At 36.9% G+C, this 144,179-nt stretch overlaps 3 protein-coding genes across 14 annotated transcripts in view; 2 read left to right on the forward strand and 1 right to left on the reverse strand.

Moving 5' to 3' along the window:
* Window positions 1-26,585: 26,585 nt before the first annotated feature.
* On the reverse strand, window positions 26,586-95,903 carry ccser2a (coiled-coil serine-rich protein 2a). Of its 8 annotated transcripts, none has more exons than XM_073928594.1 (13): window positions 95,200-95,903; window positions 69,527-70,652; window positions 67,598-67,880; window positions 67,178-67,386; window positions 56,052-56,151; window positions 53,000-53,102; window positions 50,828-50,996; window positions 50,571-50,636; window positions 48,351-48,449; window positions 45,715-45,825; window positions 40,710-40,791; window positions 38,602-38,641; window positions 26,586-30,784 (listed from the first exon to the last, which is right to left on the reverse strand). In XM_073928594.1, exons 2-13 carry the CDS (start codon window positions 70,616-70,618, stop codon window positions 30,724-30,726), a joined length of 2,415 nt encoding a protein of 804 aa, XP_073784695.1. In that variant the 5' UTR covers window positions 70,619-70,652; window positions 95,200-95,903; the 3' UTR covers window positions 26,586-30,723. The 8 variants fall into 8 exon arrangements, with proteins under 8 accessions (XP_073784695.1, XP_005158608.2, XP_073784696.1 ...); XM_005158551.5 differs by having other exon boundaries at window positions 53,000-53,105; XM_073928595.1 differs by lacking the exon at window positions 38,602-38,641.
* A 5,074-nt stretch (window positions 95,904-100,977) lies between these two features.
* On the forward strand, window positions 100,978-113,579 carry sparcl2 (SPARC-like 2). Of its 4 annotated transcripts, none has more exons than XM_068214596.2 (9): window positions 100,978-101,136; window positions 102,043-102,128; window positions 105,665-105,737; window positions 105,873-105,984; window positions 107,498-107,616; window positions 107,692-107,846; window positions 110,113-110,225; window positions 110,611-110,705; window positions 110,835-113,579. In XM_068214596.2, exons 2-9 carry the CDS (start codon window positions 102,069-102,071, stop codon window positions 110,885-110,887), a joined length of 780 nt encoding a protein of 259 aa, XP_068070697.2. In that variant the 5' UTR covers window positions 100,978-101,136; window positions 102,043-102,068; the 3' UTR covers window positions 110,888-113,579. The 4 variants fall into 4 exon arrangements, with proteins under 4 accessions (XP_068070697.2, XP_073784700.1, XP_073784698.1 ...); XM_073928599.1 differs by having other exon boundaries at window positions 101,104-101,241; XM_073928597.1 differs by lacking the exon at window positions 100,978-101,136 and adding an exon at window positions 101,224-101,410.
* Window positions 113,580-127,511: 13,932 nt separating this feature from the next.
* Window positions 127,512-144,179, forward strand: part of ndnfl (neuron-derived neurotrophic factor, like) — a 17,048-nt gene continuing 380 nt past the window's right edge. Inside the window, exons 1-4 of one of the 2 annotated variants that reach the window (XM_021467426.3) lie at window positions 127,512-127,616; window positions 134,942-135,139; window positions 141,452-141,576; window positions 142,532-144,179. The exon at window positions 142,532-144,179 is cut by the window's right edge and continues 380 nt beyond it. In XM_021467426.3, the coding sequence (XP_021323101.2) occupies window positions 134,979-135,139; window positions 141,452-141,576; window positions 142,532-143,952 (1,707 nt within the window). In that variant the 5' untranslated portion in view covers window positions 127,512-127,616; window positions 134,942-134,978 and the 3' untranslated portion in view covers window positions 143,953-144,179. Of the gene's footprint in view, window positions 127,617-131,089; window positions 131,205-134,941; window positions 135,140-141,451; window positions 141,577-142,531 lie in introns of those variants that run through there. The other variant, XM_068214597.2, reaches the window with a different exon arrangement.

Below are 144,179 nucleotides of genomic sequence, written 5' to 3' on the forward strand. Positions count from 1 at the left end.
GTGGATAGATGGGTGGATGAATAAGTGGGTGTGTGGATGGATGGGTGCGTTGGTTGGAAGGTTATATGAATGCGTGGGTGGATGGATGGATAGATGTTCATGGTTGGAAGGGTATATTGATGGGTGAATGAGCGGATGGACTGACGAATGGAAGGGTGGATGTATGGATGAATGGATGAGTGGATGAATGGTTAAGTGGGTGGGAGCATTGGATGGGTATATGGATGGTTGGATGGATGGATGGATAGATGGACGGACGGACAGACAGATGGATGGATGAAATGGATAGAATGGATGGAAGGGTGTGTTGGTTGGGTGGATGGTCTGGTGGGTGGATGGATGGATGGATGGATGGATGGATGGGTGAACATTAGGTGTGTTGAAAGGAGGGTGGGTGGGTGCGCGCGCAGGATGGAAATGACTAAATAAATACATGATATTATATTGGGAATGATGCGGTGGTGCAGTAGGTAGTGCTGTCACAGCAAGAAGGTCGTTGGTTCGAGCCTCAGCTAGGTCAGTTGGCGTTTCTGTGTGGAGTTTGCTTGTTCTCCCCACATTCTTGCTCTGATTTTCCCCAAAGTCCAAAGACACGTAGCACAGGTAAATTGGGTAGGCTAAATTGTCCGTAGTGTATTAAGGTGAATGAGAGTGTACAGATGTTTCCCAGAAATGGGTTGCGACTGGAAGGGCATCCACTGCATAAAACATGTGCTGGATAAATTGGCAGTTTAATCTGCTGTGGCGACCCCGGATGAATAAAGGGACTAGGCCGAAAAGAAAATGAATGATCGAATGATATTGTATTTATTAGTGTGACAGATCACTGTACAGTAAAGTCACCTTAGTTCAAAATTTAGGTATCATGGCATTTTTAGCTGTTTGGCTCTATGAAGTCAGATCCTTTATTTTATGTCAGCTGTTACACAGTGTCTAGGTTTACAGTGTGCGATTTATTATAATCGTTTTATAATTGTTGATTGTCAGATCCAGAATAAAACAATGCCAACACATGTTTAAATACAGCATATATACTGTCAGGAACAGGTTGGACTTTCTTTAGGTGTACTACGACTGAGACTATAAAAGGTTAATTGGTTTGGAGTTAGTAAAGCAGATACATATTAGCTACATATAGTACATAAAATGTATCCTTAATGTGTTTTAAAAATCTGTGATGAAAACAAGTTATGAAGCCACTGAGCAAATCATCATAACAAATTAGCTGAAACTATTTCAGAATTAGACTTAAACAATAATGTGTAAACTGGCTAATGTGAAATGTATGTGTTTGCATACAGTCTGTCATTTGAGTATTTATTATGATTAGCAACGAAATTAAATAATCAGGCTCTGTTGTTGATTCTAGCTAATGGGGCTCCCTACAGTATACAGTTATATTGTAAGTTCAGTTTCATTAAGATTTGCAAAGAAATATGTGCATTTGTCAGAACTATTAGAAACAACATCAGAACACAGTGGATTACCTGTAAAACCATTAACTTACTCGAAATCGTAATTGATCTATCAAAAGAATTTGTCAATGAATGTATCAGTGCCATCAAAAGGCCATAGGTATTTATTCACAAACAAGGTAGTTAAAATATTTATTTATTTTGAAATGCAAAAGCTGTACTTCCTACAGTATGTATGTCGTTTATCCATTTCAAATTTACAAACTGTATGTGGGATATTGATTGAAAGAGACTGGATAGGGTTTACAGTTATATTTTCACTAGTGGTAAGACAAAACACATGCATTATGTCATTGTGGTGCAGAACAGAAAAATAAATATAGGTACAAAGGTGAACAAGCTTTGGTGTTGCTGCCATTGATGAATATTTAATTTGCACCTTTTGCGTTTTTTCGGCTGAGCACCCAGTTAAGAGGGATGTGCGTGTTTTTGTACAGTTTTTACAAAGGTGAATATGCAAATTAAAAAAAAAGCAATCACATATTACGAAGCACTTCCCTTCTGCATGCAGCACAGTATGAGGAATTGCAATGCATTAGGTCTACACATGCCATTCAGTCAGGGCACTGATTCTCACCTACATCACAACCTTCACTATTATAAAGTCATGATTGACAACATGGTCTTTAGTGACCCTTCTTTCATTTGATATGCCTCTATGTCCCTGAACCACTCTGCTTTGCCTCTGTACCCTTCCACTATTCATTCTTACTCCTTTTCATCCTCATCTCTGCTGTTGACCCTGATCTTTTCAATAAATGCTCATCCATTGTCAGATTCTGTAACTCGTGTTGTCCTATGTCTATATGCTTACAATTGAAGGAGCACCTTTCTGATTCATAGAACTGGTTTATTTTTGATGATATACATTCCCTTCAAAATGTCAAGATTCACCCACGCAATTCATGACAAATTAAGAAAAAGCCTAAAAGAAATGGGAAAAAATTTGCTTGACAGTTTATGATAATAAGATTAAACATTTTGCAACTTAAGACAAATGCCCCTAGCATACAACCGCAGCATTGTTGCGCAAGACGTGTTTGGCACGATTTGTTGCTATTTTCAGACCAGTGCAACCCTAATGTTCATGTTTTGCCCCAAACGTTTTGTTTGTTGTTTAATAAGCAAATCAATTTGCTCTACTTTGTTGCTTATGGGTGTGTCAGTCTATTTTGAACCACTACCACCACCACTCCCCTCTCCCTTCCCATTCACCTTTGAACTCTGACACACATGAAAGAACACACACACACATAGACGCATACATCTGCACTGGTCACTTTATGCAACATTGGACTACCTCTCTATATATCATGACACTGTCACTTAATAATAATTATCATGTTTACAAGCCTTTTTGCACTATATACTCTTCTATATCTGCACAACTCTGGTTTGCACTCATTGCCATATGCCCTTAATGTCATTGTATTGTATTTTTTACAAAATATTATTCTTTACGTATATTTTTGGACATTTTATGTATGTTTTTAGATTACATTTTATGTATAATTGTTTTTATTTATTTCTTAAAACTCAACATTTTGTATTAATATTATATGTTAGCCACCTAGGGTCTGCGATAAACAAAATTTTAATTCTCTATATGTCCTGTACATGTTGAAAATAAATCTGACTTTGACTTTGACTTTGAAGAACTGAAATAGACCGCACCATTGACCAACTAAAACCTGATCTATAGTCCAGCACAGAACGCATTAGTTATGCGCCTATACACATTGCTTACTACACACAGGATGTACAGCAAAACACAAATTTCTTTACATGTAAAAATGACAAAATGATTACAAAAATTATTATTTTCTACATAAATATAAAAATCACTGCCATGCCTTCTTCATCTCCAGGGGGCTGTTGTCAGTTTATTCATGACAATTTGCATTTGTATAATGTTGTTTTTATTAACAGTATCATTTATTATATGCATGTTAATATATTTTGAATGAAAACAAGTTTAGATTTGTCCATCTGTCGGGTTCTGGAGATGTATGCATCACAATATGGGGCATAAGAACAGGATGTGTGTTTCTTTTTGACCACACTGCATTATTATTGTTCATTTATTCTTTTGCTGAAAATTTGAGCTGAACTGCTAAGATTTGTTTTAAAATTAATAATAAATTAACAAAGTAAATTAAATATGTAGACTAATGGATGTCTTCAGTGGAGTGCGTACAACACTGTTTCTTTATCCACAAAAGTGAAGGAGTAAAGAGTAAGAGAAAGTAAAGAGGCCAAACGGAGGAGGCTTTTGCTCTTTTTCCTCATGCAGATGGTTCGTTTAACTGTTTTGCTAGTGAAGCATTCAGTTTTTCTACTTACAAAGTCTGCCATGTAATGCACGTTATGCTCAAAACACACCCATAGGTCATTTGAAAAATAATTATAACCCTGTTAGACCATGCGACAGGGCGCAAATAGCAAAAGTGAATTCAGACATGCCCTTATTACTTTTGCAGCATGAGCTTTAGACTTTGCACCTAGATCATTAACATAGAGCCCTCAATGTGCAATGGTCTAATGAATATGTTTTGAGGGGTCATGATGATGAAGGATGATGCAAACCATAATATATAAGTAATCAGTAGCAGTAGTAGTTTTTAAAATGTAATAAAGTGAATGAGAAAAACTGCAATACTTCATTTATTTAAAGACTTTTTTAAAAAGAAGTTTCTGTTGTTGTATTCTGTGTATTCTGCAACTAAAACATACCAAACCATGACCTCAGAACCAAAGAATGTATATCTGTTTTATTAACCGAATAGACAGATAGACAGATACTCAATGACAAAGCTGAAGAAGCTACAATGCTCCTATCATGTGGATTACAGTGACTGCACATTTGTACAGACCAAAGCTTTACAGCAGTGATAAAAAAAGAAAATCAGAAGAGTGTTAGCCTGTCATTATCACACACCCTGGATGTGTGTAGAGTCTTTTATAAACTCTTATTGATCTGTACAGAAGTGCTCAGGGACAGGGAGTTTTTCAGCGGCAGGGACCCGTTTCTGTGGCACTTCTGAATGCCCTGCCTGCCGTTTGATCTCTCACTTTGAATCCTCCAGCTGAAGCTGCTAATTGGGGGCCAAGCGTTCGATTATAGTGGGCTCAGAGGAGAACTGTGAGCTTGGAAGGTTTCGTTGTCTCAGTCTATGCAACTTCTGTTCACTTTATTGGTTCAGCTGTTTATAAAAATGATGAAGGTTTGTTTATTTGGAGAATCCGGCGCTTGTGTTGTTCCTCTTGTGCCTGTCTAGCTTTCCGGATCATTCTAGTCACTAACATTCCTTTTTGAAGATTTCCCCTTAAGACACTCTTGAGCTGCATCTACTTCTTCAGGTCAATAGTAGCTATAAATTCTCCTCTCTAGAAGCCTTTGAAATGGTAAAAAAAATGCATTTATCAAAGTCTCTCTGTGAGGGGGAGGCAATCTACTGTATATCTTTAATAGAGTCAAACTCACTCAGCCAAACACTGGCAATTCATCAAAACCATACAGAGGTTTATGACTGTGATGAAAAAAAAACACATTTATTCACACTGATAACTCTCTCAACAGATAATCAAATTTCACTTTTGTTATTTGCCTTCCAAACACTCTAAAATAATAGTAATAAATACAATTGTGATAAAATAATAAATTACTGTTTAAACATTGATATCAAAAATGTAAAATATTACATTGATTAACAAATATTTAAAGATTAATGTTGAAACGATTAGCATTCTAGTTTATTGTTTCAGTCCTGGTGGTTTTAATATTCTTACTGCATATTCAATGCAATTTGGATAAAAAAGAATTGATAAAAAATAAATAATAATTATTCCTTACATTAATTTTGCACTTATCTAGACACTTAAAGCACTTTAAAAAGTTGTGGGAGGGGTCTCCTCATACACCACCAGTCTGAATGAAGCCAATTATTATATGGGGATGGTTAGCACGCCATGATGGACAGAGGCCAGTAGGCAAGTTTGGCCAAAGAAGAAACACTGTAAATAATTAATTCTGTGGCATGTACATTTCATTAAATTTAATATGTTAATTTTATTTATTAAAATTAATTTCCTGTTTTTTTATTTTATTTTATTTTTTTATTTTTATTTATGTTTTTGCTATTTCCCATTTTTTGCTTTGAAATAACTTTAAAATGTCTGTAATAAAATCTAATCAATTTTATTTAAAAAATTTAGTTATTATTTTTAATAATTCCAAAAAGAGAATATATTAATTAAATCCAACATATATATTTTCAAATTCAAAATAATTTTCTGTTACAACGGTCACAGCACTAAACAATTTCAAAGTCAAAGGCAAATGTCTATGTTTATTGAGTAGATAGGGTATTGTTTTTTAGAGCTGATGAACAGGTTCCACAAATGTTGTGGTAAATCAAAATAAAAACCTTGAGTAGTATTCATTTACATTGTGTTGGTTTTTCTGTTCAATTAAATTTGTATTTTTGTTTAAAATTAGCTTATTTTATTTGCTTATAAGTGCTGCTTGCAAATGACTAATAAATTACACATTTTAAATAAGCCAATTTAATAATTTTTTACTCAATGCATATTTGTTGAATTTAATTAGATATAGGGTATCATTTTTACAGCATCTTGGGATTTTTACTGACCACAGAGAGTTAGGACTACAGTTTACTTTCTCACTCGAAAGACGGTGCTCACTGAACAGTATAGAGTAGAGCTTTAATCGGACAATAAAAGTGTGTCGAGCCCGACAGAATTCGGCCCGAGCCTGACAAGTACATTTTGATTGACAGCTTTTTAAAGCCTGAACCCGTTTATAGCCCGACATTATTCAAATGTGCACATGCACACAGTTCTTTTGCCTTTTTTCATGAATGAGTCATTTATATGCATTTTAACATAATTTATTCATGACAAACGTAGGCTATAGGCCACTTGGAAGTTGGAACAAGGCAACATCGTAATATCTCAGTACTCTAAATAGGCCTAGGTACATACACTTTGCCTTTAAATTGGCCAACACACCAATAATAAGTCTTTCTTAACCGATTAAATTAAAATAAATGATAAATTATGATGGATATTTGACAATAACGAAATTAAGATAAAGGCTCTGCGGGATTTGTTTCGCCACTTCTCTTCACAATGGCATTAAGGCAATGGTGAAGCTGAATAATAAAATAATAATGCCAAAATTAGCCTATATACTCTGACTACATTATGATTTTATGATTTAATTCATATTTAGTTATACTTGGAAAATCCTTTACTCACCAAGATTAGGCTATGTGTTTTGAATCCACATTATTGAATCTACTGTAGATAGCTTTAGCGCAGTCCTGCGCTCATTGAGCAGCACTGAACAATCTTTTACTGCTGCTGCTACTGGCCAGGTTGCATACTGTTCTGGCTAATTTTGCAAGTTTTGGGTAGGATTGTTTGTTCATCTTCCACCAACCAAGAACATTCATTTCATTTTCTTTGACAGTGGTTTCAATGTAGCGAGTGACCTTGTCATCTTCCCTGTCAGCTTGCTGTAACGTTAAATTGCTGTTTAGCACTCTACCGTAATAGATTACTTTCTCACGCTAATCTAAATGCATCACACAACTGTTCATTTACTGCGCAAGCCCAAGCCTGGCCTGACCCCGTCTAAAATGATAAAAATTAAACCTGAACCGGTCGGGTCCTGGCAAAGATCTTCAGCTCTGGTATAGAGTCCCCATCAATATACTGGGGCATTCACACCTCTTGTGGCAGCAACATATGTGGTCTCACATCCAGGTACTGACAAATCATAGCCCTGCTTAGCTTCAGTGGGTGGCCATGTGAGAGCTGCAGACAGCTATCTGCAATCCTGTTTAAAGACAGGCAATACCTCAAGAGTGTATTATCTTTTAATAATTTAATGGACCAAAGTCAAGTTGAAGGTTACCATTGTAGATAATGTTCAGACGTTTTAATCAGGACATTAATCAGAGTTTGTTTTGTTCTTAAACAGCTCCTGTGTGTAAAAATTGTTTCTAGAAATTGTTTTCTTTCTGTTTGTATTGATGTTGTAGTCAAATTATTCAGCATCGTGATCTGAAACTGCAATGAGGCTAAGACCTGCCTGAAACTAGTTTAGCTGTGTGGTTCTCTTAAAATTATGGCACATCATAGAATGTTCATCAAGCAGTCAGAATCAAGTATTCAACAGCCCCATAGCATACATATGATTGTATAAATTTGAATTTTTTCAGAGTTAAAGTTCAGTTCAGTTCAGTTCAGTGTGGTTTAAATTTCACTGATGGAAGCTCAAACACTGAAGAGCAAATCCAACAATGTGCAGCTCCACAAGTCTTAAACCAAGCAAGCCAGTGGCAACAGTGGCAATGAACCAATTGACAAAAGTGAAAGAAAAAAACTTGAGAGAAACCAGGCTCAGTGAATGGCACAACCATTTCTCCTCTGGCCAAACTTCTTGTGCAGAGCTGAAGGCTGAAGAACACTGGACGTTCATCATCGAGAAACTACAGGGGTGAGTAGGTCACTGAGAAGTGTTCAGGCTGGCCCACAGTTTCACCCTAGCTTAAAATAAACACCAGACTTGCCCAGATCAGCATGCAATGGAATGGTTAAGCAAAGATAAATGCTCAGCCCAATAGTGGAAAAGAGGCTTGTGTGATCTCAAGAACACAGATGTGTGCGTCTGCAGGGAAATCAACCAACTCATGAATTTGCGCAAAAATATTTTTGAAGAGGTAGCTAACATATTTTACTATGAGCTATTCAATGTCCATGTCATTTAAATGCCCACACATCAACTTTCTTACATGCACACTCTTTCTCTGCCACTTGAAGATCTGATGCATTGCTGACAAACAAATTGTCATTTGCATCAAGCATTTAAAATCATTTAATGCACAGCAATCCAATGATCATACCCTACTTATATAATGTCTAGCTCTGTAAAAGATCCTGCACAGTTTTAAGTCAAAAAGTTTCATTTGCACTCTGTCTGTATTTGTTACCTACAGGCCAAAGTCACAGGTTACATCATTTCTTTTGCAATGTTAAACTTCTCTACACCTACCTGAGAAGACAGAGAACTCTTTGCAGAGTTAGTGTAATTCTAAGTTGATCATTTCATGCGAAAAGATGGAATAAACTTCTAACATGTACTGTATGAACATGCTATTACCATTAAACGCACATTTAAAGCAAAAAAAAAAACTACATCAGCACCTCTTACAATCCACAATATAAAGTATAACTTACAATTATCGGAGTATAGACTAAAGTGCAACAGAGCATATAGAAATTGACCAGTTCTGAAACGCAAGCCAAGTGTGCTCAAGAGGAACCTGGTTGCTGGATTAATGCCATTGATTATCCAGAAACCTATAATCGGATCAAACTACAGAGCTAATCTACAATCCATAAATGACCAACCTGATATAAAGCCACTGTGTGGGTTTCTGCTCGTTTTAGCTGTGAATGCTAATGAATGGTACTGCAGACCTCCTTGTTCGAAGCCATCAAAGCCTCCTGCAGAGAATTTTTTCTTGAACAACAGTGAATGATTATGTGCTTTCAGGTGCTTTAGAAGAAGAACCTAGTGGCTAAGGAAAAATGGAAACATAAACAGGCAAAAGTTTTGTCTGTAGGGGTTTTTGCCACAGGCTTTGTAATCCGCCTTTGGCAAGTTCAGGGAAGCTGTGATTAAACAGAAGCTCACTGTGCACTTCTGAAACACAAGGAGAAAGAACTAAAGAGAGGCGAAACTAATTATAAGTAAAGAATAGCTTTGGTAAACTATGAGAAAGAAAGAGCTCCTGAGGACAGAACAAACATTTAAGAGGTACAGACTCAAATATCCTGATTGCTCAGAAAGGGCCTTTGAGGAAAGGGGATTGCAGTCACACTTTTTAAAGATCTAAAAAATGTGTTGTAATTGTAAAACAGAAAACTCCATCAATCAATCAAAACAGAAAAAAAGAACAATTCTGACATTATTTTACTCACCTGCTTCATGCTGTTTCTAAAATCCTATGATTTTCTTTTGTGGCACCTAAAATGAAAAATTCTGAATAAAGATATGATCACTGCTCTGCTAATGGGATGCAAAAGCAATATAAACCAATGTGGGGAAAGTCGCTTATGAATCAGATACAGCAGCCAACAAATCTCTAAGAAATCTCTCATGAATTATCCAAGGAGAACTAGGTCTGAATTCTAATCAATAATGACTTCATTTTTGGTTTGTTTTTCACACAAAGCAACCATAAGATTACAGAAGACTTGCAATGCAGCAAAAGGACCACTTTTATGGTACTGTTTTAAAGTTTTAAAGTCCCAGTCTCATTCATTGCCTTCAGTTTTTTTTTTTTTTTCGTTTTTTTTCTGTGGAAGAAAAACAGTAAGGCATACAAGGTTGGAAAATTTCAGAAGGATTATTTATGAAAAAAAAAGTAATTTTAACATTCTTATTCAGTTTTTCTAATATACTTATTTAATTATGTCATGTTAGGGCAAAAGTTGTATGAGAACCATAAATATTGATCTCTTTCAGTTTTTTTTTTTTTTCAAACAATAAACTTCAAACTCATTTACAGCCAGTCTGACTGAATTATTTGAATCAGTGAATCATTATCTAGAGATCCACTCTGACCAACATCATTTGAATCCGTAAGTTGAATCAGTAAGTTACTTTAAAAGTAATAATATTCTAAAAAATGTTCAGTGTTAAGAGTCAAGGTTAATTTACTCCTGGCCGCTGATTGACTGCATTTTCTGAACAATCACAGTTTCATCTAAAATCTTCTTTAATGTTTTGTCAACTACAGTACATCGTGGATGGGCTGAAGATGAAATGGTTGATTTAGATGAACTCTCCATTTAAGCCTTTTTGTTTTGGCAATAAATGGGGGAATGGCAAAGTTTTGTGTTTTTAATCTAGCAAAGAAAAGTCCTGCACAGTTTGTGGACAGTGAATAAATTAGAGCTCTTTAAATATTTGCACCACTGCAAATCCTCCGAGGTTTCCGGCAACAGTGATTTTAAATAAATAACCAACTCCCACACATATTTACACACCATGCAGCCACCAATTTAATAAAAATCTCTTCAGTTGAAACTAATTCCAGGAGATTTCCTGCCAAGCACAACAGTCAATTTTTCATCCTCAGTGAAATGAGTAGACTATATCCTGTATGTAGCTAAACTGTAAATGCATCTGCGAAGATCCTGATTGAAATCTGTTGATTTGATTCTCCACGCTTCAAATCAGATTTTCATCCCATTTTGCACCTCAAATGATCTGCGGCTCACTAACTGTCAAGTAGAAGACAGATGGTTTCATTTCAAGTGCACTTCAATATGACTTCACATAAAAACTCAATTGAGAAGTTGGGTTGGTGTTATGTTTTTGGCGGGTTTGGTTCACTGAATTGATTTCATCCTCCTGTTCTGCTCCCCTTCACATCTGTGTTGTTGTATTTACACGTGGAGGGCATGACTGAATATCACAAATTGTTTTCAGGGCATTGTTAAGAAACATGAGTGTCGAATTTGATTAAAACGGCTCTTTCGAACTACACCATTCTCTCCACTTGTTTGGTCACTGAATGAAACCAATTCAGCTCTGTCAAGGTAGTGGATTATACCTGTGCGCTGTGGTTTTGTGATTTTATTTTTTCTTTTAATTCATTTTTGCCTAGAGCAGAACCCGTCCCTCAGCAAACTGCCAGAGGGAGACTGTGTGTCTCTTAAAGTAACACAGCCCTCAAACTGAGCAAGCGCAAATAAACTCCATCAGCGCAGCCAGTAATCTCATTTCAGCTAGAATAATATGATTACCCTCTGATTCTTCTTAATAACCATGAGTTAGTAAGTGATGAATGAGAAATTATGTCTCGCATAACCTCTGTGTATGTTATTATAGTGTCACTGATTCAGATATATCTATTCTCAAATGCTGTGGTTATGGATGTGCAGTATTATTTTAACCCTCACTAGACTTTACCAAGTCACTTTCAATCCAACTGATGCCTAGAGCTGATACAATATTACACTATATCCTTTTTGAAAGGAAAAGCTTGTTGGTTGTCTTGTTTTTTTGTTTTTTTTAGAGAGAGAGACTAAAAGCTTATGATTGGAAAAGCTGTGCGTGTTTGGTATTGCATTTTGCTAAATTGTTTATCGACTTAAAGGATTTGCTAGATGAATTTGTTCACAAAATCACCCTTACCACATCACATAATCCCAGTTTCCAAGTTAAGTCTGTAAAAGAGAGGAAAAGGTGCATAGCAGACAATCATCAATCATTTGTTATTCGTGCAAATTTTTGATTGGAGCTTTTGACCACTAAAATATTCATTCAAAGGTTACTGATGGACAAAAGAGCATTAATGTTTTATCAAACACTGATGCAAACTGACTTCAACAATGACGGCTGATTCGTCAAGGATTAATCTGACAAAACAGCCATTAAAAATAGATCATCCCACAGAAATACAGAGGTAATCATTAATAACTCACTATCAATAAAGGATGAGACATGGCAGTGAAGGTTGTTTGTGTGCTTTTCAAATATGTATATGCTGTATAAATAATTTACTCATTCAAATATGTAGTTTTAAAACCTAAGACAGCCATCTAGATCAATATTTTTCATCTGGTTTTACTTTAAGACAGGCTTTACATTGGAAATTAGGATCAAACTGTGGTGCAGAAATTATATCAGAACAAGGAGGAACAATGGCATATGACTGTATTTAAAGGTAATTCTTTTTCTAAATAATGTTCAGTGTGAAGAGCCAAGGTTAACTTACTCCTGGCAGCCAATTGACTTTGTTCACCAAAAGCTAAACTCTTCTTTCAACTACATTTTGGATGGGCTGAAGATGAGAAGCAAATGTTTATTTTTAAGTGAACTCTCCATCTAAGCCTTTTTTTGTGTCTTGACTGTGCATGATGACTTAATGTTTTAAAAAATGCCATTCTGCTCTTCTCATTTGCATATTTGTATTGTGTTTTTCTCTCCATTGTTTCATTGCGACCCACCATTGGCAACTGCTATTCTAAAATTCATCAGGCTTGAACTCCTAAAGTAGACCCTGAATTCATAATGAACAAAAGCACTCAGCTGAGTGTACGACTTATTTTAGACATCAAGAATATTGGTCTAGAACTGCACAGGTTACTAACGCATAAAAAACAAAGGCATCTGGCAAACTGCCACCCTGTAAGAAAGAAACATACAGTGTGTGTGTATTTAACATGATGGCATAACCCTTGACTGAATACATACAGCAAGTTTAGAGGTGGGACTATACTGAGACAGATTTGGAACAAAATAGTGGTTAAAGCTTAGAGCTGGTAAACACGAGATTGCAATTCTGATCTCTAAAGGGAATCCGCTTGTCCTGTTGAACTGAACTTGGATAAACAAAAATGTTATAAATAGGATTACTCCTGACTCAGATATGATCTTTAGAAAACATCACAAATTCGGGGGAATAATGGACCTAGTGCCTTAGATACAGCAGCATAGTTATATTCGGTTAGGCCTGTTTCAACTTTGACAACGCAATTTCAGCCCAGAAATTCTTATTCAACCTTAAATTATCATATTATATTATTCTCTTTTAAACACTCATTCACACTGAGCTTCTAAAAACCCACAGGAATGGGTTTTAAAGAAGCACAGCGTAGCGTAAGGTCCACATGCCTCAATATTATGAACAATGGTATAATAATGGAGCCATTAGAAATAGGAAAACAATATGTATGATAAGCACTTGAACAGAGATGCCCAAAGTAGGGCCCGTGGGCCAAAGTTGGCCCATGGTAACCTGTGGTTAGGCCCAATCCCATCTGAAAACAGAGGAAGAATGATGGGGATTTGGCTGGGGCAAATGCCTTTTACAGAGATCGTCATTTTGAATTTAATGTATACCCTTTAGTTTCATTGTTTAACTGAGGAGCTACAAAAAAAGCCAACAAAAAATTAAATGTTTCATATAAATCAGATGTAAATGCTGTTGCATGACATCGGTGAGCAGATCAAGGCAAAGGCAGGAGCAGCTCGACTAGTGTATTCAGTATTGAGCTCTATTGTGTTATAAATAGGATTATTTATGTTTTCACTATAATACGTTGATTATAAAAATTACACTGCATCATAATTTAATATGTTTTTAAGCAACTTTTAAAAGTTATTTTTAAATAATAAGCAAACAAATGAGCAAAGAAGAGTGCTTTCACACCAGCACTTTTGGCCCGCACCCGAGTGAAAGCTGTCTTCTGAACTCATGTGCACACCTACGAACCGTACCAGAGTCCACCTGAAAGAGGGGGTCTCAGTTCGCATGAACTCTGGTCCAGGTCAGTTCTGGTGTGAATGCAATCATACCACATAATGGAAGTGAACCGCCAACAGTACAACAAACAATCGTTTTCAAAACGGTTATTCCTGTGTGTTCGTGTCTTTGTATCATGTACTGTACCTTGGTGACAAGCGGGACTGAGCCAGGGCAGACACAGTGATAATGTCTTCACAAAAAACAGCTTGACGTTCTCAACATTTATAATATTTTTTGCAGCAGACAGATGCAAGTCGCTTTCTGTAAGTCCAAAACCAAAAGACTCAGTAAAAGCAGACTTCTTTGCATTTTGGCTTTTGCTTTCGTGGCCGTCACCTAGCAACAGCCGTACACACAACAGCAGCTCGATGACGCAATCGTACCGGGGTTCAGAAAGAAAAAGAGAGTGTGTACACAAACCAAACGAGAAGGTGGCAAGTGGGGACAATTGAACTTGTGTGTCCAGGTAATTGAACCAAGTGTGAAAGCACCCTTAATGCAATACGGTTTGTTATATTTAATTTCGGCACACAGCCCTCAATCAAGTTTGGTTTTCGGCCCTTTATAAAAAAAAATTGGGCATCACTGCACTAGAAAATATGTCATTTGTGACTCGATGTCTAGACATAGCCACAATGAGCACCTACTTCTCAGTACGCAGTAAATAAAACTGTTGTCACGCCAACTTTCTACTCTAAAAAAAGCTTGCAAAGCTTGCCCTGCCTTCTACCTCTTCTGGTCCATTGCTTTTGGAACTGACAGTAATGAGCGGTGCTACAAAAGAAGTGGGATGGAAGCCTAGTCAAAACGTCCATCAAATGTGTATTTGCATTAAAATATAATAGAAAAGTAGCATGTTGGAAAGGAAAATACATTACAACCCCTACAGTGAGAGAGCTGGAGCTCTGATAAGAAAGTTAAGTGATTTCTGGGGTACTACAGTACATTGAGCATTACATTAACAATCCATAAGTTGTAAAACAATTACAAGGAGGGTTCCATTGAGAAGTTTTGTTAACTTTGCTACATAAACAGAGTTTAGTCTTTAGTCTGAGAGCAAATCTAAATATATTGTAAAAAAAATAATAATAATAAGATTGCAATAAAATTTCTTATTTAAACTGTTTTAAATGTTTAAAAATTATGTAATTTATTAAAAACTTGTCTTTTTATGCAGTTACCACAATTTTCATTATGCACTCATGTGTTTTAATCTCTGTTCTGCTGTTATTTTACGCAAATCATTTTTTTTTTCCTTGGAGTTTTGAATCCAGGAGATGCTGCATCTCTACTTGGCAAAATCTACCTACCAAGATGAAAGGTCACTCTACTGGTCACTCTTGATTTGTAATTACATACACTGTGGTAACCACAAAAGATCTGGCACCTTATGCGGTTGATATTCACAATTTTTGACCATGTAACATTAAAGCGAACAAAAACTTGTTGTTGCGTTTGCCAATTTTAACCAAACCGCATGTGAGAGAGGCTTACATTGTGTTCATGCCTGAAAAGCTGCTTTACAAATCACAGAGCATTCTCTTCAAGTGTTTGCTCAGATTTATGGAGTGATTAAAGTGGACAGGTGGTTCCGCTATTTTTGGTATTTTCATTATAAGATTTTTTTTCTATCAATGATTTGGCAACACAAATGAGTCAAGACTAATAATTGTATTAGGAATATAAGTTTTTATTTCAATCTTTAACGCAACATCAAGGTCTAACTACCAGTGACAAGCAGTGACTTTTTAAACCAGAAACCAGAAAGTTATTTTATTCATTAATCAAAGATGCAAAGTAAGAAACAACATGAATGTGTACATTTAAAAATTGTCAGAAATAGATAATAAGACCATCACACTGGTGTTTTTCAGTGAATATCAGTCAAGCATGGGGAAAACCAATTTAATGCAATGGACAAGACTGTTTTGGATCAATTGGGAGCATGTCAGAAGGCTGGATGTCATCGTCCATAATTAAATGTGTAATATTTTATTGCAGAAGCACAAATGAATGTGACTATATGGGATTAATTTGAGGCATGTGAGGGGGATGCGTGACCACTGAATGACCTAAAAATATTATTTTAATATCTCAAAAACCAAACCAGCAAAAATAAAGCACAAAGGAATATTTTGCCGACGTTTTGTGTTGGGTAGGGGCAATTTACCTATTTTTTTAATGGACTTTGATTTTATAGCAAAACATAAATGACAATATAAAGTTAGAATTTACTTTTATTGTTTGGTCAAGTTAATTTTGCATCAGATAAACTGGAATTTTTGGTAAATAAGACCCATAATCATCAGTGTTTGTAAGTGATTCAAGGACATTTTACCAATAACATAGCAATAAAGTACAGACACTTAAGTTGTTTTGCAATAAATTAACATAAATGTAGAAAATAATCTATTTTACACACACACCAACATTTTACCACACTGTTTTGCTTCCATTTGTTCTGTTTCCACCTATTATGAGTTCATAGGTGGGTTTTGTTTTTTATTTGTTTTTTTCAATTTAGTATCTCCTCGTATTTGTGTATTTAATATAACTCTTTTATTTAATTCCTCGTTTTAAACTGTTCTTCATTATATTTAATTTAGTTTGGTCCTTGATGCTTTGTTTCTCATTGTTTGGAATGTTTAAATGTTATATCAAAGGAAAAGTTCACCCAAAAATTTTAATTTGCTATTACTAAACTGTAAAAAAAATTACAAGTGACTTTACATTTTTAAGCTAAATCAAATTAACCTTATGAGACCATTGCACTTTTATCATGTTAAACTGACTTAAAACAGCTTGCATAACTTAAAATTAAAGTAAAATTAGGTTAGAACATGATTAACATAGTTTATTACATTACAATGACCTAAAACATATGCTGTCAGGAATAATTGATCATATAATTTTCATTCAAATAAACAAATAATCTCACTATCCTTTGATTTTCATAGTAAGAAAAACAAAAACAATGGAAGGTGAGTAAATAGTAATAGTACATTTTCATTTCTGGGTAAACTATCCATTTGATATAACATATAATACAATCCAAACAATGAGAAACAGTGCAGTATGAAATGAGAGAAAAGAAAGTCAAACAGGTTTTAAACTAGCCAAGGGTAAGTAAATGATGATTTGGGTGAACTACCTTTACACACCATGTTACTTGTCACTGTGTGCTTCCACATTCACACCTTTACACACCACTATATAGTTATAGTGGTGTGTAATACCACTATATATATACTATACTATATACTATATACTATTTATATATACTATATATACACTATAAGTTATAGTGTTTTAGGGGGGAGTTATTAATATTGTAAACATTAATATTACATACATTATTGTACACTCTGGGTGGTTCCGAGTGTATTTTGAGGCTTGGTTGTGTTTATACTTCATTTGTAAAAAAAAAAAAATCTGGTTATTTTTTCTTAAATATTTCTGATTATAGCCACTCAGCTAACATGAAAACAACTATCCTATTTTCTCCTAGTTCCTTCGAAAGCCCGTCCTCAAGCAGCTCTGATTGGTCAGCTAACATAATCTGCTGTGACTCGCGGATCGGCTCCATGTCACCAGAAAGCGTCATGTCTGGTCACTAGCATGCGCTATGCCTCTCCTGTGTAAATACTGTCAGTGTAGCCAGGTCAGTGTGAGACTGAATTAGACAGAAAATGAAGAGAGCACAGATGAACCCCACACCAGCTCTCTAAAATAAAATCTAATAGGCATGTTTCGAATATACTCGGGTTATAAGCCTGTGTAAGTAATATGAAACATTCATTTTTGCGACTTCATTATTTGAGATGTAGAACACATGGAAAGCAGCCACATAGAGAGACACTGCAGCGCTGTTATAGATTGCGGGGGTTTACAGGGGTTTGACAGATAAATATGAATTTATAGCTAAGTTGTTAACGGTGCCAAACAGCATTTCCCGTTGTGTACATCCTTGCTACAACATACCATTAACGCTAGAAACGATACATGTAATAGGTCAATTTTAACAAATAAAAATGCTTACAGATTGTGGCTCGCAATCAACAGCTTCTGCTATTATGGTTGGAGCTGCTCCTTCTTTGAGGAGTTTTTAGCTGAATCCAGCACTGAACTGGGAGAGATTCTGGAAGCTGTCCTCTGTCAAATGCTAGCTATATCTTTTTTTATATATAATTCTCTGGATAATAATAATAATAATTAAAATTAAATTGTAAGCACTTCTCTTTGTGTCGTGTCCTTTGGAAGCCTAAATACAGAAAAAAAAAGCTCTGTGGAAAAGCAGCATTTTGGACAGCATTTTAGCTCTCTGCTATAATATTACACAAAAAAATATTCAAAGATGATTCCTTTGATTTACATTTTTTTTAAGTTAGTTGGTTTTAAACAATTTATTTGGGCTAAATTTAAACAAATCGTTACTATATTTAATGTGTCTAAATTCAACACATTTAAATTGTTGACAACATTTTTTTAGTGCAGCACCTCTGGCCATGCTCCTTCACTGTGCGGAGTTTATGTGCATGGTGTATAAACTGAAGCGTCTATTATCTCACTAACCAAGATGATATTTTTTTTTGTCGTCCCCAAACTTTGTTTGCTGTCGACTTTGCTAAGCTATCTCTGTAAAAGTCAATGTCTCCCTTTGAGCGTATTACAATCAAAGATGTTGTTTATGTTCACACAGCTACATTACACATCAACTAAAGTTTAAAATATGATATTGTACCCCTTTAATTAACCAGTGAACTGCATTACTGTCATTATCAAATCTACTCACACACCCTCTTATGTACCTAAATACTTTAATATCACTACTGTATACGAGTACTTTTTGTCTTAGAGTATATTACATAAACACTATGAATTCTTACAATCTACTCAGCTCACCCACTGTTTTTTGGCCTACTATAGAAGTAGAAGTTTAACAAATAGCTGTTGCCATTAAGATTGTGTAGACACCTCATGAAATGTTTGTTTCTGCGGTTGACACTGTCTGAATATTTCAGCAGTTAATTTGCTTGTTGAATGAGGCTGTCACTCCCATGAACTACTGAACTGTGTGTGTACACAACAGGATTAAACACTAAAAGGTGAACTGACAAACAGATTTAGCTTCAGTGCATAGAGTCCATTATCATGTGCCTTTACAAAAGCTTCTTCAAAAACATGTTTTCTACTTGGCTCAGCATCTGATGTGTGAAGAAAAAATGCTAAAATGTTATAACCCTTTAAAATGGACATCGTAAGGTGTGAAAAAGGCTACAGACTTCATGAGGTTTATATATATAAAAAAAAGCTTTGCTCATGTTGACCTCCTTGAGAGTGTTTGCAGGACAGCAAAACCCTGTTGAATGAGCATTGAACACAGAGCTGTGAGTGCTGTCTGACCTCTGTGCGGCATGTATGATGGGTTTAAGTGCTCACTCCAGTGATTGCATGGTGATGAAGAACAGAGGTTCAAGAGGGGCATGTCTGAGTGCTTGATACTGTTCTTGTGTTCCTCTTTTAAGACAGGACAGGACAGCCTTCAAGCAAGATGATATGCATTGTATTTTTGAACATTTATGAGTGCATGTGGACGAAAAAAAAAAAAAATAGTCATTCCACTATTGACTAATTCATGCTGTATACAAAATAAAACACACTTAAAAAATATGCTGGGTTCACAGTTGCGGTAACACAAATTTAAGTTAACTTATTTTACCAATTTTAAATTTTTATTGAACAGAAAACAATGAAGTTGTCTCAAAAAAAAAATTAAGAATTGTGATGCTCTCTGTACAAACAGTTTAAACAAGTAAAATGCTTTGTGTGTGTGTAATAAATAAGTGTACTGCATTTCATGAAACATTTTTAAAGCGATTTTTGATAAAAATTAACTTATTATTTACACTCCCTCATGTAGTTTTAAACCTTTATTGGGTTCTTTCCACTGTTCTTCACAAAAGAAAGATATTTTGAAGAATGCTGGTTGTTGGGAGCCATTGACTTTCATAGTAGGAAAATAATTACAATGAAAGTCAATGGGTATTTTTTCAAAACATCTTTTATGTTCAACAGAAGACCAACTGACAGGTGAGTAAATAATGATAGAATTTTTATTTAGGTGAAGTATCCCTTTAAGGCCATGCCATTCTTAAATTGTACCTTAAGCTGTACCTTAACCCTACTTTAATATGCTTTTCCCTAAATTACTCTCAGTTAATCATACCTTCTGTAAAACAGTGTTTGGACAACACTTTATACAGGTAGGCTATGCAGCATCTTATGACTACTAACGGTTCACTCCACTAGTGGCCACCACTGTGCTAAAAAAATATATTTTCTAAGTCTGCAGTATATGAATATAACTCTTTTGTGATACACCCCGTGTTTAAATAAGCTAATTGAAAAGTTGCCCAGCAAAGATTAAACTTGACATTACACTGATGAGTGTTAAGCTTCTAGGTTTATTTAAAGCAGTACAGCACTAAATCAAATAAAGGCATCTCCATGGACCCATTTATAAAAAGTGTATTTAATCAGAGAAAAGTTAAGTTTTCTTGACAACCTTGACAAAAGTTTCAATAATAATAATAATAATAATAATAATAATAATAATAATAATTACACAGCTTTTAGCTATAACTTTGAGAATAACTGACCCCCTCTGCCGTGAAATTCAGCTTCTTACTTCTCCTTTTTTTCTCTCTTTTTTTTCTTTAGTAAACACAATATACATTTCACGTGCTGCTTGTAGTGGGCTGCCCGTTGGATTAATGCTAATCTTTTTGTCTTAAATACATATTTTACAGTGTTTTGGTTACATTTCATGAACATGTTTCTTGTCTAAACGGAAACACTTTTTGCTTAACAGATGCTGAGCTCATTGTTAAATGTCTTATCTCGTTAAATATTCTTCCCTTCCACAGAAAACCTGTTGAGGACACCCAAAGTAAAATTGAACACTATCCTCATTTAAAAGTGAATACTCTGCATATTAATAACAACTCCCTAATGAGCAAAATATCATATATAAAATAAAAAAGTTGCAAGAGTGGACTAGATCTAGATTAAACGGATCCTCACAGTTCTACCATTTATATCAAAGAATTCAGCACCACAGCAGGGACAGCACCTCGTAAATTTGCATGTTCGATTCAATTCAGTTCATCTTATTTTCTATAGCACTTTTACAAAGAAGATTGTGTGAAAGCAGCTTAACATAGACGTTCTAGTAAACTCAAACTTTGTCAGTCCAGTTTTTAGTGTTGAATGTAAGGATAACTTATTCAATCTTTTTAAGGTATACAGTAGTCAGAATTTCAAGTGGATCAAAAAAGTTTTTCAAAACTATCCGAAGACAAGAATGGGTGTTGTTTAATACTTCTAGGACAATTTTGATGAAATGTTTTGATCCATTTCAAATATTGACTAAATGAAGTTTATTTATAAACTATTTTTGGGAGAATTACATGTTTATGATTGACCACAGCTGGTCCCACATTAGTAATCACATCATTTATGAACCCAAACGTACAATAAATAACCAGATTTGTTCACTTATTCGTTTTCTTTTCGGCTTAATCCCTTTATTAATTAAGGGTCGCCACAACTTTCAACTTATCCAGCATATGTTTTACGCAGAAGATACCCTTCCAACCGCAGCCCAATAAAGGGAAACACCCATATACACTTACATTAACACACATACACTATGGACAATTTAGCTTATTCAATTCACCCAAAACACTTGTCTTATGGAGAAACCGGAGCACCCGAAGGAAACCCATGCGAATACATGGAGAACATGCAAACTCCACACAGAAATGCCAACTAACCCAGCCAGGACTCAAACCAGCGATCTTTTTGCTGTGAGGCGATCGTGCGAGGGGCGCCCCCAAGGGATGGCCCCTCCAATTGTGTACTGGAGGGGTACAAACTCAGGCCACCCCAATATTATTTTGCTTTTGATATTGTTAATTTAAATGTACATATGTAAATTCACAATATTTCAATAAATAAATAAATAAATAGCAGCCACGAAATGACTGTGGATTGATTGGTGCGGCCTCTTCTGGCCATCCCTAAGAAAATTTTCTGGGGGCGCCACTGGATCGTGCTACCCACTGCGCCACCGTGACCTAAATAACCTGATTTTCTTCCCATCCACCCCTTCTCCTCTGCAACTTTATCCAGGATAGGGCGGAACAGCAGCTCAGTGGTGAGCACTGCTGCCTCACAGCAAGAATGTCGCTATTTTGAGTTCTAGCTGGGCCAGTTGGCATTTCTGTGCAGAGTTTGTTCTCCCCATGCTTATGTAGTATTCCCCCAGGTACTCTGGTTTCCTGCCACAGTACAAAGACATGCGCTATAAGTGAATTGAATAAACCGAATTGGCACCATATATAAGCACTTTGGAACTATGATTTCAATACATGAACTCTAATAATCAAAGAACAAGCCAAAAGAACAAATTCAGGGGAACTCTCAAGACTCAAAAACCTTAGGGAGCCCCGAGATAGAGGATCCTAAGTGTGAACTCTTGAATATAGTTTAAGGAACATGTCTCGAAATTGTATACTTTTTGTTAAGGTGCTTTTTGCAGCCATAGACAACATTATCAGGAAACAGCTGATTAAACACGAGTGTAACGTGGCTTTGTCAGTGTGTATTCAGCAAATGTGTTTCAATCTCCCATTATTCTTATTAAACCTGTTTCTCAGAAATTCAAAACCACCTCAAGCTAACTTAAAAACTTTTTTTCAATTTAAGGCATTTTTATTAGAAATTTGTCGTTTCCATTACTTGTTTCTCATGCGATACTTCGAAATGCGCATTAACACAGAGTAATGGAAACCCAGCTAGTGTTGTTCCTTCTCTCGCCTCAATCTTCCCAACGTTCCTCTCTGCAGAGCTTTATTACTGGGAAATTAAAATACCGCCAGTGCCATTGTTTTGGACTGAAGTAAACAAATGAACATGCAGAAAAACAAACACGCTCCAGAGGTCCGGATAATCACAGACAACAATTATGTAATTCATTTCTTTCACACTGCTTTCTCCAATCTCTCTTTCTTTGTCTCTCTTTCTCACATACACACACTTACCCAATTCATCCAGTCAAGAGATTATTAGACACACTGAGCACCGACTACAAAGACACCCATCAACTTTCTTGACCTCTAGAGTACACAATTGGAGGGGCAGATGTGGTCAGAAGGTCAACACTTTGCTTGGCACGACTCCACACGAGCCATACATTCAATTCCGATCAGTGCAACAATAGCAATCAGTGTCGAACTTGAAGTTAACCTTCCTAGACTAAACTTCAAAGCCAAATACACTTCAAACGCACATATACACTCTCTTAATGGCTGACCGAGCAGCCCAATCTCACCTAAGCAGGGCCCTCTGACATTTCCTAGTAGATCAAAAGAGAAAAAAAAAACTTCACCTATTGAAACTGTGAACAAAAATAAAATGTGTATTAAAAAAATAAAAGTCTCTAACTTTTTCCGAGTAGGGGATGCAGAGGCAGTTCCCAACAGAAGATACAGGCTGTATGTCAAAAGCAGTAGCGTATAGCCCTGAAGCGCTGCAGGGAATTGGAGGACGCAGCATCTTCAGTTCAGTGCACTGAGAAACGAGAATGAGTCGCTGGCAGAAGCAGCGCGGCGTCTCTGAATCTCTGCCCTTCAGCGAATCTTCACACCATCATCAACACCCTGAGAGTAGATACAGGCTGACAGCAGTGAGACATCAGAGACAGACAAAAGCACATGTCTTTCTTTCTATCCATCTATACTGTCTGGAAATACAATGGCAACCACATGGTAACAGAAACACCCTCTCTCTGTAAATGAATTTACATTATTCAGACTGTCAGTCCAAATCCCTTCCTGATTGGAATCTGATCTAAATGGTGAACTGAACCCGTAGTCTATTAATGACAGCAACTAACAGAGATTACAGTGTTAACTTACATCAGGGGTGCCCAAACTCGGTCCTGGAGGGCCGGTGTCCTACATATTTTTGTTCCAACCCCAATTAAACACACCTGAAGCAGCTAATCAAGCTTTTCTAGATATACTAGTAACTTCCAAGCAGGTGTGTTGAAGGAAATGGGAGCTAAACTATTAAGGGCACCCGCCCTCCAGGACTGAGTTTGGACAGCCCTGACTTACATTATGATATTGTACTACAGTTTTACTGGATTACATCTAATGAGGCAGTGCGAAAAACATAGATAGCTGGCACACACAATATTGTGTGAGTGTGTGTTGCCATATTCACTATCATCAACATTTAAAGAGGTTTGGATAAGCCCGATTAGCAGCATGTTGTCAACTTCCACTGAACTACTTTTGAACAACAACACATAATTTTTCTCCAATGTGTTGCAGTGCATTTTTTTCTTAATCAGACACTATTGTTTATGCTTTACATCAGGGGTGTCCAAACTTGGTCCTGAAGGGCCGGTGTCCTGCATAATTTGTTCCAACCCCAAGTAAACACAGCTGAAGCAGCAAATCAAGCTCTTTCTAGGTATACTAGAAACTTTCAGGGAGGTGTGTTAAAGGAAGTTGGGGCTAAACTATGCAGGACACCGGTGTTTGGACAGACCTGCTTTACATGGTATTAGAAACTGACCAAAACACACTGCCTATATTCACTGAGATTGACTGGGATTATTAAACACATATTGAGGCAAGTGTGATGCTCATGGATTTGTAAGTCAGTCATTTTACGATTGGACGACATACTGTAAACACATGAAATTTATTTCCAAAGCTGGTCTGTGGTTTACTTTACTATAACAAGATAGTCAAATCAAGACACAAGGAAAGCGTCTTCAATACAAACAATCCTAAATAAAATCTAAACAGGTTGGGTTCAATATTAGCTTTTGTTTTAATAAACAAACAACTCATAGATTATTCTGAAAAAAATATTGTGACTGAATTAACAGGCCACATTCCTTTAATCAACAAACACTTCATTTAAATAGCTGAGACCAATAGAATTTAAAGAAGAGTTCTTTTAATTCACTTCAATATGGCCAGGTTGTGTATTTTAAAAGCTATTGCTAAACAAGTATGTTAACTTAACATTATATATATATATATATATATATATATATATATATATATATATATATATATATAAAAAATGGTGCACACACTTCAGGTATACATTTGGACAAGTTTGTTTCATTCTGTTTCTTAAATGTGTTGCATAGTTTGCAATCTATTATCAGATATTTTGTGTTCAGGCGTTTATATAAAAAAAATTAACATATAAACAACTTTTAAAATGGAGTGGGTAGAACAGTTTCTCTGAAAAGTGGAAGTGGAAAACTCGTAGTGGATTCTCAGCAAAGCGATTATACAGAAACTATTTTACCCTTTAAACATTATTACAGCCAAGAACACAGCCACTGCTGGAAAACCGTCATCTTTCCTGCTATTAAAGGAAATGCGTCAAATCGAAAGAGAATTTTAATCCATGGCAAAAAATGCAGCTAAGGACAAAAAAAAACTGTGTTCATAAAATTGTAATTTCACTATATAAAATTAATCTTTTACTAAAATGCTGTTGAATTTAATAAGTTCCAAGATTGAGGTCACTGGTTTAAACCACAGCACGTGTGGAGTTTGCATGTTCTCCCCATGTTGGCATGAGTTTCCTCTGGGTATCACCCACAGTCCAAAGACTGTGAATAAACTAAATTGGCCATAGTGTATGTGTGTGAATGAGTGTATGGATGTTTTCCAGTACTGGTTTGCAGCTGGAATTGGGATACCACTGCATAAAACATATGCTGGCTAAGTTGGTGGTTATTTCAGCTGTGGCGACAGCGGATTAATAAAGGGACTAAGCCGAATTAAAATGAATGAATGAATGAGTTCAAAGATTTCAAATAATTGGATGTGTTTTGATTACCATATGTAATTATTAAAATAAACAAAAAAGTTAGCCTACCAGCAGTACATTATATTTGCTTCTGTAGTATAACTACAGTACCAACCCATACATACATCTAAAACTACTAAAAACATCAACTAAAAAGACACCATGCAGCATTAAAGGTTGTCTAAGCAAAGATCAGGCACAAGTGCAAAAGTGTAAATACTGTAAATATACTTGAATCATGAGCTACATGCAGTCTCTATTAATCTGTGGTGCTTTTTACAATGTACATATCTCCAAGATTGCCTCTGGGACTGACTTGAAATTCCTCCATCCATCCAACCATTAATACCCTATAGAATAAACTAGGAACTGTTTGGAAATGTAACAGCAACTAAAACATCTTTAAATTCAACACAGAAGTTTGTCAAGACAAACTTTTCTTGTTAGAACTGAAATCATTGTGGTAAAAAATAACTATAGACTGTTTACAATGTCTCGGCTGTAACCGCAAAATAAAACTGGAGAAATATCATTTCATTTCTTTGTATACCCATCTAAGGTTGAGAAAACAAAGCTGAAAGTTTTCTTCAGTGCTGAAGTTCAGGGCTTATTTATCTTTATATTGTCAATGCTGCTTATACAGACGGTCGTTGGGACACAACTCTGAGAATATTAGACAATTCTTCCCCAATGTGAGGATTTACAGTATAATGAACAGGTTGGCATAAAGCAGCTCTGAATAGAATGCATTAGGATCTGCAGAGTGTAAAATATAGCTGGATACAGCTGCAATAAGACACACAAATGAATTCTCTGATAAAGGAAAAAATTCACCAGAAAGCATGAATCATACTTCTTCACTTTATTAAAGTATCACACCTTCCACTGAACCAGGGCACACAAGGACAAAACATTAAGACGCACAAAAAAGTTGCCACAATAAAAATGACAGCAAATCAAACAGATCAGGTCAACAAAAAAGAAAAAAGAAAAAAAAAACAGTCTCTCCATCATGGAGGTTGAAACGGGTCATTTAAAGTGCTTGAATTCACTCTTCTGTTAGTACACATCTTTTCTCTCCACACAAACAGGTTGGCAGCTGTTATTTTCATGAAGCTATAATGGAGCAGTGGGAGCTTTCTGACAATGCCTCATACAATGGGGTCACAAAAAGTGAAAAATCATAACAAGACATGAAGTCTGTGGAAATATATAGTTCTTTTTTTTAAAGGATGGCAAGTGCCCTTTTTCTTTAAATACTTTCATGCTAGTATAGGTAAAATGAACCCAGTTAAAAGCAAACACGCACATGGGCAGCAAGTCATAAATGTATTTTATACCAGGTCTTTGTACGAGTGCATTTATTAAAGTTATCTGGGAAAACTGACAACTAGTGTTTTAATGGCGCTTTTAACTTGTTTTTGATGAAGGGTTTTCACACTGCGGCACCGCACCAGTTATTTGTTAATGGCATCTTTGTTTCTGCAGATATTCTTAAGAGCTTTTTAACAGCATGAACAGAATTTTCAACATTTTTTCTTTATTCAGTGAATGTTTATGTGATCCAAATCATGCTGTTTAACTTTTAGTCAGATAGGGTTTTTTTTCATACTATCATCGCTTGGACAAAGACATTTTGTAAAAATGAAGGATAATAACTTTCAAATACATTTTTTTTATTCCAATTGAACCATGCCTTTAGGGACGCTACTTTTTATTTAATTTATTTATTTTTTTACATTTTTCTTTATTAATAGACTAATGAAAGAGAAGATGCTCCTGGCTGTAAACGGGCACCTCATTGACACCAGCGATTCACCTCTGCCCATGACGGACAGAATCAATGTACTTCTGTGACTTTAAATTAGCAAGTCTACAGTGGGACCTCTCCTCCTGCACACGTACACCGCCACAATGAGAGACAGAAAGTGAGAGAGAAACACAAACAAAGTGTCTCCAGAGCATTACAAAACAAGCCCTCCATTGATTTTCTGCTTAGTATAACCACAGAGCTGGGAGAGAGTGAACGACAAACACACACACAAACACACAAATATCCTTCTTCTATTGATTTTCTTTAGTTGGTTTTAAACATGGCTGCCCATCTCTGCTTAAGGTGTGTCTAGAAGTATGTGGCCCACGTGAGATTGCGGTGTAAAACCCCAAACACCTCATGTGATGAGAAGATGGCAGTTAATCATTTTCATTTCAGACTGAAGATCTGTGGGGAAGCTATAAGGTGAAGTTCTTGTATATACTGATAAGTACATACACTCGGATACATATACTGTATATTGCACATAAGCACTGAGGAGGACTTAAAGGAGGATCTGAAATCATAGTATGGAAAATGTATGTGCTTCCATGCAGTTGATCTTGTTGTATATTTGTGTATTAGTGTGTACTGTATTATGTATCAAGGCATGCCAAAAGCACAAAAACTCGAATTTGACCAACATTTGGAGTTATGAAAAACTGCAAAAAATGCTTTTCTTACTTGGATTTTTGTCTTGTTTCTAGTTTAAATATCTAAAAATTCTTAAATTAGGACGAATTGTCTAGACAAGCAAAACATAATGTCTTGTTTTAAGAAATAATGTGCCAAAATGAATTTGAATTTATTTGAATTTATTTTATTTAACAGGGACAATGCTCATTAATCAACAGTAAAACTGTAAATAAGCCAGAGTTAGCCACAAGGGCTAATTTTCATCTGTTGCCCCCTGCCAGATTTTAAAAGGCAACCTAAAATTAAAAAAACACGTCATTACACATACAAAAACAGTAAAAATGAAGTGAGTTTAACAAGCAAAAAAAAATCTGCCAATGGGGTATGCAAAATAATCTTATGTCAAAAGGAAAAACTAAATTATTTTGCTTACCCCGTTGGCAGATTATTTTACTTCTTAAGGGGAAAACTCGCATGATTTTGGCATATTATTCCTCAAAACAATACATTAGATTTTGCTTACCTAAAAAAATGCTTCTTGAATTAAGAATCTTTAGTTATTTATTTGGTCTTGAAACAAGACATTTTTTGCAGCGCTCACTAAGGGGAAAATCATCCTGAATATCCAAGAAAACATCTGCTGTGGCCAATATGGACATCAAAAGCAACTTGCACTGGACAAACAGTCCAATGCATCTATCTTCAGAAATTTAACTAAAAATTTTACTTCATGGATTTAATAATTCATGTCTCGCAGAGCCAAAAACAAGTTAGTGCAACAACATTTCCAAAAACTAAGAACTTCATCAAGTGTGTGTACTGCTTGCACATTTAAAGTTTCTCAGCAAGACTGTTTCTCTGCCAAAGACAAGGCAAACAAGTTCCTGCAGAACTGAAACAGACCAAACAGCTTAATAAAGGCAACTGTAAACATCTTTATAGCGTATAAATAATTTAAAAGCATCATAACAGTTCTATACGCGACTAATGAGAGGTGAAAAAGCAAGTTAAAACTCTGAGCATGCCATAATTTATAATCCAAAAAAAGAACCTCGTTGATACAGGAGGCATGAGCCTTAAATGGAAATCTGCTGATCGCGACTGAAACAAGGTGAAAATAAAGGAAGCACAGACAGCAGAATGTGTACTCTCCTGCCAAAGCACTATGTCTGTAGGTCATAGAGACTTGTTGCACTGACAAACAAGATGCACGAATGAGGGAAAAAAACAATACCCGAGAGCCTGGTTTATGTGGTGAACTCAGACGTGGATGTGAAATGAAGCATGAACTAATACACAAACACACCAAATAACAGCAGAATGACAGCTTTTCCTGTGAAAATTGAAGAGGAGACTTGAGTCATGTGATGTACTGACTCACTCCATCCTTAAGACAGGCTCTAGGAGACTGCCTAGACAATAATATGTGTTTTGCAGTAAAACCTCAGGAGGTCGCTGATGTAAATGTCAGATTCACCCACTAAATGAGTGGGCGTCCAGAGGGCACGGCGCATGGGAAAACATCCAGACAATGAGGGTCTCAAATAAGCTCCACAGGCAGTCAATGGCACTGCACACACTTGTTGTCTTTGACGTTTGTTTAGCATCAATAAAACAAAGACTAATCTGCTGCTTTTCATTGCCCGTTTTCCAGCCTGAACTTCTGTCCATCATTTGTCAATTTATAAGGGTGAATATGGAAGATGAGTGGTGAAGTGGAATGAAGATCAATGACTTTTAGGTGCAATGTTTCTGTGCAACAGTAGCACTGATTGTGAGACTTTTTGTTGCATAGTTAGAAGCAAAACTTTAGCTGCTTTAGCTTAAAATGTTGTCTAGCCACAAAAAACACCATCTAGTGCAAGCCGCATGTGTAATCATGCGTTTAGGGAGGTAGCCTTATCAGTGTCTATGGCTGCAGCTGACACTCAGTGGATCTTTGGCTTTGGGAGTCTTGTGGAGATACCAAGCGATACTGAAGCATTGTGTTCTGGGTTAGCTTCTCTCCTGATTACTACTGGCCAAGCCTGGGAGGGCTGGCCATGCAGTATGATGTGGTTCTCAGCACTGAAGCATGGCAAACCTCTGGACGGAGGAGGAGGAAGCTGCTCCTGCTGCTGCTGGGCCTTGTAGTTCACTGAGAGTCTAGATTTTGGATTTGACCCACTACAGCCCCCTACAGGCAGAGCAGAGAGTGTTACCCGTCTGTGTAGACGTGGAGGCTGCAGGACACGAGGGCTGAAGAGGGACAGGGGGTGAGGTGTTTGCAGCAGTTTGTTTTGATGGCTTTCTGGGGTCGGTCTCGCAATCTGTTCTCCAGCCCCCGGTGACTCACTCTCATTGATGTCTTGTATGCGAAGGTGGGTGCTAAGCAACCGACTCATCTCCTCTGGGTCAGGTAAAGATTTCGACTCTACACGAGGGTCTCTAGCAGGAGGCAGAAGTGGATGGGCACAGGGGGATGGAGGACAGGGCATGGGTGGCTGTTCACCTCCGGTGCAGGCATTACTGCGGCCCCCGATTGGGACTGTTCTTGCTAGTTTTCCCTGGATGAGGGGCTCGTTGGGGATGCGACTGATGGGCTGAAGTATTTGAGGCTGTGGAAGATGAAACAGAAGATTAATTACACAATAAAAAATAGTGGAATCAATGATCTGCGATCAGGGGATCAGCATTTTGAACTGAATTCTCTATTTACAAAAAGTATTAGCTTTCGAAGTATGCATCTCATTATGTCAGAGAATGAGAAAAACACTGAAGAGTAATGGTCTCAAACTCAATTCCTGGATGGCTACAGCTCTGCATAGTTTATCTCCAACCACCTCCAACTCTCACCTGCTTAATAGTTTCTATTATTCTTAAACAACTTGATTATTTGGATCAGCTGTATTTGATTAGGGTTGGAGCAAAACCGTGCAGAGCTGCGGCCCTCTAGTAATCAAGTTAGAGACCCATGCTAAAGTTGACCAATTTATGTTGGAATTTTCCAAACTGAAAATTTAAATCAAATACAGTATTAAAAGCAGCATTACTGAGAGCAGTCTTTGTTCACTATAGTTCAGTTCAGAGCAAACTGCTAAAATGCGAATGCAAGTATCAATGTTCACACTTCAGTCAAAACTAAACCACTTAAACCAAGACACAATTCAGAAATGTATTGAGAACTTTACAAATTTTGTATCTATTTAATGCATTTTAAACACAATAAATCAGAAAATGAACTAAAATCCAAAGGGTTTTTTGTACATTACATAGACCGTTCTTAAAAACCACCTAAAGAAAAGCGAGTTGTTTAAATTAGATTGTTACTTCGTAATGAATTAATAAATATATTTTGGATTCCAAGGTGACAGATCACTTCATTTCCTATAATGCATTACTTTTGCTAAATTTGCTAAAAAGCTTTGGTGAGCCTTTGGTCAAACCTTCCCCTGAACATTTCTAAAACTAAGGAGATTATTGATTTTAGAGTGAGAACACAAAGCAAAACTCATCCCACATTAATTAATGTGGAGCAAATTCGGTTAATAACAAATTATAAATATTTGGGTGTGATGTTGGACAGTAAACTGATGTGAGATGTATGGACTGACTGTGTAAGGAAAAAACTTCAACAGAGAATGCACTTCTTAAAAAAACTATAGATTTTTAATGTTGACAACATATTGTTGATCATGCTTTTTCGTGCTTTAAATTAAAAGTATTGCAACATTTTGTGTGATCTGTTGGTATGGAGGTCCAGAAGAGGTCACTGCGCAAGGTGGTAACAACAGCCAATAAGTTGTTGGGAATCAAACTAACGAGCATTGGTAGTATATACAAAGAAAGAGTAATAAATAAGGCTATCATTATTGTCAATAATGGGAGATATCCTTTATCAAACACCTTCCAATTATTACCATCAGGTCATCGATATTGTGTTCCCAGGTGTGTAAGAAACTGTAAAAATATATGTATAATTTATACCACAAGCAATTAAGTTTTTAAATTCCCCCTCCCTCAGGAGCAGTTGATGACTAGTAGACTGGATATGTATTTAAAGTAGAGGTACCAAGCTTTTAAATGATTTATTTATACATATGCCAAATGTGAAATGTCAGATGTCTCTGTGATTGTATGCTGCAAATGAAATTTCCCTATGGGCACAAATAAAGTTAACTAACAGTTCAGAAATGCATTGAGTTTGAAGAAACCCTGAATTTGAAGTTAGATTGTTTTTATACCCGTTTAATGAATTTTAAACACAATGAACTAGAAAATGAACTAAAATCCAAAGTTTTTTTTTTTTTGTAAATTACAGTTTTTAAAAAGCACCTATAGAAAAGTGAGTTGTTTATATTAGATTTTGATACTTCAAAATAAATTAATAAATAAATTTTTTATCCCAAGGAGACAGATCACTTAATTTCCTATAACTTATTACTTTTTCTAAATTACTTAAAATAATACCACAGAGCACCCTTTTTCAGCATCCTTGGTACTGACATTTTTTTTAAAAGTCTCATTTAATACATTTTAAGGCAGAAACCAACCAACCATCTATAAGGTAAATCACAACATAAACTTTGGTTTAAAAACAAAAATATCTGAATAAACAATAAATCGACAAAAAGAACATTGGTACTTCTCGCACTGCCAATTACATAATCACAGGCAGAAATATAAAACTACCATCTAAACCACAGTTCAAATCCAGTTCCTGGAGGGCCACAGCTCTGCACAATTTGGTTTAAACCCTAATTGACCACACCTGATCAAATTAACTTCAGGCTTGTTTGAAACCTACAAGTAAGTGCAGGGTTGAAACTAAACTGTGCAGAGATGTGGCTCTCCGGCAACTGAATTTGACACCTGTGATCTAAAACTATTGAAACATCATGAAGTTTACCATGAGACTTAATCAATTTTTAATGTCAACTGTCATCAATAAAAGTTTTTAAACTCATCTTACTGCAATTTAAAATTTAATTTCTTGTGGAGTACAGCCAAATCGTATTCACAGATATGAATGAAAAGCGAAAATTCTGAATTTTGCATGAGCCTGTTTGTTTTTTCTAAATAAAAGCAATGACAAGTAATATTGCTGCTCTGTAAACACTGCCAACGTGTTTTGAGTTATATGTGGTCAGTGAGCTGTTCAGTTCCGCACAGAGTGTGACTGTAATAGGGTGGTTTCGAATGAATGAGCATGTATAGAGGTAAGTTTCAGGGAACACAACTGTGCACCAGGACACAGGCACAAGTCCTGCTTTCATTCTCATTTGCTCATTTCTTTCTCTCAAATGCTGTTTCTCTAGAAAAGCCCAGTTGTACTAAAACCACAGCACCCCCTACTGGCCAGCTGTGGTTTTATTACAGCATGTCACATTTCTATTCAGCCAGAGATCATTTGTAAGGTGTGTATTATCTCCAGATACCATCACAAAACAATTTTATCACATGCCCGACCACACAGGGATGAGAAAATGCCAGAATGAGAGAGATGTAAGCATTACAATTTGAAACACCACTGGAGAGAGCCGAAAAAACAACAGCTGAAAAACAACACCATGCTCATTTCTCAGAATAGTGAATATGACTGCACAGCGGGTGCAAGGGAGTAAGAGTGTGAGCGGGGCTTGGTGCATGAGTGCAATAGTGTTTGTCAGCAAATTTACTAGCGTGAGACAGTCAGACAGTCACATCCTCTGAATGACGTCACAAAATCTCTGGGGTGCAGAGACGGATGCGGACACCTGCAGATAACACATCCATAATGCATTCACCTCTGGCTCTTAGTAAAAACAGATGAGTCTCATGAACTGTAACCTTATAAAGCCTGTGAAGACATATACAGCTCCATGCACACTGACAGTAACTGGAGTTCATCACTCCAAGTTCTTGTAATCTTTGACATTATTTTTCATGCCAACTTTGAGTTTAATTATGTTGACAATTTGCATAACATCTCAACCTTTCTGGACAAGGCCAAATTGCAGCTTTGTCATCAGAAATATCAAAGTTGCATTAAAAATCTAGAATCACTTTCAGTGTTAATGAGAACATGTTTTAGGAGTTATTAAAGGAATAAAATTGGCATAAATCAGCTGTTTCCACCAATAATTAGTGTCAAAGTTTTACATCTAAAAAGACGGACCATTGCTCAAAAATGCAGCTTGTAATGCAGCGTGTAAAGTATATATTAAACCAGTGTTTCTCAACTGGTGGGTCACAACCCAAAAGTGGGTTGCGGGAACATTTTCAGTGGGTCGCAGAGTGTGTGGTCAAAAAAACAACAAATGTTTAATTTTTTACTTATTTTGCTTACATAAGACTTTTATTTTGAAATGCGCGAGCGTCAACTGTACCGTTTGACATGTGAAATTTCATTTAAGTATAGCAACAAATATGTCGAAACACAAGTACGACCCCGAATATGTAAAGTTTGGATTTACATATATTGGTGACAAAAAAGGCTTAAAACCTCAGTGTGTCATATGCAGTGATGTGCTCTCACAAAAGCACTTTTAGAAATCAAACATTTGTCGTTTTTACTTTGTAATATTTCTATAATTTGAGACATTTTGTTAAATGACAATAATAAAATATTGTTTATATTTGCAAGTCTTTGTGATTTTCTTATGATTTATCTGTCACTACTTGTTTATGTTAACAAATAAATACAAATTAATTATAATTCCTAAAATTACATTAGTTCCTAAAAATTTGGGTCGCGGGTTGATGACCATGTAAAAATGTGGGTCCCATGGCCAAACTAGTTGAGAACCCCTGTATTAAACAGTACATTAGAATCTTACTTCCTAATACTGTTCCTGCAATGATGTAAGAGTAAAAAGTCCCCCAAGTCACAGAGATTTTATATGCTTAAGGTAATGCATATTAAGGGCCATGAAATACTAAACTGCATTTTTTAACAGACAATTTTAGCACCCATTAATTTTAATTATAGGAGAAAGCTGGCTAATTTTTTTGTATTATTTTCTGTCTTCTGGGTTTAAATATATTTAATTTAACTTTTTAAATCTATCTACTGACTTCAAAGGTTATGTGGAGGCAAATACCCACAGTAATCGGTATAGAATAAATGTTCATTGTGGTCTGTGCAATAAATTATCTGTGTGCATTTTGTGGGAAGCTTCGATGCTTCAACTCAGCAAGTGGCAAATAAAACTATCTAAAGACAGTGTGTGTTAAGTGTACTCCTCTCCTCCCTCCACATCACAGCTTAACCATGCCAACTTGGGCAGCATTTTTTTTTTTAAACTGGCGAAAAATAACAGGTTTTAAAGCAGGTTTTAGGTACAATATGTATAACCTTAATCGTGGTAAAATTACTCTAATGAACAGCCTCACAGCCTTATTAAATGGCAGCAACGGCATTGTGATAAATGACACCAAAGTTCAATAAACAATCTGCACACGATAAACAATTCTACTGCCAAGTAATACAGTTCATTATGCTGACTCCAGGCAGTTTGGGGGTTGCCAAGCAACATAGAAGAATTTAATACAAAATTCATCACAGGTGTGTTTATATGGGCTTCTAATTAGAATTCAGGGCTGGAAAAAAGTGTTTTATGATACAACATTGGGAACAAAAAAATCAAAACAATACAAACATGCAGAAGAGCAAATAACAGCAAATAGACAGTAAAATGAAAAACAAAGATCTCAAATTGACTACATGCTGAGCCTTTGTGGAATAATTCAAAATCTTTGTGAGGTCTAAATGGCATAAAGGGATTTCTGTATGAGTACCTGACAGCCTTGCATTAGAATGAGACCAGAGGTTACAGATTGAGTGTTTAAAAAAAACGAGGCTTAACATTAAGAAAACTGCGGGACTGTGTTTCACCTTCAAAGTAGAGGACACTTTAAGTAACTATGCTAATACTACTGGATAATTTACACGTGTTTGTATGATTTGCATTTAAATTTGTCTGCATAAGGTATCAGTGCCATTACAGATGACAATGTGACAACATTGCAAGATGCTTGAAATACTAACATAAATCAGCATACTTTTATTTCTAAAACAGAACATGAATTCAAAGCTTTTGATGTTGTTGCAGAATAGTTGCGTAGTACCCTGCTATTATTGCAAGTTAAAAAACTTAACTAATTACCTTAACTTTTTTTCTTGTAAAAAAGTTCCATGTAAAATTAATAATTTTTTGATAGTAGCATAAAAGAAAATCTGAAACCTCTGCCCTAAAGGCTTAAAACAATAATAAGCTCTAAACAGAATCCATATTAGAATCAAAAGACTATAATAAATCATTAATTCTTTGCACTTTTTTGCATTTCTGTGAGAATAATGCTGTACGAAGTCAAGCTTTCCTATAGTTGCATTATAGTTGCGTAATTGTAGGGGTATATTGAATCACAACGCTCAAGGTTCATATCATATTACAGTTTTTTCCATCAGTGATCTTTTTTTGCATCAGTGGGGTGAAAAAAGTGGTCTTTTCTCATCAAGCCTCTCACATAGAACTAACAAATGACTAACAATGCACATTTCAAACATCAAAGATAAGTAAACAGTCAGCTATACAGTATAGAATACTGTAGGAACAAATAAACTAATTAGCAATAGCAGCAATAATTAAAACTGTAGTAGTATTCAGAGAAATGTAAAATAATACCACATAGTCTACACTGTATATTATTATATTACTGTAAATACAGACTTATCCTTGTTAATGTCAAAAAAGTAATGTATGTCAGATAAACAGCACAGTGTTATTTCATGTATTCGTGGTGGAGTTTATTCAAGCCTTTCTGATATGATGCGTCTCACACAAATGCTGTTTGCAGTACACACACAGACCATGTTAGTGTTTACTGAAACCATACGGCCTGGTGATTACAGCGGTTAAGAATTACATAGTAATTTTACTATCTTTATTACAAACATGTTCTGTTAAAAAAAAAATGTTAAACTTATAAAATGTAAAAAAAAAAAAATTTGTACAACTATTTTAATCCCAGTTTAAAATAGCTCTTTATATATATTATATAAACATTAAACCTGTCAATCAACACGGTTGGGGGAAAACCGTACTCCAACAGTGTCATGTTGCGGTGGGCCTTAAAATCACTGGGATTTAGGTCCTATTTTAATGTCAGGAGATTTTAAAAGAGACTTGTTATGATTATATCACTCCAATCACTTTATATCACTCCAAACAGAGATACACTATACCTAGACAGTTATGTCCAAACAGCTTACAAAAGTTGATTTTCATCATTGGTGCCATTTAAAAGTTAATGCATAAACACAATATAAACATACAAATGGGTTATTTAACCCTTCAAACGTTTACATCCACTGTAAACGTTTGAAAATATCTTATCTTTACTGGCCTCTACAAGCCCAAAAAAACTTATTAAACCAAATATATTTCTTTATTCAAGCTGCTTTCTGCAAACAGAAGCACAGTTCTCTTTGATAGTTGTTTGGTTTAAAAGTGCTTGTAATTTTTGTAATAATGAAATATGAATCAAAGATCATGGACCAACTAATGTATGATCCATTACAAAGCTAATAATTTACAGCTATTATCACAAATTAAAAATAAACATTCTTATTTACTCTTTGAAAAAAACCCTAATTGATATGCAATTTGGTTTCAAGAAAAAAAGATGAAAAAAAAAAACAGGCCCCAAAAAGCATCAAAATTGCAAAGAAAAGCAGGTAGAATCAAGTGCCTCTGAAACTAGATAACATTCAAAAGACAATTGCTAGGTATTACAACAGAAAGAGCTGCAACAAAGTCATGACTTTAATTCAGTCATTCGTCTTATTCTAAAGATGTGGCTGATGAAATGTGGCCATTCTGATAATAGAGGGGTTTTTAATATCCTGGGATTGTAGAAATGGAGGTTATAATGTGAATCCCGGAGGCGTTAACAGATCATTTTATTTTAATTGTCCTCTAAAACTGTTCATTGTCTCTCTGCAGTCACAGAACAACAGCACCGTAGGCTAATTCCCTGCTTGCGTGTGTTTGAGATAGTTAAACCTTGGTCCACCTAAGCAGACTGATGACTGTTTGGATAAAGTCTCTGGGAATGGGTGGAGAGAAGCATTGGGTCTCTCAGAAACACCAGTAAACACTGCAGCTCCATCAGTGCAAAGAAAGACTTGACACAAGCACAGCAGTCATAGCCCATGAAGGCAAAGATGAGAAGAAACATTACGATTTATACAGGTGTTTGGGGCATGAAAAAAAAAAAAGTCAAGAAAAAAAATTTACTCTCATGGCAACTGTATTTTTAGGCACTTAAGTGTGGAAAAAATGAATCCATGCTTGAGAAATAAAAAACAGGTGCAAACAAGCATGCATTGGTCATTTATTTCACATGACCATGCACATGCAAAGGTTGAAGCATTTAGTAGAGGTTACTGTACCACGCTGTGTCGCGGAAGTAATGCACAAGATGCTCCACCCCTTTCCAAGGGTATTATGGGATAGGCAGAGTGGGAGAAACAACAGAGCACAAGTTCATCCAATCAGGAAATTGAGAAAGAGAAAGGGAAAATACAGAGAGGAGAACATGGAAAGACGACAGGACAGACAACGTGGTGGATTAATAACAAAAGAGAAGAAAGAAAGCCGAAGACACTGAATAAAGTCTGACATTTGCTTTCTTTGAACACATTCTCATAAATGACCATTGAGCTGCACAGCCAAAGTTTTAGTTTGTTTATATTAAAGAGTCTTCTTTAGCTTGTATCATTCACTTTTTATTTGGATTTTGTTTTAAAATTCCAATTTAGTTATTGCAGAAAAGATTTTATTTTGTAAACAAAATTGTGCAGCATTTGAGAAAAACGAAAGGGCTCTTGTTCACCTTAAATTTTAAATAAAAATTAAATAATTTTGATTAAAAAAATCATGACTAAATCATGAATAGTTAGATTAGTATCGTGAATCGTATCAAATATTGTGTCAGGTGACTTGTTACATCCCTAGATATCAGATACATTACAGCTCATTTTACATTTCAAACTCAAAGATGCTGTCCTTTTAAATCAGTGGCAAAAACAGACTTCTAGACCCATCTAAAGATAACGCACATACAGTAGACATCTTTAAAGTATGCTATTTATAAGTGGACTTGGTGGCTTTTGCAGCAGCTTGTTTGGTCTAACGTGTAATCTTCTAGCTCATTCAAGCGAGATGAGGTAGAACTAAAGCCACCTGTTTGTCCATTGTCGAATATATTCAAAACATTATCTACACTACAACAATTACTTTTGCCAAAGCAAATGTAAAACAGTCAATGAATTTAACTCCAAATATAAAAGAGCTTCTTCTTCAACAGTGAACTCTCTCTCCTTCTCACATACAATCTATTACAGCTGCTTTAGACAACAATTGCTGGCTCTTCAACTGACTGCACTGGTGCACAGCAATGTGTATCCTTGAACAAACACACCTGAAGACAGAGCTTGTAGCACGGCCATCTAAACACACACAGTGTAACGGATGTTGTGGTCTAACCAGTGCAGTGACCCAGTAAGACCTGTGGGAGACACTTCAAAACTGCCCAGCAGGCATCTGCTGACTTTGTCTAACCCTCTTAAACCGCTTCACTTTCATCTGCCTCACACCACATCTCCGCTTTCCTGCTTCGCACATCACTAGTGGAACTATATTATATACAGTATTTATTCTAGAGATACGCCAATCTGGAATGCAGCCAGCATTGGAATCTGCTGTTTCTGCTCTGAAAACATGATCTGCAACCAGACACTTTTATTTGTTTGTTTGTTTCATTTCAGCTGATCTCAGTTTTGTTCTTGCATACAAACCACACTGCAATGATTTATTAGTAGACAGTTTGTTAACTGAGTATTGACAGAGGCCAATGACTCAGATGTAGACATACTGAACTGGCAGCTCCGACGCCACACAGGAATGGCTGAGCAACCATGAACAAATTGCTCTGCATCAATTTGAACAAATATTGATTGGGAGGTTCTACTAAAGTATCCATAAGAGGATCCACTGTTTAGATTATCTCTGAATAATTATGCCATATTAAAGCGTAGCCACTTTGTTAACTGCATTAATCAATAAAACAGTGTTATTCCTGCTGTTCTATAAGTGCCACCTACAGGAAAAGAGTGAATGTGCATTTTTTATTCAGCTTGTCGCTGTTTTTGTTTTGTACAGATTTTATGTAGCAAAATTTAACAAAGTTAAAAAGGAAAATTATGTTTTTACCTTATTTTACTTTACTTTTCAATTATACAGATGTACTATTTTTTATATACGTAAAACATTGCATAAAAAAATAAAATTGATATTGAGTCTGCCATTTTGCTTATAAAAAAATCAGCAATCTGAACAGGCCATGAAAAATGAAGACGGGTGTGTGACTAATATATTCATAAACCTGCAGAGAAGACAGCGAAGGGAACGGAAGGAAACAGCAGAGAGAAAGAGACAGAAAGAAAGCCAAACATTTTGCCAAAGGAACAGGGTCAAGGGTCAGGGGTTAATGACTCACTTTGTCGGCGTTGAGGCATGCTGGCACGAGGTGCAGCCTGGTACTGGCACTGCCAGGGAGAGAGGAGAGGAGAAGGTACAGCCTGCAACACACACACAGAGAAACCGTGACGCACACACGACACCCGCACAGCTGCGCAGAGACACAAACCCCAGTGAATCTAGACAAACACGGTTTAGAAAGACAAACTCTTTCACAAGTAATCTCACAGAGAAACAGCGCACAAACATACACGTTTCCTTTGAGAAGATATCCGTTTCTGAATGTCAGACAAAAAGATCAGCGAGAAGGCAAGTAAAGAGACACAACGCAATGTCAAAATTCCTCACTAATGCATATGGATCTATTAGATAATTTCTTTTACATGTTCACTAGGGAATATTTTTAGATAAGGAAATCACATATATTCTTCACATATATTCTAGTTCTGCCTTTACCTATAAAAATTGATTGCATAATGTTTTTTTTTTTGCCAGATAAAAGCAAGCGTTGACATATAATAGAAACCTGATGCACAGAAGATGAGCACAGCCTATGCTGTAAGTATGTTGATTTTGTGGAGAAAATCTTAATTTCAAGTCTTTTCTTTATAAAGCAAAACCTAGAAAACTCATTCTGTAAATGCAGTCATAATAAAGCTAAAAGCATTCATGTCTTTATTTTTTGCCCTTGTTGTATTGTACTCATCTGTTCAAGTATACATGAAAAAAGCATACAGTAAATGAAAAACTGAAGGATGCTTTGGAGGAACTGCACAACATTAAGGCCAGTTTTATTCCAATTATCATGCACAGACTACCATTTGAAACTTTGAGGTTAGGAAGATATTTTTCTCTGCAAAAATAAATACTTTTTATTCAGCAAAGAGCAATTTAATTCAATTTCTCAAATGCAAAAGAAAAATGAATAACATGAAAAGATCCTATAAAATCTAGCTATGAAAATAAATGCTGCTCTTCTGAACTTTGTGTTCTGAACTTTGTATTCGTGTTCTTGGACAAAGGTGTCTACATTTCCTTTTCCTTTTCAAGGTCCCAAAACTTTTTTTTTTCAAAATGATTCTTTAAGGATTATTTGGCAGTGAAGAATAAAAAAAAGACATTGTAAGAATAACTCATAATTTTAAAAAGATAGTTTTGCTGTTATTTTCACAATAACAATTAATCACAACATTACTCTTTATACTCTTAATTCTACTTTTTCCAAAGAAACAGAAATTTTGTTTAAAAATCCTTAATAACATTTAAACAGGATAGTGTGAACAGATCATGTGGAATATGTTAGTTTTTTTTTACAATGCATTGTGATGGTAATATGAACTATTCAAATAATAAAAATATATATGTTATTAAATTGGCTCATGACATGCATACAGTTTGGTTGTAAATGAAGTACTATTATTATATAATATATATTTTTATTTCTCCCTGCTGAAAAAAAAACTGCTTAATCCAGCCTAGGCTGGTTGGCTGGTTTTAGCTGGTTGACGAGCCTGGTTTTAAATGGGTTTTGGCAAACCAGTCTGGTCTTACTAGTCAAGCTGAAAATGACCAGCTCAAACCAGCTAAACCAGCTTGACCTGCCTGGTTTAAGCTGGACATAGCTGGTTTTGGCTGTGCTCCCAGCCTGGTTAGGTCGGTCAACTGGTTTAAGCTGGTCATCTCTCAGCCTGACCAGCTAAGAACAGGTTTTAAATAGCTGGAGACCAGCCTGAAAATGGCCAAAACCCCTCTAAAACAAGGCTGGTCGACCAGCTAACCAACTTAGGTTGATTTAAGCTCTTTTTTCAGTAAGGATAGTATCAAAGAAGCAGAATAGCATACAACTACTGTAAGTATTAATATAGTTATTAATATAGTAATTAATGAATTAGAAAAAGGTGAATCAAGAATGAGAAATAACTCTGAAAGATAACTGAATTGAATTATGATCTAAGAGAATTTGCACGTCTATTGAACAGTAGTCTGGATGCTGGTGAATATGGAGCTACCATCTCAAAAGGGGTAGGTCTGTGAAGTTGACTATACACAAACACTAAATTAGCTTGATTAAAATAAAATTAAAATGTGGGTTTGACAAGCCATTTTTAACTTTTGTCTTTAAAACTATCTGCATTTTTGGACTGACAAACCCATTCATTGAGACTATTGCGACATTATTTTAATGCACAATTCAATCCTAAACAATCAATTTTAGATTTACCTGCATCTAAACCGAGTGTAGCAGCATGATTCTTCCAGGTTAAATGGATTGTTCTTTGCCAAAATAAGCTGAAAAGTGGACCAGTCCAAACCCTGACTCAGCAAGACTCATTAAATGAGCAAGAGACAGCACATCAAGGAGTATGCACTCCATGTAGTATTCACATTAGTATGCTACTCGCAGATTTCCGCAAAAAAAGCAGTGTCGACAAGAACAACATATATTAGCTGTTTTACAAGACATGATTGCAGTAAACAAAAGATGATATGATATCTTGTACATAATTAATGTACAAGATGTCATTTGCACTAGTAGGATGTCTTCCTGGATCAACAAGCTTTGCTGGTTCCTGATACAGAAACCAGTGACTGCCCGCTAATTTTAGCCTTCCGTTTTGCATTAGGAAATGAGTGTGTCTATGACTGCATGAAAAGAATGTTGTTCCAAGGACAACAAATGAGTCCATCCAGGAATGTCACACTTGGATTAGGCAGAACAAATATTTGAGTGCTTGAGTTATGATTAAACAGACATCCATAGATTAAACATTGCGTTAATATGTTGTACATTGTATGATGCTTGCATAAAGACATTATTAACAACTGTTCACAGATAACTTTAATTAAATTATTCAAAGTTTTATTTTAAAGGTGCCATATAGGTGCACTGATATGTTAGATTGTTCTCTGACATCTACATTGGGTATGTGGCTTAGGCAAGTTTAAAAAAATTATCCAGAAATGTTTTATATGCTCAATTATGAGTCCTCATTTATGAATCACTCCTACAATTTAAAGTTCAGTTTTGACCATATATGGTATGATTGTAAATATTAATGAGCTCTGCTCTGATGCTTAGCAGCTCATCAGTACCTGCTTTCTTATAGACACACACAAACATACAAAGCATTAGCTATGTTTCCATCCAAAAATGCTAATTAAATTTATGCGCAAAACTGGAATATAGCATATAAGACATACCAATAAAGCAGCATTTCCAACACAGGAGTCCAATAGAATAAAATCGTCACTTCCTTACTAACTGGTGCCAAATATCAACAGTAAAAATGAAATTTGCTGCGGTAGGAGAAGCTGCATGAATCTTTTCATTATTTAATAAATGACTTGCACCTCAGAAGACAAATGCAGATGCGCCATGAATGCGTGGTGGTGTTTGAAGGCATGAGACGTGGAGTACAAACGCTCTTGACATATCTGGAGGCAAGTAAGAATATAATAACACTAATACTGAAAGGGTAAATGTTTTTTAGAGTGACCAAAACAACATTTTAGATGTGTTACAATGTGCTCAGCCTGCTGGTTTGTCCACTCACACATTTTTTTCCTCACATGATCTCTTGTGACAAAAATAACATGACTTTTTAATGCGAATACTGGAATTTGTTCAGCAAAATTGTTTCCATCAAAGTTTGTGCACATCTTTTCTTATAGAAAAAAAGTTTATCCTATTCAGTTATGCACATACGTTTTTATGCGCATTGTCAACTTATGAGCATCTTGATATTCAAAAATTAGCATATTCAAATTGTGCATAAAAATCAGTGGATGGAAGCGTAGCTACTGTGTACTCTTAAAATACACACATGCAAAATAATTTTTAAAATGTCAAAAAATATGTTAAAATTGAGTAGATGCATTGTTAAATCTTTTCATCTAAAGTGGTGATGAGGTTTATTTTAGCTATAAGGATTGAGTTAGATATCTTTAAGCCACCAGAGTAATCTATTTTGCTCCTGAGTTGTGCTGTGGATATATATATATACACATACATACATACACGCGCACATATATATATATATATATATATATATATACATATATATATATATATATATATATATATATATATATATATATATATATATATATATATATATATATATATATATATATATATATACACGAATATAAAAACAGAAGCAGGAATTTAAGTCAACCTCTGTATAAAAAGATGTTTCCTTTTATTTTATTGCTGCCTTTTCACCCAAGAGAAATCACTGAATGATATGGCATGATGCACAGAATACCACAGAAGAAGGTCATAATGATAAAGAAAATAGTAATCCCTTTATTTTTCAAACATTAACATGCACACAAACTGAACAGCGGTTTGTCCAAGATCCTTGCTAACTTTCATTCTCGTCCTCATTTCCACTTTCAAATTGTCATCCATCTCTTGTTACCTCCCTCACCTCTCTCTCCTCCCTGTAATCTCTCCTGACTCCAGTCTTTCGCCATGTGCCGTTAGCTTTGCTGATTGTGTGCCGGTCTTCAATAAGAACACGTCCCCCTGTGAACATCTCAGGCTGGGGCTGTGAAAGCTAAACCACCGGAGAGGCTGCAGCGCGGCTTCACTTAAATAGGAGATGACAATCATTCTGCACTCTCTAGTAGATGCCCGTTTTCCCCTAGCAGCGGCAAATTGGCCAAATCGGCACCTCGGCAAACGAGGCTCAGCTCAGGGCGTCCCGCGAGACTGCTGGGCTATTTCACCATGAAAAACGAACGCATTGGAGGGAAGGACAGAGGATAGGAAAAGAACAGAAGGAATGTGTTGTCTGATTTGTCAGTCCTGACAACACATTTGCTTCCCCCTTTTGTAAACAACTAGCCACCTATAAAGCACAGAGAGGTTGAGGGGGAAGCATGAAATGAAAACGACATCTCACTAAGGCATACAAAGATACACTTGTGTCACTGGCTTAAAATTTCGGGAGAGTTTTCTGGGTGATGCAGTCATGTAGACATGCATGTTGCTGGACAGATAGTGAGAAATGACTCACAGCAGGGTGATGATGGGGTGGTCGCCACACCGTCTGAGTGGATTTATCATGATGTGTTCTCCTCTCACCTCTGACCCCAGGCTTATGCTGATGACAGTGGCATCTCACTGGCTAAAAAAAGAAAGCAATAAAAAGAAAAACAATTATGACTTTACACTTTCTGAAGACAATAAGAGAGGTTTTAAGACCTTGGCAATTAAAAACTAGTATAGAAGTAGTTTCCCAGGCATTGCTGGAAGAAATTTGACTTCTTTTTGTCTTTTAATGAATATTGACTACACTGATTTTTTATGTTATGACTAAAATCATGTATTAATTTATTGTACATGTGAAAGCAACTACAGTAAAACTAATGCATTATTACTATTATTATTATTTAATCCCCAGTTACAAATAGTAATAAAAAACAAATAAATAATAATAGCAATAATGTCAAGTTTAAATAAACTTTCAGAATTATTTTGTAGTTTACTATTTATTATTTATGCCATTTCTGAATTTTTATGATATACACACAATGGCCACTTTATTAGGTACATATTAGGCTAGTTAATCCAAATTTTTAATCAGCCAATCAATGGCTGCAACTCAATGCATTTAGGCATGTAGACATGGTCAAGATGATCTTCTGCAGTTCAAACAGAGCATCAGAATGGGGAAGAAAGGTGATTTAAGTGACTTTGAACATGGTTGTTGGTGTCAGACATGTTGGTCTGAGTATTTCAGAAACTGCTAATCTACTGAGATTTTTATGCACAACCATCTGTAGAGTTTAAAGAGAATGGTTCGAAAAAGAGAAAATATCTAGTGAGCAGCAGTTCTGTGGGCGCAAATGCCTTGTTGATGCCAGAGGTCAGAGGACAATGGCCAGACTGGTTCCAGCTGAAGGCAATAGTAACTTAAATAGCCAGTTGTTACAACCGAGGTATGCAGAGGAGCATCCCTGAACACACCAATGTCGAACCTTGAAGCGGATGAACTACAGCAGCAGAAGATCCCACTGGGTGCAACTCCAGCCAGCTAAGAACAGGAAACAGAAGTTACAATTCCCAGAGGCTCACCTCTCGTTGCCTGGTCTTAAAAAGTCTCAATTTCTGCTGCGACATTTGGATGATAAGGTCAGAATTTGGCATCAACAACATAAAAGCATGGATCTACCCTGCCTTGTATAAACAATTCAGGCTGGTGATGGTGTAATGTGGGGGATATTTTCTTGGCACACTTTGGGCCAGTTAGTACCAATTGAGCATTGTGTCGACGCCACAGCGTACCTGAGTATTGTTGCTGACCATGTCCATCCCTTTATGACCACAGTGTACCCATTTTCTGATGGCTACTTTCAGCAGGATAACACGTCATGTCATTAAGTGCAAATCATCTCAGACTGGTTTCTTGAACATGACAATGAGTTCACTGTACTCAAATGACCTCAACAGTCACCAGTTCTCAATCCAATAGAGCACCTTTGGGATGTGGTGGAATGGGAGATTTGTATCATGGATGTGCAGCCGGCAAAATCTGCATCAACTGCATGATGCTATCATCTCAATATGGACCAAAATCTCTAAGAAATATTTCCAGTAGCTTGTTGAATCTACAGTATGATACAAAGGATTAAGGCAGTTCTGAAGACAAAAGGGGGTCCCAACCAGGTACTAGTAAGACATACCTAACAAAGTGGCCAGTGAGTGTAAGTTTAATAGAATAGTAATTTTCTAAATCCTTTAAACAGAAAATTCCAAATGGTGGAATAATAATTTCGAAGACATTGTATTGTACAGGAACACCTAACAGCTATGAGAAGGAATTGGTGTAAACATGTGTATGTGTGTGTGTGTGTGTGTACATATACATATATATATATATATATATATATATATATATATATATATATATATATATATACAGACACACACACACAAATAATTAAATTACATTTTTTAAATAATAATACAGAATCACAAATGTGGTTTAAAATTAAGTAAACAAATGAGTAACTAAATGGAACAGAACTATGTATAAAGACATTGGTCATTTAACATTTTTGCACAATAATCCCTTGCACAAGAATGGTCAGGTTGTCTAGTTGAAAATGAGGTTGCTAACAGCACATCTCTTCATCACTGTGCACAATTTGCAATGTCATTGATAGCTCATTAAGTGAGTTAGAGCCAGTTACATTTACTTACCAATGCATTAGTAATATTGAGGGTTGCCTTAAGCACCACTAATACTCTTGTTCTAATGTAAAGAAATATAATTTGCTTTCATCTTTGCTTTGCAATCAGCATAACCCAGAAGATGTGAGTTTATTGGAGCTAATGATATAATTGCTTACTGAAGGTGACAGTAAGTGGGAGTAAAGGTTAAAGTGCACGTGTTGATGATTCACCATTTGCTGTTTTTCCTTTTTGGAACAGGGAGGTTAATGAACAGCATGAGATGTGAATTATTCTGAGAACATCTCATCCTGATTTTGTCTCATATATGCAGACATGGAGTTAGCATGACGTTAGCATCTTAGAGCAGACACTGCAGGCTCTGATTAGCCACTCATGTATTATGCATTTTCAATCAATACAAAATTGTCAAAATGAGCATGAGTGCAAATCTGTCAGGAATGGGCGAAGGCTCACCGATTCCTGATGCTGTTGATGAGTGAGCCGTGTGATGATTTTATCTTTATTTTTCAGCTCTTCCCTGAGACGTGCCACCTCCTTCATCAGCTCCTCCATCTGACAAACACAAAAAGAGTAAATATTAAAAGCTTACACAAATAATATTGCACCATATCGTCTACACATTAATAATACATGTCTACCAAATGGAAAAAGAGGTGCACAGAGCTGTTGACTTCAATTTGTAGGCCAAAACCGAAGACTAATTTACCATGGGTCCCCACAGGAATTACTAATGGCTTTTTAGAAAAGCAGTTTACAATTTATGAGCATAATAAGGTCTGAGGTAAACATTACCAGAGAAATATTAATGTTTTGTTCTACTTCATAAATTACACACAGCTCAAAAGTGAATTCAGAAAATTCTGTGTGCTTTAAAAACACAAGCCGCTGCATTAGGATTCATAAGTAGTTTTAGGTTATGTCTCAAATTACACGTTGTTCATTTAAAAGATAGACTATTTACTCTCCAGTCTAGTGTACAAGTTTTATAAGATTATTTCAGAGCATGATAACCATAATTAAAGCTGAGACCATTGAGTGGATGAAGTGTCCAATAATCCAGTCTGGATGTATTTGAAATAGACCTCCATAGCCTTAAAAATGACACTATTTGAGAGAACAGCCATTTGTTGTGTTGTCCGAATCCAGTTTAAGCTATTAAGTCCATTTATCGAACCACTAATGCCCTTCAATAACAAGTGTTCAAACAAAATTACAACTCATAAACTGGAAATTGTGTAAGACCTACGACTTGCATCAACTGACCACTGCAAATACTGTTAGTAAAATAAACAAATAGGTGTTGATAGTGCTGCCACAAAAATATATAATTTCAGGTCAGAGAAAATGAATAACTCTTAGTAGAATGTCACCATCTTGACATCACAAAGTTGGTAATTATGAGACGGTGTGAACAAAGCTATAGTTTGATAAAGGTTTACAAACACTAAAACGCAAATTTTCATGTCCTAATTTACTCACTTGTTTTCATTTACTGCTTTGAGAGCACTACATATGTGGATTAAGTTTTTCTGATATTTCTAGATCAAGTTCAACTATTTATTAAATCTAAAGATGCAGTATGTATGTTTTTGACTCTTCTGCAGCATAAAAAACACAAAATGATTGGAGATATTAAAGAGACATGCTAAGTGAACAATCTTCAATCCTCATCTGAAAAACAAAGCTAAAGTTAGATATTCTGCTTTGAAAAAGTCAGTTACGTGCTAGAATATCTGTCCGTTTGTTTTGGTCCCTTCAACCCGCCCATTGCCAGTTTATCCAATTATATTTCAGCACCCCGGGGTTGCCTTGGTGGAAAACTGTGTATTAGATTCATTCAATCAGGAAGGCTCTCAAAGTGTGCAGCCGCAAACTCCAACTAAATGGTACAGTTTATAATCGAATTAAGACATAACAACTTTAAGACTATTAAATGTAAATCACACTGTATGTCAGTTCTGAAGTTCAATTTCAAATGGTTCATATATCTTTTAAGATATGAGTTGATCTGCTGCTGTTTTTAGTATGCCAATTAACATCTAGTAAAATGGCATTCAAACTCGCATTATTAGCATTGAACACTAAAAAGCACATGAGGTGTACCTGAGGTGGTCATTGTCATAGTTTTTTGTTGTTCAGCTGCAAAAAATAGAAGCCGTTTTCAAAATATACATTTCAGGTGTTGGTTAGAACAAAAACTCCTTTTAGTATGGAAAATTTTCCTTCTATTGTGTGCCTTTACCTTTATTTAGAATATGATTTAAATCAGCCTTTAGGCTTAACATTCAGGCTCACTCCTGTTGGTGTCATCAATCTGGCAACCTGCGCTTGCGTGTGTTTTGAACCAAACCAAAAACGTAAAACCTTTCAAATGCTGTGTGCACATTTAGTCTTTACGTAACTTCTTCACAACAGGCAATCTTAAAGCACACGACAGTCTCAAAGTTCATATTTTAAGATATGACTGGAACTTATGCCATCACTTATGTCATAATTTATCCTGGAGAATAAACCAGGCAAGTCTCTTCTAGTACAAGCATTTAGCATCTGAAAACCACTTTTTTAAAAACACATTAGACATTCCTAGGGGACCTCATGCCTTGAAAATGCTAATTTCTTCTTTTTAGGACTGAACAGCTCTATTCAGGTGGGTGTTTATGGGATGTTACGGACCTGCTGGGCTCTGCTGTCATCTTCGCTGGAATCCAAACTCTCTGGAGTAATCTCACCATCATCCATCTACATAAAATGACAATTTATTCAGGAGATGAATTGCTCATGTTTACAGTTTCTCTCTTCCTTTTATTCTCTTTCTCTCTTTTTGTTTTCCACCTACACACATACTGAAACTTGCTAAGAGGCTAACAGCTGTGTTTGCATTTGTAAGTGTAAATTTGACTCTTCCGGCTGTATGTGTGTGTGTTTGGTACCTGCAACAGACTCTTGAGTTTAAGCAGCTGTGATTTGACAGAGGAACAGTCTTCTGTCATGTGCTTGAGAGTGAGCTCATCTAGCGCCACTGTGTGACTGTCATGCTGAATTGCAGGATGGAGGGTTCGATGGCCTGTACGACAGGCATCGTAATGAAACCCGGCCAGCCTGAAAAAACAAGTTCAGAGTTCAGACTTAATATAATTTAGCAAAAGAAGCACAACCTCAGCAGACAAGCTCCCATGTCGTGAAAAATCTATTTTCTTGATCTTTGAAATCAAAAGTGATGAAAACAGACTGCAAGCCAAGTCTTTTTTTATTTTACTTCTTTCAAACTTTTTGTTGTCAGCAAGAAGAAACTGACTGACATCTTTATATAGACATCAGTAATGCCCATTTATTATGTAGGAACATGCAGTCATTGTGAAGACACTGACATTGGGTTGAACATATACTAAACTTGTATGTTTATTTTTTAAATACTAAATGCTGATATTACTATTACATACAGTAGTAACATATTTTTCAGTAACATATTTTAGATTAAATATATTTGTATTTGTCAAAGTGATGAGATAAATATTAACAAAGTAATTTTTATCATATTAGACATAGAATTAAAAATGATATACAATTGCAATCAGAATAATTAACCAGCCTGAATTATTAGCCCCCCTATTTATTTTTACACCAATTTTTGTTTAACGGAGAGAAGATTTTTTCAGCACATTTCTAAACATAATAGTTTTAATAACTCATTTCTAATAACTGATTTATTTTATCTTTGCCATGATGACAGTAAATAATATTTTACTAGATATTTTTTAAGACACTTCTCTACAGCTTAAAGTGACATCTAAAGGCTTCCCTAAGTTAATTAAATTAACTAGGCAGGATAGGGTAATTAGGCAAGTAATTGTATAACGATGGTTTGTTCTGTAGACAAATAAATACATTTTTATTTAAATAAATAACTTTTTAGCCAAAATAAAACAAATCAGACTTTCTCCAGACGAAAAAATATTTTCAGACATACTGTGAAAATTTCCTTGCTCTGTTAAACATCATTTGGACAATATTTAAAAAGGAAAACAATTCAAAGTACGTATTAACAATAACAAAACAAAAACAATAACAAAACAAAAACAATATATTTTTTTAATTTAGCATCCTTCTGGTACCCCTCAGTGAATTCACTTGTTTAAGGAAATTATTTGTAAGCACATAAACATCAGTTGAGCCTATGTTTACTTTCCTCACCTGGTACTACAATATTAACAATAATTTAATTACCCCTCTATTTTAAAACGGACAGTTCTAATCATGAATGGTGAATATAGTACTCCCTTTAAACTAAAATAATTATTTTTAAATTGATATGACAAAGCATGTAATTTAAGTATTCAACACATCACTAATTTTTGTGACATTTTTTTCAACATATTTCAGCTAGTGCAGCTGACTTGAAATTTTTACCAGATGCTGATAACAATCAAAGAAATACATATATGAAAACAAATCTAATTAGTTTACAAATTAAGTTATGTGTAATGAATAATAAATATGTAAATACAAAAGAAAAAAAGTATTGAACACATAAAGAAGGGGAGGTATAAAAAAGGCAGTGAAAACCCAGACAGCAACTAAAATCGTTCAAGAGTTATTCAGCAACTCTCTGCCCTTCATCATTGTAAATTCTGCAACTTGATATAGTAAAAACATAACCAATGATGTAAACCTCTGCTCGATATGTAATGCCCCCAACCTATACTCCAATGCACATCATGATTTTGCCAAGTTCGATGTGATTCTGAATTAAAATCTATGTTGATCCTGGAACATCATTTTTGTTGGAAAATGTAATCCATACCTATTGCCTACCCTTAAACCCACCCATAATTGTATATTATTCCCAAATTCAAAGAGGAATGATAGTTGGATAACACTCATGTAGAAGTGCACAAACCTAACAGTAAGCCTTAACTTAACATAAACGTTAAACATATCCCCCAATTCTGATTGGAATTCCAGGATAATATTAAGATCAACATACAGTAGATGTTAATCCAGGTACATGCCCTACTTTGTGAAATTAGATTGGTGCTAGTCCAATCATATCATGTTCTTTATTTTCAGCTTAATATACCAAAAGTATATTCTGACACGTTCACCTGTTGTCATTATGAGTATGATCTGCTCCGCTCCACCTCTGCTGCCTCCTTCTCCATTGAGCCGGCCGGCCCCCCCTCTCAGAGTGCTCAAAGTGGGCCATTCCTTCTGCATATAGGGGTCAAGCTCAATCAATGACAAATAAACAAACACACAACCCCATTCACTTTCAAACGGAGTATTTCACATTCAGTTAGTCTCTGAGACACAAGCTCAAAAACAGACACGCACTCCTTCGTGAAAAAAAGAAGGTCATCTTTCTCTGGGAGGTTGTGAAGCGTCCTTCCAAATGCTGAGCTCTTAGAGTTTCGACACAAAGCTCTCACACTGCCCGAGGCGAGATATCAGGGCAAACTCACAAACACACACTGAGGCATACGAAATCTTGCCGTCTCGCACACAAGCACTCTCTCAATCTTTATACACACTTTTTGCAAGCACAAAGTAAGACAGCAAGTGGAACAGACAGAAAACTAAGCTCCAAAACAGACCTGCTACATTCCTCTTGTCCTTGCTGTCCGGTTCACCGCCAGAGCCTCAAAAACAGACTTGAAAAACAGTCCAAAAACTCACTCACACGAATACAAATACCCTTAGAACTAAGAGCAGGGATGCTCTGTTTTGACTGACAAGTCCAAAAGAAAAAATCCCCAAAGTTAGAAATTCCAAAGTTGAGTGAAAAGTATGTAGAAAACTTTAACAAGTTGTGTCAAAGTTCCTAAGACTTTCTCACTGGCCACCCGAGCATCTGCAAATCCAAACTTTTCCACCCTGCTGGAACGTGGGTGTGTGTGTGTATAAATTCTGGGAACTCCCTAGGAGTTTTGACCAGATGAGACGCACACAGCTGTGAATCCCAGAGCCACGGGGCCTTCAGAAGAGAAGGGGAACTGGCGATGATGTTGTCGGCCGGGTCGGCAAAGCCCGCAGGCAAGGTCTGCTCTCTAGTCACGAGGAACAGCGTCAAAGCAGCAGGCCTTCCTGCGAGCCAAACCGACAGATCTGCCATGGAAGGAATGAAGGAGGGAAGAAGACAGAGAGAAAGGGGGAGGAGGTCTGAAGTCATCTATTCCCTCCTCTGGCTCTGCAACCTCTCTCACATGACTGCAGGGCATAATGCCCACGGCTATAAATACAACACACACACACACACATACCACACACATGCGGTGTGAAACTGACTGATTCCTGCTGATGGCGCAGGTCAAAATACTGAATGTAAACATGACAAAGACAAAAACACAAGGAAAAACAGATGCTCACAAGAAATGGCACCAGACAGGACGGTCCCTAACAGGAAGGGCTTGTGTGTCATTCTTGTATACAGAGGATGCACTTATTCATTTGAATGTCATCTAAATTCTTTTGTTTGCCATTTCCAGGGTGGAATTTGTCTACGTGTTCCAGAGTTTAGAATCTGCAGAACCCGTAAACACCCTGTGACTCCACTTACACTTTCTAAGCACACACGCTCTCCGACTGAGAGAAAACAGGAATAAGTTTAGTATGCTTGGCACTTACTGGCTGTAATATACAAGAATTAGTTTACTTCAAAAGTTTAGGCTTAATGTTCTTGAAAGTCTTCAGCACATCATGCTTGCATTTTTAATAGATAAAAAATACAGAAATATAATATAAAATGAAAAAAAATATTTTAAAATAACTCTTTTCTATTTTAATGCATTTTAAAATGTAATTCATTCAAATGTTCCAGCATTGCCTTTCAGCATTTTTAAAGATAGTAATATTTGTAACATTAAACATGTCAATTTAAAATTCCCTTGTCCTGTCGGCGCAATAGCCTGGTGCAGGGGTTTTCAAAGTCTAAGACAGGAATATACAGTATATATAAAGACACAGACAGATGTCAGACTGTTAACTCACTTTTATCATCATTTGCACGAAAGTGCAATTATTTACAGAGTAATAACAAGTATTTTAATATAACGTTTTTAAAACTAGGATGATGGTTCAATATGAATAGAACAGATCCAAGAACTGTTCATCCCAGTCAAAACAGTCGAAGTTTAGCAGGTCTCATGCTGTCATTAGCCAAAATATCTTGACAAACCACACTTAAAGGTCGTGGTTCATCAGCTGGTCCTGTCCACGTAAATCCTAAACTCAAATGCTGATCATCATATCGTCGTCTTTTGGGTTTAAGCCCTGAACCATTGAAGGCTTTGAATCGGGGGGTCTCAGAAACCGATCCATTGTATTAGCAGGCATAATTAGCAGGCATATAGCTACCTGTATTGGCAGGCCAAACAGAAGCGAATTCACAGCTATGGCCTTCTGGGTAAAAAAAGGTTTTCTTATTTTTGACGCATTATTTTTTTTTGCTTTGTTTAATTAAAACGTTTAAATATAATAAAAAATACATATAATAATTAAACTTAGTAATTATATTTTTATTATATAATATTTTTACCGCGCCTCCCCTGACATGCTCTGGCGCCCCCCAGGGGAAGCGTGCCTCACACTTTGAAAACCCCTGGCCTAGTGGTTAGCGCGCCGACATATGGCGCCATAGCACGTCAGGGCATCGCGAGTTCGAATCCCGGCTCGACGACATTTCCCTACCCTACCCCCCCTCTCTCTCTCCCACTTCGCTTCCTGTCTCAATACTGTCCTATCTAATAAAGGCAAAAAGGCCAAAAATAAATCTTAAAAAAAAAAAAAAAAGAAAGAAAGAAATTCCCCTTGCTCAATGAAAGCATTCGTTTATTATGATTGTATCTGGCAGCTGAAGCAGATGAATGGCAGGAAACTATGACATTGCCATCACACTCAAAGCAGCGTCCACCACTTAACTTTGCAATGATCAATCAACAGAATGATTAAACCTGATCAGCAGAGGATGATTTAACAGATCAAAGGTAAACATAAAAACAAATTCCTCACATACAAAGCAGTGTACTTAGAAATTGTCAGACGACTTCAGAGTGTGTTGTGTTTAGTTAGAGGATAGAATAGAACAGTTTGCACAGAATAAAAATATCAGTAAAGCACATAATTGTGTGCATGTGTGTGTGCGTGTGTGTGTTTACTAACCATTGAGTAATGCTGCATCTTCTGGCAGATCTACATCAAGCATGAGGTCATCATCTTCTAGGTCACAGGAGCCAGTATTATCCAGGTTGTTCAGAATGTCCTGTGCACAAGAAACAGCCAGTGAGGGAGAGGCAGTGAAATAATGATTTAAAAAAAACAGTAAAACTCCTAAGTTCATGTTAGGGTGATCATACAAAAGGAAAGGGACGCAGTCACTTGTAGACACATGTTAGAAAACAAAACTTTTTTTTGCGTCATATACAAAGAGCGTATATAAAAGCAACGACTTTTCAGGACATCTGATTATTTGAAAATGCAAAAGCACGCCAAGGTGAAAATCAATACACCGCAACAAAACCTCAATTTGTCCTCAGACAGAAAATAAAAGGACATTTCAAGCTGTGTGGCAGAGAAGCAAAGGGGCAGTTATCAGCTATTAGGGTGCTTTTTAATGCATTTTAAAGTGATTCTACACATTGAGTCTGGCACCAGGAGTTCAAAAGAAAATAAGCTCTTTGAAGAAAGATGTTCTCCACATTTTTATGCGCTTAAGTATTGCTAAGAAATACCATAAAACAAGGCCTCACGGCTTAGCCTTGATTTGTAGCAAGCAAAGAAATTGCTCTGATGTGACTCATCTTAAGATTCGTTCTGAAGAACCGCTTTGAATTGATTTTAAGGATGGGAGTAAAACTTGAGAGCGTTACAGACCTGCAACCAACTGAAGTGATAATAGCTTTAATACATCATTCACCATTTTAAAAATTATGAGTAAAGGGCTAGAGCTATTTTATGCTTTGTGTACACATGAAGCACTTGACTAATTGGTATAAATTGTAAAAATGTTGTATAAATTACTCTTCTGAAAGTACAACATCTTGAAAACAATAGTTTTTTTTTATTTATCTATATATATATATTTTTTTTTTTTCATTTAGTTACTTGGCATTTAACAAATGCTTAAAGCTGCACTAATTGCAGAGACATCTATAAATCAATGCAATGTCAATGAAGTGTCTTGCTGGTAATGAATCTCAGTCAACCTTCAATTAAATTGTTCATTCCTACTTTAGCTCAAACATGTAACTTCTTTATTGCCAGTACAGTGATGGCCCAATTTGTGATTTTTTATTATTATCACAGACAATATGTTAAAACTGAATGAAGACTGAATTAATAACTTCAGAAAAAAATACAAAAATAAGTAATACTGTTAAACTAAGAAACTGTTGCTTGAATAGTAGACTTGTATTTTTGATCAAATAAATTCAACCTTTGTGATCCTAGGAGGCTTTATTCAAAAACAACTAGCAGACACTAAACGTTTAAATGGCAGTGTGCAGAATATTACATAGAAATAATTAAGAAAACAACAGTTTTGTCCAAATAAAAAAAAAGGTTTAAAAAAAATGTAAATAAAAATAAGTTTTTTTAATATTATGCTGATTAATAAAATAAAACTCTTAAGTTAATAATAATAATAATAGCTTTATTTTGAGATTAATTACACTGTTTTTGCTGTGTACATTTTAAAAAAGATTAAAAATGTAATTGATGAAAAAGTTCAACTTGTAGAGTTCATAAACATGCATTTTTTAAATAAATTAATAGAATGTCATTAAATAGTCATGACATTAATCATTTGAACCAGTTATTATAAAATGTATTTGACAGAAAATATAAAACTGGAGGGCGGTAGGAAGGAAATTGGAAAGCAACTGAAAAGCAAATGATAATTAAATTTAACCTTGGTCACTGGTCTGCTTTTTATTAGGTATTACAAAGTTTGTTTAGGTATGGACACTGAATTATAAACATTATATTGTTATAGCTCTATTAATTATAGCCCTAAAATGAATCATATTTACAATAATTTTGTTATTAAAGTTCTTAAGAGTCCAGATCATCATTCGTGTTCATTACTGAAAAGAAAACCCTGGGATATTCTTTAAACCAGGCCCTTTACAGAAAAAAAAAGTTTGGAATAAATGATGACAGAATTTTCATTTCTGGCTGAACCATCCCTTCAAGCTAAATTAAATACATGGACTTTTCTAAATGGGGACTTTTGTGCAAAAACAGTACGCTGTGAAAGTTTCTGCATAATGGTCCATATTTCATATAGAGCAGGTAGCTGTGAAAAGAGTATGAATAAGCTCTCAGCTAACTTTAGAAAACATTATCAATCATGCAACTGCGATACATTCACAGAACAAAAACATCTCTTCGAGTCATCCAAGCTGACAGAACACTCTCAAATCCCATCCATCATATGAATATGTGCTTAAACAGAGACAGGCCCTGCTCCTGGACATCAATAGGCGCATATACACATTACATACACACACACACACACCCTACCGACTTACAAGTGCACAAAAAGTGTATTGAAAGCAGCCAGAGTTCATACACTTCACCGACACACACAGTCTCTCAGGTTTCTCTCTCTCTGATTCTCTCTATGTATAAAGGGGCTTAGTCACGCCAGGTTGCTTCAGAGGAAATGACATTTCACTGCGCCGGGCGGCAGCTTAGACACGCAGTCCAAGCCCCATCAGCTCTCTCCTCCTGCGCTGAAAGAGCCGGAATAACGCAGCCCGTTTCACGGGGGCCAGCACGAATCAGCCAGGAAGATCGGATTAAAGGTCCCTTTAGAGCTGGACCGATACCGACAGTACCTCAGATAACATTTAAGAAAGGTCCTATCAGACAAGCCCAGAATCCTGATCACATTTCACACAAACTGAGCACTGCTCCGGAGTGAAACATCATATTTGGGTGGGGGATCAAAAGGAATGTATTTGAATTCCTCAATTACGTTACATCCAAAGCTAAAATACTTGGACACCTGGATATAGTTTGAATTAGGGCTGCACAATATTGGAAAAAATCTAAAATTGCGATATTTTTTTGTTTCATAAATAGAATTTCACTACATTAGTTGAATTTGCAAAATTTGATTGGGAAGATTCTGTAGGGGAGTGCATATGAATAAAACATAAGAAAGTCTGCAAGAAATAATAAAACCAATAAAGAAAAAAATTCAATAAACTGTTTTTATTGTTTTCCGTGTAGTGAAACTATATTCAGACATACAGCAATTGAAGAATCAAATGTAAAATATAATACTGCATAGTCTTCCAATTTTATAAACAATTTAATAAAATTGATTGTTTATTGCAAGTTACAAACAGTTAGTTCTTAAGCATGAATGCTTTTAAAATCCTTAGTCACAAGCTTAAAAAAACACTTGTGAAATGATCAATTATAATCCAGACTCAACATTGCATGTACTTGCGATGTGAATATTGTGAATGATCACATTGTGATATCAATCCTGAAACGATATACTGTGCAGACATACTTAAAATGGAGAATTTTTTTCAATGGCCATGAAGAAAAAAGGTCAATATGCATGGACCTTAAAAAGTTTAAACTCAAAAATATATGTAAATTAAGTTTATATAAGCAAACTTTGAGTTTAACATGGACAAACTGAGCTGCTGTAGGTAACATTTTTTACATACATTTTTAACCCATTAGTTTGGTTCGTCAAACTTGACCCAAATTTGACCCAAAAAACAACCCAGCGTTTCTAGAACGTAGTGTTTTATTTTAATAAACTGGAAAGAAATTAACATTCTTTTTCATGCTTTAAATTGGTCAAAAATTACTTGATTTGATTATTATGCCTTATTATTATGATTTGATTATGAAAAATTATGTCTCAGAAACATACTGTTTGATCAATTAAACACAGATTGGATAAGAAAATAATGCCTCTATATTTGTCAATTAGATAATAAATTGATATTGTATGTTCATCATGTATTAGTATTGTGATTCTTGAAGTGACTGTCTTCTTGAAGTGGCTGTGTATGGAGATTTAGGTTCACTGTTTCACACTCCTGCTTTGAACTGCATATAGAATGACTTGTCTCAAGTGACAAATATGTCAATGGTCTCTGTTCTATTGAGTGAAGCAGCCTCCGTAGGGATTCAGACTGTGACTAAATGGTCATATTTAGAGACTTTTTCCTTGACACTGCTAAGTTTGGCTAGCAGTTGTGCCGATTTGCCTGTCTGACAGCATTGCTATTCACTTCCATATAATATTTTTTAATGGCAAATGCACCAAAAGTGGGATAAACAGATCACAGCACAGACCATTTATTATAGTAGTTCAGCTCAAAAGAAAAGAGTATGTAAGTGCATTTCACAACACTGACCAGATGCACATCGTGACCACACTCTATACCAAAACTCATGCTCCAGTTATTCTCAGCTCAAGCTACTGTCATATAAGAATTTCTCAGTCAAAAGTTAGATTATAAATATTATATGGATAGCACTACCAAATTAGGTGCTTCTGCCACCAGCTGTAGAACTCAGAGATACTGGTATTAAATATTAGTCTGGAGCCAGGGATATCCTTAAAATAAAATGGCATATTTTCATTTCTGTACGTCTATTTAATTAGAAAAGCATCTGTCAGTAATACAGTTGAAATGGGGGAAATTTTTGAATAATTTTCTTGCAAGTAAATTTAAACTTCCTTAAAACTTTCTGCTCACTCTCCTAAAATTTCAGAAAGGGACTATAGAGATTCTATTTTTAAAAAATGGTGCCACACATCCCAGGTGCCAATGCCTGTCCATGTTATGTAGTCTTTTCACATTTCCAAGTTTCTCAGCAGCGGAAGTCATCTAAGTTGGGTAAACTTGAAGAACAGTGACTAAGAGAGTACCACAAATAAAACATTTTTGCATTCCAATTTGCTTAAATACAGTAGCAAAAGAAAAACTTCACGATTGTGTTTTCCAATAACAGCAGAGGAAAAAACTAAATTTCATCTACTGTCCCAGGCAAGGGGCATAACTGCATTAGAAAGTGTTTTGTTTTGTTTTTGTAATTTATTGCAACAATGATGTAATAAAAATAATAATTTTATAAAATGTACATATGTGCAAAATATTAAACATAGTTAATTAAATTATTAATATTAAAAACTTAAACAAGGATTTAAAATGTGAAAATGGTCTATTTACAATTATTTGATTTATTTGTTCCTAACTACACTATCATGAAAACATTACATACAGAATGGACAAAAAAATGTTTCTGCCACATAAATATATTTCAGAGTGAAGATGCCATAAGACATAGACTAACAATTATAAAATATTCATAATGTTATATCAAATAGCTCAGATTTCATGAAACTTTGATCTAAGCACATTCTGTATGTAGAATGAATTACTGTTGGTAATCATTAACAATAATTCATGGTTAATTATTATGAACAGTTGTTGATATGTTGTTTTATAAAGCGGTTTTATTTTTTATTTAATATAAATAATGGCTTACAACTCAAATCCCAGCACACACTATACTTACAGTAAGTGGCATCTGACATTCTAGGACAGAACATCCAGTAACATTAATATAACGCAACAAACATTAAACGTATTTCTAAATTTGAAAACATATTAGTTAGCTTGGTTATTTCAATATCATAGTTATTTATACGTTTAATCTGAATCATAACAGATACATCTAGCGTATGTTAATATCATGAACTCCACCGCCAACTATAAAATATAATACAAAAATACCAAGACACTACTTCAGAGTAAAGGAGTTTTTTATCTTTCAGTTTTTGCTCCTGTCACCCTGAATGTGTGCATTAGATTCAATTTCACATACTAGTAGAGCCTCACAAGCATCAGTGAAGATGTGCATTGAGCACATATATGAAACAACTCTCAAAAGTCATTAGGAATAACAAAGGGATTTAGCGAAATGTAAAAGTATCAATAAAGCAGTCAAAATGAATTAAAAGCTGATTAGACAGCTTAAATATTGAAGCTAAAATTATTCAAATCCTGTTTACTGTATGACTAAAGTCAGCAAACAACAAAGCTTAAACAATGCTTTATAGCTCTCAGCTAATTAATACTGAGGCAGCAGCCGATAAAAGGCCGTCTCAGAATCACTTACGGCGTTGAAAAACAAAGGCTTATGCACCTCCATCATTTAGCAGCTAATGAATTGGCCGGTAAATGCCTCCTGCAAGACAGGCTATATTTAGAACAAACAACTCCTAAGTCTAACAGAAGATGCACTTTGTAGAAGTGATCTGGGGGATTAAACACACTAGTATACAATAACAGAGAACCAGATATAGTCTCATACTAAAAACATTTACAGTGTTTCCTAAATCCATAGTGCCCCCTTGTGGCCTTAAACGCAAACCATACTTGTTTTTACTCATTTAATAATACATTTTATTTTTTATAATATAGATTTTTTTTATTCAGTAATAAGAACCACAAGCCTAACATCAAAAAAACACAAAAACAGCAGATTAAAATGAAGGATTTAAGGACTTCACACCTGGCTTGATGCTGGTAAAGAAATCTCTGTCAGTGAAAATGGGTAAAAAAATAATAATAGTATTAATATATTTAAAAATATTTAAAATAATAGTATATTTTAATAACCCTATACATCCTATCAATGTGTAACCTTTTGATTTAATTTACATTGTATACTAATAGAAGATAACTAAATTCCATATAATAATTTATTAAAAATTATTCAAACCAAAACTGTAACATTTTTGCAGACTTTCAAATGAATTCCAGTTTACATAAATAATTCAAGCTCCAGATTGGCATTACATCACTGGCTGAAGGTAAGATCAGATGAGATCTAAATAAAGCTCCGTCTCCATTTCAGTATCCACGAGACCACAGGAGCCTTAAGTTAAAGATAGGCATAGAACAGGGATCTAGACAGGAGGAATACAGGGTGGGGTTAATCACTGAAACACTCTGCACGTTTTAGACACGATGGTCATCAAGAGGAATATAACTAAATCACTCAAGTGTTCCCACTTTAAACCAAATGTCTAATTCCCTGACATTCTCCGACTAAAAAACTGTATTTCCATGACTTCTAATGAATGGAAAACAGGTTGATGTTGTCCTTATACATTAATCATATAACATTGAATAATATGCTAAAATAATAAAATAAATATAATTTTGCATGACTTCAATAGACACTTTGTGAAGATCAACAATGGGTAATTTAGCTCAGTTATTTTTTTGGCTGTGGCTATGAAGTGCTTCTTCTCCTATACTTGATAGCTCAAAAAGTAATTGTTTTACAAAATGTATACTGTATTTAGCTTTTTTGTGACTGCTTTTTTAAAACCCAGCTCTTAAGATTTACATTATCCTAAGCAAGCGAGAAACAGTGTGATATAAAAACATGATAAAGAACATTTTTATTTAATAAATGAAAACTAAAATTTAAAATGACATCCCTAATATTTAGCCATAGGAAGATAACCATTTTCAACATGGTTTGGAAAATTCTAAATTTTAAAACTGCCAAAATTATATATGTACGTTTTTATTAAATTTTTTCTTAGTTTTTTAGGGCAACAGTGTCCCCAGCAGAAAAGATATCCAAAGATGCTGCTTTAAATTGTAAAGAAATTACCTGACATGTTATATATATTATAATATAATATTATAAATGTTTCTTAAAATAAAATGTTTTGTGTTCAAAGGAGAAAATATGTTTTTGTTTTTTTACCCAGACATTTAAAAAGAATATATTTTAGAGCAGTAATCACAATACCATGAAGCCATGATATTTTTATCCAAGGTTATCATACCGTCAGAATTATGTACCGGCCCATGTTGATATTACATAACTTGAAAAAATTGAAATCCTTGATATTCAATATCTAATATCTAAGCCTTCTTCAATTCCGTAACATTCCTGAAATTCCATGACCCATGGACACCCTGTCAATTCCAAATCCAGGAAAGGTGTACATGAAAATTTACTACTTCAGAAAATAGGTTTGAACAAAAGCTCAAGCATAAACAATAACTTGATTAAACTTTTTTTCAACTATAGTGAAACCACAAATGCAAACTGTCTGCAGTACTAATAGCAGACCACCAGATGTCATTGAAAGCAAAGCTCAACCTAAACCACAGCAAATTACAAAAACTAAACATAACGTAAAACTCCCTCAAAGGAACAACCCAGTTTTGTATGACAACAATGACTCAGCTGTGCTCAAACATATACATGCTGAAGTTACATAATATCTGAAGTCAAAGTCAAGTTAGCGTGTGTAAATGGGTACATTTGTGTGTCTGCTACAGGGGAACACTGGTATTTCAAATCTGATTATTACTGTTTAAAATCCTCTTGGTCACTGGACATCATGAATCACTGCGCAAAAACATCACAGCCTGGATCAAACGCTGGAATGTTAAGTAGGGTTGTTAGTCGATCAGAAACTTTGGAAACAGCTGAGACAGAAGAGGAGCTGTTCTCAGAGCGCCAAGACCTAGAAACAAGACTCCTGCAGAGTCACGAGTAACAGCAACAGAGGCTAATCCTTAATTAGCAAGGAGATAATTAGCAGGATAAGGACAGAGAGATCCTGACACACACAGGCACACAAAGAAACCGGCAAACTGAATTTTCTGGGACTTATACAAACTATAATCTTAGCAAATCTACAATACAGCTGCATGTATAAAGTAGAAATAGTTTTGGTGTGGTTAGAGATCTGGGGCCTCATGTATCAACGCTGCGTACGCACAAAAACTTTGCGTACGCCAGGTTTCACGCTCAGAATCGCTCACGTTTGGATTTACTAACAATGAACTGAACGTGGGAATGTGCGCAACTTCACGGCAGCTTTCTGGCAGGCGTACGCACATTTTTTGTGCGTGTCTGTTTTATTTCCATTGGCGACTCCTAGAGGCAGTTGTGTTAAATTGCTCTCTACAAAGTGTCTGAGCCTTGCAATGGCAGTTGTATGAGGCGGGTTCAGCAGGTATATAAGGTTTCCATACCATACAGTTGACCAGCTAAACATTAAAGCACAATTTGCAGCGCTCGCCTGTTTTCCCAATGTAATCTGAGCGATCTACCGCATGCACATTGCTATAAAGACACTATCTGAAGATGAATTTGCATGCGTGAATCAGTAACATTTCCATTCAATATTATTATATCTGTAAAATGTTGCTGCACCCTGAACAGTCTCAGTGGCGTAGCTCGTAAGACACATGTGAACATGTTTTGACACGTTCGAGCATGAACTCGGCTCGAATCCAGCGTCTGGTGAACTCTTTCTTCTTTTTTCCCCCCGCTACATATCAGATTTTGCCTACTATTTATCACGAGAAAGACTAGTAGGAATCATTAATAAGTTTGTGCATCATATTTTATTTGCACATTTATTGAATGGAAATGTTTCTGATTCACGCATGCAAATTCATCTTCAGATAGTGTCTTTATAGCAATGTGCGTGCAGTAGATCGCTCAGATTACATTGGGAAAACAGGCGACCGCTGCAAATTGTGCTTTAATGTTTAGCTGGTCAACTGTATGGTATGGAAATCTTACATACCTATCTGAAGATGAATTTGCATGCGTGAATCAGAAACATTTCCATTCAATAAATGTGCAAATAAAATATGATGCTTATTGATATGAACTTATTAATGATTCCTACTTGTCTTTCTCGTGATAAATAGTTGACAAAATCTGATATGTAGCGGGGGAAAAAACAAGAAAGAGTTCATCAGACGCTGGATTCGAGCCGAGTTCATGCTCGAACGTATCAATTCCTGAACACATGGGTCTTACGAGTAGCGCCACTGTGACTGTTAATCATCCTGCAACATTTTACAGATATAAACCACAATATTTCTTTTTTCAATGCACTCAGTGCGATGTTCAGACCCAACTGTGTTAACCGCATCAGCTAAACTCTCCCGCTCTATTTATTTCTTTTATTGTTAATTCCGGAGAACAAACTTGCAAATAACACCGCTTTTCTCCGGCCTACCTCTGAAAGCACCTCCAATTCACATTCTGTTCAAAGTTTCTCTTTTTGCTTGCTTTTGCCATTGCTTTTTCGTTGGGTTTTTCCATTAGCATAGTCATTAGCATATTCATACGGGGGAGGAGTCAGGGAGGGGTTTTGTGCTCGTGCATGTTGCGCTCAGTTTCACGTTCATTCAGATGTACAAAAGAATATGCGTGAGATTCGGCGTACGCAGTGTTTCATACATCTGAAATTTTTTCTGCGTACGCACATTTACAGCTTTGTGCGTACGCAATGTTTTAGTAAGATTTCCACGCAAGTCCTCGTACATGAGGCCCCTGAAGTACTGATTTATTTTAAATCAATTTAAAGGTGCTGTATGTAAGTTTTTGACTCTAAATCATAATCATCTCTAAATTATAAAAATGTAATATCATGTTTGCAGATATTTAAAAAAACATGCTAAGTGAATATACTTGTTTATTTGGAAAACAATGTTGAAGTCAGATATTCTGCTTTGAGAATGTCTGTTACATGGAGCATCTATCTTTGTTTTGGTTCTTTTACCACCCCCAATGCCAGTTTAGCCAATTATATTTCAGGACCCCGGGTTGCCTTGTTGGAAAACGCCATATTTCATTTATTCATTCATTCAGAAAGGCTTCCAAAGAATGCTCCATTTAATATGGAAAAAATTCCTTCCATACCGTGGCCTTGCTTTTATATAGAACACCATTTAAATCAGCCTCAATTTAAAAATCGACCTGCTCCATTTGGTCCTCAATCTGGCAACCTGTGCTTGCGTTTGTTTTGATCCAGGAACGCAATACCAAGTTCAACCACTGAGTGTCAAACATACAAACTGCACCTTTAAGTTACTTCTAATTATAGTTAGTAATAGTAGTAGAAGTAGCAGCAGTAAGTTGAAAACAATTTTACTAAAATTTATGGGGTTTTTTTTTTCTTGCTAACAATATTGTTGCTATTACTCAAAATGTTACTATTATTTGAGTATGTACATTAACATTATCATAACAATTATTATTGTTATTCATTAGTATCATTTATAATTTCAACTGTTATAACCTGTCTTTTCAGATTCACTATATAATTTCTTTTTTTATTTAATATGTTCACTGTACTTTGAAGCTTTCAGATCAATGCATCTCATGTCAATAAGTACTGCTTTTTATTTTGTTGTACATAACCTCAACACTCTGCAATCTTATTCTGGATGTATGTGTGTACTCACGACGCTGTTGAGGTCTGACTCAAAACTGCTGCAGTGGTGCATGTGTGTGTTGTGTCCCAGTGGCTCCATGCCCTCCTCATCCCACATGTATGTCCCTCCAGAGCTATTAGAGGGTGAGAGCTCCAAAGAAGAGACTGCATGACGGTCCACTTCAGGGGACATGAGCGGTGGACCACGTAGTGGAGCACTCTGTAAATCTGCCTTACCACCTAAAAATTAAACACACATCAGGATCTACATGCTTACCACAAGGGTTATCAGCCACTATATCTCAAATGGACCACTGAAAGCATGAATTCCAATAATAAAGAATCAGAACACCCTTTTCTGCCATGCTTCACTTAAGATTTAAATGTTTACATGACATTGAACTGGTTGACCCTGATAAATGGCAGAAATGAAAGTTATGTTTAGCAATACCTGCCAGCCCAATCCCAGCCCAGTCCATGGTCTCATTCAAAAAGCTCTGCATGCGTATCCGGGTGGCTGTGGCAACAGGATTTTTGTTCTGCTGGATGCCATTCTGGGACTGGTCCCCTAGGTTTTCAAAGTCATCTAGGAACTCCTCACTGGTGTCATTCCTCTCCAGAGAAGATGCCGAGGAGAGAGACATATCCTCCGCACCCTCCCCAGTGTAGTGAAGGGTCCCATTCAGACTCGGCTCTGTCACAGCCTCCTCTGGGGAATCAGTGAAAGCTGAAACCTTGTCACAAACACAGAATGAAGGAAAAGATTATGTATTTATTAATTTAACTTCAGTTTAGTCATGTTTAAAATTCAGCATTGTTATTAACAGCTATGCAAATATTATTATTGATTAGAACAAGAACTCACAACACAGAATAGTATTTTTATATAATTATCTACAAAATAATTTAAAAATTTGACAACAATAACAAATTGGACTTTATGAAAACATAATACTTGTATAATACATACATTTTATTATATTATTGTTATTTTTAGTATTATTACTATTAGTAGTAGTAGTATGATTAGTAATAGTAGTAGTAGTAGTAGGGTTGTAACTAGTAGTAGTAGGGTTGTAACTAATAGTTGTAGTAGTAGTAGTAGTAGTAGTAGGATTGTAACTAGTATTATTATTATCAGTAGTAGTAATAGTACTAGTAGTAGTAGTAGTTAGTAATATAGTTGTTGTAGTAGTAGTAGTAGTAGTAGTAACAGTAGTAGTAGTAAAAGGGTTGTAACTAATAGTAGGAGGAGTATTATTATTATTAGTAGTAGTAGTAGTAGTAGTAGTAGTAGTAGTAGTAGTAGTAGTAGGGTTGTAACTAGTAATAGTAGTAGAAGTGGTAGTGGTAATAGTAGTAGGGTTGTAACTAGTAGTAGTAGAAGTAGTATTAGTAGGGTTATAACTAGTAGTAGTGGTATTATTATTATTATTAGTAGTAGTAGTAGTAGTAGGGTTGTAACTAGCAGTAGTAGCAGGTTTATCTAGTATTATTATTAGTAGTATAGTAGTGGTAGTAATAGTAGTCGTAGTAGTAGTATGATGATTGTAACTAGTAGTAGTAGTAGTAGTACTAGTAATAGTAGCAGTAGTAATACGGTTGTAACTAGTATTATTTTATTTTTATTATTATTATTGGTAGTAGTAGTAGTAGTAAGCTTGTACCTAGTAGTAGTAGTAGTATTAGTAGTAGTATTGTTGTAAAAAGTATCAACCTTGGTACCAATCGATACTGAAATTTTAAAAATCCATTTCCTGCTAATATTTTAGCACTGTTGAGCATGTTCTTAAATACTGCTGATTGGCAATCGTGTTCACAAGCTCAACAGATTAACAGATAGGCTGATTGACTTGTAGGTCATCGCTTTACCACTGTTCATCAAGCACAAACTTAAAAATCTTGGATGAGAATGCCTGTGCTCAATTGTTAGCAGGAAATGTCAGTATCGATTTGTACCAACTTCGATATTTTTGACAACCCTAATTATTAATACAGCTGCAAACAGCAATTAAGGAGCCAAAAAGTCAGAGACAGAATGAGCAAAGCATCCAGAGGCAGAATAAGCCCCAGGGTCTAAAAAGCAACAAGTTTAGTAAGAAACTTCAGACTAAGTGAGTTTTTAATACATTTTAGAAATGTTTCACTTAAAATATTAGAAAATTATGAAAACAATTAACATATGAAGGATTTATTGATTTATAACTTGACCAATAGGTGGCAGAGTCATGAATTTATTGTTTTGTGGTCAGTGTTAGGTGACAATAGGAACATAAAGTTTGGTGTCAATATAAACATTACAGAGAGAGAGAGAGTCTCAGATGCAGATTATACCAGCACATTTAGTTGTCATAGTAAATACCCAGAGTCGGACACTTACGTTTTCTGTGGCACAGTGGAGCTGCTCTGGAGTGAGAGGAGGAGTTATAATGTCACTTTCCACAGGGCTTCTCCTAACCACTGGAGGGCACTGCTGTTTGGCAGCAATTGGTCGACTTAGCCTGTAGGCTTGTAACGAGGGTTTTGTCAGCATAGAGTTAGGTAAAAGCTGCCTTTTTGTGGAATTAGGCGGCGTTAAGCAGTCTGAAGAGGGAGTCCCAGCAGGTAGTCTATCTGTTAAGCCCTTTCCAAATCCCAGGCCCCCAAAACCAAGCATTGGTCGGCCTTTGCTGAGGATCAGTGGAGATTTGAGTCCAAGTGTTCGTGGAGGACGCAGCTGGGTATTAGCTAGTGGCTTGGCTAGCTCCACAGCCTTGTTGAAGGAGAAGGAGCGTGTCATGGGAGCGGATGTTGGCGATGGTAATTGTTTAAAGTGGGTGAAGCTCTGAGAGCGCACCATGTGGTCAGGCAGGACCGAATGTTTTGAGAGGCTGTCGTTGGATTGAGATAAGCTAGAGGTGCTTCGCGTAGAGCTAGAATTTGTCCTCGGTCGCTGAAGCCCTGAAGAGATGGCTTGGCCTGGTGAAGACCCCAGAAATGCAGTTCCATTTTGAGTTGGCCTTTGTTGGGATATGTCCTGACTTTTAGAGGTTGTCAAGATCTGAGAGTGTTTGGGCTTTGGTTTAGGACTTTGGATGGATTTAGAGGATTTGGGTACAGGTTTGGGGCTTCCACTGGATAATGACGAGGCCGACCTGCGCACTTTAGATGCAGGAGTAGAAGGGCTTTTTAACTCCTTACTTCCTGGAGACTGTTGAGATCGAGCTTCTTTCTTCCCTTCTGGTATTGTGCCCTCTACTAAGTTTAAAGGGTCCAATGACCCACCATTTTCCTTTCTCCATTTCATGGAAAAGGAGGAGGCTCTGACTACTCCATTTGGCCTGACAGGGGGATTCTTACCCTCTTGTGTGACCACAATCTGGGCTGTGCCATTGGGAAGGGATGAAGGGGTACCACTGACAGGACGGGCACCAAATTTTGGCAGTCTGGACACCATGGGGGACTTATTGAGGACCTTCTGTTCCATCAGCATATGGCAGAGTCATGGATGAACACTAAAGAGACACCTAAAAAGAAAAGAGAAAGACTTTTTACATTTACTGGTCATTTACATTAAATTATCCTATAATGTGATTAAACTAAAATAGTGTGTGTTGATGTATTAATGAGATACTACATGCTATGAAAAATCAGCTCAAGAGCATGAAAAGTAAACAAAAACATATGAGATGGAAAGCTGATTTACAAGGTGTTATATTTGTATTTTGATACATGCACTGCATTGTTCTCTTTTAGGGTTAAAGGAAGCAACAGAAAATTGCCACAAAAAAAGGTCTCACAGTGTTCCTTCCACTGTATTTCCCGTAGTACATCCTCTCAACCTTTTATTTAAAAAAATGGCCTAATAACAGACCACTGATGTAACTAACAAAAGCAAGAAAAGAGGTGGCTGAGTTTTTTCTCTATTTATCTATTCATTTATTTATCTATTAACTTTTGGTTTCCCAGAGATGCGTTGCGGCTGGAAGGGCAACAGCTGCGTAAAAACGTGCTGGAGAAGTTAGCAGTTCATTTTGCTTTTCAACCCCAGATTAATAAAGAGACTAAGCTGTCAAGAAAATGAATGAATATTAACTTCTGAATGGAATAACCCTTCTACAGTCCTTTGATGATCTGACTGGAAAGTTTCACAGCATATGACATAACAGCTAATTTGGATCAGGATAGAGGATGTGTTTAAACGGCTAAGGATTGAAGCGCATGTGTCTTAAAGTTTACTGTCCTCCTCGTGCTTGATCATGTGTTGGTGGCATTGATGTCACTGCACAAAATAAAACATTATAACATGTTTTAAAACATGTTCTGCAGAAATACAGACTGGGGCCACAATTAAAAATTGACCAACTTTTTATTACTGAAATCTGTCTGTTGACTATAAGAACTACAACAATGCACTGGTTTGAGTTAAATTTCTTACTCTTGCATCATATAATATTTTTTTTAATAACTACAAGTTTGATTTAATGACTGGTAAGAAATCAATAAGAGTTAAATAAATAGTTCTGAAGTATTCATGCTGTAAATAAAATGTATATGCACATACTGTACACACACACACAGACACACACACAATGTTCACGTAGTGTAGGTTGCAAAACAAGGAGAGGCAATGTTAGGGTAGAGAGCATCAGGAAGAAAAAGGGGAAAGTTTTCACTTCACTCTTTTCCATATTGATTTTTTCTGTGAATTACGTCCAAGGCTCAAAGGAAACCAAAACAAGTAAATTTGAGAAAGGGGAGGGGAGTTCTGGGCTAAAAGCCAAATCCTGTTCAGCTGAATGGTGCCTCTATGACGTTCCACTTCATTCTGTCCTAATCTGGTTTTATTCTCAGAAATCAGTTTCGTTCATTCTTTTACACAAGCCTTGGTTTAAAGGAAATATTCATTAGGTACTAAAAGAAAACTAAATACAACATCATATATTAATTCATCAGAGCATCAAGATTTGAATGAAGGGCTGGACTGTTGTTTATGACACAAATGTGAAGCGTGCGTAAAAAAAAAAAAAAAAAAGCAATGGAGGAATACAAGGGTGCATGCAGTGATCTTTATTCACACACTGACCCACATTCTGTGATGAGAGATTATACTAGTAGTCACACGAGACAGAGAGAAAGAGAGAGAGAGAGAGAGAGAGAGAGAGAGAGACTGACAGGCTTTATAATCCTCTTCATTCTGCCAAATCAGGTCAGCCATAACAGATCTCCCAAAGCCTACCCCAGCCCAACACCAGCAGTTATTTTCACATTTTTGCCAAAACACACAGAAATATGACTGATCTTTATTTAATACTAATTACTGTAAATGATAATAAATACCTGACAAGTACTTACTGTATCAATGCAGAGTATTATATAGATTTTTTATGTCTTTGTGTGAATGTGCAGACTTCTGATTCACTGGTCTTTACAGAGAGATAACCTGAATATCAAAGTGCAGTAAACAATATAATTGTTTGCCTTACAAAACAGTGTATTTATACTCATTAAAAATTCAATAGTTTTCAATATTAAGCAACATTATAAGCTCTTTTTTACAGCTATACCTGGAGGCAAATAATAGAAATAAAAACAAGTTTCTTGCACCAAATGAGCATATTAATATGATTTTTAAAGGGATAATATGACACTGAAATGCATAAAGAAAACTTATTTTATATCATGATAAAATCACATTATTACAGTTATTATTGTAGCTCTAATCAAATACATTGGGAAAGCACAACACCTTTGTTAAAAACCTGGTAGTGTATGTTTGATTATAGTAAAACATACTTTAAACATTAATATTGTATGCTTAATTTCAATATCTAAAAGCTAATGTTCATATGGTGCTGTTGTTTCAAATTGGATATGATCGTTCATGTTTCATGAGAGTACACTAGTGTTTCTGCCTTTTTAAATGATTTTTAAATTAAACATTTCAGAGCTAGTTGATTTGGTTCAACATTACACATTACATTGGTTCAAAGCTTTGAAGACTTTATTGAAAGATTTTAGGAAAGAAGACAGAATGCATACCGGCATAAATCTGCATAAACATAAAATACATTCAAAGGGCAAAGGAGCGTAATTGCTGAAGCCTGAGGTCAGATGATGTCATACATGAGGTTACTATGGCAACGCTCCAGACCATCTGTCAACTGGTTCCTTCCCACACAAAACTCACTCGACTAGAATGAAAAAGTCACAGAAAAAAACTCTGCATCTTTTACCTGCATCTCAAAACCCACCCACATGCAGTATACACACATCGGCAGACATCATTCTAATTCCAAAAGACATGCAGACGAGTTCTGTGGGTAACTAGAACCAAAGAAAAAAGGAGTCACTTCAAATCAAACACAGCAGGATGTGATGTGATGTCTAAATGTGATTTTAAATGGACCTCAGGTCTCAGTGAAAAACCCCTCCCAATGGCTTTAGATAAACTATCACATTGTTGTTGCTGCTGTTGTAAACAACTAATGACAAAGAAGTTCCAAAATCTAACAAGTTACACCAAAATCATCTCAAATTAGGACATTCTTTGTATTACAGATATCCTAAACGTATACAGTAGAATACACATGGTAACAAAGGCTAATGCATCTTATAATACAATTCTATTTAATGTAGAGGTGGTGATTTTGAGTTTAAATATTAGCAAATGGCATAATTAAGCTCACAACAAGGCAATAGTGACAATGATAACAAAAACAATTGAGCTGACCACCGTAACACAGAACATATCACTATTCCTAAAGGACTAATTCAAACAGAAAGTGTTTTCCCACTGAAAAACCATGTAATTGAATGGAAAAAGCTCAAGGTTATGAGGCGTGGGTTGAACCTTTTTTAATGATGTGCGAAATGATGCAAAACAAACAACCCTCACACCCATCAACCACACGTTTGTATATAGCCATGTGGAAAAGCTTGCAAACCCCATTGAATTTCATGCTTCTCAGTATAAGAACATAGCAAAAAACTATATAGTCCCTGGCAGGTCTTCAAAATTGGAAGATAAAACAACCCAGATGAACAACATCACATGACAACTCACACCATGTCATTATTTATTTACAGCAACAAAAAAGCCAAAGAGAAAAGCCACATAGGACACCCTATGATTCAGATGATCCACTTTTAGCAGTATTTACTTAAAGTAATCGTTTTCTGTGTGACTTTCTCAGCCTCTCAGATTATTCTGGAGGAGTTTTTTGCACAGCTCTTAGCTCAGCATTTCAGCCAAGATGACCCAGGAGTATTCCACCTTGATATATTTTTAGCTGTTTGGGATCATTGTCTTGTTGCATGAACTAATTTTGCTTTAGCTGTTGGACGGACATTGTGTTAACATACACCTCCAGACCAACATACTGCTAAAACTATTGAAATTAGCAATGTTTGACTCGTGACCTAAACCTAATTTGCTAATGCTGAATGTTGCTGTTACTTTTTGTTAATTTCCCAAATTTTTATGTTTATGTCCTGATATGAAATGAATTGTATATAGACCTCCGAGACAGGAATGCGGCCTCCATCCATAAGTGAAAGATGTTTGGAACCACCAGGACTCTTCCTAGAGCTGGCTAGACATCTAAGCTGAGTGATCAGGGGAGAAGGGCCTTAGTCAAGGAGGTCATCAATAACCCAATGGTCACTCTGTCTGAGCTCCAGCATTCTTCTGTGGAGAGAAGAGAAGCTTACAAAAGGACAACCATCTGTGCAGCAATCCACCAATCAGTTCTGTATGGTAGAGTGGCCAGACGAAAGACTCCCCAGCTGGAATTTGCCAAAAGGCATCTAAAGGACTCTCAGAACATAGGAAACAAAATACTCTGGTCTGAGGAGACTAAAATTGAACTCTTTGGAGGGAATGCCAGGTGTTACGTTTGGAGGAAACCAGGCACCGCTCATCACCAGGCTAATACCATCCCAACAGTAAAGCACGATGGTGGCAGCATCATGCTGTGGGGATGTTTTTTTAGCTTCAGGAATTGGAAGACTAGTCATAATAGGGGGGAAGATGAATGCAGCAATGAGCAGAGACATCCTGAATAAAAACCTGCTTCAGAGTGCTCTTGACTTCAGACTGGGGCGATGGTTCATCTTCCGGCAGGACAATGACCCAAAGCACACTGCCAAATTATCAATGGAGTGGCTTCACAAGAACTCTGTGAATGTCCTTGAATGGCCCAGACAGAGCCCAGATCTAAATCCTATTGAACATCTTTGGAGAGATCTGAAAATGGCTGAACAATATTGCTTACCATCCAACCTGATAGAACTTAAGAGGTACTGCAAAGAGGAATGGGCAAAAATTTCCAAAGACAGGTGTGCCAAGCTTGTGGTATCATATTCAAAAAGACTTGAGGCTGTAATTGCTGCCAAAGGTGCATCAACAAATATTGAGCAAAGGCTGTGAATACTTCTGTACATGTGATTTTTCAGGTTTTGTATTTTTAATATATTTGCAACAATTCCAAAAACTCTTTTTCACATTGTCATTATGATGTTTTGTGTGTAGAATGTTGAGAAATAATGAATTTAATCCATTTTGGAATAAGGCTGTAACAAAAAAATGTGGAAAAAGTGAAGCACTATGAACACTTTCCAGATGCACCGTATGTAACATTTTTCGTTCAGGATGTATAAGTCAGTGCCTTAATATTTCATGCACCTTTTTTGTAAAAATGTATCTATTTAATCTCCCGACTGACAGTATAAATTTAAACAAACTACGGTTTGCAAGTTTTAGAAAGTAAATTGAATGTTACTTGAATCTTTTGGTACTTAAACTCAATAAATGAACCTTTTAAATATAAGGATTTAATCTTGAATCAGTCAAGCATTCGAAAAAAGAAAGCCACCACATCACACATAGCTCTAAAAAGTCTGTAGTAAACGCTCTGAAAAAATAGTTTTAGAAACCATTTATTTTGTGTATGTGTATTTTGGGTTAAGGGGTTGAGAAAGAACAAGCTGACCACTCTTTTATATATCTGAGGCAGCTAAACAGCAAACATAATGTGTGTGTGTGTATGTGCACAGCATGCGATGGCCCGACACTAAAATCAATTAGACTTTCTGTCTGACTGCTTCTCGGTAGTGAATCTGCCTGTCCTTATTGATGGAGGTGATTCAAAAGTGCTTATTGCTGCAGAGCACATGGTACGAAGTAAGCTGCTGTTTGACATTGCTGCTTGTTTTCTATCTTCAGCTCAGCCGGCCTCAGGTGTGCACAGGTATGGATTTGTCACAGAGAGCAGCTTACTGAGATAAGGCAGATCTGCTTGAGGGCTGGATTAAATGCATTACAGTCCAACTAAACACAGACAACAGTCTTTGAGGTGTGTCCAAATGGGCTCTCCATCTGACAATATTTCTCAATAGTATTTCTTTGCTTTGGGTCACTGTAAGCTCAGACTAACACAGTAAAGCCAATTTTCTCCTACGCACTGTGTGTTTATTCCAGACAGAGACATATTCAAGCACCCAGACAAACATTCACAGTTAAATGTCTACAGAACAATGGTCTCTCGGAGTCAGTTAATAGTTGATGGGTTATGTTTGATTGTAAAATTAAAACATGATAAAATAAAATAAAAATAGATTTAGCATTGATTTCAAGTAAGGATGATTCAATAAGTGATTTTTGCGGCCAATACAGAGTACCGATAAATTGTCATGGTGATTGGCTAATAGAGAGTACAGATTCTGATGCTTCAAGCTTTATAAGGCATAAAGCACATTTTCAGTCCATGTATTAAAAAACCTAAGCTTAAGATACTTAACAATTTAGTGTGAACATGTCATGGTCAGAAGCAAGTTTACAGAACAAAACAGATAAAAACAGATTCTTGAAAAATGGCAAGAAAAATCACTAATAAAGCACTTTGGAAACATTGTAAATCATGGAAGAATTGTCTAAGGTCTAAATGAAGTTTGGAGTGCATATTTGATGCATAAGGAGTTAAATTGCACACCTATAAATCCATTACTTCTTTACTAAAAGGAGATAGGTCCATACTGCTTATTCCAATACATATATTACAATAGATATATTATTAAATATTCAAGTGAAAAAAAATATTTTCCCCGAATATTTCTAGCCAGGATTTAATGAACTTGTAATATTTTTAAAAACAAAAAACATTTAGTTTTGATATGTCAAAAGATTTCAGTTCTTATGTGTTCTCTGCTTGAAAACATACAAACGTTCGAGGTTACAGAAGTAACCCTTCGTTCCCCGAGGAGGGGAACGGAAGTGCCATGAATGGGAGGATTCGGATCAGAAGCCGCTTATCTGGAGAGTATTGAACGGGCCAATGAATGAAATTAATTGGCAGCGTAAGCTTGCGCAGGTGTGCGACATCTGCAATCATCTCAGCATATAAGCACACCTGAAGCCAGCAGACGCCATCCTTTTAAGCTGAAGAGACTTTCAAACAGCTAAGGGACAGTCATTATGGCGACGGAATATGGCACTTCCGTTCCCCTCCTCGGGGAACGAAGGGTTACTTCTGTAACCTCGAACGTTCCCCTTCGGTTGGGGAACTTCAGTGCCATGAATGGGAGAATATGGAAAGCGCCATAATGACTGCACCTTACCAACACCCCCGATGAGGAGATAGTCAAGCAAGCGTGACGCACCCACATCATGGGGGGCGCGGTCCTCCAACGTGTCCCTGGCCCTAATTTATCCTACTTCAACAGAAGTTTTACGGATTTAGATATATTTTTTGGGAAGTCGTGAGCATCTAGATAATTCTAGGAATACGACAGTACGTTGGGAAGCGTGCAATCCCGATAGGGAGGACGCTGCGGAGGCCATCCGTTACCCAAGGGGGGGATAGATGGCAGAATTTACCTATGGACTAGCCCTAAAAAGGGGGAGTACGCATAGCAAAGAGTGGTTAGCGGAGAGGGAAGACACGGGTCCGCCCAGGGGGGGGACTTAACCGTGGCGGAATAAGCATATGGGATCGCCTAGTGGGGATCACGCATAGCAGGCACCTATACCCAAAACGCGGGCTGACCAGCGGGCAGACCTACAACGTAGTGGGCCAGCAAGTGACTCCTCCGCTGAGTCAGTGCTGGGGGCCACGGAGGAATCTGCAGGGCTCACCTGACGGGGAACTTTACTGACAGATAAAAAAGGCGCACGTACCTCCGTGTTAGGGAGAATGGCGCAGCAAGCGTGTTTCAACACCCTACCGAGTTGTCTCCTCAATCACCAAGGGGTTACCTAATACCCTTGAGGAAACCGGCTCCACTCGCAGATTGTAAAACCTTGCAAATGTGTTGGGTGTCGCCCAGCCCGCAGCTCTACAGATGTCTGTTAGAGAGGCGCCGCGTGCATGCGCCCAAGAGGATGCAACGCTCCGAGTGGAGTGTGCACGTACTCCCGGGGGACACGGCTGACCTCGACTCGAATAAGCGAGTGAAATGGCATCCACAATCCAGTGGGATAATCTTTGTTTCGATACGACACTTCCCTGCTGCCGACCGCCATAACAGACAAAGAGCTGCTCAGATGATCTAAAATTCTGAGTACGGTCCACATAAATGCGCAGAGCGCGAACTGGACAAAGTAAAGAAAGGGCTGGGTCTGCCTCCTCCGGGGGCAGCGCTTGCAGGTTCACTACCTGATCTCTAAGGGGGTGGTAGGAACCTTGGGCACATAACCGGGGCGGGGTCTCAGGATAACGTGAGAGTAATCCGGCCCGAATTCCAGGCACGAGTCACTGACCGAAAATGCCTCCAGGTCCCCGACCCTCTTGATGGAGGCCAACGCAACCAGCAGAGCTGTCTTCAGGGACAGAAATCTTAGAGATACTGATTCGAGTGGCTCAAAGGGATCGGATCGCAGACTCGTGAGAACGAGGGCGAGATCCCAAGAGGGCATGAGAGGGGGGCGAGATGGATTAATTCGCCTAGCACCCCTAAGGAACTGGATGACCAGGTTATGCTTTCCCACGGTGCCGCCAGCTACCGCGCTATGATAAGCGGAGATGGCGGCCACGTAAACCTTGAGAGTGGAGGGCGACAGCCTGCTGTCCAACTTCTCTTGAAGGAAAGAGAGCACAACACTAATCTGGCAATTTCGGGGGTCTTCTCTGCGAGAGACGCACCATTCAGTGAATAGACTCCACTTCAGGGCGTAGGCGCGCCTCGTGGAGGGGGCTCTAGCCTGAGTGATGGTATTAACCACCGCAGTCGGTAGGTTACCTAAGTCTTCCTCGCGTCTAGGGACCACACGTGGAGGTTCCAAAGATCGGGGCGAGGGTGCCAGATGGTGCCCTGTCCCTGAGAGAGTAGGTCCTCTCTCAAAGGGATCCGCCAGGGGAGGGCCGTCGCGAGGAGTGAGAGCTCTGATATCCAGGTCCGGTTGGGCCAAAGGGGCGCAACTAGCAGAACCTGTTCCTCGTCCTCCCTGACCTTGCACAGAAACTGCGCGAGCAGGCTCACTGGGGGAAACGCATACTTGCGCATGCCCCGAGGCCAGCTGTGGGCCAGTGCATCCGTGCCGAGAGAGCCCTCGGTCAGGGAAAAAAACAACTGGCAGTGAGCGTTCTCGGGGGAAGCAAACAGATCGATCTGGGCCTCCCCGAATCGCGCCCATATCAGCTGAACAGACTCGGGGTGGAGTCTCCATTCTCCAGGGCGTAACAGCTGTCGTGAGAGCGCATCGGCTGCACGATTGAGCGTGCCTGGGACGTGAATGGCGCGCAGCGATTTCAGCCGCGGGTGACTCCAGAGGAGCAGACGGCGGGCGAGCTGAGACATGCGGCGAGAGCGCATACCCCCCATGCGGTTGATATACGCCGCCGCCGCCGTACTGTCCGTCCTGACCAGCACGTGTTGCCGCTCCAGCACCGGTAAAAAGCGGTGGAGAGCGAGGAACACTGCCAACAGCTCTAGGCGATTGATATGCCAATGCAGCTGGGCACCCTTCCAGAGGCCCGCAGCCGCATGCCCGCGACACACGGCCCCCCAACCCGTGTTGGAAGCGTCTGTTGAAACAACAACATGGCTGGACGCCTGTCCTAGAGGCACACCGGCCTGTAGGAACGAGGGGTCGTTCCAAGGGCTGAGGGCGCGGCGACACAGCGCAGTAACCGAGACCCGGTGTGTGCCCGCGTGCCATGCGCGTCTGGGGACCCGATCGTGAAGCCAGTGCTGAAGTGGTCTCATATGGAGCAACCCGAGCGGCGTGACGGCGGCTGCGGATGCCATATGCCCCAGGAGCCTCTGAAAGAACTTCAGTGGGACCACTAGTTTGCTGTCGAGCTCCCTCAGACAGTTCAGCAACAGGCGAGCGCGTTCCTCGGAGAGGTGCGCTACCATGGTGATCGAGTCCAGCTCCATCCCGAGAAAAGAAATCCTCTGCACGGGGGCGAGTTTGCTCTTTTCTCGGTTGACCTGAAGCCCCAGTAGGCGGAGATGCCGAAGCACCTCGTCCCTGTGCATAATCAATTGCTCCCGCGAGTGGGCTAAAATCAGCCAGTCGTCGAGATAATTGAGTATGCGAATGCCCGCGAGCCGAAGGGGCGCTAGGGCACCCTCCGCGAGTTTGGTGAAGACCCGCGGAGACAGAGAGAGCCCGAAGGGGAGGACCTTGTACTGCCACGCTCGACCCTCGAACGCAAACCGCAGAAATTGGCGGTGGCGTGGAAGAATGGAGACATGGAAATACGCGTCCCTCAGGTCTATGGCTGCAAACCAATCCCGAGGACGAACGCATTGGAGAATGCGCCTCTGCGTGACAGCGTGCAGACAGCGGTTCAAAACGCGCAGATCTAGGATTGGCCGTGACCCACCGCTCTTTTTGGGTACGATGAAGTATGGGCTGTAAAACCCACTCTCCATCTCGGCTGGAGGAACCGGCTCGATTGCACCCTTCGCCAGGAGGGCAGCAATCTCCTCTCGCAAGACAGGGGCGGACAGGGGGTTGACCCTGGAGAAATACACGCCCGTAAACTAGGGGGGCCGTTTCGCGAACTGAATCGCGTAACCGAGTCTGATTGTGCGTATGAGCCACCGCGAGGGGCTGGCCCGCGCTAACCAGGCAGGCAGAGCCCTCGCTAATGGAGTCATCGCTACAATCGCTGACGTACCAGCGGTGGGGCAGCGCGGAGTGGGTGTGCTGATCCGGGAAGCACGAGGGTCCCGCGGAAAAGCTGGAGGAGAGCGATTCGCTCTGGCTCCGCACCCTGACTCCGGAGAGGGGGCTGGAGGGCTGAGGGAAGGGAGACCGTCCCCCCAGCGCTCGTGAGCCACTGGCGAAGCACGTAGAGTCTGCGAGCCGGAAGGCAGCGCGTCCCGGACTGGCAGAACTCGTGCAGTCACATCCGGGGAAGGGAAAAAGTGCTCTTTTACTGATGTTTTGGTGGCACTGAAAAGTACCGTTGTTATCGGGGCCCCGCCCTCCAGCGGGGAAAGAGCAAGTTTCCTCTTCTCCGGATGGCCTGTCTCAGGGACGCTTCGCGGTCCGTTTACCGGACTTAACGGCGCCCTGGGCAGGAGGGGCTGCCTGCTTTCGAGGTGAACGCCGCGCCCGCTTGGCCGGAGGCGCAGGCGGGGGCGGGGCAGCACTCGTTGGCGGGCGCCCTCGGCGAGGAACAGCGGAGGTGGATGGCTCGGCGGGCGGAGCGGGCTTACGGCCACGCCGATAGATGACATTGCCCATCGCATCCGACTGCTCTTTCACCGCCTTGAATTCCTGGGTGAATTCACCGACGGTGTCGCCGAACAGGCCAGCCTGGGATATGGGCGAGTCAAGAAAGCGAACTTTGTCAACGTCGCGCATATCGGCCAGGTTTAGCCAGAGGTGGCGTTCCTGAACCACAAGTGTGGACATCGTCCTCCCCAGCGCACACGCGGCGGACTTAGTAGTCCGAAGAGCATAGTCGGTCGCGGTGCGCAGCTCATGTAATAAGCTTGGGTTGGACCCGCCCTCGTGCAGCTCGGCCAGCGCCTGCGCTTGGTAGCGCTGGTAGGTGGCCATCGCGTGCAAAGCAGAAGCAGCCTGGCCCGCAGCCTTATAAGCTCTGGCTCCGAGGGAGGCAGACAACCTACAGGCTTTGGACGGGAGGCGGGGCAAACCCCGCCACGTAGAGGCGCCGCGCGGACAAAGATTGACCGCTATAGCGCGCTCCACTGACGGGATCGCCTCATACCCCCTGGCAGCTCCGCCGTCAAGGGCGGTGAGGGCGGAGGCACTCGCAGCACGGGCAGAGAAAGGTGCCCTCCAGGACTGCGTGAGCCTACTGTGCACTTCCGGGAAGAAGGGGACGAGAGGCTTCGAAGGCTTCGCCTTCTGGTCCTCTACGTAGCACCCATCTAGTCGGTCCGGCCGCGGAGCTGGGGGATAAACCATCTCCAACCCCACGGCCGAAGCAGCCCGGGAAAGCACGGCTAACATGTCCGCTTCAGGATCCGATTTGACAGCGCTCACCTGCCCGGAGGGGGCGAGCGGGTCCGGATCTTCGTCGGACAGTGAAAGCCCACCCTCCGATGCCGCGGAGGACATCTGATCTCCGGTGTCAGCGAGTGTGAGAGCTACCATCTGGTTAGACGGATCACTCTCACCACCCGAAGCTTGGATGGAGCGCCGTGAGGAGCGAGAGGTCCGCGAGCCCGTGGGCGGCGGATTAGCTCCCGCTGAAACCCTCAGATCTGCCCGAGCGCCCGCTGCTTTTTTAGAACAGGAGGCAACTGGGGTGGCTCGCTCTCTTGCGAAAGTTAGCCGCGATCTTAGCTGTGCAACGGTCATGGCATCGCAATGACGACATGAACCGCCCGCGAGCACCGCATTAACATGCTGGACCCCCAAACATGCAATGCAGTGATCGTGTCCATCATCCGGAGACAGGAAACCCCCGCATCCAGAAACGCACAGTCGGAGCGCCATCCTGAAAAGGACGTGCTGCACGACTGTGTTGCTCTTTTAGGAAAGTTGCAACTATACGCACCGCTCTGGAGGACCGGACCCAAAGAACCGCAGGCAAGGGAGTAACCCAGCTCGACCGTCTGCCACCGCGAAGACCCACTCTGGACCGGGAGACACACTCGTTCGCTCTGAAGTGCTGATCAGCAAGAGGAACCCTCATCGACTCACTCAGAAAGGATCTGAAGCGAAAAGGATGGCGTCTGCTGGCTTCAGGTGTGCTTATATGCTGAGATGATTGCAGATGTCGCACACCTGCGCAAGCTTACGCTGCCAATTAATTTCATTCATTGGCCCGTTCAATACTCTCCAGATAAGCGGCTTCTGATCCGAATCCTCCCATTCATGGCACTGAAGTTCCCCAACCGAAGGGGAACAAACAATTGTGATCGGTTCTTGAGATCAGCCAGTTTAGTGAGTACCAATCGAGTCATGAAATGTGATTATCGGTGGTTACTGATCTCTGGGCGATCGATTGGAGCATCCCTAATTTCAAGTACTTATGGTTGTTCTGCAAAACCATTTTTTTTTAAAGAATATCATATACTGTAGTAGGCACTATTTATTATCAATGTTTCTCTGACCACAGTATAAGGTGGGCGCTTTCCAGGCTAGAATGCATGTACAGAATGCATATTCTGTACATATACAATGTATTGCTCTAAATCTCCCAATAATTGTATATTAAATATGTAGATATTGCTGCAAATTTTGAGAAAAGATGGCAAAAAAAATTTAAGAAAATGAAAATGTACTCACTATCTACTAACCCTAAAGTGATTATACACATGTATGAGTTTTTTTTTTTTTTAACCAAAAAGAAGATATTTTATAGAAAGGAAACACCTGTAACCATTGACTTCTTATGGGGAAGTCAATGTTGCCAATGACTTTGATTTTCAGCTTTCTTCAAAATACCTTATATTGTGCTCAAAACTAATGAAGGTTTGGAACAAGTGAAGGGAGATAACAGAACTGTCATTTTTGAGTGAACATGATTCCAACCAAACTGGTCAGTTTGACTGCTACAAAGTCAAAGTGCTTTTTTTCTTTAAATAAAGTGAACTAGGGCTACAAAATAAATACTTTGAGCATCGATATCGCAATGTGTGTATCTGCAATAGTCACATCGCAGGATTCATTAAAATGACATAAACATAAAAAATTATATTTTTATTTTAAAATAATTTCTACAATGAGTTTTATTTTGTGCTTGATTGTACCTGAAATACTGTTAGACTCTTTTGAAATCTATAAAGTGCTGTTTATTTCACTTGTATCTTTGCTATGTTGTTTTTATATATGCTTGTCATTTAATATAATTTAAGCAAAAGCACAGCATAGAAAGTACTTCATTATCCTAATCAATCTAAATGAATGAAATCTTTCATTGAATAGAGTGATTCAATTCATCTGGTGAAATAAAATTCATATCACAATTATATATAAGGTAAACTAATACATAGTTTAAAAGAACACCCTAAAAGTTTGTTCAGATGCAAAAGGGGTTTGTCAATGAAGTTGACAATGAAGTTTGTCAATGAATGCTGTTGTTTATGCTGAATAACAGGAACTATGGGCTTCCACCACAAAATAAAGACTTTAGTTTTAGTTTAGTTAGAACTCTAAAGATTTGGACTTGGTCCAAACATCTGCAACTGGCCTAATGTATTCTAGTCTAGCAACTCTTTAGTCAGACACTCTTAATAGGGAACACAGTGATGTTAGTTACAGTAGCCTGAAGCAATGCTCTTCATATACTGTCGATCAATGTTGTATAATGACAAAAAACTCAAAAGGCCACAGCTGTTTGGGTATAGCCTGGGGTAATCAGTGCTAACACTTCCACATATAGAATATGGATTGACACAGTCATCATAATGATGGTACATCAAATGACACCAATCAAATGATAATCTAACAAGATGTACCCCAAAAACCTTAATTTCATTTGTAACAGTGTCTAGTCTCAACTGTCATTTTAAGCACAACAAAGAAAAAGATCAGACAGCAGATCCTTGAAAGCAATCACAGTAATGTAGGGTGGTCATTACAATGAGCATGTGGTGATTAACTGTGATTACCAGCAAAGAAAACTTGAAGCAGCAAATCCCTACCCTGCTTAGTAAAGTCACTTGATCAGTATGTGCATAAAAACTACACTGTATTGCGGAGAAAAGATTAATTGGAGCATTATGAGTGACACAACAGACTATATAAATATAAGGCTCTGTGAAAACAGATCTCATAGATCTCATAGTTCTAAGTTCGGCTGGAACTCCCTGTATTGTTTCTCAATCTCATCTTTCAGCCTAACAAACCTAATCCACTTACGTTAATGCAAAATGTCCTTCCTGTTAATGCGTGCAACAAAATAAAAGAGTTTTCAGTCAGATGACTCGACAAGTCTCTTGTACTTTCCAAGCCACTCAACATTCACATAATGTTCTGTGTTTAATTCCCATGACCTGGTCTGTAAGAACAAGAAGCAGTTTATAAAGACACACACTGACAAAGAGAGATACATTATTCAAGGTGGCCATGGCCAACATGCATGTTTAATAATTGAGCTTTATCCAAAAACTGGATGATAATTTACACAAAATAAAACCATAATATGGTTTGAAACATATAATATTGTAATGTGAAAGAGGACAAGATTCATTAAATGATTTTAAACAATAACAATTTCTCTTCAGAAATCAGTAGAAGTGTGTGATATTCTCTGCAACATGATTACTTCATCAAAACAAACAATAACACTTCTTTGCAAAACCATTCACTGTGTGAAGAAGACTATTAGACTAATTCAAGCTATAAAAGAAAATATTTATTTTAAATGATTGGATTTATAAACAGGTTAATATTGTGTGACATTTTAAACTCCGTATAGTTGTTTTTCACATTTGTGCACTTAATGTTTTATTTATTTTCATAATTAAACTCGTTTTGGATTAATCAAATGACTCAATAATTCAATTGTTATCTTAAAGAAAGTCACTTGCTTTGTTTCTTGATAAATCTATCTTTTTTTAATCATTTGAATGAATAATTCAATTAATCACTCAATAAAAGAGGGATTTGCCATCTCTGACTTTCTATTTTACTGTCATATTTATTAACCAGTGACAGGCCTAAACGAGCCAATGTACCAGATACAAGAATGCAAATGTAGTTTCATTCTTGTTGTTAACGGACCCTTTACACAAGCCTGTTATGAGACGTTTAACGGTCATCAGCATCTTAAATCCTTAAAAGTTTTTAATTTTAGATTTTACTTTAAATATATGAAAAAATGTTTAATATTTATTTGTGTATTATATCATCTTTGCTTCAAATTACAAAAAGCTAATAACAGCTTGTGCGAGGAGTCTCTAATGCAGCGTCTATGGGACAGGACAGTAAATTTGATGTTATTCTTTCCTCTGGCTGCCATCATCAGTCTCACACAATTTGTTTTCTTTTTCTAAAAGTCTTTGTTTAATAAGAGCAAATAAGACTGCGAAAATATTATTTGTTTTATTCTTTCATTCACTGCACTTTAAGTTTTCCCAACTATAATGACTTTCGCTACCGAGAAACCCGTAAATATAAAAAGGTCTATAGAAAAAATACTGATATATCATTTTTGTCAAAATTGCACACTTCTAACTTTCAGTGTGTGTGTGTGTGTGTGTGTGTGTGTGTGCGTGTGTGCGTGTGTGTGTGTGTGGAAAGACAGACTAAACTTAATATGTAAACTGCCCATTTGAAAGTCAAACAGGCTAAACATGACATCAACCTCAACTAAACAGAAGAGCAGACACGAAACTGATAATGCTATTATCCCAGACAGACTAACACACAAACAGATCTGCAAATCGCAACAGAAACAGATTTTAAAATCTCAAACACACAAGTATTCTTACATGTAATACAAATATGATTAGCCCCTATCGTACTAAAACGGTCTCTGAAAGCTTTCCAAGGACTTCATTGAAAGTGCTTAGTGAAGTTTACTTGATCACGGTCCAGTTTTAAACCTGACTAAAGCTGCTGCAACAACTAATTAGTAAAATCAATAATTATCGATAATAAAATTCATTTGCAACGAATACCATTATCGATTAGTGGGGATACACAGCCCTAATTCAATGGAGGGCACAGAACAATGTCTTGATATTATATATTAGTCTTTATTGGTCTCTCTTGCACACGTTCGGTCTCTCTCGCAGACACATTCAGAGCTATATTTGTTGTTTATTAATTATAATTTTGAAATTTTGCCCAACAAATTGATTATTGAAATGACCCTAAATTGCAGCACTACACCTGATTCAAGTATATTCCACTAAATTAGCATACATTTCTAAACTGTGATAGCATCTTTTATAGTGGCTTTTTAGAGTCTTTATGACTTCCTGTCTATATTGACTGTCTCCACTCTCCATCATAAATTAAATTTTAATGACTCTCCAACCATGATGTCACACAGGCAAATATAGGAAATATTACTGGCAGCATATTCAAACAAGTTGAATCACATTTATGCTCTTTTCAAGAAAATATGCAGTCTAATTAATGCCAGATAATGCCAGCAGACACTAAAAAAAAAAAAAAGTTCTCAGTTATCAAATTATTGTACTTACAAACAGTGATCTGGCCTGATGATGATCTGTTTATTCAGAGAGGTGTGTACGACTACGACAGATGCACTGCAAAGAGATGCTTGTTTGCACAGCAGCAAAAATACAAAGCCATTTGCAAACACACAACAAATAGAAAGATGATATGAACATGAGGAAGGGCTTTCTCTACAGACACTCAAATAATCAAGAAGCCTATGAAAACTATATCTCAGCATCACATGAGGACACTCACACACACAAGAAAGCTGAGATGAGACATTCATGAGAGTAAATAATGTGGGAGTTTCTAGGAGACAAATCTGCTGCCACAGTAGTCTTCACCAAAACATCAAAGATCTGTGTGGAAAATATTCCAACAGACAGAAACACACGCTTCATGAATAACTGTACTGAACAGATAATTTAAAAATCAGGCTACCTTTATTGATGTCTTTGAAACAAGTCTCTCACAAATGCTGCATTTTCTGCTCAGAAATACAGTACTAATAGTCACATAATCCTTCAAACTTTCAAGTTTTTTTTCAACTTTTAAAATCCTTCAAATTTACATAATCCTTCAAATTTTCTTTAAAGTTTTAAAATTTTAAGACATTTATTTTAATTATTTGATAGACAGAAAATTCAAAAGAACAGCATTTTTTTTAAAGCTGAAGATCTTACCATTATATATTTTTACTGTCACTTTTAAATAATTTATTGCTGAATTACGGACCCCAAACCTCTGACTGGCATAACATGATTGTGTAGTGTTTATCTCTGCTTTTATCAGAGATATTTTTATTTTTTTTTAGAATTGGATATTTTTATTTTATTGTTATAAAAATATAACAATATTATAACATATGTTGTTAATCATTCAGAACTCCTTTAATCGTATACTGTATGCTAACTCATGACCGATGATGCTGTACTCAATTCTGAGCAAAACTCAAAATGGATATAAATGTCTTGCACTTTACATTATAATTTGCTGGTCCTTTTTAAAATGGCTACTTTTAAGTTTTAGTGTTTTTATCATTAAAATACCTGCCATCTACGACTTATAAGCCATAACATAAAAATAATTATCGACTTAACAAGTCTCAGTTTTAATCCCATTTCAATGATGCAAGGGTATACAGGCAGAACTCAACAACTAAAGTTACCACCGAACAGCTGTCTGGCGCTGAGGACAGATATTTAGCTGCCTGGATACTTCACATAATACTAAATTACACTCGCTGGAATGCAATACGAGAATCCCATGGACCGGAGCTCCCAGACAGGCCTCAGGATGATCAGCTAACAGCCACTGCTGTTATAAACACCCCTTCCAAATAGTTGACGCTAGTCACAAGGACAAAAAAGCTATGGGAAAAATTTTATCAGACAGTAGTTTGATAGAGGAGTTCAACTAACAGACACACAAACACACATGCTTGACAGCTGCTGGAACAGTCAACACACACATGCAAACCAGACCAATAAAGAAGAGATTCTCGCACCTGTCACGAACACACACAGTCTGTCAACACAAGTGCTAAGTGAGGACTTTTAATTTTGGGAGGGGGCCGTACTGATGCTTCTGGCTTAATGCAGTCTCGTCTGCACCTCTGACAGTTCATGGCCATTAACATCAGCACTGACTGACAGCTATGCCAACTTCGTAAACAGAAAGAATGCCGAATGTAGTGGGTGGTGTGTACACACCCCAGTGCCAAATGACAAGATGACAGACACATGTTCTTAACTAACATGATTTAGTCTTAACCCAAATGTCCAAATTAAGCCATATGCATTGTATGCATTTTCTAGATGAGCAATTCCATGCAAATGTCAACACTGCCTTGAAAAGTTTTTAACAAAATCATTTCTACATTTTGTGTGTAACCAAGTACTTAAAGTACTTTAAAAACATTGACAGAGACATTCTTAAGTGTTTTTAAACAATTACATTTGATTTAACAAAGTCACACCAGTGCCAATTTCTCATCTGTCACATCCATAACAGAGAGATGCCACATCCATAACAAAGCTTTTCCCTCAAAAATGCAAAAATGTCAAATAAAATAAAACCAATCACATTTGTTCTATAGTGAGCCTACTCTTTTACTTTTGATTAGCATTATTTAATTTGGTTTGTGCAGATTTAATTCACAGAATTTCTAAAAAGCACTTTTTATACTGTATGAATACTGTATAACTCACATACTTTTTTCAGCATCCATAATGCATGATTATATTCCTCATTTATAAAAATGTTTACAGATTGATATTTTTCTCTGTGAATTTATGTTTTGAATTTTTACTTTAAATGTCACATCCACGCTGGAATTACTCATATTTAGTGTGCAAGCATTAGTCATGCAAGAAAATATCAATACAAGTAAATACCTCAATGCATCTTTTTGGCAATAATCTGTGGAAATTTACTTAATCGTTTACATCTGAAACCTGTGCTAATCTAAAGATGACAGTTTTGTTACCTCTAAGTATAAAATGTGAGAGGAGCATTGCTAAACTGTGAATGCTAGCATTGCAATTTTCAATTTTAATTAACTACCATCAATGGAGGATGAAAGAATTATATCATCTCTGGCTGCAGTGGGAGTCATTTTAGCCTCCACTTTAAAGAAGGCACTAGTAAGGAGTGAAGCAAGTTTTATTTTCGCAAAATAAGAAAAACACACAGAATCTGAAAAAGCTTAACATAAAAAAAAACATCTGCTCTGATGAGGAATGATATTTAAGTGAATGTGTAAATTCTGCAAGTGTGTATACATGCTGGACAATTTGGCCTAAAATCAAAATTCTGATTAATTAAACATTTAATATTGTTTGCCCTCAGAGTTTGCTGACAAATTTTGTACAGCAAATGTGCTCACATATTACAAGTGAGAGATTTCTGAATGAATGGTGCATTACCTGATTTCAAAATAATTGAAGGAAACACAAACTATTTACTATCTATGATTATTTATTGAACATCATCATGGAACAACTGGAATTAAAACACACATTGCCTAACATTCGCTTTTTAAAAAAAAATATATATATATATATATATATAACTTGCACTTTTGGAAACAAAATAAGCTATTTTTCAATGTTTCAATGCCAATCTCTTATAAACAAAATAACCTTTAAAAATAATTTAAATCCTGTAAATAATATTTTAAACAGTGCATTTCTTGCATCTTCTGTAAATAAATATTTTAATGTAAATAACCATTTTGATGTAATGGATAATATGCAGTCCCAAGGAATCTCTGGCGAAGATTTTAATCATCGACAAACTAATGCAAAGTATGGCTCAAGAATGGATCCTACTGGTCCTGCTTGAGCAGAGATCAGATGTGGCTACAAAGTGAACACAGAAGTATAAATCAGCCTCAACCTTTAACAGAGCAGGCTCACGTGACTACACACGTAATTGAAAAAAATCATCCTGGAAAAATTAGATAATTTATAGGTTCTGGAAGTCGATTTTGATTACTTATCTCCCAGCCCTACCGTATATGTCCTACCTTTCAATAACAAAATAAATTCACAACAAAACATGATAGTGATGGGAAAACCGCAGTTAAGCTAAAACAGCATCTGATCATGGCGAAGTGGAAATATTTGCACAAGCTCTGCGATTCAGCATTCAAGTCCCATCACTTTTTTTTAAACGGTACTTTATATGAAAGCTTGCTTTAAATCAGAAGATTTCAAGTATAAACCAATGAAAACTGTGCTAGTATTGATTTTACAATGTTTGATATATTTTATTTCATTTGATGGAAACTATATATTCTAAACAGTGTAATTCTAAATAGTGGCGTTACACTCACTGATTGGACTGCATTTTCTGTTGACTGGTTCATTAATTAAAAACTTGTATACTGTGAAGTTCTAAGATATAATGCAATATATAGTCCTATTACATTTAAAGTATTGTAAAATATCATACTAAACCGCTGCAGCATATTGTATCACCAGAAAATTGCCAATACACAGCACTAGCTGCTGGCATACATTAAAGTGTGCCGTAAAGCATTTTCAATCAAGGCTTAAACTAAGTAGACATCTTAGAGGCATGTCTTAAGAAGGGTGATGTTATTCTAAAAGCATTATAATAATCTCTGGTTATTTCCATGGCTAGTTGTTGAAAGACAAACCATAGAGGAAGTCATTATGTCAGAGATCAAAGTCTTTCTAGGGCTCCCCCACAGTACATTTTCCTATAAACCCTGTGCGTTTCATCACATGTCAGAATTTCACAGGTGACACCGTCACATGTGCTCAGTGGATATGATTACAAGCATTTAACATTCAACAAATACCTCAAGAAACTGAAAGCAAAACATAGAAGACTGCCTTTTTCAGAAGTGAAAATGCCCTGAAATCTCTGAAAGACCCACTATAAAAATTCCAGAGTCCTATTAAATGAACATTTCATTTAGCAAGACTGCATATTTGTGATGTACCACATTTTTTGAATTACATAAGTGAACTCAACACACATATTTGATATGGTCCAGTGAATATATGAAAATCTATTAAGTCACACTATCCTAAGGCTGTGTTGCGTAAAGCATGTTATCTGTTCTTTCTGCTGCTGGGATGGACACCGTTGAAAGAGCAGAAGCCATCTGAGGGGCAAAGGTCATCTCTATTCTCAAAATAGCTGTTCAGTTCAACATTTGCATGAATAATGTCTGGACTGAACAGAGCGAATGTGGAAAATCAAACAAACTGAGCTAGGCGAGTCAATAACAACTTTATGGACCAGTAAAAATATTTCATCGTTATGCACATCATACACAGTACAAAGCTCTATATCCCTGAAGCCACAAGACTGCACAGAAAAAAAGAATAACTGATATGATCATTCTGTTCTTATATTTAACATATATGACATAAATAAATATGAACCAAGTCATATCTACTAAAAAAACATATTAGGGGTGAGGATTGAGGAACCACAAATTGGTTATTATTTACAGTAGAAGTTGTATTTGTTATAGTGCTGGGCGATATGCAGGCCCACACGAAATCTGCGCGTGCAGAAATCCGCAGATTTTCAGTCCATCATTTAGTCTATTTATTTAGTTGTGAGTAAATGTGTGTAAATTTATATTTATTCGGTTTTTAGTAATATGTCAGTAATATTACTGACTAATATGAAAACGCTCATATGATTTACTTACAATACAGTTTAAGAAAAATAATTTCTGTCTTTTAGTAGATTTATGGTAGATTATATGAATGACTTGTTTTGTTTACCAAATAAATGGATCTAATAGAATTTGAATTGTAAACATTAACAAGTTACATTTTTTATCAAGTTATTTTTTATATAACATATTAAGTTTTTAGTTACGATACACTGAAAGCCATTACGCATAAATCCACAAATTTTTCACAATATTCTGAGCAGAAATAGCCAAAAATATCTGGAGATTCTGTCTGGCCCTAGTGATATATTGAACAATAACAATATATATTTCAATATAAGTTGTTAATGCCTCAAGATGTAAAAGAGTAAACCGAGAATGGCTGAAGGCACAAAAATTAGAGGGTCAATTAAATAACATTTTTTCGAACAAAACATTTTTGGCAGCCAAAAACTCGGTACACCTCTAATATCAACACACTTTTAAGATTCCCATTGTTGCACATTTCTGTTGCGTGATTGGGTCTTAGATCAATATAGAGTAAAAAAGTCCAGAGCTTATGATTGTTAATGACATAAATTTTATTGCGATTCGATAAAATATTGTTTATCGGCCCAACCCTAATTTGTTATATAATTTAATGATTTATTTGTAAAATATTGGACTCAATAAATTACCTTATTAGCTTTCTTTTGCAAATGCAGAACATCATAAATTACTCTATTTCCTGCACTGCTATTCTAGAGAAATAGGCTGACAATCCCTTTAATGAACACTTACTAACCAATATTTAGATGGGTTTTTTTTTTAAATATAATGCTTAACTGTAATTGTTAAGTGTACTTAAATAAAGTACACATATATAAATACACAAGTATGGCACGATTTCTGTCGAAATACGTTAGGTGGAAGAAATGAATCATAAGGTTATTTTCTGACCTTCTAGCAGTGAATCAGTCTGAGAAGTACCTGACTCACTTTACATAAATGAATGGCAAACTATTTTATTCTTTTAGCATTATTAAAAATAACTGCGTGATGTGCTACATTTTGTAACAGTGCTGAGAGCATTTAACGCAATGGTGATTGGATTTTTAATGTTATTCTACACAGGGGTGGACTTTACTAATAAGTGAGGTTAAGGATGCACATATATAAATTTTTTGGCGGATATAACTCTTCAGACTTGGATGCCGATAGCTAATGTATATAGGCAGCAAACAGCAAACTTCATAAAAGATTGAACTGCTCTTATGAACTGAATAGTCTACACTCAAAGCAAAAAGCAATAATTTCAAAATTGCAAGGTGATTATATAGACCTATTTTCACGATTTCACGTAAATCAGCATGCACAAACAAAATTATTTCCTTTTCTTTATAGCAAATTAACATGCAACTTGACTGTTGCATAAAAATAAATAGGTTAAATAACAAATTGGGAATGAATTAACAAGCAAGTTCAATATATTTTAAACAAAATGAAAATGAAAGAGCTAAGGACTAAAACCAGCTCAAATGTTCTTGAATAAAAAATGTTACAGTGATGTGCATGTGTACAAATATGTCATGTCCGAAAAAGCCTCTTTTTTTTAAAGGTGTTTTAACAGTTCAGAGCCACCGTACAAGCGAAAAGCTAGATACAGATTGTATTACTTCAGAAAAATTGGCATAGATTCATCCTAATTAGAGTTTTAGATTCTTTTGAACACATGTAGCTGCTGCTTGTCAATCAGACAACGCTTCAATGTCATTCTTTCATTGCTTAGGGCCCTGGAAAAACAGTGCCAACAATGCCAAGAAGCCTATATTAATCATTCTGAAGCTATTTTATAATTTTTCTATCATGTGTTGTAAAATTTGTCTAAAACCATTAAAATGTTGACATTATTATTTCTTTTCTAAATCCACGGGTCCCATGAATAGTGGAACAATCCTTCCATATCATACTGCACATGCAAATATTAAAATCTAATCACAAATCGTAAGTATGGCTAATTAACTGTACATAGTTTGTGAGCTTGTTTTTTATTTGTAAATATATTGTATTGAGATTTTAAGTTTAAGAAGGTTCCACTTTAAATATATATATTTTTAAAAATTATCTAGAGAGAAAACAAATATCTTTTTTGTTTCAATGCTAGGGCCCTATACATGGAATTGCTCAGGGCCCCCAAATCATCAAGTCCGCCCCTGATTCTACTCAAATTATTTTTTTTAGGAAAACATGCTAACAGAATAGTTAGTAAAACAGGTAAAGAACACGAATTAAAACATAGATTCCTTCTCCTCCCATCCCTGTAAGAGTGCACATAAACACTAGATTAACGTTGGCTCATGTGACTCACCTGTTCGATGAAAATCAGCCGCGTCTATCCATGATGTCAACGTCAAAGCTCAAGAGTCCACGTTCAACTTTAACTAGTATTTTAACACAGTCCATGGCTCGAGTAGTCAGCTTACTTATTTTATATACAACATTATACAGTAGACAATGAACGAGCGAAATGTACCCTATGCAGTAAGCACGTTAATTATATCAACCAGGAAAGGCTTCCTCTTACTCAGCGCGATTATTCCAGAGCATCGATTAAAACTACCAACACAAACAAAACAACGGCTTCACGAGCAGCACGAAAGCAAACAATACTCCTTCTTAAATATCGAAATTCAGCGTTACAAACTGCGACTTTAAAGCGCGAAAGCAGCGGGAACACAGTGATGCTGTGGTGAAGTGAGACTCCATCATGATGTTTGCTGTGTTTCGTCACTCATTCCAGCATCCTCTCTTCTTCATCTGCACCTTGCTCGGTTCACTTCAGCTTCCAAATTAACGCGAAGCGTACGGTAGCAAAGAACTAAACAGCGGTTTACTCATGACGCTAAAGCAAGCTAGTGGTCTTCCGCTAGTGTTTAAAAAAAAGCATGCGCTCAGCTTTTGGCCCGCGCCTACAAACAACCTCCCTCAACCCCACCGAGAGCAGCGACCATACTCTCACTCACGCGCGCTGCAAGTGTGACTCGGTGACGTAGGACGTGATTCACAGTGCACGAGCTGCCGGGAGCGCGCGCGATACTTGAATGACGGTGTTGACATGTGATGTAGAACGTTTATTATGTTTTATATAATTGCAAGGATGGTTATGTTTAATATCAAACAAACGTTGTCTGCCTTATTGGATGTGGATTGTAAGTTTGTTTATATAGGCATGTATATAGGCATACGATTGTGTTGGGCCTAGTTTCCATATTTTTGCTTAAGTCAATGAATTGCAAAACTGGTTTCAATTAAATGAAAACATTTAGATTACTTTAAAGGCTGTGTAAGTTAATATCAATATACATATATACACACAATGATATTAATACACACACCATAGTAGATGTGAAGTGCTGGGCAAAGCCTAATGGATGGATTTCAACACAGTGCCAGTAATATCAGGTGTCTGTGGCAAAACCTGAATCCTGTTTCTTACTTCACTCAGAAAGAAAGGAGGAGAGGGCTCGGTGGCAAAGTTGGTGTTGAATTAAAATACACCATATTTATTTTATAACTGCATGTATTTTATTCATTCATTCATTTTTTTCGGCTTAGTCCCTTTATTAATCTGGAGTCGCCACAGCGGATTGAACCGCCAATTTATCACATGTTTTACACAGCGAATGCCCTTCCAGCCGTAACCCATCACTGGGAAACCCTCTCATTCACACACATATAATACGGACAATTTCAGTTTACCCAATTCACCTGTCACGCATGTCTTTGGACTTGTGGGGGAAACCGGAGCACCCGGAGGAAACCTACGCAAACAAGGGGAGAACATGCAAACTCCACACAGAAATGCCAACTGACCCAGCTTAGGCTCGAACCAGCGACCTTCTTACAGTGAAGCGACAGCACTACCTTCTGCATCACCGCGTCGTCAGTCATACATGCATTTTATTTTATTTTTAAAATTATTATTTCTTCAGAAGACCATTTAAAAGGTTTTAAGCTGAAGCCGTGGTCCTTAATGAAAAAAAATTATAATAAATAACAGGCTGAACAGAATCAAAACCTGTGGCTCACAAGTTGATGTCTTGAATGGCCTGCTGGTGAAAAAAATATACAGAATTTTTTGGCTTTTTTGAGTGAAATGTCCCTTTGAAAATGTCTCTGGTGGCATTTAGATAGTGAACGTCTCCAAAGAAATACTTCACCCAAAATGTCAAATTCATCTGTTTGACTTACTTTGTTCTGTTAAACACAACATTAGTTATTACTGTATATATTGTGTTTGTTTCTTTTTGTTCAATTTTTGGTTCAACAGAAGGAAAAAACTCTTAAAGGTTTGGAAGCACTTGATGGCAGGTAAATGGTAAGTTAAATAATTAAGGGAAATTATCCCTTTAAACCCTACAATTTATACACTGTGATGGCATTAAGATCTTCCTTAATTGACAACCAATGAAGTCCTTCTGCTAAATTTTCTTTTTTAGTAATTTGATTTAAAAACATAACAATATGGAAGAAAAGATCTGCTACTTTTACAGTACATCACTATTTTATACCGTGCAAGCATGCGTGCGTGCTTGTGGGTGTATTTGTAGTTTCTGTTAATTTGTGTGCCAGTCAGGATCACCATGCTGAAGATTTCCAGTGTACTTGTGCACACTTGACTCACCAAATTTACTACACCATTCAGTTTTCCTTCTACCTTGATAGACTATGGGAAACTCTCAGCTCTAGCTGTTAAAATTTAATCTGCTGAATAACCTTAGAGATTTCAGCCTTTAAAAAATGTAGACTGTAGAAGTATAAAACTGGCAACTTCTTCAGCAACAAAATCTTTTGTGCTTTTTGTCCTGCCAAAAATCTATAACAGTGCTTCAGTAGGGCTGCACAATGAGAATGAGAGAGCTATAGAATGATATACTTTGATGATATTTTAAGAAAAAAATCACTAAATATATAAATATGTCATTTTAATTTAAATTTTAAGAACTTTTTCTTTTGAAAAAGCTTCTGTAGTCTTTACATTCACACAGATTCATTTGATGGAAGAAAAAACATATGACTATTCTTTGGTGAGGGAAAAAACAAAACTGAGTTCTTGAAGGTATAGTTTGTGCAAAAATGGAACATTTGCTCACCATTTACTGAACCTAAACTGATTCCAAACTTTTGTCAGTTTTTTGCTATTGAGCAATAAAGAATACATTTTCAAGAATGTTGGAAACCAGTAGCCATCATCCAAAGGAAATACTACGGAATCCCTTGACTATCGCTCTCAGTATTCTTCAAAATGTCTTTTTACTCAAGAAAGAAACTCAAACTAAATGAAAATTTTCATTTTTATCTTCATTTTTTGAAATGTCCCTTTAGGGTGAAATGTCCACATTTACAAATTGTTGAAGCCAAATAGGGTTGCCACAGTAGACAATTAATGAAAAGTACATTTTAACTAACTGCAGGTAGATAAAAGCACAAAAACTCTTTTTAACTAAACTGAGAAAAATAATGACACCAAAGTCATGTGTTACACTGCTTTACAGCTAAAAGTGAAGTTGCTTCATAAATTTAAAGATTCTGGTGAATTCAGGTCAGGTGGGATATTTTCCTTGGCCATCCCAAATGGCAAAAAGTCTCCCAATTTATTTAAAATCTGGTTAAGCTGTAAGTTGCTACAGGCTTTTATTTCAGTGTGATGATGAGGATTTTTATTTTTTGCACTCCTTCTTTGATCTTTCTTTCACAGCAAATAAACAGTTTGGTGTGGCTAAGCATATTTTCCCCAACCATCAAACTGATGCCATTAAAGAAGTACTGCCATTCCAGAACAGAAGCATATGGTCAGCTTTGCTTAAAGATTACCACAATGAAATGTTTCACCTATTAACTTAAAGGGATAGTTCACGCAAAATGTAAAAGTTTACTTTCAAACATTTATAACTTTTTTTCTGTTGAACACAAAAGAAGATATTTTGAAGAAAGCTGAACACCTGTAACCATACACTTCCATAGAAAAAACAAGTGTTATGGAAGTCAATGGTTACGTTTCTTCAAAATACATTTTATCTTATTTTTTAAATTTTTTTATTTTAGCCCTCATGTTCAGCAACTGGGGAAATAATTGCAAGTTATTTTAGGCTTCTATTTTATAATCAAATTTTGTCTTCCTTTTGATGCCAAAAGAAGCGTGTTTCTGCAACTTTTATGTGTGTATTGGACTATGGCAATGTTATTATATGCATGCATCTTTGCATGCTTTAGACACTGTTTACCATGGTGCACTGAGGTTTATGACAAATCTAAAATCCCTCAGTCATCATCGTGTGTTGTACACTCGGGTAGGATGGTCTGCTTTGTCCACTTGTAGGCTCAAGCATTGTCAGATCTTTGTTTATAAATCTATTCTGGGTTTACTCCCTTCATATCTCCAAACTTACATTTGTTAAAGAAAAAAACTGTCTCTAACTACAGGCTTTAGTCTCAGGAAATCTTTTTATTGTCTGTACCACTGGTGCTGAAATGGGAAAAAAGTTTAAATGAAGTATTAAATATGCAGCACCTTTTACAAGGAATAACCTCCAAAGTTTCAGTTTAAAGAGTTGGTTTCACTACATGCTTTTAAAAAGATTTTAAATGATTTCAAGTTTAAAACTTTGGCCTGTAGATGTTCTGAATAGTTTTTAATTGTTGTTGTATGCAGGGGTGGATCTAGTGATTTGGGGGCCCTAAGCAGTTTTAGCCAAAGGGCCCAACAGTCCTAAAATGCACCCTTTGTAATTATTTTTAATATATTTATTTTGCAGGGTTTTTTTTATATCACTAGATCTCCTTTTTCAATTTTTTCCTAATGGAATCTACACATTTTAAGTGATTTGTTTGAATTAATTAATAAATGGAAAATAATATATTTTTTTTTAACTGAATCTTTACCTGACTTGATTGCTAAACTGCTCCATGATTCTGAGTATAACACAAATTTGCGTTGATGTTATAATTACATTAAAATTTAATTTGTTAGACCCTCGCCATACAAAATATGATAGAAAACGATGTCGTGTATAAATTTATTCTAGGTATTTACTAGGGGCCCCCAAATTTCCTGAGGCCCTAAGCGGCTTGCCTCTTTTGCTTATTGGGAAAATCTGCCTGATTGTATGTGTGTTTTGATGGAAGAATGATGTTACCTGTTATTTGTTTGTTTGTTTGTTTGTTAAACCCATGTGAACTGTATATACAGCCTAATCTTGGCCAGGATGCACTTGCAAAAGAGATTTTTACCCTCAATGTGCTTTTTCTGGTTTTGGGTACTTAACGTAAACTAGAAAAATAAACAGGCAGACTTTAACTAAAATTAATTAAGACTGAAATGATGAGCTGAATTATGATACTATTGTTTTCTGTAAAGCCACTTTATATCTTAAATTAAAGCTGTATTATTTATGAACTTGCGAAATCAACACTGTTATTTCACCATTTACCCCAGCTTTGAAACTATCTACACCCTATAAATTAGTGTTAAATATTTAAATGTGACTTAACATCTAAATTTCACCTTCGATTTTTATAAATAAACACCAGATGGCGCCATAGAACTACTTCACAGACTCGCTCTAAGCGCCACTGCTGAGGGCGCCATCATTGCACAGTTGTGTTTTGCACACATAACGGGAGCCATTGTCCCGTTTATGCTAAATTAATAACATATGAACCAACATGTGGGAGATCTCCCACACATTTAACAAAAGCAGAAGTGATGAATGGCAAACAAACTGTCCTGCTGACTTCATTCATGTTGAGGTCAAAGGGCACAAAGTTCAGATGCTTTAGACGGCAGGACACCTCAGAAAATTATTTATGTATTGCCTACGACTATAATCAAACGAGTTTGAAACCTCAGACTCATCAGCACCTGCAAAAGCTTGACTCACAGAAAAACAACATGCACATGTAAACACCGTTTTCCACGAAGATTTGTGCAATGTTGTGAGTTCACATACACAACAGTTTTGTTTTGAAATTCAAAGCATAGTTTTTGACTCATGCCATCCGGCCCAGTGCCCTCGATTTCATGTTTATGCGCACGAGAGGGAGAGAGAGACAGAGATAAAAAGAAAGTGAGAGAGCTCTGGTTTTCATTGAGCTTGGCATTTTTCCACAGACAAAAAGATTTACAGGCCAAAGAAACAGATGGATGAACGTAGTACAGAGTAGGAGGAGAGAAAAAAGAGAGAGAGTTCAGGTTCACACTGCGTCTTTAGATGTTTTTCACAGCCCATGTGTACAGTAAGTGGAGGTGAGTGAGTGTCTGTGCGTCCATGCTGTTAATGGATTGCTAATTAAGGACTTCTCAGGTGAAGCCAGGAAAAGTAGGAGAGGAAATGGAGGATCGGAGTGCCAGGTAAGAGGAGAAGGTAGAAATGGTTTATCAAAAAGAGAGCAGATGAAGGGGGGGAAAAGACAACTTAAGGAGGGGCAGAGGAAAAAGAAAGGTATGTGGCTGCCTCATATATTGTGAGAGGGAATACGGAGAGAGAAGCAGGAGAGATCATAAGAGAATAGAGAGTCTGGTAAGAATTTCAACACCAATTAAAAGAAAAAGCAAAAGGAATGAAAGGGTGATTCTGTCAGTACGACTGCTCTGTTAGTGTAACTCTATCTGCTCTGAGCCGTAACATACAGTAATGACTTCCCAGTGATGGGGCTACTACTTTCTACACACACACACAAACACACACACTTCTAATGAGCACTCCGGGGCTTATACACAATACTGAGACTACTGTGAGTTATTTAAAGAGAAGAGCGATCAGACGGAATCAGCTTTGATCCAGATTTGCGCTTTGGGGACTGTTGTCTTCATATTTATAAGTATGATATTTTACACTTTTGATTTCTTTGACATATAAAAAGTTGATTTGATAGCGCTGATGTGTTTACGTGAAGGTTTTTTTTTCTGCATATCTTTTGTGCAGTGTTCATTAGTGCTGTGTTTTCTTGATGAAATGAAGGATGTCTCTTAGGATGTCCTACAGAGGATTGAAATCTTTGTGAGAGATTGATTAAATTTTAAATGCAGTCTTCAGTCACTCGTGCTCATTCTGAGAAGTTTTAGTTGGTGAAGGAAAAACTTTATATGTCTGAGTGCATTCTGGGTGAGATCTTGAACTTTAAAAAGGCACCTGTTGAATGAATGTTACAGATCCGTCAACGTCCGTTCTGTGAGCCATGCAGCTGCTCGCTCAACTGTTCTTCTTGACTGCGACGCTTCACCTTGGTGTCGTCATGGTAAGTGGCTTACTGTTGATATGGTGAGAACATGTTGCTAGTGTGCTTGTATTTTTAAAACTGTAATGAGAAATGATTAGGAAAAGCAACTTTAAAATAATGGCAATTTGAAATGAACATTATGGTATTAAGTTAATGAAATCTTAAAACATGAATTAAAAGGATTGTACACCAAAAAAAGAGAACTCTGTCCTTGTTTACTCTTCGTTTCAAAGTTATTTGACTTTATTTTTTCTGGTTAAGAAAAATGGGGATATTTTGAAGAAAGCTGGAAACATTAATCAATTACTTACTGTATGCAGAACTTGTTTTTTTCTATATGGACCTCATCTCATAATACTATGGAATCTTCTTTTGTGTGAAACAGAAGAAAGAAAGTTATAAAGATTTGGAACAATTATAGGGAGAGTGAATCATGAGTAAATTTTCCTTTTGGGTGAACTGCCCCTGTCAGAAATTAGAAATTAATTCAAGGTTTTTATTTTACTGTTATATTATAACTGCTGTAGTGGAATTACATACATTATAAAGGTGATTTAAATTACTTATAGAATTATTTTTTTTCATCAAATTATTGAATTTACATTAAATCAACAGGTTAATTCTATAACCTAAAAAATTCAGTTGAGACAGCGAAGACTTAATTTTTTCAGTGATTTTATTAACACACTACAGCTGTGTTTTTGAATTAGTGTTTTGTGAACCTGCTGGCAGAGGTGTAAAGTAACAATTTACAAAAACTCCAAGTACTTTAACTCAGTAGTTTTAAAATTGTGTACTTTTTTACTTCCCCTTGAGTGCATATTAGTGCAGTATCGGCACTTTTACCCCAATACTTTCTTTCAACCTGCAGTCACTACTTTTTTTTTTTTTTTTTTTTTTTGCTGTCTATGGGGATTAGGGTTACTGATTACTGGTTAATTACTAGGGTTAATCTGATTACTGTTGCATCATAATAAACTTCCTCAAGACATGGGCAATTTATAATTGCAGCAAACTGTTTGGAAGTGTAATAGTGTCCAGGAAGATGTCCAAAACCTTTACATGCAATGACCCAGAGACTGTTTAGATGTATGTCACTGATGAGAAGATGACGGATGTTTACTGTATGATGACCGGAATGGCCTTAAACACCCAGCAGGCACAAGACGTCAACATGATGTCAGATTGGTATTGTACCCACAACTTCATGGGGATGTTGCACTTTGTTTGGAAATGAAAATTGGGTTGACATCAGAACCCAAGGTCAGGCCAACTTAAAATGTTCAATGGTTAACCTAAAATCAACCAAATATCAATGTCTAATGATGTTACAGCTTGACGTTGTGACGTTACCACTATGGCGTCTATCAGATGTTGGATTTTGGTTGCCATACCTGAAAATAAATCTTAGTATTTGACGTCAGTATGACATTGGTTTAAGATGTTGGTTCGATGTTGGATTTTGGTTTCTAACACAGCCTAAAATCAACCAAATATCAACGTAATTTGACGTCGTTATTGGACATCAACATAGACTTGTCCTTAGCTAGACATTGAACTTCGTCACCTGACATCACAACCTAAATATAACCTAATATTAACAACTTATGATGTTATGTGTCTGCTATAACTAAAAACACTAAAGAATGTTACGTTTACACACAAATTAGATGTAAATGCATCAGCTTTTTACAGCGTAATACTCTACTTAGGTCTACTTTTTACTCATACTTTGAGTACTAGTCACATCATATACTTTTACTCTACTTTCACTGCATTTTTAGACAAGTAATGGTGTTTTTACTTAAGTATGATTTTTCAGTACTCTTTCCATCACTGTCTGAATCAACTGTTAAAATAAATCAACTTGTTAAATGAACAATTCAGCAATTCGCTCATAAAATCTGTCAACGATTACCATCTACTGGCACTTAAATGTGGCATTACTGTGATTTGATTTAACAGAAAAAATATTATATAGAATACTATTTGTACAAAAGACTTCAAGTACAAAAGAGATAGGTAATGTTCCCAGTGAGTGCAAAAAGTGAAAGCAGGACTCTTTCACACTTACTGTGCTTTAATGGTTAACAGACTACATAAATGTGCACATTTTGCTCTTCTACATGTCTTTCTCCCACTCCCTTTAAAGATATTCTTGCACACATGCTGTCGCAATATGCCTCCCATCCATCAAGTCCTAAAATGCTCAATAACTCTGCCAAGATCAAGAAAAGGGAAAAAAATTGAGACAATTGAAAAATGATTAACAACTGGTTGTTTACCATAAAAGCAGTCAATTGAACAGACAGCATATAACTAAGAATTTCCCTTTATTGCTTGCCAGATAGGCCAGGACTGGGTGCTTCAGGCCCTACCTTGCTTGCAGAAGTTTATGATAAAAGATTTTATCAATAGGTGGTACAGTATTTGATGTTAAAGTGTTAGTTCACCCCCCAAAAAAATTAAGTTATGCTATTAATTAATCACCCTCATGTCATTACAAACATCTTGATTCAGACCTTTGTATTTTGGTTCCAAGCAGCTAATCAAGCTCTTTCTAGGTATACTAGAAACATCCAGGGAGGTGTGTTGAAGTAAGTTGGAGCTAAACTATGCAGTACACCAGCCCTCAGGACTGAGTTTGGACACCTCTGCCTTATATGGTTCAATCATTACATTATCAAGCTATAAGAAAACTTTTGTGCGGACAAAAAACAAGAATAAAAAGGTTTATTCAACAGTTTTTTTCCTCAGTGTCAGTATAGGGTGCATATTCACAAAAGCATGTATGCTCAAAGTAGTCAAATAAATCAATGCGCATCCAAAGTAATACACATAACATGCATGCCCTAAACTGACACTGTGGAGATGAAACTGTTGAATAAAGTAGTTTTTTTTTTCATTTTATATTTGCAGAAAAGTATTCTCATAACTTGATAATTATCAGATTAAACCACTTAGTAAATAATAACATGATTTTTAATTTTGGGTGAACTAACCCTTTAATACATTCATTGATTGATATTTAGGAGTCGTTCTAGACAAGTACTTTTCATGCAGACTAAAAAGTTTAACTTCATTTAATTTGAGACAGGACACTCAGGACATAACATGCTAAAATACTTCAATTCATTCAATCACTCACTCACTCACTCACTCACTCAACTCACTCATAGTATAGACATTAATGTTACCAAAAATAATGTTTACAAAAATTTTTGGACATTCATCTATAAATTCTGGAGGGATTTCAATACCCTTTGAAAAAAGTTAGGTCTCTTTTCACTATATAAATGTTTCTTGAGCAGCTAATCAGCATATTAGAAGGACTTAAACTGCAATATTTCATAATATCACTGCATATTGGCTCCAATAAATACAGACGTAATAATACACTTCAGGCTCATATCAAACATCTGACAAGACTGTGTTTATCTTGAAAAATCCTTCTAGGACATGCACATGCAGTGAACACCTGAAAAGTAATGATATAAGAGACACACTATGTGACAAAACATGCAAATGACCATGTTGTATGTTTACTCTGTAAGGGTGGAAGAGCTCAGCGTAAACAGCGGCAGGCTGAAGAGAAGTTAAGGCCATATTTAGGCAGAGTAGACCCAGGTGAGCCTGAATTATTCCACTCTATTCTTAAGTAATGACTTTGTTCTTCATTTATTAAGTATAAAAAGCTGCATCTTCCTTTTTCACTATTAAACTCTCTATATATATTCTTATGTGTCTTTGTCTTCTCTTCAGAATCCCTGTGCCAGTTGTTGAAATGTCACAGTCCTATCGGTTCCTGGTGCCAAGTAGTGAAGGAGGAGGGAGTTCTCACCCCTAAATGTGTGTGTCCAAGTACCTGCCCACGGTAAGACAAACACACACACACACACACACACACACACACACACACACACACACACACACACCAACAAATGAATAACAATTTTCCTAAGACACCTGAGCTGATTTCAGAGCGAAGCTTCTTACTGTACAGTGAGCCAGCGGCATGAACAGCACAGCTCAGAGCTCAGTGTCATGATTAAGAACAGAATAATGACGTAACACGCTCTTTACGGCCCGCAGACTCCTTGGAATCAAACCAGCAGCCCAGATATTTAACTACTGTTATATTCGCTCTGTGCACTTTAATGCAGATAAAGGCCACATGCAGAAAAGATGTGTTTGAAGACTGAAAAATGCTGATGCAGTTCAAAAATGTTACATTGAAACATACTTCCTTGAAAGGCATTGATTTTTTTACTCAAACATTTTAATATACAGTATAGCTAGATTTACTATATTCTACACCAATTGGTGATCCATTACCGTACCAAATATTATTATATAAATAGTTTAAAAAAATCTCAATCTAAAATACAAAAACATATTAATATTACTGAACTTGAATGGCATAAGCATAACAATGGAACCCATAACTGACCATTTTTATTTCTATAGGTCTCTTATAATGGTTTCATTACAGTATTTCACTTCTCATAATCTTTGTGGTCGATTATCATGCAAAACATATTATTATAAGCAAGGGTGTAGCCAGTAATTTTGGGCCATATGCAGAAAAATGTTCAGTGGGCCTGGGCCCATAAAGTGAAGACGGGTTACTGGAGACCTGCAAAAGTGAAGAGTGGGGTTGGGAGGGAATGTTGGCCTTTACTCCCGCACTCTGTCCCGCTTTTCCCCCATGTGGCATTACTGTGTGGAGTTTGCTTGTTTCCATGTGTTGGTGTGGGTTTTCCCCCAGAGTCCAGAGACATGCACTTTAGGTGAATTGAATAAACTAAAATGGCTGTAGTGTATGTATGTTAATGAGAGTGTATGGGTGTTTCCCAGTACTGGGTTGTAGCTGGAGGGGCATCCGCTGTGTAGACATGGATAAGTTGGTAGTTCATTCCACTGTGGTGACCCTTGATTAATAAAGAGACTAAGCCGAAAGGAATATGAATGAATAGATGTTAAAGTTACCATTTTCTTTTCGAAATTTCTCTTTTCATAGTTTCATGCCAATAACTCACACTTTGTGTTTGGCAGTTTTTTTTCTCTACTAGGCCTATTTTTATCTCTACAAGGGAATTGTGTGTCTTTGTTTTCTTTTTTCTAGTGTTTGTGCATGATGGCATCTGCCTAATTTGGCATCTGCTTTCATAAACTGACAGATGAATTCATGCCAGAGTATGACATAGCCAGCGTGGCCTGTGATGTCAACATCAAACGATATTAGGAGGAGCATTTTCTCTCATTGCAAAAGAAAAGGAATAAAACGGCTATTTTTACACATTTATATATACAGTAATTACCTGCTGTCCCTAATTCAGAACATGAGCACTTGGTGATGTGTGTATGTGTTGTTTTGTTTGCTGCAGGCAGAGGGCACCAGTGTGCAGCGTTTTGGGAAAGACGTACAGCAACGAGTGTCTTCTCCACAAAGAGGCCTGCCGCAAAAAACGACGCATTGGCAAGGCACATAATGGAGCTTGTCTCGGTATAAAGACAAATACCCACTTACACGAGCATCCACCAGTAATGCGTAAGCTAATAAACTGTGATTTTCTTTCAGTAAGTGAGACTGGATGCTCTGAGGAAGAGTTCGGGCAGTTCCCATACCGTCTGCTGGACTGGTTCTTACTCCTCAGCCGAATGGGAGAGAGATACACACCAGCAGCACCATCACAAAGCTGCCTCTCACACACACAGCGAATGCAGCTCGCACAGGTGACACAAACACACAAAACTCACCACAGTAACTTAGATGCAGGAATATTCACTTGTACACACTATCACACGTGCAGTACACACTTGTATAACCATCTTTGGGGGAATCTTCGATATTAGATGTAATGATGTTTATAAACACTAGTCCTAGACAGTCCTCACAGAAACCACATCAAACCATTTATATATACTGCATTCTTTATAAAATTTTTTCTCTCATTTGGACCCACAATATGTCCCCATAAGGTCATACAGTTCTTAATATTAACTATACTTGAAGGCACATTTGTCTCCACAATGTAGAGAATTCTAGGTGCACGCACACATTTGTTCTTATGTTGCAGTGGAGACTCTGATAAACAGTATTTCTACTGTATATTCTATCACCCAACATTACCCCTAAACCCAACCATTGCGGGAAATAATCTGCATATTTAAAAACTAAGTCATCCTATACGAGTAATAAGCATGTATATAAGTGAATACGTACATTGAAGTCCACACGGTGACACAATTATTGTTTAATCTGTGTGCATTCAGGTTCAAGTCCCCACAAGGATATAAAAACAAAATATTAACACACACTACTCAACTACTTTCTTATAGATTGTTTGCCATTTTGAGGTTCTGGTGACATGCGAAATTCAGATGGAGGGCTGGAAGTAAAAAAAAAACTGAATAGGAGGGATTACTATGTGGTTCAAAAACATTTTTTATTATAAATTACTATAGTTTTTTCCACCATGCGGATATCTTCCAGACATCACAAAATAGCAGATGAAAGCATACTCTACGCATAGTCTACATTATTATTTATTTATTCATGTCAGGGGTCCTCCACAATAATAACCAACATGGGCTTAAAACATAGCCCTATATATACGTTTCTGGAGATCACTAATTATGTAGCCAGAGCCAGGGAGGAATGGTTCCAGACAGCAGGTAACACAAAAACACAATCCAAAAAAATAAAATAAACAAGTAAATAACAGGGTGAGAATGTGCTAAAATCTTAAAACCTGGTAAAAATCAGACGAGGGCTTTTCTTTTTGTGAATTGCGGTTTGGTTTAGAGAAGGTGGTGGGCGGGTTAATAGGTACTTTTCAAAATACTATTGGTTGGGTTTAGAGAAGGGGGAGGGTGGGGGCATTGGTCGGTTGGTCAGTCAGTGAGTTAAGGTTGATTTTTTCCTCCTGCGTCGAGTGCACACGTATGCTCCGGCGTAGCCTACACATGGATGCATAGCCCTCGCCGTGGCCGTGGCGACGCTGACGAACACTTCTCAAAAATTGTAACTACACATCGCAACATTCAATGCTTCTTTACATATAGACATTCATGTTATAGTTGTTTATTCTGCCAAAACACCAGTAAAGACTTGGATTATTGTTAAACAAGACGGAGAATTCATTGCACTGGTTGCACTGCAGAGTACGTTATTTTTATTCTTCTGGATTTGTATAAATGTGGAGGTGTTTGTATCTGATTTTTATATTACACATTAACATATTTATACACAGGCCTGTATATAATCTTTATTGGTTTTGTCAAACAAATTATCGCGTTTGCATAGCATTCTCATTATGCCCTATTTAAACAATTATGAAAAACACAAAAAATAAACATTTTGATGTTCTGATAGTGATTCCTATGTAGAAAAATCACTTCCTGCCCTCCATCTGCCCTTTTATCATTGAACACATGTGAAACCAGCCTATGATATTCTGTTATTATGTTACATTGTATATATTATGTGTATGTTTAGTGCATTGAATGTGATTGTGTTGGTTTAAGAATAACTCTTGAAAAGTTTCAAACCTATTTCAGAAACAGCAAATATGATTTTCTACTTAATATTATTTCTAATCAGTCACCAAATTGAGCGCCTATAGACCATTTCAATGTGGTGATGTCATTGGCCCATGAACATTTCCTGATTTTTATCAAACTATTTCATAACCGTAATAAGCGACAATTAAATCATAACTTCATGTTAAAACAGCTATCATAAAATTATCAATTTGTGGCTCTATTTGGATTCTCAAAAGCTTAAGGATTAAAAATTTTAATAATTTTTTTATATTTTTAATATAAAAAATGTGAAACGGGAAATACGTTGGGACCTTTGACAAAATGATCTCTCAAAATGATCTATATATAAATGAATGAATAAATAAATAAATAAATAAAATAAAACTTCCTCTTTTTTATAAAGTTATAAATTTGTAACAAAAGTCCCGATCTTTTGTCTGCTTTACTTTTTCAGAGGAGGTTTGTTCTGCTGGATCGTAACAGGGATGGAAAGTTAAGCAGGAGGGATCTGAGAAAGCTGCACTATAAGCGGATGCCGCTGGAGCACTGCGCTCAAAGATTTTTCCAGTAACCCCACACAAAGATAACGACACACACAATCACATCGCCACTGTGATTTTTTTGTAATGCTTTCTCCTGTCTGACCTTCTCTGTATTTGCATAATATTCCCGCAAACCCTCCCCAGCATCCGTCTGATTATAGTACACATGCCTTCAGGATGTCACCCACTCCTCTCTCTCATCCTCTTTCAATCTCTCGCTCGTTCTCTCCATCACTCACTCTCATTCATAGCTCTGAATGCTTATTGCCTTCCTACTGTTCTAATGTGAGTAGTGTCCTTTACGGCTGATGGCTTCGGAGAGAGAGACATAGAGGGATGAAGAAATCAAAAACACGAAAGCGAAGCAGTCCACTTGTAGATTTCAACAACACACTTATGTGTGTGCGCAGGTCATGTGACAAGAACCAGAATAAGAAGGTGACCCTGAGGGAGTGGACATCCTGTCTGGTGAAGCGGTCAGAGCGCTGGTTTCAGGATTTCATGTGTAAGTCAATATTTGTTTCTGAATATGAGCTTCTCATGTGTAAGCATGTGCAAACACACACACACACACACACACACACACACACACACACACATATCACTGTGTTCCTATTTTGTTTCTCTGCTACAGCCATGAAGATGGGCTCTCCAAAGCTGTGTCCGGTTCAAGACAACAATCTCTGAATTTATGTGTATATGTCTGTATATTTGGGTGGAAATGTCATTTGAAGACATGATGGAACATAATCCTGATCTAGTCCACTGCTGATTATGAACATCTAATTTTTTAAAAAATATTTAAATCGTATACATTTAATTGGATGATATAACATCCATGTGGTATTTGGGGAAAAAAGTGCCTTTATTTAATTGCTTACAAGATGTAAACAGTAATATTTGACATAGTTTTACAATTTAACATATCTGTTTTCTATTAATTTTTTTTATATTAATTCAGGCGACACGGTGGCTCAGTGGTTAGTAATGTCGCCTCACAGCAAGAAGGTCGCTACTTTGAGACTCAGCTGGGTCATTTGGCATTTCTGTTTGGAGTTTGCATGTTCTCCCCGTGTTCGCGTGGGTTTCCTCCAGGTGCTCCAGTTTCCCCCACAGTCCAGGCTAAATTAGCCGTAGTGTATGTGTGTGCATGTGAGAGTGCATGGGTGTTTCCCAATACTGGGTTAGAGGTGGAAGGGCATTCGCAGTGTAAAACATTTACTGGATAAATTGGTGATTCATTTCACTTTGGGACCTCTGATAATTAAAGGGACTAAGCCGAATGAAAATGAATGAATGAATTTTTATTCAATTAAAAAACAATTTTAAAGTCTTTGGTCCAGTCTAATGTCCAGTCTAATTTCATGCTCCTGTAATATCTTCTAATTTCACCAAGGTTTTTTTGTAAACAATTATTTTTCAGAATTGTTTGATTATAAAGTTCAAAGCAACAGAATAGAAACCCTCAATAACCTTATAAATGTCTTTACTGTCACCTTTTCCCAGTTTAAAGTATTCTAGTTAAAGTATTAACTCATTAACCCCCTTTACTTTAAAGATAATACATGTACTGTAATAATTAGGTAACTTACAGTTAATTATTCTGACCTAAAACATCAAGAAAAATCTCTTATGACTTAATAAATTAAGTTAAAACACAGTTAACTTATTTAAATAAAAATTACTTAAATTGACAAAAAAAAAAGCCTGGCTTAAGCCTGGTTTATTCACCTTATTCTCCGCCGACGAGCGGGCGCTGGCATTTGAATCTTTTTGTCTCGCGACTTCCGGTCTCATTCACTTCCATTCATTTTTTGACGTTAAAAACTGCTCATTACGCTGCTTGATGTTGCAATTTGATATTTTCTTATTATATTATTCTACTTGGTCTGTGTAGTCATGCAAATATTTGTTTGTAGAGCAAGTAGTTTGACCATTTTCTGTTTATTAGTCCTAGTCATTTCTCCCATAGGCGACTGAATCGGAAGTTCTAAGACAATCGCGAAAACAGGCGCACTTCCGCATTTTAGAATAAGGTCAATACTTCTGCGTAGAGTGATCGCCGTGACTCACGGCGCATACCTTGCACGTACTCGTCCATTATACTTCTGTGTGCTGTTTGTGTTGCTCTGCAATAACACTTCCAAAACACTAGCTGGCAGTAGGTTTTTATGTTCTTCTGTGTCGAGTTTCTTCACTGGTGTTTTGTCTTTTCTGAATGCTACCTTAATGAAGAAGTAGCTAAAGCTAACTCATTCAGAGGTGGGAACCGGCAGACGTGCAACATTTTTATTCATAAGGTAATCACAAAACAAAAGTTTCCCTCTGGAGCTACTTTACGGGACTTCACACTTGTAAAACACCCGCTCCAACGGGTTCGCGCAGCTCTCACCCCCACCCATAGTCACCAAGTTGACCAATAACAGAGCTTGTGCTACGTGTCATTGTAATGTGTAGTAATATTTTTTGAGGGGTGAGCATCGGCCTCAGCCACAGCGAGGGGTATGTGACCACGCAAAGGCTGCGCCAGAGCGCGAACACAGTAAAATGAACCGACTTCTGTTCTCACACAGCGGATGCCCTTCCAGCTAGGCCTCTCACAATAATCAATATAACACTTATCACACAGCACATGGTCATGACGTCAATAATTTTTGGTGATGCAATATATATCGCCCATACATAAAAAACAATTGAGGCAACATTTTAGCTGATTGTGCAACATTTCTATCTCTGTTGGAGGTATCAGTGTCAGTATAGTTAAAAAAAATACTATAGTATTTACTATAACTTACCATAGTATATTAATTTGTGTGTTTAAGAACTGAAAATAGATCTGGTGGCAGATATTGCAGCCTCTGTTACTTTTTAAATTGCACTTTTTGTTATCATTAATTACTATTTATTTGTTAAGGATATACATTTTCACATTCTGATTCCAATGCCTGATATTATTGATTATATAATGAGTGGCATAAAAATCTGGTCTTGAAATGACAATAATATCGTTTGTCGCAATATATTTTGGTGCATAATATCGTACAACAAAAAATAGAAGTCATGACATGCCTACTTCAAGCCACAATCCAGTAAAGACCATACACACTCATTTACACACACACACTCATAAACTACGCCCAATTTAGTTTATTCAATTCACCCTTAGTGCATGTCTTTGGACTGTGGTGGAAACTGGAGGAAATCGATGACATAAAAACGTGTTGTCATAACAATCTCAGAACAAAGCTCATTTTTATTTCCCCCCCAAAAAAATGTTGGGGGACGAACTTAAAAAAAGAGAAAATGTGGGTTTTAGTAGTTGCTTCAACCTGACTGTATTTAAAGCAGGATAAAAAATGAAACATAATAAAAGTTTAAATATCTCTGTTGCCTTTTGTGGTGCTTGTGTGTGTGTGTGTTATGACTCAGTGCTGCAATCTAGTTAACAAAAACTGCTTTTTGAGGGACAGCGGGTATGTATCATGGATCACACAAGCAATTACTGCAGAGAGGGACAGAGAGAGAGAGAGAGATTGGGCTATAACCTTAAACAGAGGGATGGAGAGCAGATTAATTGAGGGGTGGTGTTTAATAGGAGAGAGATGGAGAGAGAGATGGATGGCCCATGAGAGAGATAAAAGACTACGTGAGCAGGGATGAGAGGAATAGATAATATGGCAGAGAGAGACGGAGAAAGAGAAGGACACCGAAAGAGAGAGAATCTCGTAATGCACTTGCAGAATGGCACGGGGAGGGGGACAAGTTACAGTAAACCATAGCAAATGGAGGAGAGAAAATAGATTGAAGCATGAAAAATGGATCAGAAAGAGAGAGAGAGAGAGAGAGAGAGACGGTGGGGGGAAGGGTGTGAGAGAAAGAGATGGAGTTGCAGAAGGGTGTGATAAAGGGTGGGAAGAGATTGTTGGATGCAGGAAAGTAACTAAATGGCATCCCACCGCAAAGTAACTTCCCCTTCCAGTACATCATCGATGTCTTCCACTTTTCCAAACCCTAAACGCTTCCAATCATTTCTGCCAAGTGTGAAAAATTGATTCCCATCGTTTGAAAACAAGCGCATCGAGTTTTCCGTGTATATATGACCCCAGGAAGTGCGGCAGAATAATCAGATCTCGTTACATTTGTAGCTTTTAAAGTGGGTTTGGTTTCCTGTAGCTGTAGAGCAGTCAAGAATCATCTCATCTGGCAGACGCTCCTGCATTGTTTTGGTTTATGGTGCGGTTTAGTATCTGTCATCGTGGTGCGTGATCATTCTGTGTTGTGACATTTTGGGGTTATGTGTTGTCTTTAATGTGTGCAGAGATTGTTTTGTGCTTTTGTGTTGCTAATACGCAGTGTACTTTGCTCTTTTGTAGTCTCAGTAAGTTTTCATTTGGGCTGGACTATCTGTCTTAGAGAATTGTATGATTGTACTGCTCTGGTCAATAGTGGCACCCTTAATTAGCTACAGATGGATAAAACTGCTGGTAGGAGACTTAACCGGTAAGTCATTTCGGTAATGTGACAAGCACTTTATGTAATTTAGTAGTACTTTTTGGTCATTTTATTATTTATTAATTAAATAATAATATAATTATAATTTTAGAAACATTAACTTGAAACACTGTCAGAACAAACTCACAAGGGTATAAAAACCAAGAATCTTCCAGTTATCTACTTCACTTGTAATGCTTTGGTAATATTCATTCATTCATTTTCCTTCGGTTTAGTCTCTTCTTCAGAGGTCACCACAGTGCAATGAATCGCCAACTATTCCGGCATAAACTTTATATATAAACACAGTACTGAGTAGCTTTGGTTACAAATGTCTGAAATTTTATTAGCATCTTAGTGCACATTCTTTATACTGCATGTGCTGATAAATGTTCATGTTTTGATTGCTTTTTGTTGCCAACTGTGAGAGATTTTGTATGTCACCCTTTTCTGACACACTTCAGATCATTAATGAGGTGTTTTTCTAATGTATGGTATGGTGTGGTTTGGTATAGCATGGATAATTTTTTAGGGTCTTTTTCACTGTGTTCTGTACCTATGTTCTAGTACAGGGGTTCCCAAACTTTTCAACCTGCAACCCCTAAAATTACAATGCCAGTGACTCGTGACCCCCAAATTTCTCTTAGGTATACATACATATACATATGTACACGTTGAGCAAATTAAAATAGGCCTAAACACAAGCACATTGACAACACAAAAACGTGCAACAGTCTAACAACCATATCATTTTTATAGTCATTTATATATTTGTTTAATTTAATATTAACCTCAACTATAGAGACTGGTGGACACAATGTTTTCAGCACAAGTCTAATCTTGGTTTAATTTTGGAGAGCCCAATCAGAGATCATTCTCAATGTTCGGTTGTGGCATGTATTTATTTTTTTATGTATTTGATTGCCATAAAAGTCTTAGAAAGTTTAACCTGGTGCTATAAAAATCAATCTGCTGCAGCTGACGCTTTTACTGTGTTGTTAATCTAACATAAACACACCAAACCCATGAAAACAATAATTTAAAGGCTGATGGCTTTCCATTTGCATTTAGTTGTTTTTTACTATTAAAAACTACTATTTTTTATCTTCTGTGGGTTATGGATGAAATATTGTAATTCTAATCGTTTAATAAAACTTATTTGAATTGAAATCAAATAAATTGAAAGTTTTAATTACCAAGAGACCCCCTGCCATTGTCCTAGGACTTAAGGAACCACTGATCTAATACATAGTACAGAGTTATAGGTTTACATTACAGTACTATTACTAAAGCAAGATGTATACACACTGCTGAACACCAATTGGTCAGAGAGAATTGTCAAATTCCCTTTATTTAAATAGAGAGCAGCAGCCACAGCTGTATTTTTGGTTTGCATGACTAAACCGGTTTTATACCACTGCAAAAAAAAAAAAAAAGACACCTGAAATGGCAGCATTGTGGTCAGCAGAAGAGGTCCAGATGTTCCTCTTGTTGGTAGCCAAGAAGCGGACGGGTTAGGGGGATGAGACAACCCAAAAGCCATTTTATTTAGGAAGTCACAGTAGAGCCAATGCAATTACAGCAATAATCCCACACATTTAAAGGGATAATTCACCCCAAAAAAAGAACAATTCTGTCATCATTTACTTCACCCTTCATTTGTTCAAAACCTCTGTGAGTTTCTTTCTTCTGTTAAGAATATATTCTAAAATTTGTTGGTTGATGGCACCCATTGACTTCCATATTATTAATATTTTCCCTACTATGGAAGTCAATGTGTCCAAGTAGCCAGCCTCTGCTACGTTCAACAGCAGAAAGAAACTTATGACATAAACCACATGACAGAGAATAAAACAATGAGGTAAATATCAATTTTGGGTGAATAATCACTTTAAGCGATTCTAAACTGCACTGGAAATGTTAACCAAGCTGAGACTTGCCAAACCATACCGTACCGTACCAGTTAAAACCTGCTGTTTTTTAACTGCTGTCATTTTTGTTTTGTGTTTAATATGTCTTTAAGAAGGCACAACCTCCTGCCATTTTTAATATAAACATTATCTATACAGGTCAGCACGGTGGCTCAGTGGTTAACACTGTTGCCTCATAGCAAGAAAGCCACTAGTTCGAGTGTGGAGTTTGTATGTCCGCGTGGGTTTCCTCCGGGTGCTCCGGTTTCCCCCACAGTCCAAAGACATGCGCTATACTGTAAGTAAATTGGATGAACTATATTGGCCGTAGTATATGAGGGTGTGTGTGAATGCCGGAATGTATGGGTGTTTCTCAGTACTGGATTGCGGCTAAATGGGCATCCGCTGTGTAAAACACATGTCGGAATAGTTGGCGGTTCATCTCACTGTGGCGACCTCTAATAAATAAGGGCCTAAGCCAAAGGAAAATGAAAGAATGAACATCTTACACATCTAAATGTTTGTTAGTAAGAGAAAAGAACAAAAATTCATCCTGATTTTACTTGAATGGAGCAGTCCAAACTGATATGAAAACACTGCAAATGCCTCATTAAAGACTGTGGGCCGCAATACAAAACTGCTGAAATCTAAAAGATGGCATACAGAGAGACGCCTAATAGTTTATTTTGACTAATTTGACTAATAAAAGTTTGTCAAAACTCGATTTACCGCATTAAAAAATGCTAAATAAATAAAAAACTGACAGAACTGAATAGAAGTCTATGAATAAATCACGTTTGCTCCCTTATTCAATGATTGTGTGTGCTAGTGTCAACAGAGCTTAACTGGTATTTAACCCAGAATCTCCTTTATTTGGGGTGTGCATGTGTTCAGAAATGAGTCTGGTCTGCGCTTAAGAAGATGAAACCCATTTTAATGGCTCTATTTTCAGTAACATTTCAAAGCTTGGCAGATCTTTAATGAATGCCTGTGTAAGTCAGAAAGAAAAAGGAGAGAGGGAGCCTTTTTATCGGTAAAAAATGAAATGAAATGAGGTCTAGTGGGGAGACATGACCCCTGGGGTCACATCAGGCCCCCCACAGATCTCTCGGGACCCTCCCCCTCAATCCCTCACACACACACATACCATCTCATTAACAGATCTATTGTCATATGCTCTGCTTCAGACAGTGCACACACCACACACACACGTACACCTCATCTGTGGTCAGATCTCTAGTGTCTCTCTGAGGCCACACAGACAGATCTCCCGCTGTCGTAATGGACACAGATGCAGAAATAAGAGTTCCATATGGAATAGCTGTATGGATGAGATCATGTACACGTGTCGTGCACCGAACTCCCATTGGAGCAGAGATCATAGTGACTGCATGACCTGCTGCAACCGTGACATCACACACTGGGAGGTCAAGCCGAAATGTGGGTAACAGTGACATGTGTTGATTGGTTAAAAAGACAATGCACGTGACAGCTGAAGATTTATGAGGGAATTCTTTCCCTCCTTCTTTACTAGTTTTTTCTTTTCCTTTCAATTTGAATGTGAATTTTGAATTGGTTAAAAATACATTTAAATGAGCAGATTTAGAATAGAAATAGTAAATTATAACAGAAACTATAATGTTTAGTTATGATTTAGTTTGATTATTTGTTTAATTATTTCAGTATGTTTAGAGAAAATTAAAAAGTAAAATTTCCATTATTCTCCCTGGTGGCACGGTGGCTAAGTGGTTAGCACTGTCACCTCACAGCAAGAAGGTCACTGGTTCGAGTCCTGGCTGGGTCAGTTGGCATATCTGTGGGGAGTTTGTATGTTCTCTTCGTGATGGCATGGGTTTTGTCCGGGTTCACCAGTTTCCCCCACAATCCAAAGACATGCAGGGGTGCGTTTCCGAAAACAATCATAAGCCAACTAAGGTAGCAAGTTCTGTCATTACAAACATAGTTTGTTGATTTAGTGTTTCCCCAATTTGTCGTTCCAACGAACATTCGGAAACTGCAACGCAAACTTGTACGCTTGTAACTACACCTCTAGAGCTGTAGTTAAGCATAGTTCCTAGTTGGGTTCCATTTCTTGTGATAATATATAGCATATGTTAATGGTTTGAATTTATAGTAGTTTATTTATTAAGAAATGTGTTTGTAGTCTACTGTATATAACATGGGCCTGTTGGTTAGAAAATTCCTGCAGTGATTTGAATGTGTCAGTTTTAAAAATAGACTTTTCAAAAAATAAAAAGTAAATATACAATATCCTGCTTTATAATACTTATTCATTCATTAACCAATTTAGCCTACCCAGTTCACCTGTACCGCATGTCTTTGGACTGTGGGGGAAACCGGAGCACCCAGAGGAAACCTGCGCAAACGCAGGGATAACATCCAAACTCCAGAACTAGCTTTGCCACTGCGTCGCATTATATAATAATAAAATAATAATAATGATGGTTATAATAATAATTATTATTATTTTTACTTTTCTTAATAAATAGCCTACTGTTTATTACAACCATAAACAATTTATATGAGTTATATATGAGATGAGAGTGTTACCTAAGTAGTTTTATGTTTTATAATACAATATAGAATATTCCTATAAAGGAAACATAGGCCATGTATGTGCCGTTTACATGTATTTCAGTTAATTTAGAAAATTAGTGCATGTTTTTAATATTTTTAAAACAACATAATTTATACAAAATATAATGGTCATTTTCTCTAAAGAAGTAGTTACTCCGCCCCATATAGAGCATTATTATGAAGGTTTTACATTATAGCTAATGTAGTTCAAACGATGGAAACTATGATTTTGGGGAAACACTGGTCACTACATCGTTCATTTCCCTAACAATGCATCGTACTATGATAGTTCAGCCGCAAGTTATGTCATTGTTTGGGAAACGCACCCCACTATAGTTGAATTGGGTAAACTAAATTGGCCGTAATGTATGAATGAGTGTATAAATGCGAAAGTGTATGGGTGTTTTCCAGTACTGGGTTGCAGATTTAAGGGCATCCGCTGCATAAAACTAATAATAAGTTGTTCATTCCGCTGTGATGATGACCCCTTATAAATAAGGGACTGAGCCCAAAGAAAAGAAAGGTTTCCCCATAATGTCCATATAACCAAGAATATTATGTTTTAAAATTTATAAAATGGGATGTTTTGAGCATTCAGAATATTCTGAAATCATATTTTTATGAAACGAAACTTTAGAAACTTTTGAACAAGTTACATTTATTAAGTACTTCAAATATATAACAAATATATCTAGCCAAAACCTTTTTTAAGGAAAATTAACTTAACTTACAATTTTTTTAATATTACATTGCATTATTTAATATTATAGTAACTTAAACTCTGAAGTTGAACATAATGTTTTTTTATTAATAAAATTAAACAAGTTAAAGTAACAAAAACATGTCATGACTTATTAATGATATATCTAAATACATATCTAAATCCAGGGTCGTGGTCAGTAAACTGGCGGATGGTCAAAAGGCAGGTGGCAGACAGGAATAAACGCAATTAAGGGAAGGCAAACACGTTGTAATGTTACTAATACAGTAAACAAGACTCAGCACTGAAGTGTGTTTGTGTGCTGTTTATAAAGTCCTTCTAATCAGTTCATGAGCAGCTTCCAACATTGTCTGTGTAACCAACCGAATTAAAAACAGCTTTGTGTGAGCAGAGCATGACTGGATTTGTAGTTTTTTAAAGTGGCAGATTTGTAGTTTTTCAGCCATCTGCACAAGCTGGATCGCTGTACACTGTGACAAAATACAATAAAAAATTTCAAAGGTCACATTAATTGATTAAGCTGAATTTAGTCGACTAAAGTTGAAACAAAAACACTAACCTTCTCAAAACGGTGATGTAATACTATTAAAGCATGTACTTGCTCACTCTGTCACATCTCTCTCTCGCTCTCTCTCTCTCTCTCTCTCTGGAGTATATCCAGTTTTGTATGGGCAGATGGACAACTGTTTGTCATCTGCTATTAAAATTCAGACCACTATCAACAGAACACTATCACTTGTTTCTCCTTTCTGTCCTTTTTCTGTCTGTCTGTGAGTGTTGTGTAACGCAGCAGCTTGCCCTGAGCTGCAGAGGTCTTCTCATCATAACCACTCAACTGGAACCATATACTGCATTAATACACTTACTGTCTTTACAGGACTAATAGACTGCATTGTGACAAACCTTTAACCATGAGAATGAATAATTAATAAAAGCTGTAAATGCAATTATTTTAATTAAAGATCTGTTTTAGGTTTGTGTGTGTGAATGCACGTTGTACAGAGAGTGAATCATCCAGCAAATATAGTGAATGAATTATTAAGAAGAACACAAGAGAACTGAAATTCTGCATGGTTGGGGGAATAAAAAAAAACACAGTGAAAGAGAATGAAAGCTCGAGTAAGAGAGAAAACCACAAAAAGAGAAAGCTGGTGTGTGTGTGCATTCATGTACATCATGTGTGTCATTTTCAGTATTTCTGGCGAAATCCAAAAGGTTAATCAGTTATAAATCAAAACTTCAAAACCGCAGCAGTATCAGAGAGAGCCAGACTTCAGGCAGTTCAAAGGGATTTTCAAGTGGGCCAGACCCATTTAAAGCCCTCATCCAGCTCTCCTGGGGGGGACAGGAGAGAGGGGCCCACCTCCAAACACCCAAAGATTTAGCACTGGCCCCGTTAAAACATTACACTTTTAAAATATAGATCTTTTGGGGAAGATGGTGAGACTAAAATATTGAGATTTTAATATATATTTAAAATTTAAAAGCATGCAAAGTCTACTAATGACAAAAATACATGTAGATGTGTATGAAAGGCACTCTGGGCCAAAAGTCTTTTTATACATATAATTGCTCTCTACATTATATTACCTCTAAATATAGAGTAAATTTTTTGAGTGATTTGCGAGTAAAGCCAGATTTACACTGAGCGAATTTGTTCACAATTAGATTTTAGACATTTTTCTACAATGGGACTTTTCTTACGACGAGTGTCAAAGCAACCACCAAGAGGAACACTGAACCTACAGTAATGCCTTAATAAGTGCAACAACTTCAAACCACTTCTGGGAAATGTCAAAAGTTTTTTTTTCTGGGTTTATTATCAAAGCATGTGTATAAGTAGGCCCATACGGAATCTGTGCATGCAGAATTCCACAGATTTTCTGCAGATTTTTAGCCCATCATTAATTCTGTTTATTTACTTGTGTAAGTGTGTGAATCTATATTTATTCAGTTTTTAAATTAATTACAGTAATATTATGGACTAATTTGAAAATGTTCATCTGGTTTATGTACAATGCAGTTTGTAAAGTAATATTTTCTGTCTTTTAGTAGATATTATATGAGAGACTTGCTTTGTTTACCAAATAAAGTGAATCTAATTGGATTTGCATTTTAAACATTAAATAAAAGTTAAAAAGATATTATTTTTATTTCACATATTAAGGTTTTAGTTATGATACTCCCAAAATAATTCAGCAGAAATCCGCAGATTTTTAGCAAAATTCACCGCAGAATTAGTAAAAAAACGTCCGCAGATTCCGTCTGGCCCTAGTTATGAGTAAAACTAATCTGACAGATGTATTATATTTGCTGCAAAGAATAAGTTCAGAATGCAGCTTACTGAGCATGATTAATGATGTCAGACTCCAGATAAGTCTTGTGTGTCTGGCACATTTTGATTTGTCGTCATGTCATGATAACAGATCTGACAAGCTCGTGAAGGATTATTAAAAATTTTTGATAGTTAAATGTGTTTGACTCCGGTATACCTAATTACATAAATTTCACAAAAAGTATGTTTAGCCATTTTGAATATGATAGGCTCTCTTCTAAAATTGGCCTGTAAGTGGAGTTTGAGAATGCTTTGGTGGCACAAGCCACAAGGTTTGTCAGCTGAGACATTCTACAGTCGCTAAGATTTGGAATACACAGCAGCATTACTGAACTAGTATCTGATTTTATAGAATATTACTGACTATAAAGATGCAGAAACCAATAATACTAACACATTTGCTGTTTGTTGCAGTCATTGTAAAAGTACAGTAAGATAATGTAGTTCGCCAATGTATTTGTCCCACCCCTCCTCCATTGATTGGACGGCTGGGTAAAAATAAGCTCTCTGTTTTATCGAAAGTTAAACAGCTTCAAAAAACAAAGCATACAAGCCAAACCAACTAAACATTCAGTTTAATCAGTATGCCATAAAGAACATACAGGTAGAAGTTTTTTGCAGCATTTGGGAGCAAATGTACTTTGTGCCAATTAACATTTCATTTAAGTTTAATGCACGTCATTTGTACCAATTAAAACATTCATTAATCCAAAGATTTATTTCAGACTTTCTAAAGATTCACACAAAATGTCTTCAGCTCATTGAGACCTAATGTGCAATATTTACAGCTTGCACATGTGCTCTGAAATAGTTTTGCACTGCTTAGACTAATCTACAAGTTGTCAATACAGAACTAGGCCATGCTATTGTATGCAGGCTATTTGCACAGACAGACAAAACTGAGCTGCAAAACCACAATGCTCTTTGTGGAACATGGAAATCTGTGGTATACTATGGGCTTTATAGGCAGGAGAAAAAAATTGCAGTCTGGGGCAGCAAGTTCCCATTGATAGAAATCAATTTCTCCTCAGCTAAAACTGAAAAAGCTTGTGCATTCTGAATAGAGGGGCACTTATAGATGACTAAAAGGCCACTTAAGCATTACTAGAGCAATAACTTAATTATGTATCATCATTTTCACACCTACTAAAAACAGGGTTTCTGCAGGTTTCATCAAGTCAAATTTAAGACTTTTTAAGACATTTTAAAAACCATTATGAATGACATTTTAGAACTATACAGGGCTAAATGCTAAGGATTTTTTTTTCTTCGAATATCCCAATTCGAAAATAGTTTCACTTCCTCTATCAATAAAAATAATTGTAATTTAATACATTTAATAATACAATAATACAATTTTTGTTTGAATATCTTTTTATTAATTTTCAAATATATTTATTCCCAAACCCTTAACAAGAACAGAACAAAACATAGCTGTCAATTATTTCAGTTTACAATAATAAAAATAACAATTTAATAATAAAATATAGGTCAGGCCAGTATCCTCAGCAGTAAATAAATAAAGAACTTTTCAGCAAATGTTACTGTAAGGAAGGTAATTAAATGTTTTTTTTTTTTAAAAAGAGAAAAGTTTTATTGAGATTGGGATTATTGGTGATTTTATAGGTGTTAATGGTCAGCTATACATGAGCAAAGGAAAATTAAAACCTCTTAACAAAAAAGATTTAAGACGCACAACCCAATATTTCAGTAAATTTAAGACTTTTTAAGGCCTAAAATTTAGCTTTTGAGATTTAAGACATTTTATTACTTTTTAAGGTCCTGCAGATACCTTTAAAAGGAGTAATTTGGTCTACTTGATGGTTATAAAAATGCAAAAACTGAACTGCAAGCAAAAGTTTCACTTTACACATCTCACCCTGACCAGGCATAACAATCCACGTTTCTCCAAACACTCTCTTTTAGCACAAAAACTGCCCAAAGCAGAAAGCTAATGAAATATAATGATCAAGGACAACATGAAACATAATCTGAAGTGTTTCTAGATGAATTTTCTCTTTTCACATTGGATTAATCACGACCATAACAGTCCAGAACATTGTAGATTCATTAGGAATGTGATTGTCAGTCATATCAGGTTGCTCTCGTCACTCTGCTGAGCTGCTGTCCTGATCTGAACCAAAGCCACCAATGATGAAAAATCACTTCTTACTGGCCAGACATGTCTACTGGTCAAGGAAACAGAGTTCTGGATGAACTCATACACACACGCACACACACACGCACGCACGCAATGAGCAGATGGGTGGAGTGTTCTCATTACTTCAATAGCATGGCTGAAGCACCCATAGAATACGTTGAAAAAGGCCCAAGAGACATGCTTAACACACACACACAATGCAAATAGCTCTTTTCATTCTGCAGTGGAGGATGGACAGAATGTGAAGGAGGGGTGGAAGATGGAGAGATTGCATTGTGTGGAGGAGAGAGGCACAGTGTCGAGTTCGGGGAAAACACTTACAATTACATGTACATATTCAATCTCTCTGAGAAGAGCACTTGACCTTTAGAACAATACGTACACAAACACGCACACACCCACGCCTCAGGTGGGACTTTATGTTCTGTGATCATGTATTTATGATAAATATAAGCTGATATCTGTATATCAATTTCTCTACTTATGATTATAAAGCAACAGTGAGTTTTAAACAGGACTTTCTTTTATGAAGCTCATGTTAGAAAGGTTCATATTGTTTGCATTCTCTTCATGAAAATAACACACATTTTGCTCTGTGATTACATTCAATTCATTTTTGGGGATATCCTCATGAATGCACTGTAAAAAATCCTGGTTGCCTTAAATTTTTAAGCTGAAACAAATTAACCTTACTGGTCCACTAAACTTAAATTTAAGTGTTACCGCCTTATTCCAAAATGGATTAAATTAATTTATTTCCTCAAAATTCCACACACAATACCCCATAATGACAATGTGAAAAAAAGATTCTTTGAAATTGTTTCAAATTAATTCAAAATAAAAAACCTGAAAAGCCATATGTACAGAAGTATTCACAGCCTTTGCTCAATGCTTTGTTGATGCATCTTTGGCAGCAATTACAGCCTCAAGTCTTTTTGAATATGATGCCACAAGCTTGGCACACCTGACTTTGGAAATATTTGCCCAAGCTCTATCAGGTTGGATAGGAAGCGACAGTGTACATCCATTTTCAGATCTCTCCAGAGATGTTCAATAGGATTTAGGTCTGGGCTCTGGCTGGGCCATTCAACGAGTTTTCATTCAGGATGTCTCTGTTCATTGCTGCATTCATCTTTCCCTCTATCCTGACTAGTCTTCCAGTTCCTGCTGCTGAAAAACCACCATGCTTCATTGTAGGGATGGTATTAGCCTTGTGATGAGCGGTGCCTGGTTTTCTCCAAACAAAACGCCTGTCATTCACTCCAAAGAGTTCAGTTTTAGTCTCATAAAACAAGAATTTTGTTTCTTATGGTCTGAGAGTCCTACAAATGCCTTTTTGCAAATTCCAGGTGGGGAGTGGCTTTCGTCTGGCCACTCTACCATGTAGACCTGATTGGTGGATTGCTGCAGAGATGGTTGTCCTTCTGTAAGGTTCTTCTCTCTCCACAGAAGAACACTGGAGCTCAGACAGAGTGACCTGTTTTTGATTGAGTGTCCTGTCTTAGAGGTCTACAGACAATTCCTTTGTTTTCATGCTTGGTTTGTACTTTGACATGCACTGTCAACCCTGGGACCTTAAAAAGACAGGTGTATGCCTTTTCAAATTATGTCCAATCAACTATATTTGTTTATATTTGTTAAATTTGGTGCTTTTTTGTGTATGCTTTGCTGTTGAAATGTTTAGCAAAGTGACTTTTTTTGAAAATGTTAGTAAACTAATATATACCTAATATATACAATAATTTATGTTATATAAATAATATATTGTTAGATCAATTACAGTACAATTACAGAATAATTCTTTTCATTTTTAAAAAGATTTTATTCTTGTTTATGTAAAGCACTTTGATTTACTATTGTGTATGAAAAGTGCTATATAAATAAACTTGCCTTTGCCTTTACAGAAATTACATTAATAAACTGGCAGTATTCGACTTTTTAATATAATGTTGATTTAATATTCATATAGTAATATATAATATATATCTTAATGTGGTTCTTATTTAATAAATATTTGATTATTTTTGGGGTGAAACAGTGGCTCAGCGGTTAGCACTGTCGCCCCACAACAAGAATGTCGCTGGTTCAAGCCCCAGTTGGGTTAGTTGAAATTTCTGTGTGGAGTTTGCATGTTTTCCCCATGTTCGCATAGGTTTCCTCCGGGTGCTCTGGTTTCCACAACAGTTCAAACACATGCTCTATAGTTGAATTGAATAAGCTTGGCCGTAGTGTAAAACATATGCTACAATAGTTAGCGGTTCATTTTGCTGTGGCGACCCCTGGTGAATAAAGGGACTAAGCTGAAAGAAAATTAATGAATGAGTAATTGATATTAGTAGTAGCAGTATTAAACTACTAAGTCAAAATTAAATCAGTTCATCATATAAAGTGATCATGTCATTAGATTAAACCAATTAATTAATACATTTTATTAATTTATTTAATTTAATTTGTAAAAAGATTAATCAAAATGCCTATTAAATGTTGGATGTTTAATGCTTAATTTTCCTCTAAAAAACAATACAGACTTTAATTTATATGTAAATAAGGATATTTATAGATATTTGCAGTGAAATATGGCCTAAAGTGTCATACAAGTTTTTTTTTTTTTATTTATATTAATTATTATTATTTTCCTTCTTTATTTTTTTTCTGTTTACAGTGAAGTTCTTGGTTTGGCTTTCTATGAGAACGAATGGGAAATGATCTTTAGCATGATCCCCAAATGTAATTAACACATCCCTATGTAATCTTCAAAAACACACACCCTCCCCAATTCTCTCTGCAATTACACACACACACAGCGACAGCCCTCACCAAGACACTTTCTCCATCATCCATTTCTTCCTCCTCTCCTCTCTCAGATGCGCATGTGTGTGTGTGTGAGAGTGTGTGTGTGTGTGTGTTTGACTAGAGCGCCTCAGTTATCAGACTGCACTGATCTGGGTCGGGGGGAGAGAAGAGAGCACAAAAAAAGCAGAGGAAACGAGAGAAGAGCGAGGAGAAAGAGGAGAGGAGAAGAGAAGGGTGGGAGGGCTTTTCTCTTTTTGTTTTTCTTTCTTTCCCTCTATCCTCGGGACTCCAGCAGCAGGACAGGGGAGTTTGTGTGACTCTGAACACACCAGAGCAATTTACTTCAGTTTCTTCTTCACCTTTCCTGCTTTTTTACTTCTTTCTTCGGAGTGAAAGTCTAGACTGAGGTAAGAGTGTATTTGTGCATCTGTGATTACATGTTTACGACTCAACTGGTAGAATGAGATGCTTGCAACTCCACATGTCAAGGCTTTGATTTGGATTGAATGTAAATCTCCAATGCAAGGAATGATCTATGTTTTGGTGTTATGGGAGATGTTTTTTTAGACTGTCTCTATTTGCTTTTTCTCATCAGTTTGTTATACAAGACTGCGATCGTCTCCCATCTTTCAGTCCCTTACTCATGTCTGTGTGACCACTAAATAGCCCTTAAGTACAGCAGCGAGATGGTCTGTGGTTTGGGATGGTGGTTCAGTTTCAGGAAAAAAATGCAAAATGGCTTAGAAGATCCTCACAGTATGGATGAAATTTAAAGTTCTTCAGTGTTTTTGACATATTTTTGATTTTCATTTGTTGTGTCTTTATTTATTTTATCTGATATAATTACATTTTAAATAAAAAAATAATAATTATATAAAACAAAAAGCCTAATATTAATAATAAAATGTAAAATATTTGAAACAATCTGGTCATATTATTGTTTTAAAGTTAAATTATTATAGTAAACAAAAAATCAAAACCTATAATTAATTAAAATGCTAAATATTTCAGTAATTCTGCTGACACTGAAGGTTAAATAAAATATGTTAATCATATAAAATATAAAATCATAACAAATCATATTAAACTGCCAATTATTTATACAAATCTTGAATTATATTATATTATATTATATTTTATTATATTATATTATATTATATTATATTATATTATATTATATTATATTAGACAATCGTAATATTAAAAATGACATAAACGTTTTACTATTGTTGATAACATTTAAATATTTTAAACATGAAAAAAATAATTAGAAATAATTTATAACATTAAATGATAACATTATAATTTAATTGTAAAATATTGCATTAATATAAAACGTAAAATATCATGTACATGTGCCTCATATTGCTTTAACGCCATTATAATAGCATGGCTAGAGCTGATTTGAATTCAGTGCAATTCTAAGAGTGCAACAGAGACCGAAAGGAAACAGAGACAATGCAATTAGTGTTACTTCACTTGTTGAAGTTGACAATTAGATCTTGAGTTCATAATCACCATATTTCTGCTCAGTCCATAATCTCTCTCAGTCTTTCATCAACCCCTCTTTCTTTCTCTCTGTCTGTTTACCCCCTACGGCCCACATCTTTGCACGACTTCTCGGTTTTCATTCTATACCATTCAAGTTTGGATTCTTTTCTGTCTTTCCTTCTCTCTTTTCCATCTCTCTCCCTTTTCTCTTTCTTTCTCCCTCTATGGCTTTATCTGCGTGTCTCCTGGGAGCAGTTGGGACCCCTGCAAAGAGCCTGGGTCACATGACACCAGAGCCACCAACGCTAGAGCCAGAGAGACAGTGTGTACAGTAACACGAGCTCCACTAACACCGTAAACAGAGATACAGAGAACAAGATTTACTCAATTCACTGACCAACTGAAATACTGTAGAGAAATTATAACAGAAAATGTTTTCAAAAATTTGAAAGTGTTAAAATAACATCAATATTTCTATAATTTTATATAGTATATGTAGCAGAGGTCAGCTAGTAAGTGCTGTGCCATGCAGAAGGTCGCCGGTTCGATACCAGCTCGGAACGGGTTGGGTGGCTTGGACCGGCGGGGTTACATTGGTGCCGTGACCTGGATGGCAGTGGGGTTTTGGGGGGTGAGTGTAGCAGAGGCCAGCTTGTAAGTGCTGTGCAGGTAAACCTCGCTCCTCTGACCTCTAAAGGTGTTCTAGCGACAGACACTAGAGGCTATGGTATTTAGCCTCCCTGGTAAAGCACCTGACTCCCATGCGAAAGAACACCAGCTCGATAACAGTTCGGAGCGGGAAGGGTAGCTTAGGCCGGCAGCGTTACATATACAAAATAACATAATATGTAAGTATATAAGAGTATAATTTATTTTATAAATCATATAATTATAATTATATTAGAGCTGCACAATATATCATTTTGCCATCGATATCGCAACAAATGTGTCTCCGCAATAGTCAATGTTATATGCAATATGCAATATATATATATGGATATGCAATCTTACGTTGGGTTTATTGATAAACAATTGAAAAAACATGAGATTTGTGAAGACATTGCAAAGCTTAACCATAATAGATAGAACTTTTGTTGAATTTACATGAACAAATTAAATTTAGTTATGTTCAACTTAATGTTTTTAAAATAAGTGGTTGGAACAACTTTAATGGGATTTAAACAAATTGAGTAAATCTATCCAAGGAGTCAGGTCAAATTTTTTCATCTTTTTTATTTTTTTTTATTTTACTTGTTTCTTTGCTCTATTGTAACTATTCTTGCTTGCAATTTGTTTAACAACATCGTGCACCCCTACATTTTATATTATAAAATCATATGAGTTAATACATTTTAGCAAAAATGGATTTTATAAAATGATTAAAAGTGTAGTTTATATTCTAATTTTATATGAGTTGCTTTTGATGGTAAATACTAAAGAGTCTACCAATTTGAAAAAAATACTTTTAAATATTTAAGCATCATAAATATTTCAAAATTTTTATACAATAATACATTACATAATTTAACATGAAGGCAAGGCAGATGATTAAAGTATGATGTATTTACACAATTTAAAACTTATTATAAACAACTATATAGTCCTAATACAGATTTTATTTACTTTAAAATGTCTAGTGCAATTAAAATGATATATAACATTATATTTAAAACATTGGCCAGACAGTTTACTCTATAAATGGTCCATTTATTAACGTTTTTATTCTTAATGCAATATATTTTCTTATTTTTTTGACTTTGCAATAAAAAAAAATCGCAAGATCATCCTTGACTCGCCACGAGATTCACCATGCCACTTTATGACCACCATCCAAGCTGTCCTTTCCCTTTTCTCTGCATTTGCGCGCATGCACGTGCCAATATCCATTTTTTATCCTCTTCCCTCTATCCATCCCTCCTTCTCTCTTTCTCACCTCCTACGCCCTTGTTTAGCTCCTCCCTCCTTCTTCCACTCTCCCTTCTTTTTCCCCTCCGCTCCTCTCTTTCTCACCTTCGCTGTCTTTTTTTCACCTTTCTTAATCCCTCTCTTCATCTTCCTGGACATTTTCCCGCTCTCCGTTCTCTTCACACTCCCTTCTTCCTCCTTCTTCTCCTTCATCCATCCCTCCATCCTCTTCTCCTCAGTGCATAACGAGGGCCTGTTCAGCAGTCACAATCACAGCAGAGGTTTTTTTTTTTTCCTAAAAGAGCGTCTGTCATCTGATCTCCTGCGACAACCATCGCGTGTTGTTATAGGGACACTTTTCAGCTTTGATCGCCGCCTCTCTCTCCCCGGGGACCTGAACTCGCATCACTGGGCCCTTCAGCTGCAGATAAACACCGACTGAACATCTGAGAGTCTCAAACTTACTCAACTCTCTCTCCCCCTCAGTCTTCCCATTACCTCCAGGTGCTCGGTTCTTCCGTCTTTTTTCGGCTTTTTTGTACAACTGAAGCAGCCTGCTGTTCGTACATAATGAGAGGAGTTGAACTCTTATTTCCACGGTAAACCAATTTTGATGTCGTCTGATAAAAATAGAGGCAGGGCTTCAAGTGAGCATTTGGCGGGCTGAAGTGCCGCTCTCGTCTCGCTTCTGTGTGTGTGGAGTGTCAAAGCGGAGAGCAGCGAGTGTTAGCGGATAGCACATTTTCTTTGCTCGTATAAATAATTCTCTCTGAATAAAGGCAAATGTTTCCTGCTATCAATGAATCATCGGCTGAGATGAGGCTAACTTTCTTTCCCTCCTGCGTTTTTCTCATCTCGCTTTCTTATCTTGTCCTCACAACTATTTAAATGACGATGTATAGCCTACCACATTGAAAGAAAACGTTGAGCTAAGTGTGTGTGATAACTGGCAAGTTGTCTTTGTGGAACTGATAAAGTCAACCATTCTGATTAATTATAATTACTATTAATGTATGTGTCATTTATGTTTTTGAATTTATTTTTTGGAGCAAATTTGTGTTAAAAAAATCTGTGAAATTGTTGAAAATGATTTGTATTTTCCATAAGATTATTTTCGATTTTTTTATTTCTTAATTGATGTAATTTGTTAAATTGAGGGGGGCGTGGTGGTGTCTTTGTAAGAAGGTTTCATGTTCAAGTCCCGGGACTCCCGGCTGGGTCCGTTGGCATTTCTGTGTGGAGTTTGCATGTTCTCCCCGTGTTGGCATGGGTTTCCTCCGGGTGCTTCGGTTTTTCCCTACAAGTCCAATGACTATTGTGCTATAGATGAATTGGATAGGCTAAATTGTACATAGTGTATGTGTGTAAATGAGAGTGTATGGGTGTTTCTCAGTGATGGGTTGCAGCTGGAAGGGCATCCACTGCGTAAATCATATGCTTATATATAAGTTGGCGGTTCATTCCGCCGTGGCGACCCCTGATTAGTAAAGAGATTAAGCCAAATAGTAATGAAAGAATGAATTTGTTAAATTGTCTCTGATAAAATATTTAATTAAATGGGTTTTTGAAAATCAAAAATCTCTCTTCTTGCCCTCACAACAACTTAAATGGCATATTTTATACCACAATAAAAGAAAAAGTTGAGCTAAATGTGATAACTAGGAAGTTTTCTTTGTGGAACAAGATTTGGATAGATTAATCTTATTATTAATGCATGACCTTTTATTTTTTATTTTTTTTGGTTAAAAAAGGAATCTTCTGTGAAATTGTTGAAAAAGATTAGTATTTTTCTTAAGATTGTATGTTTTTTTAATATTTAAAAAGATTTTCATGCAATCTGTAATTAAATGGGTTTTCGAATACAAAAATTTTTCTCTCCCTCTCTCTTGCTCTATCTCATCTTGCCCTCACAACAGATGGAGTGTGAGAATCAACTGATTGACTGATAGCTCTGTTCTTCGCTTGTCAGCCATAATGAATAACCTTTGTGCTGAATGTCTGTAGAAACACAAGTGAGTTTGTCAGCACCTTGGGAGATAAATAACAGCGCTGTCATCTAGCACATCAGCCCCAAGTGCAGATCTTCCCAGGACTTAGCCGGGGAATGTGAGGTTTTTTTTCAGTCATCAGAGTTGGATTTTGACAGGTTTTAGAAGATTTTAATCTTAATTTTAATTTAAAGTTGGCAGTTTATCGCCAACTTTCACATCAAGGACAAGGCAGATGCTTAAAGGATGATGGATTTGCTCTTTGTGGAATGAGATAAAGTCAGAATTCTGCTGAATTATCAGCTCTTTTGATACTTCCAGATGTCCTCATTTGTCTTGGAGCTTTCATAAAGCACAGTACGGGGCTGTTGGTAATCTAAATAGATGGACCGACAGACAAGATGTAGGTAAATCAACTCTTCAGTCTGTATACGATGCTTTCCCAGTACACAGTATGCAAATGAGTGTGCAATCTTTAAAATCAAGCTTTCAAAATGACATATAGAAGAAACATTTTGGTAATGAAAAAGTTCCACAAATGTTAAAGGTTCTTTAGAGAAGCATCGATGCCAATACAGAACCTTAATTTTTAGAAACATAGTAGATCATTCATTCATTTTCCTTGTTTATCAAGGGTCACCACAGCAGAATGAACTTCCAACTATTCCAGTATATGTTTTACACAGTGGATGCACTTCCAGCCACAATCCAGAACTGGAAAACACCCATGCAGTCTTGCATTCACACACACACCTAAACACTACAGTCAATTTTGTTTATTCAATTCACCTATAGCGCATGTCTTTGGACTGTGGGGGAAACCAGAGCACCCGGCAATAACCCACACGAACACGAGGAAAACAAGCTAACTCCAACCTAGATGATCTTTTAATATGTTAAAAATGGGGAAAATCTCAGAAGGCACTTCATAGTGAGATCAATAATGGTCACATATATTGCTGAGTCATTCCAAACTGAAGTAGTCAAAACTGACCTCTTGAAAGGGAGGATCCTTTGGAATTTTAAAAGGTGAAAGTGATGAACATTTTAGACTCCTATTCAGTTTATGACAGAAGTGGCATGTTGACAGAGAAGCTTGTTCCAGTTTTTTTGTGGGGGGTCTCTACAACTTTCATTACTTCAAATTCACTCTGACAAAAACCTGCATTATATGTATGAGAATGTGATACAGCCAATCTCTGAATGACATACTTCAGATTTGGTTAAAATGTACAACCAATGGACATTTTATATCTTATAACACCACAGATGCTGACAGATTTCTAAGAGCTGAACAAAACTTAGATTTTTTCCTCATACTGTACAAGAAAACGTGGTACATTTGTTAACCGATTAGTTGCATTTCATAATAGCCTACAAATGATATTCAAAGCCATTTCTGAATAAAGTGTACTATTTTGTAGTGTAAATTATCAAGGTCAAATGTATTCAAACAACCATCAAAGACCAGCTTTTTCACCAGTTTGGTTTGAAGTTAAAAAATGTAAAAAAAAAAAAAAAAAAAAGCACAATAACGCTTTCCAATCTTGATAAAAAAAATAAAAAAAAACCACAGGGTTCTGTGTAGTTTTGCAGCTATTGGAGAAGAAACAAAAGCTGCTTTTCTCTGTATCATTTTCAACTATTGTTATGAGTTTATGTAAATTGCATGAGCATATTTCATAACTGTACATAAAAAAAGTTCTGTACAGTGATTATGCATCAGATGTAAACTAAAATGTGTCTCTCCTTCATCTGTTGTGATCGACCAAAACATATCTAATGCCAAATGTAAACAGCGCCAGTAAGGTCAAGAGTGCACAGGTCAACAGATGTAGTATGTACTAGGATCTAAAACACATCATGTAAAGAATTCAAAGTTCTTAAAGCGATAGTTCAGCCAAAAATGATCTTTTGTTGAACATAAAACAGGATAATCTATCTAAAAAATGTCAATGACTGCTTTTCCCCAACATTCTTCAATATATCTTCCTTTGATAGAAGATAGAACTTAAACAGGTTTAAAATAAGTGGATGAGTAAATGATGGCCGAATTATCCCTTTAATCATATTCAGCACATGCTGTAGGATTTCATATGCAGCTAGAGCTTTTATGAAGAGAAAACTAACCATAGATCTATAATCTGTAGTTAATACTCTCAATCAGCTTTAATCTTCCTCCACCAAGTCGTTTAATGTAATTTTCGAAGTTAAACCTAAAGAAATCCCATAATTATTCTTTACATTAATCCTTGTGGATTTTAGAGGAATACTGAAAAACTGCTGAAAGAAAAAAATCATATAAAGACTCTACCTCCTGTCTTAGAATTACATTCTCTGTTTCCCAGGCAAGTGTAAGTGAGTGGCCATTTGTGCTGGACAAGGATGGCTTTTTCCTGGTGTCTCTGCCTGGCGGTGGCTCTGTTTTCTGGTCCCGGCACCATCCATGCCCTGGCACCAGAAAATGAAGTGACGTTACACCCCACAACATGGCTGAGTGAGAACAGGGTTACACCGGTGCATCTGCCTAAAGGACGAGCTCGCAGGTAAACACACGCATACAAACACACAGTGTACCTGTAAAAAAAAAATAGAGAAATTGAATAAGGACAAAGATGGCCGAGAGATCAATCATATATACAAACACTGACTGTTTTAAAGTTTCTATCTTGAGTAGAAAAGAAATGGAAGAGTGGAAGAGTTTAAATCAACATTGTCTTCCTCCAGAGAGAGATCACTAATACTGCATAATCACTTAGCCGGGAACAGGTACAAAGTCACAGAAAACTGATATCTGTCCTGTAGAACGTAGGGTTTAAAGCAAGTAGAAGGATAGACAAAATAATAAAAAATATATATTTTTAATATTAAATATATTTCTTAAACTATTTCTTGAAATTATTTTTAAATCAGTAAACTGAAGTAAAAGATAACAAGACATATTTAAAAACAATAAGCATGCCCAAATTACTAAATAATACTAGCAATAAATAGGGATCAAATACAAACATACTGTAAATGGATTTAGCTTTAAGTATCATCAAATACTTCCAGCAGTTTTTATTAATGGCTTAAAAGTTTTAGCTTTTATTTCAAATTTAAAGTTTAAATTATTTTCTTATGCTTTATTAATTTTATAAATTGTTTACTAAATAGTAAATATGTTTAAATGTTATTTTAATTTCTTTTGTTTTAAACTAAACATTATATCTGAAATACATTCACTACCTGACAAAAATCTTATTGCCTATTCAGTTTTTAGGGACAATAAATGATAATTTGACTTTGATCATTTAGTATCACAGTGGCTTTTATGAAAGGCAAAGGCCTCTAGGCTTATTAGACCAAAATAAAATATGACCATGCCTTGATTTTGAATATAATTAGGACAATAAGGTCTGACCTTGCTTAGACAAAAGTCTTGTCAAATAACAAAAATAATGTACAGTATAAAATATAAAGTCATGGTACAGTTGAAAATAAATTAATGTTGTGTATGACTCTCATGAGCCTGGAGGACTGCATCCATACATCTCTACAATGACTCAAATAACTTATTAATAAAGTCATCTAGAATGGCAAAGAAAGCATTCTTGCAGGACTCTCAGAGTTCATCAAGATTATTTGGATTCATCTTTAAAGCACCCCAGACATGCTTAATAATGTTCATTTCTGGTGATTGGGCTGGCCAATCCTGCAGCACCTAGACCCTCTTTGCCTTTAGGAACTTTGATGTGGAGGCTGAAGTATGAGAAGGAGCGCTAACCTGCTGAAGAATTTGCCTTCTCCTGTGGTTTGTAATGTAATGGGCAGCACAAATATCTTGATACCTCAGGCTGTTGATGTTGTCATCCACTCTGCAGATCTTTCGCACGCACCCAAGCTGAATGTAACCGCAAACTATGACTGATTTCTGTGAGAATCTTGGGTCCATGTGGGTTCCAATAGGTCTTCTGCAGTATTTGTGATGATTGGGATGCAGTTCAACAGATGATTCATTGCAAAAACCTACCTTCAGCCACTTTTCCTAATGATCTATGAAGTCCAGTTAATTGACAACAAGACTTTTGTCAGGTGGTGTAGATATTTTTTTCCACAAGTGAAAAAGTCCACATAAATTATTTTTATGATATTCTGAAATAAACAATGGGTCATTACTTAATCCAATCTGTTTGATTTCTCTCAATTCTTAAAACCTATCCACAGATTTCCCAATTGCCTCTCAATCAAATCCACTAAATTCCGACAGCTAAACCTGCAGCCTTGTCTTTCCATTAGCAACCTCATAACATAGGTGGTGTCAGACTTTAGACCGAACACAAGAAACCGAGAGACGAGCAGAGCGTTTCAATGCACGGCTGTAGGGCAAGAGCTGCTCATAAATCAAATGAATTAATCTACTAAAAGATCATAACTGTACCCTCCACACAAAACTCTCACAAAAAAAAGCATTAAAACAGTAAAAGCGGAAAGCATCTGCCAGAAATCCCTCAAACTAAAACTTCTTCCTTTTATTTTATCATCAAGGTCAAAGTTAAACCTGATTACCAGAAGAATGAAATCAATATTATGATAATGTGCTATACTGGAGAGTCAGCGGCATGCAAATAGGAGGTTCAAATTGCATTAAACAAGCGCAGAGTATTAAATCTAATGTCTGACTATTTCCATACAAATAATATAATGTGTGACTGAAGATGCTGAACACCCCTGACTGAAGTCAGTCAGTCGCACAAACCGGGTTTCAAGGTCAGAGGAAGTGTTGCTTGCCAAATGGTTGGTGTTACCAGAGGGAGGTTCGCCAGATTCTGCCCAGTGTGATGTTATTCACCGAGGGGGAGTGAATGCGTTTCCTGCCGCTCCAGTGATGGTGCACCTGGCATCAACTGTGATCTGTAAACATTGGGGCTTGTGGAGATGCATATCTGAGCGGCGGCGATGGATCGATAAAAGCTTATCAGAGATCAGTCATTCTGGAGTCATTGCTTGTGTTTCTTCTCACCTTCATTAGCGGATCAACCTGTGCAAACAACAAGCCTGTCAAACAGTCCCCGAGGGAAGCTTCATGGCATGTTTGTTTAAAGCGTCAAGTCTACTTTTAGCTATTCATTTTTTTAAGGTGATTTTACACTACACAAATATGACTTTCTGTTTTCACAAACACTTTTCAATTCAAGATACTTTTACTTGCCATGTAAAGTAATAAAATACACTCGCCGGCCACTTTATTAGGTACACTTGTCCAACTGCTTGGTCAAGAATCTGCTACAGTTCAAACCGAGCATCAGAATGGGAAAGAAAGGTGATTTAAGTGACTGTACGTGGCATGGTTGTTGGTGCCGGATGGGCTGGTCTGTGTATTTCAGAAACTGCTGATCTACTGGGATGTTCACGCACAACCATCTCTAGGGTTTACAGAGAATGGTCAGCTAAAAACAGAAAACTGAGACTACAGTTCATACAGGCTCACCAATTAAGCATCTTGTCAACACCACAGCCTACCTGAGTATTGTTGCTGACCATATCCATCTCTTTATGAACACAGTCTACCCATTTTCTGATGGCTACTTCCAGCAGGATAACACACGGTGTCATAAAGCGTGAATCATCACAGACTGGTTTCTTGAACATGACAATGAGTTCACTGTACTCAAATGGCCTCCACGGTCACGAGTTCTCAATTCAATAGAGCACCATTGGAATGTGGTGGAAAGGGAGATTTGCATCATGGGTGTGCAGCCGATAAATCCACAGCAACTGCTTGATGCTATCATGTCAATATGGACCAAAATCTCTGAGGAATATTTCCAGTACCTTGTTGAATCTATGCAATGAAGGATTAAGGCAGTTCTGAAAGCAAAAGTGGGTCCAACCTGGTACCCATAAGGTATACCTAATGAGTGGCCGGTAAGTGTATATAATCTTGTTTTCCCATAATTTATTTAAATTTATGTTTGTTTAAAGTCTCTTTATATTTCAATTTGAAGTGGTTGCAGTTTTACAGATATCTTCAAAAGATCTTCTTTTGTGTTCAACAGAAGAAAGAAAGTCACACAACTTTTTGTAACAAGTAATGAGTAAATGATGACAGAATGTTTAGTTTTGGGAGAACTATTGCTTTGAGCAGTCTAAATGTATTGTATGGTCTGTAGAAGATGTAGGACCAAACAAAAGTCTAATTAAAATGTTTGTTTGTCCTGCCTGTTAAGATGTGGATTTGCCGATCTCTGCACTACCTGTTTATGCAGACAGGTCAAGTAATAGCTGAAAATGTCAACTCTCTTACGAAACAATAAGCTGAGCACTTGAGCTCCTCTGCAGTTTTCTATCTATTAGTGCATTATAAAAAATGCCAGGCAAAAAGCACTGCGTCATGCTGTTGGTGTTTTAAAAATGTGCCGCTCATTGGCAATAACAGAAAAAGGCATGTGCTTCTGGATGAAAGGTTTTGGTGGTGATACCATGCGCTTACTGGTGAATAAGACATGAAGTATTCTCTATCATCTTGTTAATTCTGGTCTTAGGTCTACCACAAAGTCTGTGTTTTGGAGGAGCCCTGGCTTTGGACAGTAATTATCCAGCAAAGGCAGGACTGTTAGCTTTAGCAGGTGCTAGCCTCTCCGAAAGTACCTACCCTACCTTTATGCTCACTTTCAAATGCCACGATAGGGTATATTTGTTTGTTTTACACAGCATTATATTTTATAATTAGTTTTTCTTAACACTTTTTTTCCTTTTCTAATTACATACAAGGAATATTTTACCCCCAAAATTAAAAATTTTGTTATTCACTCAGCCTTATGTTCTTCTAAACCTGTCTGCTTTCTTTTATGAAACATAAAATGGTGGTCATTTTAAACAATTCTGGTTATCAAATAGTTTTGGTGAAGATCAAAGGTTCAATCTGGTTGCATGTTTTAAACAAATGGAAATATTTTCTGGCGTCCTTCATTATATAATTGATTAAGGAATGAAACATCTCTGTGCTGCTCTGAGATTGCATCTTTGTTGAAAGTATTTTTGTTGATGAAATGGAGTCTATAATGTGATGTAACGTAAGTATATTGATCAGTTGCACATTTGAAAGCATGCTAACATTCCTGAAAACAGCATCTTACGTTGCTTAACTTTGATACTATATGCACTTTTTAAAGGGCCATGACACCCCCCCCCATTTTTGGTTCAGGTCTACCTCAGAATTAAAAAAAAAAATACAGCATAATGAGCGTGGAGCTCCACGATCAGAGGCAGGAGTGGCCGTGGCCAGCAGAGCAGGGGAGAAGCAGAGGAGCGAATAACTGTTGTCAGTCGGCTCAAAAAATGAGACAAACCGTCAGGGGACGCATGAGTTTAGAGTTTACAAAGTTAAAATAAAAAGAAATAAGCAGTGATTTAATGCCCTGCTACATTTGTTATTCGTAATTTCATATACACACAACCACAACTTAAAATGAAAGATAATCGTGTTCATGTAAACACCATAAATTACCACTTCTCCCTCAATCCCCGGGTCTAAATGCAGACTCAGTGCAGCAGGTCTCTTGCCCTGCCTATTTCAACCATTAGCCCTGCTGATAATCTGGAGGATTTAGGTGAACACAGCAGCACGGCGATGTGTCTAAATGTGAATGAACTCCTGATAAAAGACGTCTGCCATTCTCCAATTCTCGTACTGCTCTCCAGAAGAAAAAAATGCTTGCTGCACAAAAACAGCTTTGCTGTATCGGCCCTGACAGGATTGTGGGGAAAACATGCAACAAACTCCATGGATCATAGAAACAACCACATACTACCCTTCATGAACGGCTAAATAAGTTACTGTGTGCAGTGGGTCCCTGGACGCGGTCTCACCCAGTCATTAACATAGGGTCTCACAGCTTGTCACTGGAAGGTCTGTCTTCCCTTTGGAAAGCATGTGCAGTCATGAATTATTAAGAAACAGGGTCTTCACATAGGATAAGAAAACTCCGCTATGAATAATAATGAGAAACTGACGCGTCATCTTTGCACTTTCAGTTTGCGCTACGTCACAGACTTTGATCTCGCCCCAAAAATCATTTAAACCCGGAAGATGAAATTAGCGGACAAAAGCTCAAAATTATCCAGTTTTCCCCACAATTAAAGCTGACAGGTGCTAACATTGTCTTAACTGATGCTCAACACACACAAATGTTAAAATCTCAACAACAAAAAAAGTACTCAAGGGTTTCTTGAACCTTTAAAGCGAATAAATATCAAAGGTTGATATAGGTGATCACTGACCTTCTTTGCATAAAAAAACTTTTAAAAAAAATATATATATATTTTTTTTTTTTAATTTCCATGACAATTTAAAGAAAACAAAAGAAGTTTGGAATGATACAAATGTAAATAAACTATGACAGATTTTTATTGTTTTATTTTTTTGATGAACTAGCCCTCTTCATAACTATCTTTTTACAAGGGAGTTTTCTGCTAGACACAATACACAGTAGATCCCAAATGTCCATGTGCAAAGACATGTCAGGTGAGGTGGAACTGATCAGTGGCTATTAAAAGTCATTTTCCCATTTGTTTCTATTGTTGAGATAGTTATGAAGGATGTTTAGGAGCCAGGAAGTTTTGGTGGACGTTGACAAATTTTATTCTTCTTTTAGATAATTGTGAATCGCTGTCATGTAATACAAAAGAGTACATTATATTTTAATGTGACATGTTTAGACTGGTACAAAATGTTAAATGAGGTTGTTTGATGGATTGATTTTGAACAAATGGTTTATTTAGGGACCTATGAATAGATTTTTTTCTCATTAACAACCAGACCAAAGCTTATCCTATTTGCTGTGTCTAATACACACTGATACGGATCTGTGTTTCAGGCTGTATTTCACACTAAAGAAGAAAGCTGATTTGCTGTCTGTTACTGTGAGCCCATGTGCGGTGCCCATCGAATGGAATCTGGCTGTTCGAACCCTGAAGGACAAACCACCTAAGAAAGCACACTGTGAGTTTGTGTGGTTATGTATGCTTATTGATGGACTTGTGTCTGCTTGAAGGTAAAGTATGTTTGCGCATGCATGTAAAGTATGTTTGTGTATAGGGAGTTCTGACATAGGCTTACCAATGGCTAACAGACAACTCAGGGATTCTGTATCCAAAGGGTGGACGGGTTACATCCCTTCAGAGGCTCTAATGAAGAAGCAGAGCAGTCGCTTGAGGCTCACTGATTTAATTAGCAGGTGTAAAACTGCTGTTGTGTTGCTTTAGGGCCTCTGTGGACAGACACTTCTTCTCTTATCCATTTCCAAATCTTCAGGCTGTTTCCCTGATAGAGAGGATAAAAACATTTCAAACAGAAACAAAGAGACAACATATGCAAGCACAGTCTGGATAAACACTGACATCTGTTATTAATTTGAAAGGTTTTTTGTAACACTGTACAATAAGATTCTGTTTGTTAGCATCAAATGGAATTCTTTATCCTGAATGCATAATAATGAACAACACAAATGAGTCTACATTGTGCCAAACGTTAATACAGACACACAAACACAACCATTTTGTTGCATAATATGCATTGAAGTTATCGATTTGATGCAAGATATGCTTGACATGTTTAACAGAACCAGAAAGATCCTGCAATTCTGCACACTACTTTCAACATCATGAACATGCAGTGAAATGAAGGGGTAGTCTGGCAGGCAAAGCAGCATTATAAAGTCATAATGTGACATATAAATGATTTAGACTGTGAACTCAGGGGTCCCCATCTACACCTTTAAATTATTCACTTTGATTACCAAACGTTCCCTCTAAAAGTGTGCCGACAAAAGTAATGATGGTTTGCATGGAAAAACAGCCTTCTGCATGCATGCCGTCCAAATGTTTTTTGGCTCCTTTTGATTAGAGTCGTCTTTTGAAAATGCTTGATCTTGATCTGAAATGCTTCGTTTCTACAGGGAGCTCCAAGAAGAGTATGCCTGAGGTTTGGTGGAAAGGTTCTGGAAGAGAAGTTAGGATTTACAGCTACACTGGCAATGCCGTAGACACCTACACAGGTCCCGCCTACACTCCAGCATCCATCTACATCCTGAGGTTGAAGTCAAACGAGCAGGACACGCAAGTTTCGGTATACCTTCATGAAGGTCCTGGTCCCTCTGGAGCTTTCCCAGAGCTGCCATCGGATCCCAGAGTGCACACATTAGGGGTGGGTATGACCAGTGTCACCTTGAACTGGGCTCCGAGCTCATCTGTAGTTGTTAAAGATGATCACCGACCACATCACGAATACTGCGTCTTAGTAAACCACAAACACAACTATCGAAGTCTATGCGCTGCTCGTGAGGGAATCCGAAAGGAGATACAGAGTGTGCAGAAGAGACAGAGGAGAGATAAACAAAGCAAAGAGATTGTATGGGCAACACTTAAAGACTGGTGGTGGAGGCAGCCGGATACCATCAAGAATCGTGAATCATCTGACAAATTTGAGGACCCTGGATGTGTTTGCAGGGATGTTGAAAGTGTGTGCACGGTTTCTGACCTGCTTCCGGATACACAGTACTATTTCGATGTGTTTGTAGTTGACAGGGTTAATGGCACAAGTGCAGCCTACACTGGCACATTTGCCCGGACACATGAGGAGGCTCGTCCTGCTGTCACAACCTTAAGGGAAAACCAGGTCAAATGGGTTACTATAAGTGGGGACGCAAGCAGCCTACAGGTAGACCAGTTCCGATTCAAACCTCGCGGATGGCAACAAAACGGCCTGCTGACCTTGCACACCTGCAATGGGACTAGTAAAGTTAGAGCCACAGTCTCTGGTAAAGGACAGATTTTGACATCTCAAGAGGTGGGACACCAGCTGGCCCAGATATGGTTGCATGGTGCCTCGTCTTATCTCATCCAGCTCCAGGCCTTGGCTCCAGGTCCCTCATTAACAATCCCTAAAGGTGATTCAGGCAAGTCCAAATTCTGTCTCAAAATGCAGGCATCATCAGCGTACCACCGCCGTGCAGTGCCTGTGTTTCCCACTACATTACAGATTAAGTCTTTCAACAAGTTGCGGACCTGCAATTCAGTCACTCTAGCCTGGATGGGAACCGAAGAACGGAGTCTCTACTGTGTTTACCGAAGACAGATCCCACTTAACAGCAAACACACATCAACGGATCGCTGCATCGACCCAGAGTCTCGTCCTGCAAATGAAAGAGTCCTCTGTAAGTATTTCCAAGAGTTGAATCCACGTCGGGCAGTCACAACAGCAGTGATCGGTGAACTGGAACCAGGGTTGCTATACGTGTTTGACGTCTACCTTATGAGACGCTGGGGACTTCCAATTAAGTACCACAGCAAGACGGTGAGAACCAGAAATGAATGTTGAGTGGACAGTCTTGCTCTCAGTGGAGGACTCATTAGAGAGACATATGCCACAAGGACGCCAATGAAACGCCAGAGAGGAATCTGTTGGGGACCGAAATCTGGTGTGGTCCAACGTGGCCACTGAAAGTCATGAACACATATTATGCCAACACACAGACACACAAATACCAAGAGAGGTGAGACCAAGCTCACACCAGCAAAAACTAATTTACTTTATGATGTTCCCAT

The sequence above is a fragment of the Danio rerio genome, chromosome 17, assembly GCF_049306965.1.
Source record: "Danio rerio strain Tuebingen ecotype United States chromosome 17, GRCz12tu, whole genome shotgun sequence".
NCBI classification, from domain to species: domain Eukaryota; kingdom Metazoa; phylum Chordata; class Actinopteri; order Cypriniformes; family Danionidae; genus Danio; species Danio rerio.

Coding starts and splice junctions, on each gene's coding strand:
- ccser2a (XM_021467423.3), bottom strand. CDS start 70,618: ATGCTGATGGAACAGAAGGTCCTCAATAAGTCCCCCATGGTGTCCAGA. Junction 50,637..50,827: donor AACTCAAGAGTCTGTTGCAG/GTACCAAACACA, acceptor CATTTTATGTAG/ATGGATGATGGTGAGATTAC. Junction 30,785..45,714: donor CACCCCATCATCACCCTGCT/GTGAGTCATTTC, acceptor CATCTTCCACAG/CCTCAAATACTTCAGCCCAT.
- sparcl2 (XM_068214596.2), top strand. CDS start 102,069: ATGCAGCTGCTCGCTCAACTGTTCTTCTTGACTGCGACGCTTCACCTT. Junction 102,129..105,664: donor TTCACCTTGGTGTCGTCATG/GTAAGTGGCTTA, acceptor TTACTCTGTAAG/GGTGGAAGAGCTCAGCGTAA. Junction 105,738..105,872: donor TTTAGGCAGAGTAGACCCAG/GTGAGCCTGAAT, acceptor TCTTCTCTTCAG/AATCCCTGTGCCAGTTGTTG.